Below are 144,179 nucleotides of genomic sequence, written 5' to 3'. Positions count from 1 at the left end.
AGAGAGGGGACACAAGCAGGGAGAGTGGGAGAGGGAGAAGCAGGCTTCCCGCTGAGCAGGGAACCTGAAGCGGGGCTCGATCCCAGGACCCTGAGAGATCATGCCCTGAGCTGAAGGCAGATGCTTAATCAACTGAGCCACCCAGGCGCCCCTAAGTTCATCTTTAATAACTGAACTAACATGAGTTTGCTCCTCGGTGAATCAGATGAAAACTATACCAGGTGCGGTTGTGCCACAAAGGAAATTTTATTTGCAGCAAATAAGATCATGGGGAATGACTTCCAAAGCTGTGACTCCCTATGCAAGGGCGGATAAGTTCCTTTTACTTGGGGTTAGGGTGAATATTTAGATAGGGGAGACTTATCATCTGTAGAGGGGGGCATAAGGTCACGCATGCACCTTAAGAAAACATGCCTATAGGGGCGCCTGGGTGGCTCAGTTGGTTAAGTGACTGCCTTCAGCTCAGGTCATGATCCTGGAGTCCCAGGATCGAGTCCCAAATCGGACTCCCTGCTCCGCGGGGAGTCTGCTTCTCCCTCTGACCCTCTCCCCTCTCATGCTCTCTCTCTCTCTCATTCTCCCTCTGTCACATAAATAAATAGTTGTCGGTCATTCTAGAGGTCACTCCATGGTCCATCTGTGTAGGCGCGAGTTAGGGACTAAGTTCAAACAGGTCTGGGTAGTCTGGGCCAGCTGGGGATCTTTGTCTAGGCAGTTTTTTTTGTTTGAGGGGTAGTTCTGGTTTCCATCATGGGATGCTATGCCTCTCAGATCTTTTGTCTGAGTTAAGAGACACACTGGAAAGAAGAGCTTAAGGAAATATGTGGAACAGAGGTTGCTGAGCACAAGTAGGTGGGCAGTAAAGGTCAGGTCTTGGGGTCCAGCTGGTGACATTATTTCTGTTGCAAAGTTTGTCCAAACAAAACAAAACAAAACCTAAGGATTATGGTTGACTCCGTCTAATGCCTCATAATGTGTTGTGGGTGGACTAACCATAATTGTTAAGAACAAGTAGTTAAATAGACGAAAATAAGGTAAAAAGTTTGTAGGCAGCCTTTTAAATAGCTTCTAAAATCTTTGGTAACTTGAAACTTTTTTATTTAAAGATCTATTTATTTATTTGAGAGAGAGAGAAAACATGAACAGGAGGGGCAGAGGGAGAGGAAAGAGAACCTCAAGCAGACTCTGCATTGAGCTTGGAGCCCGATGTCAGGCTCAATCCCATGACCCTGAGATCATGACCCGAGCCAAAATCAAGAGTTGGACACTTAACTGACTGGACCACCCAGGTGCCCTGGTAACTTGAAACTTTAACATCTTGCTAAGTTAAATGATGAGTTAAGTTAAATTCATTGAACGTCTAGATCATTTCCAAATAAGATGTATTAGTACTTAATGTTTTGTTATTTTATCTACTTTTGTCTTATTACTGGGAAACTAAAGACAAATTTGGGTGTGTTAGTAAACATGTTTTGTGCTTTATTGAAAGATGGTACTATGAAAAGTATATTTCTAGAAATTATAAAATGTATTTACAAATTTGCCAATCTAAAGAACTCTCCTGTAACAGTTCACAATTGCTTACTACTTAGTTTTCACTAGAAATTAAGATTTCCAGGAGTTCAGAATTCTAATAAATGTAATTAAGACTACTGGAAATAATAAAGGAAACAACTCTGCATGCAAGGAAAGTAAGATATGTGTGTTTGGTAAGAAAAGGTTTAAGAAATAGAAATACATTTTTGTTGAGAAAAAAGAAAATTCGTCCTAAAGTGAGCCTGGTTATTCAAAGAGGGAAAACTTCGGACAAAATCTGAATGTAAAAAAGAGAGTTGTAGGTTTATGGAAAAGAAATCGGAAAGAATGTGTGGTCAGTACTGGCTAAGATTAGGATAAATTTAAGTAAATGAGTTTTTTTTTTTAAGATTTTTATTTATTTATTTGTCGGAGAGAGAGAGCGAGCGAGCGAGCACAAGCAGGGGGAGAGGCAGAGGGAGAGGGAGAAGCAGGCTCCCCGCTGAGCAAGGAGCTGAGCCCGATGTGGGACTCCATCCCAGGTCCCTGGGATCGTGACCTGAGCTGAAGGCAGATGCTTAACTAACTGAGCCACTTAGGCATCCCAGTTTTAATATCAAAAATACACTGGTGAAAAATTAAAATTTTGTTTTCTCTTTGCTAAAAGGACCAAGTTTTCTTTAACTATTGATTTGCTCTTAATAAGGAATTATAAACAAAAGTTTTTCTTTACCTTTAAAGTTATCTGCCCAGAAAACAAGGACTCTGTTTTGCCAGAATTTCTTTTTTTTTTAATGTTTTTAAGATTTTATTTATTTATTTGACAGAGAGAGACACAGCAAGAGAGGGGACACAAGCAGGGGGAGTGGGAGAGGGAGAAGCAGGCCTCCACGCGGAGCAGGGAGCCCGATGCGGGGCTTGATCCCAGGACCCCGGGATCATGACCTGAGCCGAAGGCAGACGCTCAACGACTGAGCCACCCAGGCGCCCCTGTCAGAATAATTTCTTATGTTTATCAGGTCTTTGATTACTCAAGAAAACTGAGTCTTAATATTAAGAGAGCTAAATTTTGCTCATAGCTATCTGTATTTGCCTTTGAAATCTTTTATTGCCATTTTGGTTAAATGGATAATTACTGTTTCATAATGATTTGTGGTTCTATTTAATCAAATGTTCAAACCTTTTGGTATTTTTTGACATACTTCCCAAAGCCAAATTCTAAAATGAAGTCTTTTGACTATAATCTAATTGAAATTTTCCAGAGGGTTCCTTGAACATTTCAAAGATTTGGTGAGAAATTAAACTAACTATACTTATTTGGTACATTAAATTACATAGGAAGCATGGCCAAATAAGTGATACTAAATCCTCTTAAATTATATTTGTGTAGATATGTTACTAAAATAAGTGTTCTAGAGATTGTATGAAAAGTCCTAGAAATCTGATGTCCTAGCATGTTATTATCTTGAAGTGTTGTGTGTCACAGAAATAACCAAATTTCCTTATTAATTGCATTATAATGAACTCCAATAAGATCTTTACTCGTGGCCATTTTTAAGTTTTTTATCATTTACAGACAGTTATAATGAAAGATAGTTGAAAGAAAAGCAGGCAGGGACAAGGGGCCCTTGCCCTAAGAGGAAACCACCCTTAAAAGGATTTTACACCACCCTGGAAGGAGCCCTCCACCCTTTCCCATGTGATAGGTAGGTGGCAAAAACCTGATTGGGTGACAGGGACATGAGGGTTAATCAGATTAAAACAGCCTGCCAACAAGCCCATAAAAACCTCTAGACTTAGGAACTCCGGCGGCAACCCTCTCCAGTCCCCTCCCTCTTCCTGAGTTTTGTACTATTGCTCAATAAAGTTTACTACCACTCAGTCAAATTTGCTTTGCCACCCACCACTCTTCGTCTGGTCTGCCTCTTCATTCTTCGAAGCCATGTGACCAAGAACTGTGGGCACTGAAGGAAAAGAAATCCTTTAACAGTTTGCTTTTACAAAAGCTTCCTGCAACTTTGTTTCATTTTTAGTGAGACTCATGGAAAGAACTCTGAGTACAGGCTTCTGATAACCTTAAGATCATAATACTGAACTAGGTAAGAGTTTTTGGAAGTAGTTTAAAAAAAGTGGATTCATGTAGAACAAGAATTAACAACATGGGACTGAATGGACTGAGGAGGATAATTATAATTTGTATGACTTTTTTTTTTTTTTTTCATGAATAGTTGGGCTTATTTCAACAGTGGGTTTGAAACCCTCTCCTTAGGCAAGAGACTACAGTAATTATACCAGGAATAGACAATTTCCTACACTGTCAAATATATAAAAGTTCCTCTTGCACTTTTCTCAACACTGATCAACAAGCAGATTCAGTCCACATTTGCTTTGATCATTCTGAGTTAACCCAAGCTGCTTCTTCAGAGACTCTGGCATTTCAGGTGGAGGAGGGCGAGGGAGCCTGAAGTAGACCTTCACAGAGTCATAGATGAACCACTGTAGTGCAGTCAGAGTGCCAATCATGATGATACGGGCAAAGAGTCCCTTCCATACACCTTTAAATCCAAGTCTCTGAAGAACCTGAGAAGCACTGCTACCTTTCTCCTTATTCAACACAGATACCACGGAATCAGTAGGGTGAGAAACAATTGCACAGAAGACTCCAGCTATGTAACCTGCCACGAATGTTACAACCAGTTGCTCTGCCTTTGAACATTCACTTCGGGGCTTAGGAACCACAAACTTGTACAATGCTTCAACAGTACGTTCAAAGCAGGCAAATTTCATCATGGTGTATGGTATCTGTCTCATCCAGAGAGGGGCAACTCCCTTGTAGAATGCTTTTAAGCCTTCTTCCTTATACATTTTGGGAGCTGCATCCCTCAAAGTGTTGGCATAACCTGGTTGGGTTTGAATTTGAACCCTAGCAGCTTCCATAGGAGCCAGGGCAATGTCAGCAAAGAATTCAGCACTGGCAGAAGCAGCCAAATATAGCGATGTGCACCAGAGATAGGCATTCTCCTCCCCAAGCATGTTGCTATACAAGACTTTGAAGACTTCATAAAAGCCAAACTTGCAGAGCCCCTGCATAGAGTAGCCAATGAAAGTCGGAGCCCATCCTTTAGCCAAACCACGAACACCATCCTCTTTAAGTGTAACTGAGAATCCATTAAATATGCCCTTGTACTTCTGGGGGTCCACCTGCATACGGCATTTCACTAAATCCAGAGGAACGACAGCAGTGTGTGTAAGACCACAACTTAAGCTGACTTTTTATAATGTTTTGTTTTTCCAGAGTTGAGGAAATGTTTCATCTTAAGCTAACTGACTTAAAGCAGCAATTTGATAAAATATACCTTTGTGAACAAATTGAAACATTTATCTTTTTCTCCCTACCTGTTCTCCCTAGAATTCAGAAACTTTCAGTATTCTTAAATTCTCATGGTAATATATTTATTTGCATAAGTTCAATAAGAATCTGTTTTCTTTGTAACAGGACACAATTGGAAACATTGGTCGTAATACCAAGGCTTTGATTGGAATGTTATATTTGAGAGACATGCATAGACTTAGATATGACCAAAATTGTTTTAAGGAACTATGGTTGACTTTATAGAACCAATAAAGCCCCTTGGAAATATCAGTTTGTTACCCTGCTTACAGAGTTTCCAGGAACCCAAGCAGGTGAGTAAAGATCACTTCCTGGCAGGTGCAGGGTATTTTGGAGACCTCAAGAGGAGAGAAATTAATCCAGATCTATAGGTATTGCAAGTGAAGTCTGATGGCAAGTATTTGGCTTGGTTTCTGGCCTTGAGAGGCTGTTAAAAGTTCAGTCTGGAGATTTCTTATGAAAAGTTCCAGGAAAGCAGGTTTTAAAGAGCCTATATGGTCAACTGTTATTCTTGCTGTATTCATGTAAATAATCATGCCCAATATTTTTGAAACTAGACTTATTTTGCAAACAGATTAGTGGTAACATGACTATCTTTGGTAGAATGAGGGTGAGTATTTAGAGAAAAAATATACCTGTGTAGATTATTAGATTCTAATACTGTCATTTTAAATGGTACTAGAAACTGATTTCTTCTAGTTTCCTTCAGTGCCTGGCTATAACTCTCCAAACTAACATTTTTAATTTTTCTCCCACCTTTCTGACTTGGAATCATGTGAGAACTAAAATTGCCCTTTTTCCTAAAGCCCTGCAAACTAAATATGAGTGACTTGACATAAATGTCAGATAAATAGCTAATGTTTATTTATTTATTTTATTTATTTGTTTTTTAAAGATTTTATTTATTTGACAGAGAGAGACACAGCGAGAGAGGGAACACAAGCAGGGGGAGTGGGAGACGGAGAAGCAGACTTCCCGCCGAGCAGGGAGCCCGATGTGGGGCTTCTTCCCAGGACCCTGGGATCATGACCTGAGCCGAAGGCAGATGCTTAACGACTGAGCCACCCAGGTGCCCCAACAATAACTAATATTTAAAGACAATCTTTTTGCCTGTTATACCCTGTGGGTCACTCAAAAAAATTACCAGAGACATTTGAACTGCAAATCAGGAAAATCTGTCAGATTACCACTGGCTATTCTCACTCCATCTGAAGATGCTTCTAGCCTGACATCTAAAAATCTTAACTGGCTGGCCTAAGAACTCAGAAACTGGTTTGTAATTTGATCCAATCATTAACCACTGTTTTTGTTTCCATAGAAATGCCTCCTATTTAGTACCTGATTCCTTGAACTACTGGCCTAACTTTGAGAACACACCTGCATCACTGCCTCCTGAAATGAGTTTAATTGAGTTGACCTACTGTCAGGACTAAGAGACTGGTTCAACAAGAGGGAACAACCTATCAACTCAACTTTTCATGTGGAAAGTTCCAAAGGAGGGAACTGTAGGGGCCAAGGGCAGGCAGCTCCAAGGTGGGCCACTTTGCCATGAAGATTATCTTGAGTTAAAAGCAATCAAAACCCAGCAGATCCAGGAACAGCTCTTTACCTCCTCTTGAACTGCCTAAATTTACATTGGAAAGGAGAGCTTGTACTAGGAAGAGAGTTATTAACAGATATTCCTTTTTACCTCACAAACTTATCTGCATAACAGAGCAACCTTTGTTTACTAAACATCTCTCACCTTTCTGCTAATGGTCTTCCCCCCCTTTGTATCCCTACAACCCTACCCCTCTCCTTAGCTCAGGATGTCACATAAACCTCATGTTGCCTGTCTTTGAAATTTCATGTCCATGTGGCTTCATTGCAGGTAGGACACTAAATTTGATTTTCTCCAGTTAATTGATCTCATGTAAATGTAATCCTTATTTCAGCTAGAAGAGTCTGGAATAGAGGAAAATTTCTTCCTCCCCAACAATTCTATGAAACATAATTTTAAGCAGCAAATACCAAATTTCGAATCTGAATAGTAAACATAATCTTCAAAAAATGAATGTAAAATCTACCACCAAAGGCATGCAACAATTTAGTTCTTTTCTTTCTATTTACTTTCAAATCTATTTTTTTTTTAATAATGGAAAGGAATACAGAACATAAATAAATGTAAAACCCTAAGTTATTTGACTTTTTAGTTTTCTAATGTAATGGTCTCCAAAGTCTGCTTGTGTCCTTCAGGACTACACAAGACAACCTACAGGAATATCAGGAGAAACTATAACATGTCTATTTCTATTTTTACTTCATGCTTAAAAATGTCTGTGTACTACATAATATACATTATATGTTACCATTGCAATACACTTATATAATGTAGAAATAAATATTATGGAAAAAATGGAGAGTATTTTAAAGTTGGTTCACTCTGATTCAGTGCATTTTGATCATATTTTGAGAATGCTGTGGGACATTCTTTTTCAAAAGGAATAAACTGAAATGCAGAGCTAGATATAAAATGTTAAATTATTGCATTTGGACTGGAAACCTTTACCATAATCATCATATACACTAAAAATCACCAGTGATGCCTGGCTGGCTCAGTCGGTGGAGCATGGGACTCTTGATCTTGGTGTCATGAGTTCAAGCCCCACATTGGGTGTGGAGCCTACTTAAAAAAAAAATCACCATAGAGTTCTATAAAAATATTAAATTAATGTGTTACTTAATTTTTGCAAATTGTGAAGATAATTATAGAGCATTTTTAAATGACATGAAAATAAAATGAAGGAAAAATTCTCCAAGACATCCAATGTTATTTTATGTATTTTTTTAATTTTTTTTTTTTTTTTTAGAGAGAGTGAGTGAGTGCCGGGGAATAGGGGTAGGGGGAGAGGGAGAGAGAGAATCTTAAGCTGGCTCCACGCCCAGGGTGGGGTCTGACTCCGGGGCTTGATTCACGACCCTCAACCCTGAGATCATGACCTCAGCTGAAATCAAAAGTGGGATGCTTGTGGTGCCTGTGTGGCTCAGTCGGTTAAGCGTCTGCCTTCGGCTCCGGTCATGATCCCAGAGTTCTGGGATCAAGCCCCACGTCGGGCTCCCTGCTCAGCAGAGAGCCTGCTTCTCCCTCTGCCCCTCACCAGCTCATGCTCTCTCACTCAAAAAAAAAGAGTGGGATGTTTAACTACTGAGCCACCTAGGCACCTCTCTTTTAATCTTTTTTTAATCCACTCTTTTTACATAGATGAAATCATGAAAAACGCAGGAGATTTATCTATTCTTATGATTAAGTTCATAAATTATAAAAATATTTGAATATATGATTCATAAATATAAATAATAAAGACTGCAAAGCAACATATTTTGACATATATGCCCTCATAAACATTGAAATGAAGAAACTGATGTACAGGAAAAATTGTGCTGATGACATTTTTAGTAAATCCATCCTAGATAGTTTTATGTGAAAAGCCTTTAACATGCTAGTCAGATAGACATGATATTCTATACTAGCATGGCATTAATTAGATGTGTGTGCTTTTGTTGTGTGAAGGTCTTACTTTTCATCTATATTTCTGTTTCTATGATATATATATTTGTATATGGTATATATATATATAGACATAGACACACACACACACACACACACACACGCACACACGCACACGCAGAGGAGACTCTTTAAGATCTATTTACCCAGAGGCATCTACCAAAGGAACCTCTTCCCAGGAGGTCTGAATACACAATGAATGTAACCATGGAGTCACTGCAACTATATTTCTTCTACCAGTACCCTCAAGCTTTTGGCTAGAATTTCTACTAAAAAAAATAAAACACCACATTAGTTTTGTGAAAAACAGAAAGAATACATCAAAAGACAGGTTTGGTTGCAAGTCGAGGAAAGGCTGGAGTTACAAAGGAAGTAAAGCCAGTGAAAGTCAGTGAAAGAAAATAAAAGCAGATATCCCAAACAAAGAGGTGCTACCAAGAGCAGTCACTGAAAAAACATGTCAAACAAAACAATCAGCTTAAACTATAAAAAAATAAAAGAGATTAAAAGCATTCTTTGAAACATGAAACAACTATTTCCACCACTCTAATCCTTCTTTAAGCCATGTATTCCTTTCTTTGGTCATCTGCCCTAAATTACTGAAAACAAATACTTGACAAGAGACTGCTGAAGTGGATTAATCTTTCAGCTTTCAGCAAAATGAGATGAGGATAACAAGCATTTGATGGATAAATATTTGAATAGGTATGGGATTCAGTTAATATCTCAGTCCACTGATTTTTAATATGCATCATGATAGAGTCCTACGCCAAAATATTAGGTTCTTTGATGAAGCATACCTTTAAAAAAGTGTTTTCAATCCACTAGGACCAAATTTCACTGATCAGAGACAGGACTAAAATTTTTATCCTTTACAATCTCCAACACTTTTAATGTTTAGATATTCTAGTAATATCCAAAAGCAAACCATAAGAGACTCTTAACAATAGGGAACAAACTGAGGGTTGCTGGAGGGTTGCTGGAGGGGAGGTGGGTGGGGGAATGGGGTAAGTGAGTGATGGGCATTAAAGACGACACTTGTGATGAGCACTGGGTTGCTCTATGCAAGTGATGAATCACTAAATTCTACCCCTGAAGCCAATATTACATTATATGTTAACTAACTACAATTTAAATAAAATCTTAAAAGAAAAATATCCAAAAGTTTTCAATGTATAATGTTCAATGAATGTGAAATACTAAAGGAAAATCTTTAAAAGTCATGATTCTCACTAGACTGTGGATGTATTTAACAAAAGGGGTATAGATAAAAGGAAGTTTTCACTTGCCAAGGTTCTTTTGTTAATGGCAATAGGAATGTCTTCTAAAACTATTTTAATTAATTAATTTATTATTTTTTTAAAAAATTATTTTAATAATAGACTTAAGATGATAAGACTATTGCAGTAATACCCGGCATCTTTAGCTATGTATCTGTTTAAAATTGCTGGGAAAAAATGTATTAACATGATGTAATATAGACTTGGAGCAGTATTTCTCAAATTTAAAGCACTTATCTAATCAATTCAATACAAAAAGTTTATTACACAGGTAATATACCTGTGCACAGCTCCCATTAAGGACATTATTCATTTTTTAGTGTGGCAATAAAATATTTATAATTTTCATGTTTCCTTTATTTTCATTATATGCCTTTCTTCACTTTTTTCTTTTTTCATAAAAATGCCATGAGACAGTGCAACCATGATAAGGGAATCTAACATAGGGTTCCTCGGGCTGTCACTTTCTAGAATTTCAGTTACAGTTGCCTATGTGTTTTATAGACAAGCTGTCTCTTGATGTATCATGTACTTCATAACTGCCGATTTTAAATACCAGCTCTAAATTAAACTGACTTGACAAATTCATTTTACTCTCTAAACCAGTTTTTCTTCAAGTGAGGTATTGAGTTATTTTAGAATCTTTCATTATTCAAATAAATTTTCTTTCAGTGACCAAAAGACAGGAATCTATCTAGAATAAGGGATGTGAGGAAATAGAAAAGTTAAAAACTACAATGAGGGGCAGCTGGATTATCTGTCATTAAACAAAAATTACATAGGCCTTAGGTAAGATGCTTGCCTTGTTTACCTCTGACAGACCCTCCAAATTCCCATTCTTTGTCTCATAAGTGACTAGCTAAACTACTGTTGTCCTTACTGATCAACAGGAACAAAATTATATTAACTAAACTTTCATTAAACTTCTTTCCTTCCCTCAGGTCCCTGAACTTTGGCCCATCCTGTGCCTGAGTCAGCATACTGCCCTTCCCTGGAAAGAGACTGGCCTTGGGGTAAAACATTCTCTCATCTACTGTTCTGTCAGCACCCTTTTATCTCCTGTCACCACACCTGGTTCTTTCTACCTTTGTTCACTTCTCTCTATAAGAGAAAAAGCCTTTTTGCCCAACTTTTTGAGATGCTTGCAAGCCTTATGGTCACAGGGTTCTCCTTACTACAGTGGTCCCACCCCCCACTGGATAATTCTTTCAGATTTGTTTTTCATTTGACACACTCTATCTTTGAATATGACATTTCTTGAACTGATTTCCCATTATTTCACCCTAGACAGATATTTTCTGAGTATCTCACACCTGCCATCTCCTTTCTTCACATTGCCACTGCTCTTGTTCAGGCTCTTATTAACCTCATCCTTGCCCATTATGAACTGATCTCCTCAGCCTCCAATTTTACTTACTTTTTCACCATTGCCGGTAAGTTCATCTTCCTAAAGAGTATTCCTCCAATCTCAGCATTCTTTTGCATTCTTTTTGTTGTTTTTTTGCTCTCTGTTGCCTAAGAATAAAGTCCAAATTCCTTAGTGTAGCATTTACATCTTTCCACAATGAGGTCTAATCTCATCTCTTCCTCCCAGGAACCCTTCTAAACCTTCTAACCCTTTCTAAAACCTGCCTTCTTTCTCCAGTCTCGTTGTGTTTGCCCATTTACTTTTTCTGTACCTCAGATGTTTTCCTTCCCAAATCCCCCCTCCCTGAATTTCTATTCAATGCTATTCCTTCCCTGTCTGGGAATTAATCTCTTCCATTATTATTACTCCCCTATTATTATTCCCCTAACACTGTGTCTGTACCTTTGTTAAAGCCTTAAAAACAGTTTTTTATTACAGCAAGTTGTATACATTTTTAAATCTGTCCTTCTAGATTATAAGTTCTTTGAGGTCAAGACAGTGTCTTATTCCTTTGTGTATCTTCTCTGGCCCTTAGTCTAATGCCTCACACTTGGAAAGCCCTCAATATTTGTTCTTTCCTTTCCTTTCCTTTTCTTTTTAAAATTTTTTATTTATTTATTTGAGAGAGAGAGAAGGAAGGAAACAGAGAATCTGAATGCTGAGCGTAGAGCCTGATGCGGGCTCGATCTTACGACCACGGGATCATGACCTGAGCCAAAACCAAGAGTCAGACACTTAACTTATTGAGCCACCCAGGTGCCCCGATATTTGTTCTTTTAATTAAAATGAATGGAAAATTATTCTATTTCCTTTGTGGCTCCATGTGACATTTTCTGTAACATATGTTTATTATATCTAATGATCAACTAAATATAATGTGAGAAGTTCAGGATTAGAAGTCAGTTGAATGTTGTTTACCATAAGGCAGAATATAGAGAATAACAAAGACTGACTGACAGTTTTAAGAGTTCTTAGGAGGTAAGACAGCATACGTGTTCAGAGTGTGGGTTCTGGTTTCCGACATCTGGTAGGCTCTACTACTTACTAGCTCTGTGACCTTGAGCATATTCCATGTTTCTGTGCCCCAATTTTTCATGTATAGTATGAAGATAGAAAGATCTACTTTACAGGGCTGTTGAGAAGATTAAATTAGTTACTATCTGTAAAACACATCACACTTGATCTTAGCCAAAAGGCACATCAAATAGTACATGTTGTGTAAAAAGATCCAATTACTGTTACCTTTATTATCAAAATTGGCTCTCCAAAAAGGAAAAGCTTCACTTCCTTGATGCCTCTCAGTGATCATTTAAGTCAAGTAATTCCAAAGAATGTATTACCAAGTAGCTAGTGGACACACTGGTTTGACCAGAACTTGTAACCTCTCTAAGGATCATCAGCTCTCAAAGATTTGTATAAGGAACAGACAAGGAAATGATCTCTTATAACCCACAGATGTGCTGAGAATGAGCCAAAGCCAAGTTATCAAGTTTATATACATTTTAACAATCTCTTTAAATTTCAATACCTTTCTAGGGGAGTTCTGTAGGAATGCATTCCCAAACCTCATTCACTTATGTTTATTCATGCAGTTATTCAGTAAACACTTAGGTGCTAGGGATATAGAAATCAAGGGTATTGTTCCTGTCTGCAACTAAGTCATGGTCTTGAAGGACTCAGTCAGGTGAGAAATGGAAGGGAGTGAGTTCAAGACAGAAAGGAATAATATGGAGTGACACACAGAGGTATGCAGGAGCTCGGAATATTCAGGGAGCTTCCTTTAAGAATAAGTGAGTGTGGAGTGAGGGTATCTGGGCAGTGGTAGGAGAGGCAGGCAGGGGCAGGATGATGAAGACCCCCTGAATAACACCTGGTTTTCCTCACTCTGCCTGTCAAAGGCCCCTCAGCTTGCAAACATCACTGCGGGAGGGAAAAGAAAACAAAAAGCCAGGTAGGATGAGGACCAGGCTCTGTGAAACCAAAGTTCTGAGGAAATTAGACCTCAATCACCTGTTTTTCCTCGTCTATCCTATCCTGGACAACCTAAGTTTAGTTCATCGTGAATGCCAAAGTAAAATTTGAATTTTATCCTAAAGGCAATGTGGCAAAACCAGAGGATTTTAAGCAGGGCAGAACTGTAATCAAACAGTTGTGAAAGTAGTGTGGACAACAGATTCAAGGGGGTGGCGAATGCTGGGAGAAGTGTGACAAAGACAATGTGTTCTGTCTGAACACGCTGACTTGGAGAACATGACGGATAGTCGAATGATGATGTTAAGATGATAGTAAGAGATCAGATTTAGTTCTTTAAATAAAAGTTCCAAGGTATATTTTGTCCTCAGCACACCCTCAGTCCAATTTTCTATAACTAATACAATTATATGTTTGTGGTTGTTAATTTACTTTATAGTTTAAAAATTTCTTACCTATATAATGTCATTTTAGCCTTTCCATAATCCTATAAGGTAGACAGGACTGCTAACCCTCCCATTTTGCAAGGAAGATTTACGCCTCTGAGATTATGAGTGATTTATTTGTCTAAGATCACAGAGGAAGTCAGGGGCAGATCCAAGCCCTAAACTTAGCTCCAGGTCGTGTGTTCTCTATAGCAGTGAACTGCACATCCTCATAGTAACCCATCAACTCTTACTTAGCGCCCACTCTGCTCTTCGCAGTACATTAGCAGAGATTTAAAAAAAAAGAAAGAATTAGAAGATCAGCATAGGGACAACAGCACTGTTTGTGGGCAAAGTTATAGATCAGCAACCAGATCTGGCTTCTGGTTCTAATTCTGCCTCAACCACCTGTGTGATTGTATTTTATCTGAAAATAACAGAAACCCACCTCAAACACACTTAAATAGAAAGGGGAATTTATTGGTTCATGAAATCCACGGAAGGATTGAACAGTCCAGGATCACAAAGGTAAGACTGCAGAGGTGGCCCTTAGAAACAACTGAAAAGAGCTGGCTTGAACCTTGTTAGGAGTCTTCAAAATCTTTTGCTTCTGTCGCTATCTGTCTGGCAGTTTCACTTTCTCTCTGCTGTTAACTAGCTTCTGTTAAAGGAAGAAATATGGTTATTATGTTTCTGATTTTAGAAGTTAAAGCTGCAGCCATTGAAGAGAGAGGACTCCAATCCTTCCCTGGACTCAAGTAAAAAAGTCTCCAGGAACCTACTACTCCCTTGGCCCAGCTGAAGGTGGTGAACCCGTGGTCATCAGAGGAATCAATTCCACTGAGTTCTAGCAAGATTTAACTCAGGCATTCATTTTCTTGGGTACTTTCTGAAAGACATGACCCTTGATTACCGGCATTATATAGCTAGGTGGAAGGAAAGAAAACCAGCATTTCAGGTAAGGGAAGGAGGTTTTGAGTTAGTAACTTAGGTGGTCTATGAATAAAAGATAAGCCTGACTGGAGTGGAGGCTGCATCCTTGTTCCCACTGAAAATCACACTGGATTGCTAAAGGAGTAACGGAGTATTGTGGATCTAAAGGTAAACAGAATTTGTTAGAGCTGAAGCAGCCCTTATAGGTTTCTTGTATAGATTCAGTGACCCTGAAACTCCACTTTATAACATAAACAAATCCTCAACCATTTCCTAGAATGCTCCTTCCTTGTCAACTGAACTTGGCTTAGAGTTGTGGCAGTAGGAAAAAAGAGGAATTGGTGACAGAAATCAGAGGAGGAAAATTCAAAAGACAATCCCCAGTCGTCCAATCTGGGAGCCTACAAGAGAGATGAGAGCTTTTTTTTTTTTTTTAAGTTTTTTTTTTAAAGATTTTATTTATTTATTTGACACAGAGAGAAAGACAGCAAGAGAGGGAACACAAGCAAGGGGAGTGGGAGAGGGAGAAGCAGGCTTCCCGCAAAGCAGGGAGCCCGATGCGGGGCTCGATCCCAGGACCCCAGGATCACAACCTGAGCCGAGGGCAGACACTCAACGACTGAGCCACCCAGGCGCCCCGAGATGAGAGCTTTTGATGGCACTCTCAGTGGCTATTTGAATGTGTGCATATCGAAAGCAGGAGATGTGTCTGACATTGGTGCTTAATAAGCTGGTGCTTAGTTTACGAGATTAATAAACTGCATGACTCTCATAAAATGAGGACATTAATAAAATGACTTCTAAACCCTTTCCAGCAATATAATTCTGTGAGTCCATTTCCAATCTTAATCTTAAAAATCTTCAAAGTCCTTGAATACCCGCATACAAAAAAGATTTTTTTTAAAGGTTAAGACAGCGAATTTTATATTCTGTATTTTTTTTTTAAAGATTTTATTTATTTATTCGACAAAGAGAGACACAGCGAGAGAGGGAACACAAGCAGGGGGAGTGGGAGAGAGAGAAGCAGGCCTCCCGCTGAGCAGGGAGCCCGATGTGGGGCTCGATCCCAGGACCCTGGGACCACGACCTGAAGCCGAAGGCAGACGCCCAATGACTGAGCCACCCAGGTGCCTCTATATTATGTATTTTTGGCCACAATGAAAAAAGTGCCTCCCCAAAAGGGTACGTTGTTCATTCTACTGTACTTTCAAAAACCTACATTTGAAAATATACCAAGTGTGGCAAGATGACAGCGTAGGAAGATCCTGAACTCACCTCCACTCTCCAAGTCACCAAATATACAGCTACATATGGATCATTTCTCTCTGAAAAAGATCTGAAAATTAAATGAACTGCTTCTCCCCCCAAAAAAGGATAAAAAGACCACACTGAGGCAGGTAGGAGAGGTAGAGACAGTCTTACCAAAAAACTCATTCCCAGCTCGGTGACACACAGTAGGGAGGGATCTTACCCACCCGGTGCTTCTCCCAGAGGAGTGAGGGGTTCATATTCTCCATTAGGCACCTCAACCTCTGGATCTGCACCAAGAAGATGAGCCCCCAGAGCATCTGGCTTAGAAAACTAACTGGGAAGGTCCAAGGGACCCAAAGTGTTAGAGGAAACTGACATTATCTTTTTAAAGGGCCCACATGCAGTCTCACTTGCCAGAGGACCCAGGGCAAAAACAGCAGTTAGAAGAGTGCCCAGTCTGTATGTGAAGGAGACTCATGTGCTAACGTAAGAGCATCTGCTTGAGGGGCGGGGAACCCCTGAGATCCTCCCCAGAGATGGAGGTGCTGGCAGACGCCACTTTTGCACTTTCCACCTATCCTGCAGCACGGATGGGCAAGCTCCAGTGTGGCACTCTGCTGCTGCCTTGCTAAGACAGGTGGGAGTGAGCAGTGGTAGCACTATCCTACTGCCTTGCTGAGGCTGGAGCGTGCAGGTGGCTGCAGCACTGCCATGCTCCCTGGCCAGGCCGGGCAAACACGAACGGTTGTGACATTGTCCTGCTCCCAGGCTAAAGCTGGTGCAAGCACACAAAGTACTCTCCCAGTGTATTCCTGAAGCCTGCAGCTGTGTGCAGTCAAGACATTTTCCTGCTGCCTTTCCAATGCCTGTGAGTATGCCCCCACCCTTTATATTCTCTGGCTGTCCACCCAAAGCTATGGGTGCTAGTGGGGACCCCCCTGATCACCTGGCCCTGGTGGCCAAAGGGGCTGGCATTCCTGAGCTCCACAGGAATGTAACAATTAGAAAGACAGTTCTTGGCCAGCCACCACCCCCAGGGCACTGCATAGACAAAAGACTGGAGGTATCTGGTTGGCTCAGTCAGCTGAGTGACTGACTCTTGGTTTTAGCTCAGGTCATGATCTTGGGGTCATGATCTTGGGTCATGATATGGAGCCCTGCATCAGGTTCTACACTCAGTGAGGAGTCTGAGATCCTCTCCACCCCCTCTTTGTCCTTCCCCTTGCTTGCACCCTGTCTCTCTCTCTAAAATAAAAATTAATAAATAAACAGCAGACTGAAACACAACCCCAGTCTTGTGAAAAAAGGCCTATTTATTTAGTCTGGAGCTGCAGCCTGAGGGACAGACTTTAGGTTTCCCAAACATCTAGAGGCTAAGTAGGCACACCCAGGGAATGTAAGCAGGGAGACACCATCCTCCACACTCCCTTGGCCTCACTACAGCTCAACAAGACCTCCCAGAAGGAAGCTTATACACTTATTTGGAGCCCCAAGTTTTGCAACTGTCACCCAGGGGATACCTCCAGATCTCCTGGTCTTGAGGCCAGCAGGGATTATGATTGCAGCCCCACAGGACTATATATATTTGCATATTTTCAAAGCTGCTACCAGGGCACCTGGCTGGTTCTGCTGGTAGAACATGTGACTCTTGATCTTGGGGTTGTGAGTTTGAGCCCTATAGTAGATACAGAGATTACTTAAAAATAAAATCTTAAGGGGAAAAAAAAAAGCTGCTACCTGAAGGCCTGGCTTCCGATCAGCCCGAAACTAGGTGCAAAATGAGATTCCTCCCCTTGGAACACTGACAAGTCTTGGCATACTGTCAACCACAGGACATATGAAGAATAAATTAGGCAGTTTAGACAATCACAAAGGTTCCAGAGACAACCAAGAATGAGGGCAAAGCTGAACTAGAATATTCATCACCAACCCAAGGCCACTCCTTCAAGACTGAGAGAAGTAGCTGTTTTGCCTAATACATAGAAACAAACAGAGAGTCGAGCAAAATGAAAAAGTATGTTGCAAATGAAAGAACAACACAAAACCTCAGAAAAAGACCTTAATGATACAAAGATAAGTAGCCTATAAGGAATTCAAAGTAATGACCATAAAGATACTCAATGAACTTGGGAGAAGAATGAACATAGTGAGAGCTTCAACAAAAGGAGATAGAAAATATTTACAAAGTACCAACAGAAGTTGCAGAGCTGAAGAATACAATGACTGAACTAAAAATATACTTCAATAGAAGGGTTCAACAGCAAACTGGATGAAGCAGAATGAATCAGTAAGCTGCAAGACAAGGCAATGGAATCCACCAGACATAGCTGCAAAAAGGGAAAAAAAAAAGGAAGAAACAATGCAGATAACGTAAGAAACTCACGTGAAATAACATTTACATTTTAGGGGTCCCAGAAAGAGAAGAGAGAAAGGTGCAGAAAACTTATTTGAAGAAATAATGACTGAAAACTTCTCTTAAAACTTCTTATGAAAGGAAACATCCAAGTTCAGGAAGCCCAGAGAGTTCCAAATAAGATGAACCCAAAGAGATCCAACAAAACATAATTAAAATGACAAAAGTTAAAGATAAAGAGAGACTTTTTTTTCTAAAGATTTTATTTATTTGACAGAGAGAGACACAGAGAGAGAGAACATAAGCAGAGGGAGTGGGAGAGGGAGAAGCAGGCTTCCAGCAGAACAGGGAACCTGATGTGGGGCTCGATCCCAGGACCCTGGGACCATGACCTGAGCCGGAGGCAGACGCTTAACAACTGAGCCACCCAGGTGCCCCTGAAGAGAGACTCTTAAAAGCAGCAAGAGAAAAACAAATCATTACATACATGTGAAACCCCATAGAGCTATCAGTAGATTTCTCAGCAGAAACATTGCAGGCCAGAAGGAAGAAACATGACATATTCAAAGTCAGGAAAAAACTTCCAAACAAGAATACTTTATCCAGCAAGGTTATCATTCAGAAATGAAGGTGAGATAAAAGAGTTTTCCAGAGAAGCGAAAGCTAAAGGAGTTCATCACTACTAAACTAGGCTTATAAGAAATGTTAAGGAGACTTCTTTAATCTGAAAAGAAGTAGCATTAATTAATACAAGACAACATATAAAAGTAAAAATCTCATTGGAAAAGGCAAATATATACAAAAGTAGTGGATTAACCACGTATAAATCTACTGTGAAGGTTAAAAGACAAAAAGAGTAAAATTAAACTACATAGTTAAAGGATACATTAAATTAAAAAATGTAAAATGTGACATCAAAACCAAAATGTTACAGGGGAATAAAAATGTAGAGTTTTAGAATGTGTTCATATTTAAGTTGCTATCAACTTAACATAGACTATTATATACATAAGATGATATATATGAACCTCACAGTAAATAGAAAGCAAAAAACTTCTAGAAAATACACAAAAGAGGGGCGCCTGGGTGGCTCAGTCGTTAAGCATCTGCCTTCGGCTCGGGTCATGGTCCTGGGGTCCTGGGATCGAGCCCCATGTCAGGCTCCCTGTTCAGCGGGAAGCCTGCTTCTCCCTCTCCCACTCCCTCTGCTTGTGTTTCCTCTCTTGGCGGTCTCTCTCTCTGTCAAATAAATAAAGAAAAAAAAAAGAAAATACACAAAAGAAAATGAGAAAATAATCTAAATATAACACTGAAGAAAGTTATCAAACCACAAGGGAAGTAAGAAAGAGACGAAGGAACTGAGAGGAACTATAAAAACAGCCAGAAAAAAAATTAACAAATGGCAATAAATACATACCTATCAATAATTACTTTAAGTGTAAATGGACTAACTTCTCTACTCAAAATGAATGGATGGCTGAATGAATTAAAAAAACACAACACATCTATATATTGCTTAGAAGAGATTCACTTCAGAAGTAAAAATAAACACAGACTAAAAGTGAAGGGATGGAAAAAGATATTCCATGCTAATGTAAACAAAAAGAAACTGGTGTAACTATACTTGTATCAGACAAAACAGACTTTTTTTTAAATTTTTTTTTTAAGTAGGCTCCACGCCCGACATTGGGCTTGACCTCACAACCCTGAGATCAAGAGTTGCATGTACCACTGACTGAGCCAGCCAGGCATCCCCAGACAAAATAGACTTTAAAACAAATACTGTAATAAAAGACAAAGATGGGCACTATCTAATGATAAAGGGGTCAATCCAGCAAGAAAATATAACATTTATAAATACATATGCACCCAACATAGGAGCACCAAAATATATAAAGTAAATATTAACAGATCTAAAGGGAGAAACTGACAGCAATATAATAACAGTAGGGGACCTTCACACTCCACTTACAACAATGGATAAATTATTCAGACAGAAAATCAATAAGAAAACATCAACTTTAGGGGCGCCTGGGTGGCTCAGTCATTAAGCGGCTGCCTTCGGCTCAGGTCATGATCCCAGGGTCCTGGGATCAAGCCCCACATCAGGCTCCCTGCTCAGTGGGAAGTCTGCTTCTCCCTCTCCCACTCCCCCTGCTTGTGTTCCCTCTCTGGCTGTCTTTCTCTCTGTCAAATAAATAAAATCTTAAAAAAAAAAAAAAAGAAAACATCAACTTTAAATGACAAATTAGACGAGATGGACTAACAGACATATACAAAACATTCCATCCACAAGCAGCAGAACACACATTCTTCTCAAGTGCACATGGAATATTCTCCAAAAGAGACCACATGTTAGGCCACAAAACAAATCTCAATAAATTCAAGAAGACAGAAATCATATCAAGTATCTCTCTCAACCACAATGATATGAAACTAGAATTCAATTACAAGAAAAAAGCTGAAAAAACTACAGCTATGTGGTGATTAAACAACACGTTCCTGAACAACTACTGGGTCAAACAAGAAATCAAAGGAGAAATAAAAAAAATACCCAGAGACAAATGAAAACAGACATATGACATACCATAATCTATGGGATGCAGCAAAAGTGGTTCTAAGAGGGAAGTTCATAGCAATATATAGACCTACCTTAAGAAATAAGAAAAATCTCAAATAACCATTTTAACTTTACACCTAAAAGGGAACTAAAAAAAGAACAAGCAAAGCCCAGAATTAGGAGGAAGGAGACAACTGGGGTGCCTGGGTGGCTCAGGTCATGATCTCAGGGTCCTAGGATGGAGCCCCACATCACGCTCCCTGCTGAGCAGGGAGTCTGCTTGTCCCTCTCCCTTTCCTTCTGCTCCTCCCCCCACTCCTGCTCTCTCTGTCTCTCTCTTAAATAAATAAATAAAATCTTTATTTTTTTTTTTAAGATTTTATTTATTTATTTGAGAGAGAGAGCAAGCATGAGAGAACAAGAGCCAGGGGCAGGGGCAGCGGGAGAGGGAGAAGCAGACTCCCCACCTAGCAGGGAGCCCAATGTGGGGCTCCATCCCAGCACCCTGGGATCATGACCTGAGCTGAAGGCAGACGCTTAACTGACTGAGCCACCCAGGTGCCCTAATAAATAAAATCTTCAAAAAAAAAAAAAAAAAAGAATTTAAAAAAAAGTAAAAGGAAGGCTACATTAAACTAAGAGCTGATTCTTTGAAAAGATATATAAAATTGACAAACCTTAAGCTAGACTCACCAAGAAAAAGGAGGACCCAAATAAATAAAGTCAGAAATGAAAGGGGAAAAGTTACAACTGATAAGGGTCATAAGAGGCTACCATGAGCAATGATATGACAAAAAATGGACAACTTAGAAGAAATGACTACATTCCTGGAAACTTACAATCTTCCAAGACTGAATCATGAAGAGATAGAAAATCTGAATAGATTGATTACTAGTAAGGAGTTTGAATCACTAATCAAAAACTTCCCAACAAATAAAAGCCCAAGACCAGATTGCTTCACTGGTGAATTCTACCATTCAAAGAAGATTTAATACCTATCCTTCTCAAACTCTTCCAAAAACTTGAAGAGGAAGGAACACTTCCAAACTCACTTTATGAGGCCAGGATTATCCTGATACCAAAACCAGACAGACACCACACAAAAAAGAAAATTATAGGCCGGTTGGTGCCTGGCTGGCTCAGTCAGTAAAGCACATGACTCTTGATCTCAGGGTTGTTAAGTTCGAGCCCCACATTGGGTGCAGAGATTACTTAAAAATAAAATCTTAAAAAAAAAAAGGAAAGAAAGAAAATTACAGGCTGATATCCCTGATAAACATAGTTGCAAAAATCCTCAACAAATGTTAGCAAATCAAATTCAACCATATATTCAAAAGATCATACACCATGATCAAATGGTATTTATTCCAGAGATCCAAGAATGGTTCAACAGCCTCATATCGATCAATGTGATAAACTACATTAAAAAAATGAAAGATTAAAATCATATAATCATCATCACAATAAATTCAGAAAAAACATTTAACAAAAGTCAACCTTCATTTATGATTAAATACTCTCAACATAGATGGTATAGAGGGAATGTACCTCAACATACATAAAGACCATATATGATAAATGCACAGCTAATATTACACTTAATGGTAAAAAGCTAAAAGCTGAAGGCTTTTTCCTTTAAGATCAGAAATAAAACAAGAATGCCCACTCTCCCCACTTGTTTTTTTAAGTTTATGTATTTATTTTTTGTAATCTCTATACCCAATATGGCTTAACCTCACAATCCCGAGAGCAAGAGTCACATGCTCTTCTGACTGAGCTGGCCAGGTGCCCCCTCCCCACTTTTCTTCAACATGGTATTTGCAGTCCTTGCCACAGCAACTAGGCAAGAAAAAGAAATAAAGGCATACAAAATGGAAAGGAAGAAGTAAAACTGTCACTATATGCAGATGACATAATACCGAAATACAGGAAATCCTAAAGATACCACCAAAATACTGTTAGAAATAATTAATGAATTTAGTAAAGTTGTAGGATACAAAATTAATGTACAAAAATCTGTTGCATTTCTATATATTGATAATGTACCATCAGAAAGAGAAATCAAGAAAACAATCCCATTTACAATTGCACTAGAAAGAATAAAATACCTAGGGAAAAATTTAAGCAAGGAGGTGAAAGATCTGTACACTGAAAAATATAAGACACTGATGAAAGAAATTCAAGAAGATACAAATAAATGGAAAGATAGTCCATGCACATGGATTGGAAGTATAAATATTGTTAAAATGTCCATACCCCCCAAAACAATCTTCAGATTCAATGCAAACCTTATCAAAATTCCAGTGGCAGTTGGACCAGGACAAATAATCCTAAATTTTATATGGAAACACAAAAGACCATGAATAGCCAAAACAATCTTGTAAAAGAAGAACAAAGCCAGAGGTATCACACTCCTTGGTTTCAAATACTACAAAGCTATAGCAATAAAAATAGTATGGTATTGGCATAAAAGCAGACACATGGATCAGTGAATCAGGAAAGAGAGCTCAGAAGTAAACCCCCACATATATGGCCAATTAATTTATGACCAGGGAGGCAAGAATATACAATGGAGAAAGGACAGTCTCTCTAGTAAATGTTGCACAAACTGGACAGCTACATGCAAAATAATGAAACTGGATCATTATCTTGCACCACTTATAAAAATTAACTCAAAATGAATTAAAGACTTGAATGCAAGACCTGAAACCATAAAACTCCCAGAATAAAACAGGCAGTAATGTCCTTGACATCGGTATTAGTGATGATTTTTTTTTGGATCTGACTCCAAAGGCAAGGGCTACAAAAGCAAAAATAAACAAGTGGGACTACATCAGAATGAAAAGCTTCCGTGCAGCAAAGGAAACCAGCAGCAAAGGGAAAAGTCACCCTACCGAATGGGAGAAGATATTTGCAAATCATATACCTGATGAGGGGCTAATATCCAAAACATAAAAAATTCATACAACTCAACAACAAAAAAACCACCCAATTTTAAAATGGGCAGAAGATCTGAATCGACATTTTTCCAAAAAAGACATACAAAAGGTTAATAGGCATATGAGAAGATGCTCAAAATTACTAATCATCAGGTAAATGCAAATCAAAACCATAACGAACTATCACCGCATACCTGTCAGAATAGCTATTATCAAAAAGACAAGAAATAACAAGGTTAGGTGAGGATGTAGAAGAAAAGAAACTCTTGTGGACTGTAAATTGGTGCTGTCACTATGGAAAACTGTATGGAGATTCCTAAAAAAGTTAAAAATAGAGCTACCATGTGATGAAGCAATTTTACTGCTGGGTATTCTATCTGAAGAAAAAGAAAACACTAATTTGAAAAGAAATATTTGTTGCAGCATTATTCACTATAGCCAAGATATGGAAACAACCTAAGTGTCCATTGATGGATGAATGGATAAAGAAGATGTGGTATATACATGATGGAATACTACCCAGCTATTAAAAAGAATGAAATTTTGCCATTTGCCACAACATGGATGGACCTGGAGGGTATTCTGCTAAGTGAAATAAGTCAGACAGAGAAAGACAAATACCACATGATTTCTCTTATATGTGAAACCTAAAAAACAAAACAAAACAAAGTCCAGACTCATAGATACAGAAAACAGATTGGTGGTTGCCAGAGGGTAAGAGGATTGCTGGGTGGAGATATGGGTGAAGAGGATCAAGAAGTACCAACTTCTAGTTCTAAAGTAAGTAAGTCATGGGGATATAATGTACAGTATGGGGAATATAATCAATAACATTGTGTTAACTTTGTATGGTAACAGATGGTCATGAGACTTATTGTGGTGATTATTTTGCAATATATCCAAATGTTGAATTACTAAGTTGTACACCTGAAGCTAACATAATGTTGTCAATTATACCTCAATAAAAAAAGAAAAAAAGGGGGAAAAAAGAAAGTATAGCAAATACATTTTATAAATATTTTCACCAAGAGCTAAAGTTCATAAAACCAATTAATGTTCTTTAGAAAATTAAATGAACCATGCTGATTAATGGAGAATTTAGTATATTACAAACATAGAAATATTAGGGGCAGATCAACATACCAAAATGTTTGGAGTGGTCAATGGGCAGATGTGGCTGGAGATTTCAAGTCTTGAATTAAAAATAAATCTTCAGAGTTGGGTACACACCTGTATTTCCATTCACTTCTGTGGAAAAAAATAAAAAGCCATGAATCAGATTTTTAAGAAGAAAATTGGAACTGGAAAGAGATGTTAACAAACAAAGGGGTAAAATCTTAGGAAGAAAAAAAAGATTTTTAAAAAAAGTACTACAGGGGCGCCTGGGTGGCTCAGTTGGTTAAGCGACTGCCTTCGGCTCAGGTCATGATCCTGGAGTCCCGGGATCGAGTCCCGCATCGGGCTCCCTGCTCAGCAGGGAGTCTGCTCCTCCCTCTCCCGCTCCCCTCTCTTGTGCTCTCTCTCTCTCAAATAAATAAATAAAAATCTTAAAAAAAAAAAAAAAAAAGTACTACAAATTTGGGGTAAAAGAAAACTGAGTATAATGGTCCATATGGTAAGGAAAGAATTCCATGGTTATCTCAGCCAACATGGGTGAGAGGCCATGTATTTTGTTGCCTAGAATATTCTCAGATTCTTTTTTCTTTTTTTTTAAGATTTTATTTTATTTGAGAGTGAAAGAGGGCATGAGCATGAGCAGGGGTGGGGGGGTGGCGAGGCAGAGGGAGAAGCAGACTCCCTCCCTTCTGAGCAGGTAGCCCAATGCGGGACTTGATCCCAGGACCCTGAGATCATGACCCAAGCTGAAGGCAGATGCTTGACTGACTAAGCCACCCAGGTGCCCCTCAGATCATTTTCTGTAGGGTTTTTTGTTTTCCTTAGAATCTTACTCTGGGAGAAAGTGATTGAAATGTTGGGGTACAGAAAACATAAAGCATAGGGCGCCTGGGTGGCTCAGATGGTTAAGCGTCTGCCTTCGGCTCGGGTCATGATCTCAGGGTCCTGGGATCGAGTCCCGCATCGGGCTCCCTGCTCCTTGGGAGCCTGCTTCTCCCTCTGCTTCTCTCTCTCTGTGTCTAATGAATAAATAAATAAAATCTTTAAAAAAAAAAAAAAAAAAGGAAGAAAACATAAAGCATAGAAAACTCATTATCTGTTAATTATAAAATTTTATGTATATTTATCACATTTTACTTATATCTGTGCTATGATAGGCATCTTTTTGATAATTCAGAGGAAATCCTATTTTTTAGAAATATAAAACTAATCCAAGATGCAGGATAAAATCACTAGGTGTATATGCAAAGAATTTAATAAACATAGGTTTAATATTTCAAAAATAACAAATTCATATTCACCATTTATTAATGCCCATAATGTGCTATGTACTGACACTTAGATGTCAAAAATATTCTACTATAGTTAATAGTAATATTTTAGGGTAAATGGTTTGCAATATATAAATGTTGTAGTTTAACAAATAAGAAATTAAGTTGTGTTCCAGACAAGAGAAAATAAATTGATGATAATAAATAATCAGTTTAAAATGAATATTATCATTTTCTTATTTAGTAATATAGTTTTTTTCTTCCCAGTTTCATTGAGATATAATTGACATAGAAGTCTGTATTAAAGTGTATAGTATAATTATTTGATATATGCATTACAAAATGAATACCACAATTTTAGTTAACATCCATCACCTCACATAGTTACAAATTTTTTTTTTAATTTTTTTTTTTTTAAAGATTTTATTTATTTATTTGAGAGAGAGAGTGAGAGAGAGAGAGCACAAGAGGGGGGAGCGGGAGAGGGAGAAGCAGACTCCCTGCCGAGCAGGTAGCCCGATGCGGGACTCGATCCTGGGACTCCAGGACCATGACCTGAGCCGAAGGCAGGCGCCCAACCAACTGAGCCACCCAGGCGCCCTACAAATTTTTTTCTTATGATGAGGAGTTTTAAGATCTATTATCTTAGCAACTTTCAAATATACAATATGTATAACATAGTTTTAATTATGTATTACTTAGAAGATGTATTTTTTTTTTGTCTTTTAAGCTCTTATTTAAGGGCAATGATCTATGATGTAGATTTTAGATCTTATTAAAAGCAGCCACGCCCATGGACTGCACATAGTCCTCAAAAGCAGTGATCCGCTCCTCCAGCATATCTGTTCCAACTCTATCATCTTCCACTACACACTGTATTTGAAGTTTTTAAATTCCATATCCCACTGGAACTAGTTTAGAAGAGCCCCAGACCAAGCCATCTACCTGAATGCTTCGGACGCACTCCTCTAGTTTGGCATATCTGTCTCATCGTCCCAAGGTTTCACATCTAGTAATATGGAAGACTTGGCAACAAGTGCAGGTTTTTGGCTTATATGAGACAAGCACCACCAACCAGGTGCCACTCTACCCAGGTCAGGGACAGAAGATGTATTTTTTTTTTTTTTAAGATTTTATTTATTTATTTGACACAGAGAGAGAAACAGCGAGAGAGGGAACACAAGCAGGGGGAGTGGGAGAGGGAGAAGCAGGCTTCCCGCCTAGCAGGGAGCCCAATGCTGCGGGGCTTGATCCCAGGACCCTGGGATCATGACCGGAGCCGAAGGCAGACACCTAACTGAGACGCCAGACTGAGCCACCCAGGCGCCCCAGAAGATGTAATTCTAAGGTAAAATTCTTAGGACTTCTTTGTAAAAGTAACTGAATCAATGATTTATCTCAACCCAGTATGATAAAAAACTAAACTTAAATTAGCTGTGGAAGGTAAAATGACCAAAGTTAAGAGTGTATATTGTGTTTCCCTACTACTTTTAGGAAAGGTCCATTTAGAAATGACAGCAATACTTTGGGTTTATAGTTCATGTATCTCAAAAAGGTTTTTTTTATTTTTATTTTTTTAAAAAGATTTTATTTATTTCTTTGACAGAGAGAGAGAGAGCGAGAGAGGGAACACAAGCAGGGGAAGTGGGAGAGGGAGAAGCAGGCTTCCCGCTGAGCGGAGAGCCCCATGTGGGGCTCGATCCCAGGACCCTGGGATCATGACCTGAGCCGAAGGCAGCAGCTTAATGACTGAGCCACCCAGTACCCCTCAAAAAGGTTTTAATATTACATAAAGTTAAACTGAAGTAGAGAGAAGTATCTAACAAAATTTATTTAACATGTTAATTATGCAAGATAAACTATCAACACTTGACTATCACACCCAGTTAGTCATATCCTTACTTGGTAGCAATGTTTTTCTTTTCTTTTTTCTTCTTCCCTTCCCTTTTCTTTTCTTTTTTCCCCACCTCCTCCCTGCAATGTTTTCTTTTTTAAAAAATGTTTATACTTCATTATAAAAATGCTTAAATTCCTATTATGTTTCAAGATGAAAAGTATAGAGTAAGTGTAAATAGAACCTACCAAAACTACTCTTTTCATCATGGTACTTTGGTGCTTTTGACCTTGTCCTTATCATTAACAGATTTCCAGCACCAGCAGGACAGTGTCAGCCCTTTCAAGTTTTGTCAACTTACATTCTTTTCCTCTTCAGTGCAGTAGAGGCCAAATTCCCATTTCATCTTTCTATTACCTTTAAAGAGAATATTGCATTCTGACAAAATATGCCATTATTGAAGAAGTCATAGTTTAGCCGTAAAATATAAATATCACCTCTACTTTGTTTTATATATTTTCTTTTTTCTCTGCTATCTCTAGGCTAATGAGTCCCCAGAATTGGAAAATTCCTTGGATGAATCTGAATAATTCCTTTATAAACAAACTATTTTGACAAAAGAACATGTATAAATTGCTCATAGATAACCCAATGCCGTCTCTCTGTTTACTCCATGTAGTGATTGCTTGTGTCTCACTTCCTTGAGCTGTTTGGTATGCCTGGCTTTACATCTTTGAATATACTTACATGTTTTCTCAGGTTTTGTCTCCCTCATAGATTATAAATGCCTCAATATTAGACACAACATGTTCCAACCAAAGATGGACTCTTATTTGCCTGCAGACCTATGAATTCAAATGAAATGCTTTAACTTTTTCCTAGTTCCAAAATCCTGTTCAAATCTATGCTCTTCCTTTCAATTCCCAGAACCACAGTCCTAGTTCAGGCTCTCATTCTCTCTCACCTGACTAGTGCAGTCATCTTCTAATTATTTGCCTGGCCTTTGGTCTCTGACCTCTGGCAATTTATCTTTGATTTCTTTCTCAGTTATCTTTCTAAAGCACAGTTCTGATGTCACTCTCTAGGTTAAAAACCTTCCATGGCTCCCCGCTGACTGCAAAATAAAATCTCCAGCTAGGCATTCAAGGTCTTTACAGTCTGGTCTTATCCCCTCTTTCTAACCCCATTCCAATCAGTTACTCTTCCTACTCCGTATTCTATGAGCTATTAATTGTTTGCCAAATACATCTTTGCACATTCCTATCCCATCTTTATCCATTTTCTCTTTTCCGAAGTTTCTCCATCTATTCTTATCTTGCTCTTTAATAAGGATCCCAGCTCAAGAGGATCACTTTTTACCTTTCTTGCTGTCCCTAGTCAACTTGTTTCTTGTCCTTTCCAGAGCATGTTGTTGATGTCTCCATTTTAGCATTTCTCATGGGCTCTGTACTTGAGAGGTAGACCTATCTCAGTCTCTTTATACTGTGAGCAACTTTAAGATAGGGATGATAATTTATTCAACTTTCTATGGCTACAGCCTAGCAAGTGGAGTGGGAGGAAGAGACTAACTCCGTGGGAAATGAAGGAAATATTTCTAATGACACAGGAGGGGAAATTTCCAGCCTGTTTCTTGGAAGAGGTTCAAATTCTTTAATTATAGATATCCACCTTACCTGAAGTAACTTCCTGGAATTAGAGTTCAGAGACCTTCTAATAAAAACTATATTTTCTAGAAGTCAAGTTTGTAACTTGTGAGACATGGAAGTTAAGCCTCTAAATCACAGCCACCAATTACATTTCTTCTGTGCAACCCCACCCAGCTATTAGAATTTATTAAAAGGAAATTCTACATTTAAGTCAAGAATAACTGTGATCTCTTATTTGATCAATGGCACAGTATTGTCCTGGGACCTACATCTAGCCTTACCACCATTGGTCAGTTGGCACGTGGCTTTCAGGACATCAACCGTCAGAGACAGCTCTGTAATTACTTGTGATTACTTGAATGGAACGTTTCCGAACCCATGGTGGTTATTTCGCCTTCATTCACCATTAAACATTTGATTCTGTGCCAGCAGGATGTCCGGGTGCTTGGCTACTTGCATTGCGGACGCCGGCACCAGGATCGTGGCCTTTCCGAGTCAACGCTCGTCAGAGGGAAGCCGGCACCACAGCCGGAGGGAAACGAGCGCTGAAGCTGCAGAAGGGGGGCGGGCAACGTCCCCTCGCCGGCCCAGCGCCGCGACGCCTGGTGGAGGTGACGGCGAACCTCCAGGCAGCCGCCCCGCCGAGCCTCAGCACCCAGACGCCTGCGGATGCTCTCGGGGCGGCCCCGCGCGGCCCGGCCTGTCCCCGAACGGCAGTGGGGGGCGGGGCGCTGCGCGCGCCGGCGCGTGGAGGCCGCGGGCTGTGGTGGAGCGCGCGCGGCCTGGGAGGGGCGCGCGGGGCGGGGGCGCGCGGCGGCCGCTGCGGCCTGTGGCGCCGTCACTCGGCAGAGCCGATCCGGTCCAGCTGGGCGCCGCTGCTGCTGGCCAGGCGCGCGGGGACGGTTCGAGGCTGCGCTGGGGGCCGGCTCGTCCTTCCGCCGCCGACGTCCTCCCATCCACGGGCCGCCCGGGTCCCGTTATCATGTCGCTGAGGCAGCGCCTGGCCCAGCTGGCTGGCTGGCTGCAGGAGCCGCAGAAAGTGGCCCGTTTCCAGCGGCTGTGCGGGGTGGAAGCGCTTCCGCGCCGCTCCGCCGCGCCCGCCACCGATCCGAGGGGGGATGAGAAGGCGGAGGCGCCCCTCGCGGGAGACGCCCGGCGCCGAGAGCAGCAGCCAGGGGCGTCCGCAGGCCCCCAGCCGCCCGGAAGCGACCGCAATCAGTGTCCCGCCAAGCCCGGCGGCGGCGGCGCCCCCAACGGCGTGCGGAACGGGCTGGCGACCGAGCTGGGCCCGGCCTCGCCGCGGCGCGTGGGGGCCCTGCGCCGCAACTCGCTGACGGGCGAGGAAGGCGAGCTGGCCCACGTGAGCAACTGGCCGCTCTACTACCTGTTCTGCTTCGGCACGGAACTGGGCAACGAACTCTTTTACATCCTGTTCTTCCCCTTCTGGATCTGGAACCTGGACCCCCTGGTGGGCCGGAAGCTCGTGGTCATCTGGGTGCTGGTCATGTACCTGGGCCAGTGCACCAAAGACATCATCCGCTGGCCGCGGCCCGCCTCGCCGCCCGTGGTCAAGTTGGAGATTTTCTACAACTCTGAGTACAGCATGCCCTCCACCCATGCCATGTCCGGCACCGCCATCCCCATCTCCATGGTCCTCCTCACCTATGGGCGCTGGCAGGTAAGTTTCCCTCTCCTCCCCTGCTGTGCCTGGGGGAGTTCTCCGGCGGAGAACCCGGAGTTCTCTTCACTCCGCTCAGTTATTTTAACTTGGCCGTTTCCCCTTCCAAACCTCTCTTTCCACGGGTTTTCACAGCCCCCGCGAACAGGCCCTTCCTAGGTTTAAAAAAATTAAGTGATCGGGGGAAACCTAGAGACTTAGCTGTCAAACTATATTCTAAACCCAAAGGAAACGCTATTCGTGGAGTAACATTATCATTGGGCTTTGGTTAAGTTTTTAAACGGTTTTAATTCTTGTGATGCACAGAATATAATTGTAATTAATTATAATGTTCTTACACTTAATCGTTAGATAACTAAGACCCACTTTCACCATAATATCCGGTGCCTTCCCCCAAACGAGTTCTGTTTCAGGCTTGGGTGAAGTCTTTTTAGCTTTACTCCGAGACAGTGTTTATAAAACCGTAGTGTAATTCCAAAACAAACATGGTCATTATAGGCAATGAAGTAATGAATTTTAAACGAAAGCTGCTATTTATGGAAGTTAATGGAACACAGCCTGAGTTCTTTTTTTAAGGGGTGTGGTTGCTAATTTGCTGATAGACACAAAATTTAATTATCTTCTGAATCACTGATCTGTAGTATCAGTTGTTGAGCTACTACAGCATTACTGTTGCATTAGCTTTAAATACTTTTAAAGTTTTTCTTAAAATTAGGGTTCTTTGTCAGACTAGTGGGTTTGTAAAATTGACATGTATGACAGCAGGGCCAGCCTGACAATCAGGGATGAGTTTTTAATGGTAAACATTTTATATTTTGCCTACTTCTTTTGGCCTCCCATTTCTCACTTTTTCATGGTCCATAAATGTTACTTGGGTTTGAAAACTAATTCTTTTCTATGGAAGCAAAATTTATTCTTAGACTGCTGTCTTGTTTTATCTTTTAAATTGTAAGGAGCTTTGTTCCTCCTGCAGACCAGTCCCTTAATTTAAGAATAAAGTTAGTAATTATGGAGAATCTAAAGAATCAGACTTACTCGATTTTTTTTCTGTTAGAGCACAAAATCATTTTACATTGAGAAATACTCAATTCTGTGTAAAACTCCATTATGATAAGCTTACTCATTCCAGATTTAATTCCAGTATAGATAAAATCTTGTCCCCATGGGCACTTCTGTGCAGTGCATCTCTCTTCCAGTAACATGGAAAATACGTAATGTGCAGGGTAAGAATGACAGAATTATGAGAGAAGAGTACCATGGACAGTTTTTTTTTCCTTCCTATTTAGCCAAAGGAGATATAGAAGCTATTCCGATTGTAAAGTAGTGCTGCCTTTTTTGAAGGATAGATAAAGATCCCAAATTTTATTTAATCTAAATATTTCAAATTTAAGATTGTCATTGAGTTATGTTTGGCATGATATTTACTAGTTAGCTAATGATGTTTCTCTTATTTTCATGAGACTTTCAGGATTCTATTACTGTAGGGCCTTTTATAACTCCTCAATGAGTAGCTGTGTTGCATGCTGTTAATATTAGAAGTCCAAGTAAGAGAAAAGTTATTTTTTGCTCATCATTTATTCAGAACACATGCTAACAGGAAGTCTGAAAACAGTACTGCTGATTATTTATGGATTGTAGATACTAGTATTCTAACATTTCAGGGTTATTTGAATTATCAGGATAAGCTTACATTATAGTGTTTTTTTAATTTATTTACATTATAGTTTTTGAACAATCTAATATATTTAATCCAAAGTCTGAGGAATTTGTAGATCATTCAGTTTTAGAAATTGAACTAGACAGGACTTTAGAAATCACCTACTCTCAAACTATCATTTTACAGAGTGGAAACTGACCTATTAGAATTAATCCTGTAAAATTAGTTTAAATTTCTTAGTTTACATGTTTTTACTCTAAATTTGAGTTAACTTCTAAATTTGAATAATTGTTTAATCTTTTGGTTAGCTGTTATGGAAGAAAGCCTCCCTTGTATGGAAGTCCTGTTTATAAATGTTTGTAATAATCTAGTATAAAAACCGAAATGACTTTTTTACCTTTCTACTTTTTTTTTTTTTTTTAAAGATTTTTATTTATTTATTTAACAGAGATAGAGAGCACAAGTAGGCAGAGCGACAGACAGAAGGAGAGGGAGAAGCAGGCTCTCCGCCGAGCAGGGAGCCCGATGCGGGGCTCGATCCCAGGACGCCGGGATCATGACCCGAGCTGAAGGCAGCCGCTTAACCGACTGAGCCACTCAGGCGACCCTACCTTTCTACTTTTTAAAAATCCTTGTTATGAACTGAAGACAAAAGTACCTTACTTTGCTTAAGTTGTTTTGGTCCTGTTCTCTTTGTTAGTATTGTTGTACTTTGGAGGCTTATATTTCCAGAATGGGTAATGAAAAAAAATATTGGAGGGGCGCCTGGGTGGCTCAGTTGGTTTAAGCGTCTGCTTTTGGTTGAGGTCATGATCCCAGGGTCCTGGGATCAAGCCCCGCATGGGGCTCCCTGGTCACTGGGGAGTCTGTTTCTCCCTCTGCCCCTCCCCATGCTTGTGTTCATTCTCTCTCAAATAAAATCTTAAAAAAATATATTAGAAACTTGGGATAAGAATTAGACAATGAAAGCCTGGTGTTTTTCTAATAGTAGTTTTGGTTGACAGTCCTGTCCATCTGCTGGGCCCCTACAGCTTATTCAGGCCAAGTGTGGTTACTTCTGTATGCCTAGGATGCTGAAACAGCTCTGCAAGCAGTTATCTCACATACCAATCCCTTTGGTGTGGAGTAACTACTGAACTCCTCCCTGCCACTTAATGTTCCTACTTGAAATCTGCTCAAGATTCACCTCCTACACAGAGCCTTTTTAATTAACCCCTTCTGTTTCATTAGTCCTCATTTGTTCTTAAAATGACCATAGACAAAAAACATTACTTGGGGCTTGTTTAAAGTGTAGGTTTCTGCACCTTACTTTCAGAGATTCTGATCCATTAGCTAGCTAAGTGAGGGTGTAGTGCATTTTACTGAAGTTTCCCAAAGATTTTTGAGGAAAAAAAATGTACTTTCTTAAACCCTTCCGGTAAAAATAATTCTTGCTCCTTAAAATATATTTTATATTTCTCCAACATTGTTGTCTCACCTTTTTTGCAATTCCAGTCTTTGAATCTTTTTAAGGTATGTTATAATATCAAAAGAGAGATCAGAACAGTATGACGCCAAGCAGTTATTTGATACTAGGAGAATTTTTTTTCATGGTGAGGCAAGATAGAAAATCTATGGCATTTCTCCAGGTATTAACTTGATCCATTAGCCAGGATAATAATTATTGCTCTCATATTATTTGTTGGAATCTTTTGTAGCCTGAATTGGGAAAAAATAAGAAATAGGGAGCAGGTATTAATAACATAGTCCTTTGAAGAATAATCGAAAATTAAAAATAAAGCACTCCTTTTGTATTTATTTTTTCATGTTCTTTCAAAAAATAAAAATTCTTAATTCTTAAATATTATCGCATATAATAAGTTCCAATTATATACCTGATTTAATAACATTAAGAAAGTTTTAGATTAATTTCATTAAAAAAAATTGTCATCACACACTTTATAGCCAAACCCATTCTCAACTAGTCTATATCCTTTCACTAATTTTAGTAATAATAATAGTAATTCTATTATTAACATTATTAACATTTATGAAGGTCTTAGTAGAGGTCAGACATTTTTTGAAAGGTCTATTACCTGATTTAGTCTACTCTTAAAACATCCCAGTGTGTTGTTTGTTTTTTTTTATAAGAGAGGTAAGATCTTTAAAATTTTATTTATTTATTTGACAGAGAGAGACTGTGAAAGGGGGAACACAAGCAGGGGGAGTGGGAGAGGGAGAAGCAGGCTTCCTGCTGAGCAGGGAGCCCGATGTGGGGCTTGATCCCAGGACCCTGGGATCATGACCTAAGCCAAAGGCTTAACGACTGAGCCACCCAGGTGCCCCAAAACATCCCAATGTTTGGTTCTACTATTAATACAAGTTTATAGATCAGGAAACTAAGAGAGGTAGGTTAAGTAACTTGACAAAGTAACATAGCTCTAGGTAAGTCTCAGAGGGCAAATTTAAATCTTACAGACTCCAGAGCTTATGCAAAAAACTCTTCAAATCACGCTATGTGATTTTTAAAGAATCTTTGCGATAACAAATATTTTTGAAATAGATAGGATTGTCTTAAACTACAGAAACAGTTTTTATATGCCTTGAGAAAATAATGTGTATGTATATACATATGCAATATCCACAAATATTTGTGTTTTAAACATATATTAAGTTGTTGACTGAAATCAGTGCTGATTTTCTCAGCCTTCCTTTCCCTCTGTCTTCCTAATATAAATAAAAAATGCCATAAACATAAGAGCTTTGGAAAAGAAAAGCACATAAGATATTTTATTAAAATATAGTTTATTATAGATAATAAAGATATCTGAGATCATGAAAAGATAAAAGGAAGACAAGAAGAGCTACAAAAGTGGGTCACAAATGACAAAGATTAGAAAAGGCTGCAAGAGCCAGTGGAAACTGATCACTAGTAATTCTGGGAAGAAACAGTTTATTAAAAAATCAAATTGGTTTGCTCTTTGATTTTACCTAGTGTCATACTTGTGTTTGGAAATGCACATTTTCCTGATTTTATAAGTGCTTATTATTAATTCTTGATTTAAAATTAATTACATGTATTTGTTTGAATGGGGAATACTTCATAGAAAATTTAATATTTACATGAAAATATGAAGAAGAGAGTGCATTTCTTTTCTTTTTCTGTTCCACAGCTACCAGAATCTCTATTCCAGAGGATTCATTGTTATAAGTTTCTCGTTTAGCCTTCTAGAGAGTTTTTACTGTTGTAGACATATATCTATATAGTTTATTTTTCATAAAATGGTAATATACTATACTGTTCTGGACCCTGCTTTTCTCATTTAGATATATATTGTGGAAAGATTTTCCTTTTCTTTTATCCAACAGTTAATGAATACTAACTTTGTGCTTAATAGTTGTTTTAAATGTTTTACATGTCAATTCTTTTGATCCCCATAAAATCCTATGAGTATTATCACTGGTTTGCAGAAGAAACTGAGCTGGTGGGAACTTAAGTAATTTACTCCAAATGACTCTGCAAGTACATAATAGAGCCTGGATTCAAACCCAGTTTGGCTGCAAAATTACATTATGCTACTATATTATATTTCCTTTCCATATTATATAGAGCTATGTAATTTTTTCACATTTACATTATGCTCCAATATACATATATATATTTTTAGGATGTATGTATGTATGTATGTATGAATGTATTTATTTATTTAAAGATTGTACTTACTTATTTGACAGAGAGAGAGAGAGAGCACAAGCAGGGGGAGTGGGAGAGGGAGAAGCAGGCTCAAGCAGGCTGAGCAGGGAGCCGGATGCAGGGCTCAATCCCAGGACCCCGGGATGATGACCTGAGCCGAAGGCAGATGCTTAACCAACTGAGCCACCCAGGTGCCCCTTATTTATTTATTTTAGAGAGAGTGAGAGCAGGGGGAGGGGCAGAGGGAGAGAGAATCTCAAGCAGACTTGCTGCTGAGCGAGGAGCCCGACACAGGGATTGATCCCAGAGCCCTGGGATCATAACCTAAGCCGAAATCAAGAGTTGGATGCTTAACTGACTGAGCCATCCAGGCGCCCCTGCTCCAACATATTAATGTAGCATAATTTATTTAGTAAGTTGACTATTCCAGTACTGCCTATTCAAACCTTTCTCATATTTTTTTTCTATTAGTTTGCTGGCATTTTACTTACTGCTTTTTCTTTTTTAACTATTCTTTTTGGGGTTTTCTTTTTTTTTAAACTGTTGCTGTACCTTCAAATGTTATACCACTTCAAGTATAGCATAAGAACCTTACAAGAGTATACTTCCGTTTTTCCCTCTCCCCTCCTTTGTATTATTGTTGTCATACATTTTATATCTACATATGTTATAAAACTCACAATACATAATACATTATTATTATTATTTTTGTATAATGTTCCAGCATTTCTAGAAATTTTTTTTCTCCCCTCTTCTACCATCTCCTCCTGTTCTGGAACTTCAGTTTCATGTATGTTAAATTGTTTAACACTGCCACTCACAGATCACTGATGCAATGATGATGATGATGATTGCAGTGTTTTTGTTCTCTGTGCTTCATTTTGGACCGTTTCTATTGCTATGACTTCAAGTTCACTGATCTTCAGTGTCTGATTTTCTGGTAAACTCAAGTAGGATGGGATATAGTTTCAGATACTGTATATTTTATATCTAGAAGCTCTAATTGGGTGTTTTTTAAATCTTCCAGGGGCGCCTGGGTGGCTCAGTCATTTAGCGTCTGCCTTCGGCTCAGGTCATGATCCCAGGGTCCTGGGATTGAGCCCCACGTCGGGCTCCCTGCTCTGCGGGAAGCCTGCTTCTTCCTCTCCCACTCCCCCTGCTTGTATTCCCTCTCTCGCCATGTCTCTCTCTGTCAAATAAATAAATAAAATCTTTAAAAAAAAAAAAATCTTCCATTTCTCCACTCATTATGTTCCTATTTTCTTTTACATTCTTTAGTATAAGATTTTAATAGCTGTTTTAAGGTTCTTATCCATTAATTCCATCATCTTTGTCATCTTCGTGTGATTCTAATATTTTTCCTGCTTATGGATCATATTCTCCAGCTTCTTTGCTTAGTAATTTTTATAGTTTTAGATTTTGTTTATTCCTTTAAATAGTGTCAGACTTGATCGTGGTTACAGTTAAATTACTTGTCAGTTTAAGCCTGCTAGAGAGGGTCCAGAATAACCGTAGTCTAGAGCTAATTTGGCTTCACTGCTAAGGTCTGCATGATATACGGAATAAGTCAGCCAGGCTCTCCAGGTAATAACCTTATAAAGACTGCCCAATTCCCTTAGTACTCTGCCTAGTGGGAAAGCAGTTCCGGGCCTATGTGAACTTTGGGAATTGTTTGGCCTACTATTTTCCCCAGCCTGGTGGACTTTCACCCCATGCATGCACATATTAGTACTCGGCAAACAATTTGCAGAGACCCCCTACAGATCTTTGGGGCTCATTCTCTGTGTGGATTCCTCTCTCTAGTGTTCTGTCCTGCAAATTAATGGCTGCTTTGGCCTCTGCGAATTCCGCTCTTTTTCCCCTTAGTTCAGTGAGACTGCTAGACTTTGTTTTGGTTCCTCCTCCCATGCTACAGCCTGGAAACTGCCTCCAGCAGCAAGTTAGGGCAATCATAGGGCTCATCTCATTTGTTTCCCTTTTCTCCTGAATTACAGTTTTATGCTGCTTGTTTTCCAGTATATGAAAATGGTTGTTTTATATAATTTGTCTAGTTTTCTGGCTGTTTACAGTGGAACAGCTGTTATTATAACAGTTAATCCTTTATGGACAGAAATCCTCTCACCTCTACTTACTGTTTTTTGTTTTTTATATTAAAAAACTTATTGGGATGTAATTCATATACAATTCACCCATTTAAAATATGCAGTTCGGTGGCTTTTGATGTATTCATAGTTATGCAGCCATCACCACAATCAATTTTAGAATATTTTCATCACCACCCAAAGGAACCCCATACCCATAGTAGTCACACCCTATTCCCCCCTCCCCCCCCAATTCCTAGGCAACCCTAGACAATCACTAATCCACTTTATGTCTCTATAGATTTGCCTACTCCGGACATTTCATATAAATGGAAGCATACAATATGTAGTCTGTTGCTGGCTTCTTTCACTTAGCATATTTTAAGATTCATCCATATTATAGCATGTATCAGTACTTCATTCCTTTCATTCCTTTTTATTGCCAAGTACTGTTCCATCAGATGGATATATAACATTTTATTTATCCTTTCATCTGTTGAAAGACATTTGGTTTTACTTTTTGGTTATTTTGAATAATGTTGCTATGGATAGTTTTGTGTAAGTTTTTTCATGGACATACGTTTTTGTTTCTCTCGAGTTACTTACTGGTTTTTGAAGCCCTTTATATTGTGGTCAAATTTGCCTTTTGTCCATGTGTGATTTAGAAATATGCTTTCCTAAATTATTGCTTCTCTTCCTATCTTTTTTTTCCAAGGAGAATTATTTTCGTTTTAGGTATCTTTTGTTTCATGGTTTTGTATAATATTTAGAATAGCCTTCTACCATGGTTTCTTATAGTACTTCTGTGGTTGTATTTTTATGCTTAAGTCTTTTAACCATCTCTTGCTTTGAGGAAGGAATCTAACTTGATATTCCCCCATAGTACCATTTATTGAATAGTCCATTTTCCCCTACTGACTTGAACTGTCACTTTTATCATATATTAAATATAGGTATATACTTGGGTCTATATTCATATTTTTACTTAGAATTGATACATCTGATATTTGTGTGCAAGTTCCATACTATTATATTTATTGTAGCTTTATAATATATTTTTACTTATTCTTGCTGTTTTCACTTGTTTATACAGTTTTCTTTATGTACTTTAGATTTTTTTTTTCTAGTTCTTTTTTTTTAAATTTTTTTATTAACATATAATGTATTATTTGTTTCAGGGGTGTTTTTCTAGTTCTAAAAGCAAAATCCTTTTGCTATTTTTTTATTGGAAAGATAAAATAGTACTTTCATGTTTAAATCTTTGATCTAACTTTAGTTGGTTTTGAATATATTGTGAGATATGGATCTGATGTAATTTTTTTCACACTGATAATTAATTGACCTAATTCCATTTTTGAATAGTTCATCCTTTCTCCACTTATCTGTAATGCCACTTAGGTTATATATCAAGTTTCCATATGTGTATGGGTGTGATTCTGAGGTTCTCCATTGTGTTTCACTGGTCTCTTTATGTGTCTCTTTATCAATATCATTGTCATGCTTTAATTGCTTTAGAATAAGTCTTATTTACGAAAGTTCTCTACCATGTTCTTCAAGATTGTCTTGGCTAGGGGTGCCTGGGTGGCTCAGTTGGTTGAGCGACTGCTTTTGGCTCACGTCATGATCCTGGAGTCTCAGGATGAGTCCCGCGTCGGGCTCCCTGCTCAGCGGGGAGTCTGCTTCTCCCTCTGACCCTTCCCCCTCTCATGTGCTCTCTCTCTCATTCTCACTCTCTCAAATAAATAAATAAAATCTTAAAAAAAAAAAAAAGATTGTCTTGGCTATTTTTGAGTATTTGCTTTCAATATACATTTTAGAATGAACTCTTTAATTTCTATAAAAAACTCTGGACTTTTATTGAAATTACAATGAATTTATAAATTAATATGGAGAGAACTGATAGCCTTACAATACTGAATGTTATCTGGGAATATGGTAAGTCTTATTTATTTAGGTTTTCTTAAATGTATTTCATTCTCCATATAAATCAAGTATATCTTCTGTTAGATTTATTTGTAGTTACCTTATATTTTTTGTCATTGTTATAAATGATATCTTGTTAAAAATCAAATATTGTAACTTTTTGTGGCTGGAAGATAGAAACGTGCTTGATTTTTATGCATTGATCATATATGCAACAACTTTTTTCAACTCTCCATTAACTTAATAACTTATATGTATAATCTCATTTGTTCTTTATAGAAAAAATCATATCAACTGAGAACTATGACAAGTTTATTTCTTCTGTTGCAAGTATACATTTTTTTCTTTTTGACTAAAAAGCTTTAATAAAGGTAATGACATTAAATTCCACAAATATAATCATTTCATTTCTAGTAAGTACTAGCCAATAACATAAGCCCTACAGATAGGGTAAGACCCCCAAAATATGGACTGTTTGCTCGGGGAGATTAGATTGTTTTAGGAAGACTGTGTCTATAGTATGGAAATTGGACTAGAGAGCAGTAAGACTGGAGGCAGGGAAATCAGACCAAGTACGATGTTACTCCACCAGTTCAAGGGAGAGAAGATGGGAGACCTAGATCAAGAGACTACAAACAGCAGCCAGCTGCCTGATTTTATTTATTTTTAAAGATTTTATTTATTTATTTGACAGAGAGAGGCACAGTGAGAGAGGGAACACAAGCAGGGGGAAAGGGAGAGGGAGAAGCAGGCCTCCCGCGGAGCAGAGAGCCCGATGCGGGGCTCCATCCCAGGACCCTGGGATCATGACCTGAGCCGAAGGCAGATGCTTAACGACTGAGCCACCCAGGCGCTCTGGTTTTTTTACATTTTAAATATAATTTAAATACAATTGAAAAAAGCCACAAGAATATTTTGTGACATGTGTGAATTATATGAAATTAATAATTTTAGTGGCTATTGATAAAACTTTATTGAAACACAGCCATGTCTATTCATTTATATCTATATTGTGTGTGGTGCTCTTGTGCAACAGCAGCAGAGCTGAGTAACCGACACTGACTGTATAATCCACAAAGCCCAAAATAGTTACTGTTTGGCTCTTTATAAAAACAACTCTGCTGGCCCCTGACCTAGATAGTGTCAGTGGGAGTAGAAAGAAATGGATACATTTGAGAGATATTTAGAAGTAGAATTGACAAGACATGGTGATTAATTGCAAATCGCAGTAAGGAAGAAAAACAGGAGTAAAGGATTATTCCCAGATTTCCTATTTGGAAAGATGAGAAATAGTAGTTTGATTTGTAGAAACACAAAATATGGAAAGCAGGTGAGATTTGCGGAAAGGAGCAGGAGTATGGAGCAGAATTCTGTTTTAGGTATATTGAATTTGAGGTGTAAGACAGAACTATCTGGGAAGCAGTTCTACACGTGGAAGAGACCTAGACATATTTACCCCAAAGATACAAATGTATTGATCCAAATGGGCACCTGTACCCCACTGTTTATAGCAGCAATGTTCACAATAGCCAAACTGTGGAAAGAGGCAAGATGTCCATCGACAGATGTAAATTGGACAGATGGATAAAGAAAATGTGTGTGTATACACACACACACACACACACACACACACAATGGAGTATTTCTCAGCCATCAGAAAGGATGAATACTTACTATTTATATTGACGTGGATGGAACTGGAGGGTTTTATGCTGGGCAAAATAAGTCAATCAAAGAAAGACAATTATATGATTTTACTTATACGTGGAATATAAGAAACAACGCAGAGGATCATAGGGGAAGAGAGGGAAAATGGAATGGGAAGTCATCAGTGAAGGAGAAAAACCATGAGAGACTCTTAACTCTAGGAAACAAACTGAGGGTTGCTGGAGGGGATGTGGGTGGAAGGATGGGGTAATTGCATGATGGGCATTAAGGAGGGCACATGATGTGATGAGCACTGGGTGTTACATGCAACTGATGAATTATTGAACACTACATCTGAAACTAATGATGTACTGTATGTTAGTTAATTGACTTTAAATTAAAAAAAGAGAGAGAGAGAAAGAGACCTAGACAGGTTTAGTATCATCAACATATATGTGCAGAATGAATGATGAGAATGGATGGTACTGCCCTTGTAGAGTACATATAGTGAGAAGAACAGAAGGTCTAAGGAAAAAACCTTTAAAGACATTAACATTTAAGGAATGGATAGGGTAAAAAGAACCTGAAACAGAATCTGACAAGTAGCAGTTTGAGAGGTAAGACGATATCTTAGGGATTGTCTAACTAGGGCTCTGTGTGTGTGTGTGTGTGTGTGTGTGTGTGTGTGTGTAGGGGTTCTAGTAACCCATTTGTACTAGCTTAAGAAAAAAAAAAAGGAAATTTATTTGAGGACTAGAATGAGTATCTTCTTATGGAAGTCAAAATCAAGAAAGTGCTGCCAGGCTTCCTGAGGGAATGGAGCCAGGCCTCTGGAATGCTATCAGAACTAAAGGCAGTGCCGTCCGTCTTTGTTTCTTGGGGTTGCATGGTCTCTCATTTGTTTCCTTCTTCTCTTTCTGCTTTGGCATGCGTATGTCAGCCTTACCCCTACTTCTACATTATTCCAATTTCAAACATACAACAGAGACTGACTGACTTTCATTCAAATTATGATTAGGAAAAAGAATCTAATCAGCTCAGTCCAGCCAGTGGATTTGCTGCTCTAGGGCCAAGTGTCCATGCCTGATCCAATAGCTGTAGTCAAAAGAGCAGGGTCATACAGTATTAACATGTCTCCTGGGCCACACTGCTGGGGCTAAGCAGGGATGTTTGCAGAAAAGAGGAGTGTAAATTGGACAGTATCATAAAAAGAATGTACTATAAAGGGAGGCTACAAGTAAAAGAGTGTTTCTAGAAAAGGCTAGTAGTTAATACTGTTTTTTTTGTTTGTTTTGAAGATTTTATTTAGTTATTTGAGAGAGAGCATGAACTGGGAGTTAGGAGCAGAGGAAGAGGGACAAGCAGACTCCCTGCTGAGTGGGGAGCCTGACTCAGGGCTTGATCTCAAGACCCTGTGATCATGACTTGAGCCAAAGTCAGCCGCTTATCCTGCCGAACCACCCAGGTACCCCTAATTAATATTGTTAAATGCTGCTAAAAGGACAAACAGGAGAAGTACTGAGTTTTATAGAAGACTTGTAAAATAAAAATAGAAAAAACCTAATGTTAATTTTTGGTATTTCCTTACAATTTGAAAATAATTGCAACCATATTGTATATGGTGTTTATTTTTTTATTTAATATAATGTGTGATAGTTAATTTTATATGTCACTTGGCTAGGCCACGATACCCAGATTTTTGGGCAACCACTATCGTATTTGTTTCTGTGAAGATATTTTTTAGGGACGCCTGGGTGGGCTCAGTCAGTTAAGCATCTGTCTTCAGCCTAGGTCATGATACCAGGGTCCTGGGATTGAGCCCCGCATCAGGCTCCTTGCTCAGAGGGGAGCCTGCTTCTCCCGCTACCTGCCACTTCCCCTGCTTGTGTGCTTCCCCTGCTTGTGTGCGCGCGCCCTCTGACAAATTTTTAAAAATCTTAAAAAAAAACACCTTTTTAGATGGTTATTAACATTTCAATCAGTATGTATCTTTGAGATTATCTTAATTGGTGGGGCTTTATCCAATCAATTGAAAGAGAAAAAAAGACTGTTTTCCCCCCAGGAAGAGGGGATCCTGCTCACCTACTGTCTTTGGACTTGAGCTACATCAACTCTTTCCTGGCTCTCCAGTCCACTGGCCTACCCTGCAGATTTTGTATTTGTAGCCTCCATGATCCTTAAAATAAATCCAATAATAGAGGCAATTCCTTGCAATGAATCTTTCTCCATATATGTGTATGTATATATACATCTTATTGGTTTTGTTTCTCTGGAGAACTATAATATTTTTTCTCTATCAGTAAAAATTCCTAGAAAACATTTTTTTTAAAGATTTATTTATTTGAGAGATAGAGAGCGTGCGAGCAGGGGGGAGAGGCAGAGGGAGGGCGGGGGGAGGGAGAGAAGCAGATTCCCTGCTGAGTGGGGAGCCCCATGTGGGACTTGATCCCACGACCCCAAGAGCATCATGACCTGAGCCGAAATCAAGAGTTGGATACTTAGCCAACTGAACCACCCAGGCACCCCTCTAGAAAACATTCTTTTTTTTTTCGTATTTTATTGGACTGATGTACATCTCACCATTTCTGAGACATAAAGCTAGCATAGAACTAAGAATGTAGAATAGCAAAGGGGAGGAAGCCACCCACAAATTTCAGTCAACTAGAAAGGTACATAAATCTTTGGATTGGAATTGAGGAAAAAAGCTGTTCAGAGCTGAAGGAAGGTCCTAGGTTTCTAACAAAAATCTCCTAAAGGCTCTACTAATACAAGGGTCAGTTTATGGAAGAACTCCCGAATTGCACAAAACTCCATTAGGCAGGAGAAATGGGCAGGACAGCAGGATGTGGGCTGTGGGGACAGCTGTTCTGCAGGAGGGATGGCTGGGCTGGAGGCCGCAGCTCCGGCCCAGGACCTGGAGGTTGGAGGCTGGAAGAAGTGTAGAGGCAGAGGTGAGTGCATTCACCCAAAGCCTGGGCCTTCCCAGTTGCTCTGGAGGATACGGCTTTCCTCAGACAAGGTAGAAAACATTCTTAATGAATGAAACACATTCATATTCTTGCAAAATAGTTTTTATATTATAATATTGCCCTTACTGCAGATACTATTATCTCCATTTATAGATGAGGAAACTGATTCAAAGAAATTATGAAATTAGCCCATTGTCCCACATCTGAAGAAGCAGGCACCTTTGGGGAGTCAACCTAGCTCACAACCCTCGAAGAGTCCCTCACCTTTAAGGCAAATACTTTGTCTATGCAATATTGTCCATCAGAAATTGAGAACAGGTACTGAGTTTGGGCAGGTTTCCTCACTGAAGAATAAATCGGAAAACCTCCATTTACCATGTGGACTAAAAAGCAGAAAAGCTGCCACACAGAAAAAGATGAAGTGGATATGTAAGAAGAAGAGAGGGTCCTGTGACTGTCTAGTTTATAGTTCCAGTTTCTTCTTGAAGCTTAGCTTCCTTTTGTCTTAGGGCTCAGTGAGATACTCTGTATCCTTATAATACATCTCTTTTTCTCTACATAATTCAGTTCCTATTATTTACATTTTTTAGAGTCCCAATAAATGCATATAGTAAATGGCTAGGGCCAATAAAACCATTATTTTAAACTACTACATTATAATCAATATTGATTTGTTCATTGTTGTATATATAATTTCACAATAAACATTTTTATATATGAATCCTAGTCCCACATTTCTGTGTCTTTGGTATAGAATTTTAGGAGAGAGATCACTGTGTCAGCGTATATGAACACTTAGAGCTCTTTTATGTATGGACAAATGCTTTCCAGAAAGGTTGAATCAATTTTTATTCCATTAGCAGTGTATGAGAACAAGGCAGATATATCATTAATGTGGTATCCTTGTCATCTGTTGTTTACATATACACTATCCCTTTCTTGAATTCAAAATATAATTTTTTTCTGGTGCCTGCCTTTGTCCCATATTTAAATGACTATGAAAATTTTAAATTCTACTGAAGACAGTTTTTGTCATTGCTTTAATTGCAAGTCATTTTATTGACTCAATGAATGTGAATGACAAATGACACAATATAAAAACTAATTCTGGGGCGCCTGAGTGGCTCAGTCATTAAGCATCTGCCTTCGGTTCAGGTCACGATCCTAGGGTTCTAGGATCGAGCCCCATGTCAGGCTCCCTGCTCCGCGGGAAGCCTGCTTCTCCCTCTCCCACTCCCCCTGCTTGTCTTCTGCTCTCGCTCTCTCTCTCTGTCAAATAAATAAAATCTTTAAAATAAATAAATAAATAAATAATAAAAATAAAAAGTAATTCTGATTCTGTGTGAAAAAGAGTTAAGGAAAGCATATCAGTAGAAATAAAACCATTTGGCAGAATAACTGAAGGGAATGTTTAAATAAGTGTTCCCGTAATAGGCTGTGTAATGAAAAGATTAGATCGTGGTACGAAATTAAAAGCATCAAGGAGGTCATGTGATCTGTTTTCCGTTTGGTAAATTTTTTCTAATTTGAAAATAATGTGAAGGACTTGTAAATTTTTCTTTCAGCTTTTTTGATAAGACCTAAAGATTTAAGTAAAAACTTTCTTATTAGAGGAAATAACATAAATTCAGCAAGTAAAGCTCAACATTCTCTAAGAAAAAGAAAATAAAAACTAGGAACCCCTACCAAACTTAAAATTATTACCTATTTGTATAGTGATAAAAGTATAAAGTAACAAGCATGGTAAATTGGAAAAGGCATCAGAATAGGCCACTGGATGACTAAGTGTTATTTAGCATCACTGGGTCTGTTTCTTCATCTGTAAAGAGAGGAGAGTAGAATTAATATCTTTAAGTTCCCTTCTACCTCTAATTAAGTTTGTACCTAGCCTCCACTCTAAGAAAAACCTAAATAAAAAATATCTGAGAGATAATCTGCTTGATCCTAGGGATACAAGGAATTAAACAACACACTATACATGAAGGACAGCTTAGTATAGTGATTAAGAGCTTAGATTTGGGAAATTAGACTTTCAATGTTTGAATCTCAGCTCCATAACTTAATACCTGTTTAATCTTGGACCTCTCTTTGACTCAGTTTCATTTAAATTAGAAATCTACCCCATAGGGTTGTTCTGGTGATTAAATGAACTAATATTTATAAAGCTCTTAAAACAGTGCCTGGTACACAGTAAATTGTATGTGAAGTAAAATTATTTAATCTATTAACACTTAATTAAAGAACAAATCCACATTTATTTCTTCTAACATCTTCCTAGAAATGAATTTTGGCTTTAAAAAATCCAGCCAGTTTATTTGTCAAGTAAAGGATCAGGGTGGGTAGGAATTAGTAGAGAGTTACAGTCAAGTGGAGGACAGAACAATTGCAAATATGTGTGTATCAGAAGTGAGAGAAAGGTTGGATAGATTGTTATTGCAGAGGAAAAGAGGAAGATGACTTTTTAAAAAATAGAAACTAGGGCTCTTACAGAATTGCTAAATTTGCCAATGTGGACAATACAATTTGAGTTTTCTATTACAATGCCTTTTGCATTTTGAAAATTACTGTACTTAATTGCCCCTCCTCCCCAGTGCTGAAGCAGCTCTATAAGAGCTGTTGCTACCCCAGGCTAAATTTGCTCCCAACCCTAGAGATTTGAATAGGAATTTTTTAAAAAACAAATCTCCACAGAATCCGTATTAGACACTGGAGAAATTCTCCTGGGCCTTGTAGCAGATAGGGCTACATTATCCAAGAGACAATTAGATAAAAATTTCTTTGATAGATTAGAATTGGAATGAATGAATGAATGAATGAATTGGTAACTGCCTGGAAAACTGAATTTATTAAGCTTCTCTTGTTTCTACTCTGGTTTCCACAGAGAGAATCAGGAATTTCTTGTTCATCTTAACTATCTGGAAAGCTGTGGTCTGCCTGCCCACAGCTGTAAAATGATACAAGCTAAAACATGTAGTCCTTCTCTTTCTTTTTCACAAATCCCTTCCCTGTAACAGAAATTGGGAAAGAGATCCTAGTTTGTTAATCTAAGTCTACATCAAATAGGATGGTAATAAACAGTACTTTCCTTTTTTTTTTTTTTTTAAGATTTTATTTATTTATTTGACAGGGAGAGAGGGAACACAGGCATGGGGGGTGGGAGAGGGAGAAGCAGACTCCCCACTGAGCAGAACAGGGAGCCCGACTTCCCTGGGATCACGACCTGAGCCGAAGGCAGACGCTTAACGACTGAGCCACCCAGGCGCCCAGGAAAGTATTGTTTAGGGGCGCCTGGGTGGCTCAGTCGTTAAGCGTCTGCCTTCGGCTCAGGTCGTGATCCCAGGGTCCTTGGGCGTTGGTCTCCCTGCTCGGCGGGAAGCCTGTTTCTTCCTCTCCCACTCCCCCTGCTTGTGTTCCCTCTCTCGCTGTGTCTCTCTCTGTCAAATAAAAACAAAACAAAACAAAAACAAAAAACAATACTTATTGTGGTTTTTAATAAAAAATATACTTAAAATTATAATTAATATTTACTTGATGAATTCTGTTGCTAAATTGATACTTTGTAACTTCAGAGTTCGAAAGAAACAGTAAGTTGACACCATATATGAATAGGTCAAAAGGATAGATTGAGCTGAAAATGTTTTAGTTCACATATTTATCTTAATGTGTACATTAAATGACTGCATATGGGTTAATTTTTGTTTTTGTTTTACCTTTTTGAACACATGTATTATTATACACCACACTAGCCTACCGGTGTGGAAAGTACTATGAAGGAAAACATGCTATTATGATTAAGTTTTTTGCTTTGTTTTGCTTTTAGTATACAAAATATAGTTCATAATGTGCTATTATAGGAAATGGTTTTTATTTCTATACAATTTGGTTACTTTGTTTTGGAAAGTGTATAGTTTTAAAAGCTTAAGCTACAGAATCCTTACCTAACAATGTTTATTCTAAAACAAACATTGGACAGCCATCAAAAAAAAAAAAAAATCTTGCCATTTGCAACGACGTGGATGGAACTAGAAGGTATTATGCTAAGTGAAATAAGTCAATCAGAGAAAGACAAGTATATGATCTCACTGATATGAGGAATTTGAGAAACAAGACAGAGGATCATAGGGGAAGGGAGGGGAAAAATGAAACAAGAGGAAACCAGAGAGGGAGACAAACCATAAGAGACTCTTAATCTCAGGAAACAAACTGAGGGTTGCTGGAGTGGAGGGGGGAGGGAGGGATGGGTGATGGACACTGGGGACGGTAAGTACTATGATGAGCGCTGTGAATTGTGTAAGACTGATGAATCACAGACCTGTACCCCTGAAACAAATAATACATTACATGTTAATAAAAAAATAAAGATCTTACACTTGTTAAAAAAAATAAATCAGTAGACTTTGAGTAATAAATAAATAAATAAATAAATAAAATAAAATAAAACAAGCATTGGAAATTCCCTAAGTTTACTCAAAAGGATTTTCAGATTGCAATTTATTGTGATGGATTCCAGAGATGCTCTTAGAACTAAAGGTTAAGGTGGCCCAGGTTTGAGGCCAGGCCTTTGACCCCAAGGTTATCATGAATTTGATAAGGTAAGACTGATATCCTTCCGAGGCTGAAGGCTTATGTTTACTTCGTTTAGCAAGTATTTATTGACTGCCTACTATATGTAGACACTGTTGTAGTCACTGATAATACAGCAGTGAGCAAAACAGATTCAAGTTTCTGCCCCCATGGAACTTACATTCTTGAGGAAGGAGACAATAATTAAAATAAATACTAGTATTTTTACATATGTACATATATATTACATATATACATATATTACATATAGAGAATATGATAATATTTACTATATCCTAATGCATAAATATATCCCATGTCAAAGATAAGGTCTTTAACTTCTTCCATTAATGTTTTATAGCTTTCAGTGTACCAGTCTTTTACTTACTGGGTTAAATTTATTACTAGGTATTTTATCCTTTTGGATGCTATCGTAAATCGAATTTTCTTAAATTCCTTTTCAGATCGTTCAGTGCTGGTATACAGAAACAGAACTGATTTGTGTGTGTTGATCTTGTACCCTGCAATTTTGCTGAATTCATTTATTAACTCTAGTAGTTTTTTGTGGATTCTTTTGTGATTTTCTTTTTCTTTTTTCTTTCTTTCTTTTTTTTTTTACAATCATGTTATCTGTAAGTAGAGATAGTTTTACTTTGTCCTTTCCAATTTAGATGTCTTTTATTTCTTTTTCTAGCCTAACTGTTCTGCCTAGAACTTATAATACAGTGTTAGACAGCAGCAGTGAGAGGTAGATGTCTTTCTCATCTTGAAGAGAAACCTTTTAGTCTGTCACCATTGAGTATGTTATCTTTGGGTAGTTCATAAATGCCCTTTATCATGTTGAAGAAATTCCCTTCTTTCCTAGTTTTTTGAGTGCTTTTATTATGATGGATGATCATGGGTATTTTTTTCTTAATTCTATTAGTGTGATGTATTACATTGATTTTTCTTTGTGGAACCACCCTTGCATTTCGGGGATAAATCCCACACCATACATCATGGTGTATAATACTTTTAATGAGCTGTTGGATTTGGTTTGCTAATATTTTGTAGAAGATTTTTGCACCTGTATTTACAAGGGATATTGGTCTGTAGTTTTCTTGTGATGTTTTTGTCTGGTTTTGATAGCAGGGTAATAATGGCCTCACGAATGAGTTAGGAAGTGTTCCCTAAGGTTGATATTAAAATTTTTTTAAATGTTTGGTAAAATTCACCAGTGAAACCATCTCGACTTTAGGGACCCAGGCTGATGGAACTTTGCGTATCTTGTGATACATCTCAGCATGTGGCTTCCAGGGTTGCATCTATAAGGAAGAGAGAGATCATAGAAAGATTGAAAGAGGCATAAGTCCTTTTCCCCAGCTCATTGGCTAAACTAGTCACATAGTCCCAATCTAACTGCAAGTGAACCTGAAAATGTAGAGGAACATAAGGAATATTTGATGAACATTACTGTTTCCACACCTGTTCTCTTTGTATTTCTCCATAGTACTTAACACACTTGAACACATAGTACTTAAAACATCTTACATAATTTATATATCTTTAAATATCATATAATTTGCATATTTTATCTTCACTATTTAGTGCCTTCCCCCAGCTAGAGTATAAGCTTATTCTCCTAGAAAACCAATTTCTTGCCCACAAGCCTTTGTTCATGGTGTTCCTGCTGTTTACAATGCCTTTTAAATGTTTTTTTAAATTTATTTATTCATGAGAGTCACAGAGAGAGAGAGGCAGAGGGAGAAGCAGGCTCCCCGCCTAGCAGGGAGCCCGATGCGGGGCTCGATCCTAGGACCCTGGGTTCATGACCTGAGCTGAAGGCAGACGCTTAACCATCTGAGCCACCCAGGCGCCCCTACAATGCCTTTTATCTTTTTTGCCCTGTACTTCTTTTTTCTAAAGATTAAATCCTACTCATCTCTCAGGACAACTTGGATCTTACTTAATCTGGGTAACTTTGTTAACATCTTTAAGTTAAGTGCCCATCCCTTAGAATCCCTCAGAATTTTTAGTGTACTCTCATAGCACTTACCTCATTATATAGTTATATGTCTGTCCGCCCCATTAACCAAGTTCCTCATGCATGTGGAAGAATGGCTGGAGAAATAGGTAGAGCCTAGAAAAGAAACTATGAGGATCTGAATAAGGACAGTTTAAGGAGAATGGAAAAGAGATGATAGAATCAAGAATTATTTAGAAGGTGAAATAAGCCAGACGTGATTATTGGTTGAATATGAGGGATAAGGAAGGAATCAAGGATAATTCATGTTTCTCATTTAGATTATTATGTGGATTATGAGGTTTCCAAATGAAATAGGGAATATGAGAGGAGGAACAAGTTTGGGTGGTAGGATGATGACATTGGTTTGAAGTATAGCGGGTTTAATTAACTCCATAGAGACATATGTGCAGTAGAAGGTGCAGGTGCAGGCCTTGGCCATATAGTTCTTAACACAAGGAAATGGATAGGTCTTCAGCATGCGAAGTAGTAGTTACAAAATAAGAAAAGCTGAGACTACCAAGAACTGCTAAGGGCAGAATCCTTATTTATTGATGTCAGTGTTTAAGGAACAAGAAGAGGAAGATAAGCTCTTGTGTGGGAAACACAGAAAAAAAAAATAGATGGTGAAAGAGGAAACAGAATGTGATACTGTAGAAATCAAGGGTATTTAGACTCTCAAGAAAGTGGTGGCTATGTCAAATATAGTGGAGAAGTCAAATCAAAACAACTAAGTACTAAATCTTTACCACTCTTCTTGCAGCCTTACTAAATCCCTTCTTTCAACCCCACTTCTTATTGAACCACGTTGATTTCTTATTGAGTTGAACCACCTTGGCTTCAATTTCACGGAGAAATTTGAAGTTATAGGGCATAAACTGCCTCAACTGTGTCCCCTTCCTTCTTCCTTTACAAACTTGCCACTGTGTCCGTCCATCATTTCCACTTTCCTTCTAATATAAGGAGATTCAAAGCCAAGTCTTAACACTAGTGCCTTTGATACCAAGAGTTGTCTACATTTTATGTTTTCTCCCTTTTTATGACTTTCTGATCCCAGTATCCCCCCACAATTATTCTCAAAAAGGTTACCATTTGAAATTTTAGTGGAGGGGCAGAAGTGGAAAACCAATTACAGGGTGATGAATATTGAATACAAGATGGGGCAGTACCAACAGAAACTACAAATAGCAGTCACTGATGGAACTGAGAGGGAGATAATGCTCAGTCTTCCTCCCCAGGGAAGCAAGGACACTTACATGGATCAGATTCAAGCACTATCCCATAGGTATTTCATTTTGGAGCTCCATGAAAAATATGTCCTGTTTTTCTTCTGCAGCATGCCAGTGACTAAGTCTTTACTATAGAAACGAAAATGAGCCAGTTCTCACAATGAAGAGTGTAGAAACCCCAGATTTCATTCATTTGTTCAGTCGTGCAAACGTTTTTATTTAGTTTAGTTTTGTTTTTTTGAGGGAGAGAGTGAGCACAAACGGGGGGGGGGGAAGGGGGGAGGAAAAAGGGGAGAGGAAGAGAGAGAATCTTAAGCAGGGCTCCATCTCACAACCCTGAGATTGTGACTTGGGCCGAAATCAAAAGTCAGACATTTAACTGAGTCACGCAGGCACCCCTGCAAAAGTATTTCTTGAATGTCTGCTATGTGCCATGCTTAGGTTTAGGTGCTAGGAATACAATGGGGAGTAAAAACACAGTTCTTGTTCTTGTGGAGTTTTATGGTATAGTAATTTGTTTTTTATTTCCTTGTTTAAATTTAACCTAATTTATTTAACTAATTTTACTTTTTTTCCCCTTTAGTATCCTCTTATATATGGATTGATTCTTATTCCCTGCTGGTGCTCTCTAGTTTGCCTAAGTAGAATTTACATGGGAATGCACTCCATTCTGGTAAGGAAAACATTGTGTTCATAGAGCTTTATTTTTTTCTGAAATTGACAGGCGATTTTATAGTTTTTAATCATTGTCAAACTTACAGGAAACCTGAGAAAATACTATTATAAATCTTCTTTGTTTTGCAAAAATATATATATATATGTGTGTATATAATATATATATATTAATATATATAATATATATGTATATTAACATGATGTTTTGTGAACATTTAACTTAGTAATCATGTATTTTGTGGAAACAGTTCCCAGCAATCACAAATAACCAAATATGCTCAGGATAAGGTTTCTCCCTCCTTCCAGTCTCAGTTTGATTTTCCTTCTCATTCTCTTCTCTGCCTCTTCTACCACCGAGTAAAAACCAACAATACAGAAATCAGGGAGAGCTCTCATCAGTGAACACCCGGTGACTAGAAACTACATGAACTTAAATCACTTATATTGACATATTAAATTCTAGTTTTCTTCTTTTTCCCAACGGTATTTTTGTGCTTACATCAGTTATTTTATTTTATTCAGTTTAAACAGCAGCACAGGTACCCTGTACTCTTTAGCCACGCCTACTCACCTCCCTTCCTCCTCTTCCCATTGGCATTTCTTTAATTCTAGCTTGCATCATCTTTTCACCCGATTACTGTAATAGCTTCATTAGTAGCCCTACTTCCAGTCTGACATCACTCCATACAGTGTTTAGTCTCCTGTTGTAGTTTACTTTCAAAACAAATATGATGCTATACTGAATGACTTAAGTTTACTCAAGTGTGAATGGTGTTTTCTTATCTCCATACCTTTAGGAATGCTGTAACTTCTGCTTGGAATACCCTTTTCTCTTTCTTTGTCTAGCTAACTATCTTATCCATTCTTTAAGAGTCACAAAAACATTCTTATCTCCTAAAAGCCTTATAACATTCCCCATCTTTCCTTTCTCTAGACTGGTTAGGTGACCTTTCTCCCAGAGCATCTTGAGCATAATTCTGGCACAGCACTTATGCTAAACTGCAATTGCTTTTTTTTTTTTATCTGTCACCCCCACTAGACAATAAGCAACATAAGAAAAGTAACTATGTTTTCTCTCCCTTGCATCTAGTGTGGTGTCTCTTAGTACATTCTTTGAATGTATTATGTATTTTGTAGATAAAGGATCAGAAAAAAAGTAAATATGAACTAACTCATGGAATCCAAAAATTTATAACTGGTTACAAATTTTTCTTGTCCTTTTAGAATTTTCTACTCATAAAAATATATACTTAACTTGTTTCATAGCTGTAGAAATACTGGGTTTCTATTTTTTACTTAGATTGCTTACCTTCAGAAGCTGCCCCTTCACTAGTAAATTTCCAGAAGTTGCAAATACTATTTTAATAAGCAAATTATTCGTGTTCAACTTTTTATAATTATTTGTATTAATACAAATTGTGAATTTACATATAATTCTGACTAATCTCTACTAATTTTATAATGAAACCAAGTATCATATTTTTAGGTCAGATCTAATATTTGTCAAGAGAAAATGTTATCCAGCTCTGTGCCTTGTTAGTTATTTCCTTCCAATCCCAAAAGTTAGTAATATTATTCCTAAAAAACTACCGAATGGTTATGCATCTTTGAATGATAAAAAATGGATCCCTGATATTTCTTGAAGGAAAAGATATTAGATTATATTACCCCTAGGTTCATTATCATAATAAAAAGAGTAATAGGAATCTGATTATATTGAATATATAATCTAAAAGATGTGTTCTTTAAAAAACAGATGTTTAGTGGATTGGTCAAATATTCAAGCTGAGTTCAGTTCAGTTTTTACATACTGGATGTCTATTTTTGAATCAGCTGATGTAAAAACAATATTGACGTATTATTTTTCAGATCATGCATCTGATAACCCTAGTCCTTTATTCAAAAACCTTCTTGTCCCATAGAATGTTTCATCAGTTTTATTCAGACTAGCTACTGAATTTTATTATGTGTAGTATTACAAATTTTTGTTTTCCTTTTATTTTTTAGTTTTCCTTTTAAAAGTAAAATCATGGGTAACTTGCAAACATGTAAATTATGCCCTGTGTTATGACCACAGTTTTTCCTAATCAATAATACATTGCTTCTTATCATTTGCTAGTTGATGTATGAAACATTTTTTCTTTATTGCATACTTTGTGCTATAATGCTTAAAACCACTTAGTATACATTTTAATATTATACATTAAATTGATATCAAAATGATAGCCATCATGTTTATGTCCTGAATTCAGTTGTTCCTTCCTTCTGGTTCTGTTGCATGGAAGTTCAGTTTGCCTTTAACTACTTAGGGTAATATCATAAATAATTAATAACTCAATCTGAAAAGGAGGTAGATTTGTAGAGAGTCTTGTAACAATCTAAGTTTAATATTCCTGGAGCTCTACAAAAAAAGTAGAGGACAACAAATATTGGATATTTTGTGTTATACTGAAATATACTTCTAGAATTATAATTTTTATGAATTATTTTGAAGAATTTTTTTTTTAAAGATTTTATTTATTTATTTGACAGAGAGAGACACAGCGAGAGAGGGAACACAAGCAGGGGGAGTGGGAGAGGGAGAAGCAGGCTTCCCGCCGAGCAGAGTGCCCGATGCGGGGGCTCAATCCCAGGACCCTGGGATCACGACCTGAGCCGAAGGCAGACGCTTAACGACTGAGCCACCCAGGCACCCCAAGAATTCGTAAAAGTGATCAAATGTAGGGGCGCCTGGCTGGTTCAGTCAGAGGAGTGTGTGACTCTTGATCTTGGGGTTGTGAGCTTAAACCCCACGTTGGGTGTAGAGATTACTTAAATAAATGAATAAATAAAAACTTAAATAAGTAATAATAGAAAAAATGATCAAATGTAAAAAAGTCTCAGTCATTTAATTGATTTTTTTCATTTTTTAAGGTACTATAAAAAATATTTTATAGGAATGAACATGTACTCCTATCTATGGTCTGAAAAATCTATAATTTAAAAAAAAATTAGCTAACTTCAGAGCTATTAACCCTTCCTTTCACTTAACCTTACATATTATATATGGTTTTATGTAAAAAACTCATTGTCATTGATTTAAAACTTCTAACTTGGTACACATTCTATGTGAGAATTACAAGGCTCAGAACACTTCCACGTTAGCATATTCTGAAAATTTTGAATCAGTCATGAAATTTAATAAGAAATAAAGCAGCAGCTTTTATCCTGGTAGCCAAAATCCTGTAGTTATTTCACAAGACCTGTGCCTTTGATTATAAGGTAGGGAAGAAAGGGTAAGATAGCAACCAAAGGAACATGACCTCATAAAGTGTAATTATTTGGCAATTAGTGATTTGAAATATGAAGAATAGAGGTTTGACAGTCACATAATTTGACAGCTCCATATCCAAAAGCATGGTCAGAATTTGGGGCACTTCTGGAATCTTTGAGTAACTGCAGTAAAATTCAATTAATAAGAATTCTTAAGTAACTTTTAGTTGTATCAGTGAATTTTCATGGAAGACCTCATGTTCAAAAAACATGTTGAAAATTTAGATTTTCACTACAATATTTAATTCCTAATGCTGAGAATATTCTTTTTTTCAACAAATGTATTGAGCACCTTCAATTTATGAGATTAAATACCTAGCTCTATGACACTAGTCCAGTTTTCTTTATTTAAAAACTGGTAATTAAGGTAACCATAAATTTTTATCAAATTTGGATTCCTTGAAAGGGGACAAAAGACACTTTTAATATTCTGGGGACAAGAGAGCAAAATAAGATTGGTGAGCCATATCAGGGTGTTTGTGAGGATCAAATATGACACTAAAAATAAAGTATTAAAACAGTATTTTCAGTACAGAAAATATTATTCCCTGAAAATGTCTTTAGCCTAAGTTAAAAAAAAATTAGTTTCATCTATTTTTTGAAATAAGTTGAAAGAAGTTTCATCTATTTCTCTTACAGAGTTCTTATCAAGCAAGATCATATAATCAATATGATGAGTCTAAAGAATTACTCTGTCTCAGTTCAACTAACCAAATATTGCCTGCTTACTGTGTGCCAGCCATTGGGTATATATGTATAAATAAGATAAAGTCTTTGCCTTTGAGAAATCAGTAAATATGTAATATGTAATATAAATATGTAATGTAGTGATTCTCAACTGCAGCTGCAAAATGGAATCACTGGGGAGCTTTTTAAAAAAAAAAAAAATTGATGCCCTACTCCCACTTCAATTCAATCAAAATCTCTGAGGATTGGCCCAGGCATCAATATTTGTAAAGTTCCTGAGCGATTTTTAAAGGGCACAGGAGTTGTGAACCTTTGGTTTTCTGGTAAAAATAGAAAGCAAAGAAATGTGGTAACTGTTGTAGCAGGTTTGTAGGAGATGCCATGGAGGTAAAGTGGAGGAAATTCCTTATTATGGAGTAGGAAAAGAAAGTTTATGGAGGAGATAGATGCCTGAGCAGAATCTCAAAGGATATGATGTAATGGTTTGCCTAAAATATAGAAGGAAAGGTAATTCCGAGATGACAGAAAATAGTCTATAAATTCATTATGGGATCTGGCATTGAAGCGTTATTTTTTCTTTTAAGGTTTTTTTATTTTTAAGTAATCTCTGTACCCAACATGGAGCTCAAACTCAAAACCCTGAGATCAAGAGTCACATGCTCCACTGAAGCATTAGGCTAGAGAGAAGCCAGATGTGAAATGCTCTATATGTCCTTCTAAGGAGTTTGAATACACAAGTGATATTTATTGTCTTAGTTCATACTTTCATAAACATTTTGCTAAGTGATTATATCTTTCTTTCACCTACTATCAAAGCACTTACATAAAGAGAACACAATTACTTTTAAATAATCTCTTTTCATATTTTAGAATTGGAAAATATCCACAAAAACTTATTCTATATAGAAATAAATTTTAAAAATGCTTTCCTAATGATAGTTGTAATTGTTGAAAAAAAGAGTAAAGAATTTCACTTTCAAGTGATTTAGTAGATTTTGTTAGAATAGATAAATTCCTGTAAAGGATTCATTTATTCATTCATCCAGTAAATATTTGAGTGTTTACAACGTGCTAAGCTTCCTAGGAAGGTGGTGTTAAAGAGGATAATTTCCTCAAAATTTTTAGCTGCATATGCAGTTCTTACTCTCTTTAGTAATTGTCTCTATCTTTAGCTATTCTTATATTTCATAGTATTCCGATTTAGAATTTTATATTGTTTAGAACAATGCATTGTGCAGTTGACTTTGCTGATCCATGATAAAGTTTTTATAGAACTGCCGCACAGTGAGTACAATGGCAGGAATTTGGGAGTATACTTCAGTCTTAAGTGTAAAAGGCAAACTTCAAAACTTCAGAACTTTTGAATAACATACCTTTATGGATCTTGTGGCAGGGAAGGCTTTCTTAAAAAAGAAATAATGATAAATATGACATTAAAATTTAGAACCTCTGTTCATCAAAAGATGCCATAAAGAAAATGAAAAGGCAGGCCACAAAATCCAAAAAAGATGTTTACAGAATATATTATTGATAAAAGATTTTATATAAAGGATTTATAAGACCATCTGAAAAAAATCATGTAAATCAGCAAGAAAAGAGAAAATCTAAAAGAACAGCTGCAAAAAGACACAAATATACATTACACAGAAAAGGAATAACCCATAAACTTATGAAAAGATACTTAATAATCAGGAAAATCTAAGTTAAACATCAAGAAATGGCAACAATTGATGGGATGTAAATTTTTATAAACATTTTGGAAATTTTTTTATTGTCTTATAAAATTGAACATGCATTTATCCTATGATTCTGCCCTTCTGTTCCTAGGAAACTTGCAGACCCATACCAGGCAACATTGAAACCAAGAACATAGTAGCACTGTTTATAGTATCCCTGGTTGGCTTAAGAATAGATACCAATTAAGAAAGCACTCGAGCTCAAGAGCACAACCATAACCAATAAACTAATCCAAAATCTGTAAACCACTTAAATGACCATCAGTGGGAAAATGGATAAACTGTATAGTCACACAGCTATTGGTTAAGGCTTCGGGTCAACAGTAGGCTATCAGTTAAGGTTTGGGGGAGTCAAAGTGACTTTTCCACTGTGAATTTATGTGAATTTTCCACTGTGTTGGGGGTTGATACCCCTTATCCTCACGTTGTTTAAGGGTCAGCTGTTAGTCTTTTTTTTCCCCCAGAAATCAAAACTACACAATTTAGGCATAGTTTATTGTGGGGGATTTAAATATAAATTTTTATATAGTATATATGTAGTTAATTTATAAAAAGGTAGAATTATGAAAACAATACTTTCATTATTATTGTCAAATTGATCTTTTTACTATCACTAAAAGTTTTATTACTTATATGGTCAGTAAAGTTTACTTTGAAAATGTGACATTTTAAAAATTTATATTTAACATTTAAAATGTGAAATATACTTTTTTAAATGTCAAAAACAGTATTATACTAAACAACTCTACTCTTCTCTTTTCCCAGGATATTATTGCTGGATTCCTATATACCATTTTAATCTTAGCTATCTTCTATCCATTTGTGGACCTGATTGACAACTTCAATCAAACTCACAAATATGCTCCATTAATCATCATCGGGCTTCACTTAGCCTTGGGGATCTTTTCTTTCACTCTTGACACCTGGAGTACATCCCGAGGAGACACAGCTGAGATTCTAGGAAGTGGTGCTGGAATTGCATGTGGATCTCATGTTACCTATAATCTGGGTCTAATATTAGATCCTTCTCTGGATATTCTACCATTAGCTAGGCCCCCCATTACTGTGACTCTGTGTGGAAAAGCCATATTGCGGATCCTCATCGGGATGGTATTTGTACTAATAGTCAGAGATCTAATGAAAAAGATCACCATCCCTTTAGCCTGTAAAATCTTCAGTATACCATGTGATGATGTTCGAAAAGCAAGACAACACATGGAAGTTGAACTTCCTTATCGGTATATTACCTATGGAATGGTTGGTTTCTCTATCACATTTTTGATTCCTTACATATTTTTCTTTATTGGTATCTCTTGATGGAGAAATACTGTTTGTAAGAAAGGAGGGTATCAGTTACCAATATCTAAAAATATATTCTAGTTAAAAGCCAAATCAGAGTTAGGCTTTTGCAGGAATTTAACTTAAATAATTATTTAAGTAAAGTCATAAGAGTCAGTGCATTATATCATTGCACATCCAGATATTGTTTTAGGTGAGCTGAGCTATTTTAACAGGGAGAAAATGATAAGTATCCATTTAGAATGTTCATGTAATGTTTGGAGAGTTTTATGCTGTTATGAATTGGGAGTTATATATGATATATATTAAGATACATAATATACAATTATGTATCTAATATATGTTATATATGAAATAATATACCTAAGTTATTTTAAACTGTGGGGCTGTATTATAAAATCAATAATAATATGCAAACAGTGTACCTGTATATCTGGACTTAATACAGGCACATTGTTATTAACAGATATATTTAACATTTATTTACTATGGGAGCCATTTCCTAATTGAATTGCATAATTACTAGGCCAGAATTCATATGCCACCACATAATGATTTACTGCCTCTTTTTACACTGCCATCACCTTTCATGTTACCCATGATGTTGAACATGGGAGGCATTTTTAATGGACCAAATTTTCAGAAAAATTAGTTTTTTTATTCCTTTTTTTTTTTTAAGTTCTTTACACTGTGTTGAATGTACTTTATTTGCAGTTGTTCTGGACATCAGTTTAATAATTCAGGTACTGAATTTTATTGCTTGCTAATTGTGCCTTTCTGTTGCTGAATTAAGAAATGCCATGTATACTGTGATATAAAAATAAGATGCTAACTTTATCTTAAGTTACATATAATCAGGCAAATATTTTTAAAATACATGTCAAACTAACAGGGCTAGAAATAAGCCACCCTCAATTCTTTAGCCTTTGTTTGGAAAGAAATGTGGAATGGGCTAAACTTTCTCACTAATTTATTGGGAAGCTGAATGGATAAATATTTCCATTTTTGTAGGTATTTTTCTGTGCATTGTAAGTTATAGGAACAAGATATATTTTTTGTACATTGTCTTGATTGTTTATACTGCAGGTAGATATTTCCAATGAATGGAAATGTAATTGAAATTTATAGATGGGACAATGCACATGCTTCATTTGTAAACAAACTGTTTTTCTAAATTATTTGGAAAGGATTGGATTTAGCAGTGTTAACTTTTAATACCCATTTATTAGCTACTTAAGGTAAATTATAAAATCTAAAAGTATCAGTATTTCAGATCCTATTATTTTTTCAATTTTTATTATTTTCACAGTGGAAAATTTGGGTATTATATTAAACTATTCTTTATTCTTCTGTCTGTGCCTTTATATTTTGAAGTGTAATTGTAGTTAGGTTAACATTAAGTTTATTTGTAGTAAGTTTTTCATAAAGAAGAGAATTAACTTTCCATATAAATGAGCATCAGGTATGGAATTACTGACTTTAGTGCAATATCTGTCTGATTATCCAGAATTATCACTTAAGATGTTTCTATTTTGGACAGCATAACTATTTAAGCTCATATTTTTATAATTCTGACTGAGAATTTAGGGACATGGTAATTTTTACCAACATTGAATCTGATAATTTTAAATAAAGCAACTAAATTTGGAACCTTTACCTATTAGTAGGAAACCAAGGCACTTAGGAACATATCGGTACGTTGGAAAATGTGCAAAGAACTTTTCTCTCAAAATGTGTTTAATGAATTGAATTCTAGGGACTATTTCCCATAATTTGGGTCTATGCTATCTTATTAATTTTTATATCTAACTTAAAAGGTATTTGAAAATATTCCATTTCTTTGTGGTTTATTACTTTCTGTCCTATAATAGTTCCATGCTAAGTGTATTTTAAAATAAAAGCCAAATTCAGAATTGAAGGGTGTTTTGTTTGCCTTCTATGCATTTGTCTCTGTATTATCCAATAGAGATATATAGAATATGCCTAGGATTTTCATGCTAGCAGGCTTTTCCTCTGAAGCATTTTATTCAAAATCAGAATGCTGTTTTCAGTAATAGAAGACACTGAAGAAATTCTTTAGGGTTCCAGCTGACTTTGAGCTTCAATTATGATCATTCTGACACTGTACTTTTATTAGTGAAAAGTTTCATAATATTTCTTTAAGAAACTTATGAATAGGGGCGCCTGGATGGCTCAGACAGTTAAGCATCTGACTTTTGGTTTTGGCTCAGGTCATCATCTCAGGGTCATGAGATCCAGCCCCACCATTAGGCTCATGCTCAGCAGGGAGTCTGCTTGAGATTCTGTCCCTCTCCTGCTCCCTCCCCTTGCTCATGCTCGCTCGCTCTCTAAAATAAATACATAAATAAAATCTTTTTTTTAAAAAAAGAAACTTACGAATAAAATACGTTTCAGCAAACTGTGGCCAATAGTATTATAGGTAGTTGACTGCTAATTCATTGTTTCAGGAATTAAACATACTATTAGGAATAAGTATTTTTTTCAAGCTATATAAATATATGGACATTTCATTTTGTAATTTTAAAATGGCGTGATGGGGCGCCTGGCTGGCTCAGTAAGTAGAGCACTCTTAATCTCAGGGTTGTGAGTTCAAGCCCCACGTTGGGGGTGGAGCCTAATTAAAAAAAAAAAAAGATAAAATGCCATGAATTGCAAAACTAGGTCTGCCAGAAACTCATTTTAAGACTAAGATAAAGCAATGCTACTACAGTAGATTTACATAATTATTTTTATTTACTAGCTTTCTTTATATATAATCTTTATTAAATGTTTCTTTCAAAGACAACATAAAAATTCAGTGATACAAGTATAATTTAAAAGAAAATTTTCATAAAACATTCCTTATGGAATGAGTAAATTCTAGAATGTTTTTATTTTGAGTATATGATAACACAATTTTATACAGCAAAGATTTTTTATTGGCATAGCAATTTCATTTTTGTTAACAAAGAATGTCTTCTCTAGATTTAAAACCTGTTTAATCTGGACATGAGTAAGAACCAATTTTTAAAATTCAACTTTAGGGGCACCTGGGTGGGTCAGTCCATTAAGCGTCTGACTCTTGGTTTCGGCTGGGGTCATGATCTCAGGGTCCTGAGATGAAGCCCAAGTTGGGGAGTCTGCTTCTCTCCCTCTGCCCATCCCCCCACTTGCATGTGCCTTCTCTCTAAATAAATCTTTAAGAAAAATAAAATTCAACTTTATAGCTGAATTAGTTTTTCTTTTTTTTTCTTTTTAAGATTTTATTTATTTGACAGAGAGAGCACAAGCAGAGGGAGAGAGAGGGAGAAGCAGGCTCCCTGCTGAGCAAGGAGCCCGATGTGGGACTCGATCCCAGAACCCTGGGATCATGACCTGGGCCGAAGGCAGCCGCTTAACTGACTGAGCCACCCAGGCGTCCCTGAATTAGTTTTTCTGAAGGGAGTTTTTATTGTTTGCTAAGGAGATTTTTTGAGAAAGGAAACAAGCAGTAGTTTGAGAAGAGTACTGTAATCGGACATAGTGGGTCGTACCATGGCAGGATATTTTGTCAAATTCTGGTCATGTTCTTCCAGTTTCTTCTGTAGTATACATAAGTTAAAAAGAAATCTCTTTACATTTGAATTTTAATAGTGGTTACATAAGCTGTAAGTAGCACAATAAAAATAAGTTTTAACATGCTAACTGTAAAGGACATTTTAGAAAACTCTTCATTTTTAGCCCACCAAATCACTACAGATCTTTATAAACAAAGCATGACTTCCTTGTGAGACACACAGGAGGGAAAACTCAAAGAAAAATAGAAGAAACATTTTTTTAAATAAAAATGTTTACAGAAATAAACACTAACTTGTTAACCTCAACTAGCTCTTATTTCCTAATTTTGTCTTTTTCCTTTCATCATCTTTAGTCTTGGTGCATTTTCCATGGATAAGTTTAAAAAGCCCAGCCCCTAGCATTGCAAGCAATAGGATATGACAGAATATGTTTGCACTTTAGGAGGTTACCCCTGATTTTCTGAAAGCCGAATGAACTGTAAAATTGCTGTATGAACTATACTAACAGATTATACCCTGCTGTCTGCAACAGCATTCAACTATGTCACAAAGTCCATTATCTCAGGTTTTAAAAGTTCATACACTCACCTATTATGCTGTTTGTAGTATTTGTTTGATTTCATACATATTTTTCAAGTTTTCTTTGTTACATGACATATTCTTTTGAGATATAAAATGGATTCTTTAAAAAAAAATTACCACAGTATTATTACCTCTTCAGATTTGAGGTTTATCCCTTGTCCTATATTAGGGGTTCTCTTAAATGAAATCCATTATGGCACATATCATAACCTGTAATTATCTCATGGATTATTGACTTTGCAAATTTTTTGTCTTCATCTCTATGATGTAAACTCCATGAGCAAAAGTAGCTTGTGCTTCTGTTTACTTCTGGGTCCCTGGGACACAAGAGGCATTCAATTAATATATGTTGAATAAATACTCAGTCCATAGACAGGCTTCAGTATGTGCATTTTTCTGGGGGAAAAATTCTACAACTTCCATCAGATCCTCAAAGAGATCAATGATCTAAAAAAGTTAAAAATTATATAGTAGCCTTTTACTCGTTTTAGCTGTTTTTAAAAGTTTAGGTTGTAAATAAATGCTTCCAACTTATCTGGTAGGAATTTTGTCACTTTTCATGCAAATATTTAAAGGATAATTTAGATTCTTGAAATGTTTTGCCTGTAATTACTACAATGCCCTGGTAAATAAAATGTGATTTGTATCCAAATTTATTTTATTATTTATTTTTATTATTTTATCTATTTTTGTTTTCTTTAAAAGCAAATCTGATGGGGTACCTGGGTGGCTCAGTTGTTAAGCGTCTGCCTTCGGCTCAGGTCATGATCCCAGGGTCCTGGGATCGAGTCCCGCATCGGGCTCCCTGCTCTGCGGGGAGCCTGCTTCTCCCTCTCCCACTCCCCCTGCTTGTGTTCCCTCTCTCACTGTCTCTCTCTATCAAATAAATAAGTAAAATCTTTAAAAAAAAAAAAAAAAGCAAATCTGAAAAAATATTCTGTATATATGAAGATATAACTTTAGTTTCTAGTAATAAGCTATATAAATGTACTATTCTTGAGAATATTACTTTGTACGGTTGATCTTTAATTTTTCACATAATCAACTACTTCACAATCTGATTCTTATAACTAAAATGATATTTTTAATTCCAATATAGATGAAATATATTCAAGGCTTAAATGTCAATTTTTACTTAGCACAGTTAAAAGGTTCCCCAAATTCCAAAAGTCTCCAGGCCCAGATTTATGGGACTCGGTTGGGGACTGGTTGGCAATAAAATGGATTCTAATTCCCCTAATATTTAAAGGGTCTTTTCCCCTCCCCCACCTTTTTATCTGGGTTGATTTAGGGATAAAATTCACCAAACTAATTTTATTTTTTTTTTTTTAAGATTTTATTTATTTGAGAGAGAGCAGGAGAGAGCATGAGCAAGGGTAGAGGGAGAAGCAGGCTCCCCTCTGAACAGGGAGGCCAATATGGGGCTCAATCCCAGGACCCTGGGATCATGACCTGAGCTGAAGGTAGACGCTTAACCGACTGAGCCACCCAGGCGCCCCTCACCAAACTCATTTTAATGGATAGTGTTACTTTTGCTCATTTCTGATTGAAATACTGTGATAACTATCTTGAAATAGTAAACATAAAAAAACTGAATACTCCCTCCTCAACATTTTCTACTCTGCAAAATGTTTCAAATAGTGTTACAAGATAAACATTTAAAACATATTTCTCTTGGCAACATATTCCCAAAATCTTATTTAAATTATTTAAGGACACAAGTTGTAAATTTTTTAAAATTAACATATAAGTTAATTTATAAGTATCATTAATTAATTATAAACCTAAATCCAGTATTTACATCTGAAATATTTTTCTACCTTTACTAAAAATAGTCTACATTTTCCCACTGTTATATATGTTAAGGGGAATTATAGAATTATAAAATATTTTAGACTATATGGGATCTTAGAGCTCATACATGGCAACTTTTTATCAAATTCACAAAATCTATGATATTATTAGCAGACAGGCATACTTCAGACATATTGCAGGTTTGGTTACACACCACTGCGATTAAGTGAATTTCACAATAAGGTGAGTCAAATCAATTTTTTGGTTTCCCAGTGCATATAAAAGTTATGTTTACACTATACTGTAGTCTATTAAGTGTCCAATAGCATTACATCTAAGGAAACAATGTACATACCTTAATTTAAAAATACTTTATGGCTAAAAAATGCTAACCATCATCTGAGCTTTCAGCGAGTCCTAATCACTGATCATCATCATCATCATAATGAAAAAGTTTGAAATACCGCAAGAATTACCAAAATGTGACACAGAGACACAAAGTGAACAAATGCTGCTGGAAAAATGGCACTGATTGAGTCGCTTGACAAAGGGTTGCCACAAACCTTCAATTTGTAAAAAACCCACAGTATCTGTGAGAAGCAATAAAATGAGGTATGCCTGTAATTATGCACAGTCTTCTTAATTACTTACAGTCAGGCAGACTATAACTTTATGATACACTGTTGAACAGTTTTTGTTGTTTTTTTTTTTAAAGATTCTATCCATCTATTTGGACGAGAGAGAGAGAGCACAAGCAGGGTGAGTGGCGGGCATAGGGAGAGGGAGAAGCAGGCTCCGCGCTGAGCATGGAGCCTGATGTCCTGGGATCATGACCTGAGCCTAAGGCAGACGCTTAACCAACTGAGCCACCCAGGCACCCCTGTTGAACAGTCCTAAGTGAAATAAAATTCTGATGGGCTAAGAGCAGTGTGGTGGGGCAGAAGATACATTTTTGGTAGAAGAAATGGGATGAACCAAAGCACAGAGATGGGCAGGTGTTAGACATGTTTAGCAAACAATTGTATTGCAGTCTGTGTGGAGCATCAAGGTACCTGGAAGGGAACAGCAGGATATAAAGCTGAAAAGTTTGTTAAAATGTTTAATAAACAAGGAGTATAAATAATGAGGTGTTGCCTTTCTTTACCAGTAGAAGAGCTGCACTATTTATTACTCACTTAGCTTGGGGATGAAATTACACCCAACTTGAAGGTAATCAAAACTATTTTTGATAGATATTTGTTTCTTGTTTTTTTAAAAAATCTCTGATAAAAAGACTTAACATGTTTTGCTTTAAGTTTTGTTTACTTATTAAGAAGAAAAACAAGGCAATTTCATATATTAACCTTGGATTTAATATGAAGAAGCCCAAGGCCTTGAATTTGGGTAACATGAGATCATGAACGCTATAGTTGCAGTTATCGAGAGGAGGAAGCCCCCAGTGAGTTGAGAACTTTGAATACGAAGTTATACGCTCCTTGCCTTCCAAACCCTAACTAGAGGGATGTAAAACAAACTAATGTTATACCCAGAAACCTGCTAACAGACCATGAGGAAATAGGTCATGAGGATAAGGGAGAGGCTGCAGACCAGCTACAAGGAGACTTGGTGGGTTCTTCAGTGAGAACTGCCTCCCAGGGGACTCACTCTGGGATTTCCAGCCATGCTCTGAGAATAATGTTGGTGTTCTTCAACTTATTTCATATCCCACCATACTGAGACTGTAACATTTCGTCTATGGATTGAGGTCAGAACCTATCACATATATGACTAACCCCAACTGCTTGAGACATGAAGATTGTGAGGTGAGTATAGAAAGGGTGTTTGCTAGTAGAGTCACAGACACCAAAATATGTTCCCCATGTATGAGGTAATCTGCAGTATACCCATAACCACCTAATTTTCCTGATTCAATATTATTGTTCAAGAAGGCTCCTGACTTCCTCATTAAGGGTATGTGTGACCTATTTTAAAAAGACATAATGACCATATTTACCTTACAGTTAGCCCTCAAACATGTTACTAGCTATTACAGATCTGTAAATATAGGCATTCCATATACATCATTCATCTGAAATTCTCATTCCAAAGAAACATGGCTGACTGTTCCATGAAATGGTTTTATAAGCAGAAAGGAAAGATTATAGACTTCTGTTTTGGGGGGGGGGCTTTAATGCATTCCATATCATGATATGTTAATATCTCATAAAGCTCACTTCAGATTTTGGGCTTGCAAGGAGCGATTTTTCTCAAATCCTGACCCTGACACTTTACAGAACTCTTTTGTCCATTCTTGTGAAAATTTTTGTGTAGGAATTCCATTCTGCGTGAAGATGCTAATGCCAAACTGGTATTGACTTTCATGTTCCCATTCTGTGTCTGTTCTCTCTAAAACACAGTGACAAAATAGGTTTGTGGAATAAAAGAAACACATTCAAGCCAGTATGTTACAGATGAAATTAGAAGACCAGAAGTTTTGTTTTGACTTTATTTTGGACTTGGCTCTAATTTGCTTTACCTTTAGGCACTAGCTCTGTCTTCTATGAGACACAGTTTCCTCACATATAAAATGAAGAGGTTAGACTTGATATTCTTTAAGATCCCTTTCAACATTAAAATTTAATAAACTATATTAGACTGAGTAAAAACAAAGGGAATATTTCTATTGTTTTTACTAGGCTACTAAAATTTAAAGAAAAAAATCACAAATTTTAATCCATTTCCATTAAAGAAATAGAGTTGAGGGAGCATATCTTGTCCTGTCCACAAAAAGTTTGCATACACCCCTTTAAGAAAGTTACAAGTTTCTCCAAAAAGAGACAATGAGTTAATTGCTTTACAAGGGTCATAACATTGGTTTGAATGGCAAGGTTGTTTTTTGTTTTGTTTTTTTAAGATTTTATTTATTTATTCATGAGAGAGAGAGAGGCAGAGGGAGAAGCAGGCTCCCGGTGGAGCAGGGAGCCTGATGTGGGACTCGATCCTAGGACCCCGGGACCATGACCTGAGCCGAAGGCAGACTAATCGACTGAACCACTCAGGCACCCTTGAATGGCAAGGTTTAAAGTGACTTCGAAGTATTACCTAATTCAACCTACTCTCCAAATAGTTCTGAATTGTAATCACCCTAAACAGATAGTTCTTTGTTAAAAAATAAAAGAGGGAGAGATGGTAGACACCAAAGACCTCAGTAATTCTATAATTCATTGAAAAACTGTTGCTAGCTATGGGGATGGATGTGTAAATGAAAAAGAGAGAAAAAAGAAAATCTTCAGGAATCTCATCAGAACTAAAACAAAAAGAAGGATATGCTGGATAAGGCATGTAAAATTACCTTATTATAAGCATAAACTTGGTATGAACCTTGAAGATTCATGTTGCATTTTTGAAAATAAGACCCTTGTAACATAAAACATTTTAAAGTTGTAGAGCATAGTATTAAGTTATAAATATTTCTTATTTTAAAGATTTTATTTGAGAGAGAGAACAGAGTGAGAGAGCACAAGCGGCGGTGAGAGACAAAGGGTGAGGGAGAAGCAGACTCCCCACTGAGCAGGGAGCCCGATGTGGGGCTCGATCCCAGGACCCTGGAACCATGACCTGAGCCGAAGACTGATGTTTAACCCACTGAGCCACCCAGGCGCCCCATAAATATTTTTTAAGCCAAACATAAAATCCCTTCCTTTGTTCACTAGAACATTTCTCAAATTTAATAATGCTTACTGCAGAAAGGCATTTTTAAAAATATAAGTTCTTTTAGAAAACATGAGGTTATTCCTGAATGTCATTCAGTGGTTTTCTTATGATGGTTCTACTTACAATTTCTTAACTTTGTGATGGTGCAAAAGGGATATTTATTCAGTAGAAACTGTACATGGGATTTTGAATTTTGATCTTTCCTGGCTAGTGATATGTGGTACAACACTCTTGTGATGCTGGGCAGCGGCGGCAAGCTACCCCTCCCAGGCAGCCAAGTGATTATGTGGGTAAACAACCAATATACTTGCAACCATTCTGTACCCAGACACCCATTCTGTTTTTCACTTTCAGTACAGTATTCAATATTTTACATGATATATTCAATACTTTATTATAAAATAAGCTTTTTTTTTAAGATTTTATTTATTTATTTGACAGAGAGAGAGATAGGGAGAGCAGGAACACAAGCAGGGGGAGTGGGAGAGGGAGAAGCAGGCTTCCCGCCGAGCAGGGAGCCCGATGTGGGGCTCGATCCCAGGACCCTGGGATCATGACCTGAGCCGAAGGCAGACGCCTAACGACTGAGCCACCCAGGCGCCCTACTATAAAATAAGCTTTGTGTTGGATGATTTTGCCCAACTGGAGACTAATGTGTTCTGAGGATGATTTTGCCCAGCTGGAGACTAATGTGTTCTAAGGTAGGCTATGCTAAACTATGTTCAGTGGGTAGTGTATTAAATGCATTTTTGACTTTGATATTTTCAGCTTAACAGTGGGTTTACCAGAACATAAACCTGTGTTAAGGAAGATCTGTAATTGAAATTAAATCCCAATACCTTCAGAATGTCATCAAGGTCCTACATAATCTGGCCCTACCTACCTCTTTGACTCAAACTCCATTCCAATCACAACGGCTTATTTATCTAACTCAAACATCACAGACTTTGCCACTGCGATCTCCCTGGCCTGGAATACTACCCCCTGCCTCTTCATATGGATGGCTTCCCCTCTTCATTCAATTAAATAGCATCTTCTAAAAGAAGCTCTCCCTGGTCATCTTATCTAATGATGCCCCCATCTCCTGTATGTTTTTCTTTATCACATTATCTTGTATTTTGTTCATAGCACTGAAATTACCTTGTTTATTTGTTTGCTTTTTATATTCTTTCCCCACTAGCATGGAAGCTCTGTGAGGGCAGAGACCATATCTATCATACTTTATGCGTTATTCCCAGCCCTAGATTTAGTAGGGACTCAACACATATTTGTTTATGAATGACTGAATGGATCTGCCTTATTTTAAAGTGCTGCATGGTATAATTACATAATTCTACCACAGTTTATTCAACCATCACGCTATTAATGGACTTTCAGATTGCTAATTTTTTGCTATAACAATGCTACTCTGAAGATTCTTGTGTCTTTTTTAAAAATTTTCTTTATTTTAGAGAGAGAAAGAACACACACACACGTGAGCAGAGGGGAGGCCGGGCTCGATCTCATGACCCTGAGATCATGACCTGGGCCAAAATCAAGAGTCAGCTTAACCGACTGAGCTACCCAGGGGTCCATTCTTGTGTCTTTTTGTAATTGGGTGTGACTACATATAGGCAGGGAGCCAACCAGAAATAAGTAAATAAGACTAGATCCTGACGGGGCGCGTGGGTGGCTCAGTCGTTAAGCGTCTGCCTTCGGCTCAGGTCATGATCCCAGGGTCCTGGGATCGAGCCCCACATCAGGCACCCTGCTCGGCGGGAAGCCTGCTTCTCCCTCTCCCACTCCCCCTGCTTGTGTTCCCTCTCTGGCTGGCTTCCTCTCTGTCAAATAAATAAAATCTTTAAAAAAAAAAAAAAAGACGAGATCCTATCTTCTTCCCCAACATCATTTATTTCCTTTTCTCACAGAAATTTAAAAAGCTCTCATACACAAAATAATTTTTATGTATTTTTTTTTTTTTAAGTAGGCCCCATGCCCAGCATAGAGCCCAACCAGGCTAGAACTCAGAACCCTGAGACCAAGACCTGAGCTGAGGTCAAGAATCCGACACTTAACCAACTGAGCCACCCAGGACCATTAATACACAAAATAATTTTTAAACATAAAACAAGTTTTTGTTTTGTTTTGTTTTTTTGGTAATAGCTCAGATCCAAAGAGAAAGTCTTACATTCTTACATCAAGAATGTATTCTCTGTCCCAATCTAGTTAGATTTCAGATTCTCTGATATCACAGAAATCACCATGGGATTGTAAGAAGATAGAACGAGACTTTTAAAATTACCTCTGCAAATAATCTCAAGTTTTATCTTTCATCATCTCATGGTCTTAATCATCTCTCTTGGCTCCCTGCCTGTATATATCTTCAGCAACTTATACTAGAATGTTAAAAAGTGCTATGCTGAACATTTTGCAATTATCATTTTAAATGGATGTTTATTGTATTTGCATTAATTTTTATATTTAAAAATTTGCTATACTGAAAAAAATATATGATCTATTTTAAGAAAAATAATAGCAAGAATTAAAAGACAACAGATCTGCTAATATTGTTCTTCATGGGCAATAATTTCTTGTGGTCCTTCCTTTTTCCACCCAGGCATCCCAAAATGGTTTTTAAAAATAAAAGTAATTGTCTCATTTAACTGAATGTCTAGTAGTGGGCTCCAGGCCATATTTGATCCAGTGAAAGCTAAAGCCATGGAAATAGATATAATTGCTTCTGGAGCAATCTTCACAACATATGTTTCATCTCAAAGACAAACACCAGTCAGCTAAGTATTTTGCTGAAGGGCTATATGAAGAATTATTTAAATTCTGTTGTTGGGGGCGCCTGGGTGGTTCAGTCGGTTAAGCCTCTGCCTTCAGCTCAGATCATTATCTCAAGATCCTGGGATGGAGCCCTCATCAGGCTCCCTGCCCAGCAGGGAGTCTACTTCTCCCCCTGCCACTCCCCCTGCCACTCCCCCTGCTCGTGCTTTCTCTTTCTCTCTCCCTCCCTCTCTCTCTCTCTCTACCAAATAAATAAAATCTTAAAAAAAATAAATTCTGTCGATAGGAGTTGATATATAACAAGATTCAGGGCGCCTGGGTGGCTCAGTCGGTTAAGCGACTGCCTTCGGCTCAGGTCATGATCCCGGGGTCCTGGGATCGAGTCCCGCATCGGGCTCCCTGCTCTGTGGGGAGCCTGCTTCTCCCTCTCCCATGCCCCCTGCTTGTGTTCCCTCTCTCGCTGTGTCTCTCTCTGTCAAGTGAATAAATAAAATCTTAAAAAAAAAAAAAAAAACAAGATTCAACCAGGTAAGTTTGAAGATGTAATTGGCTTTATTAAACAATTCATGAATTGGGCAGCACTCCATCTAGCAAGTAGAGAGGCACTCCAAGGAGTTTATAGACTGAGATGGGGGGGGGGGAGGTGGCAAGAAAGTGATTAGCAAAAGAAAAGGATTATTTCAGAGGAGGCTGTTTGCTAGGGGAAAGCAAAGTGTCTTATGCAGATTACCTCATCTTTCTTTGGGGGATGATCTGCAAACCCTATGTATGCCAAGAAAGAAGGTCTAAGAAAGAACCCCACCATTTAGATCAATAATTGTGTGATTCATATTTGTAAAACTGGTGAAGAACATTATTTTTCAGTGTTTTGTTCTGTTTCAGAGAGAGAGAGAGAAAGAAAGAGAAGGGGGTTGCAGAGAGAGAATCCCAAACAGGCTCCATGCCTAGGGCAGAGCTGGACTCAGGGCTCAATCTCACAACCCTGAGATCATGACCTGAGCTTAAACCAAGAGTTGGATACTCAACCGACTGAGCCACCCACGTGCCCCATTAACAGGCATTTTCAATTTTCTATTAAAAAAAAAAAACACTGGAAGGGGTGCCTTCCTCTGTCCCTCTCCCCACTCGTGCACTCTCTCTCTGAAATAAATTTTTAAAATCTTTAAAAAAAAAAAAAAGAAAATGCCCATTAGTGATCAAGATTTATAATAAAAATTATACTATGGGTTTAATAGATATCTGCACCATCATTTTCAAAGCACTGTTTATAACAACCTTAAGAGTGACATCTTTGGACACCTGGGTGGCTCAGTCAGTTGGGCGTCTGCCTTTGGCTCGGGTCATGATCCCAGGGCCCAGGATCCAGTCCCACATCGGACTCCTTGCTCAGCGGGGAGCCTGCTTCTCCCTCTGCCTGCCGCACCCCTGCTTGTGCTCTCTCTCTCGCTGAAAAATAAGTGAATAAAATCTTTAAAAAAAAAAAGAGCGACATCTTTGTTTCTCTTTCTGAACTTTCTGAACTCTCTTTCTGAACTGAAAACAAATCAATAACAATTCATTTCATTTCAATTAGTACATCCAATTCATTTCAATTAGTACAACGAAAATCATGTATCACTAATGTTTACTAATAATCATGCAAGAGCATAAACTACTGTGTTTCAAATAACCTTCATTTATCAACATTTAAATTGACAGTATTTTTTTAAAGATTTTATTTATTTGAGAGAGAGAGAGACAGAGACAGAGAAAGACAGCATAAGCTGGAGGAGGGGCAGAGGAAAAAGCAGACTCCCCTGCTGAGCAGGGAGCCTGATGCGGGGCTCTATCTCAGGACCACAGGATCATGACCTGAGCCGAAGGCAGGCGCTTCTACCGGCTGAGCCACCCAGGTGCCCTAAGTTGACAGTATTTTATTGAAATACCATAAATATAAAACAATAGTTTCTCCTGCCTCAAAAATAATAATTCTTATAAATCATAGTTAGATTTAAAAGAAAAGAGAAAGGAAGAATGTTTACAAAAGTTCATATAAACCTACTTCTAATGCATTCAATAACATATATTTAATAACTTCAGTTTTTTCTAGAGTAAACTGAACAAACTGAAAGTTTTGACTTCTGCCTAAATTTATCCAGATATTTCAAATCAGCATTTTATTTTCTGCTATGCAAGCAGAAAGTCCTGAACTTGAAATACGTCACTTTAGGGGTGCCTGGGTGGCTCTGTTGGTTGAGCGTCTGCCTTCGGCTCAGGTCGTGGTCTTGGGGTCCTGGGATTGAGCCCCCCATCCGGCTCTCCACTCAGTGGTGAGTCTGCTTCTCCCTCTGTGATCTCTCTTGCTTTTGCTCTCTCTCAAATAAATACAATCTTTAAAAAAAAAAAAAAAACACACACACAAAAATAAAATAAATTAAAATAAAATACTTCACTTTAAGGACATTTCTATTGCAGGGGGAAAAAAATCCCACGAATCAGTACCCTAATAATTATAAAACTATAAAATAGTTGGAAAGAAATGTGTATCTCTCTTATGCTACTGGAGCTTAAGACTCCATTAAAAAATCTCATCTAATTAAGGACTGAGCAGAGGTAGGGAACACTTTTCCAGGTCTAAAACAAATCAGTAACAAGAGGATGAAGATTTCCCAATTGTTAATAATTAATTAATCAGTTCAAACTATAAAAGACTACTATGTATTACCAGATTGGAAATTAATCATTGCCAGACTTACACAGATCTTCTCTACCATGTTCAAAAAAGAGCATGACTAATGCAGTGATGGGAATTTCCAACATTATATACCTAGCAAATACATCATTAGTAATATTGGTGAAACCTTAACCTACATATGCTACCTCTTTCAAGGTTCTCAATATAAAGTTTCAAATAAGTGTTCAATACAAATTCTGATACAGGTTGGCATTTAAAAAGATTTTGTTCTATTTCTGTTTAAGGTGTTTCTAGGAGAGTAGTCTGAATATTTTTTTCTTATGAAGAGTGTGTTCTCACAAGAATCAAAATTAGTGATATTTTGAAAATCTAGTAATATGTGTAACCACATAAGAGTAAAACAGTAGTTGTTTTGTTTCCAGAGAAAGAACTTCTCTATTCCTTTGCAGCTATTCAAAACAATATATTGGAGGTTTACAAAATCAGGAAGTAACATTAACAACTTACTTTCACTATTCTTGATAGAGAAGTCCTAAACTAATCAGCAGTAATTTGCACATTTTTATATTATCTGTACTTTAAAGTGTATTGATTTATAGCTAAATGTCAGTTAAATAAAATTAACCAGAATGCTTTGAGATGAACCATTTAATTAGTTTTTTAAAAATCAGTTGAGTGTTAAAAAAGAGCTCTTTTTGATGAAAGTCTTCTTAAATTTACAAATAAATATTTCCAGTATTTGGTAATTACACTTTAACTTTCCTTTAACAATGGAGTCTAATCTCCCCTCACAGTAAATATCTGGAACAGCAAGTTTCTGTGTGCTACTGCGGTCTGTGTAGGGGGACACTGTTCTCAGAGCATAGAGGCTGCTTTTTCTAAAAGGGGGTTGCAGCAAAGATTTCTGATTGGGTACAGAACATTTTAATGTAGCCATTTTATGCAGTCATTTCAGTGCATGAATGAATAAAACTTGCTCATAGTTACATAAAAAATTAAAACATAACTGAGATATAAAAGGAAAAATAACTCTGCCCCTCTGAAATAATCTCACTGCTCAGAGATAACCACTGTTGACCGATCCTTCTGTAGACTTTTTATTTTTCTTTTTTTAATTATTATTTTTATTAATTTTTTTTTCTTCTAGAGAGAGAGCGCGCTCTTGAGCAAGTGCAAGAGGAGGAGGGCCAGAGGGGGAGGGAGAATCTTTTTTTTTTTTTGAGAGGAAGAATCTTAAACAAGCTCTGTGCTCAGCGCCTAGCCCTGACCCTAGCCCTGATGTGGGGCTCGATCTCACAACCTTGAGATCAAGACCTGAGCTGAAATCAAGAGTCAGCCCGCTTAACCGACTGAGCCACCCAAGCGCCCCTGGACTTTTTTAAATGTATTCACTAAGAGCGCCTGGGTGGCTCAGTCGGTTAAGCGGGCTGACTCTTAATTTCAGCTCAGGTCTTGATCTCAGGGTCCTGGGATCCAGCCCTGTGTCAGGCTCTGCACTCAGTGAGGAGTCTACTTGTCCCTCTCCCTCTGCCCCTCCCCGCTGCTTGCCTCCATTCTCTCTCAAATAAATAAAAATCTTTTAAAAAATAAAATGTATACACTAGCATATATATCCTTTTGCAATTTAAAAATGAGCTATATATATGGTTCTGTATGGTTTTCTTCATTTAAAAATGTGTATGAGGGGGCGCCTGGGTGGCTCCGTCGTTAAGCGTCTGCCTTCGGCTCAGGTCATGATCCCAGAGTCCTGGGATCGAGCCCCGCATCAGGCTCCCTGCTCAGCATGGAGCCTGCTTCTCCCTCTCCCTCTGTCCCTCCACCTGCTTGTTCTCTCTCTCTCTCTCTCAATCTGTCAAATAAATAAATAAAAAATCTTTTAAAAAAAAAATGTGTATGAGGAAGGATCTACTTAATTTTAATACCTATTATTGTATTCTTGTAGCATAATTTAACTAGTATTCCATTTGTACATTTAAGATATTGCTAGGTTTTTAAAAAATAGTGATATAGTGACCATCCCTGTGTATACATTTTTATACATGAATACAAAGTGGAACTGATCAGTAAACCTTTGTGGATTTCTTCGTATTGACAGATGTTGTCAAACTGCCTTCCAGATAGGTATTATTAATTTATGGCACCACTAATGGTATATGACAGCACCTGCTTCCCTATTCATCATCAATACTGGCTGGATATTATTGAACTTTTCCATATTTCACTGAGTGAAAAATGTTTCATTCTTAAAATTATTTTTATTTATTTTGCATTTACTTATTTATAAAGTTAAACATTTTTCCAAATGTTTATTTTTTCCCCTGTGTTATATATTCACATCTTTGTCAGTTTTTCTTTAGGCTTTTGTCTTACTGGTTTGTGAGAGCTCTTTGCATATTAACCCTTTCTGTCATTTATACAGAATGAATATATATACATTATTCCAAAGGACTATTTTATGTAACTAAAAACAAATGTGGAATTAACTACAACCTATTTCCAAGTTAAAAAAAAAATCAAAGGGAAGAAAAGTATGCTCCCATATGCTTACCAAAAGTAGATAATATATACATATATGGCATATGGTATCTCTGGAAAGATACCCAAGAAACCAGTTGTCGGATCAGCTTTGGGAAGAGAAATGGGGAGACAGAATGGGAGGGTAATTCACTCTTTAATGTATACACTTCTGTACTGCTTCAAGGTTTTTTCTTTTTTTGTTTTACCATGAATGTGGATCACCTATTCAAAGTTCATAATCTTTCTAAAGAAATGAGATAATTCAAATTCAGTCTTTTTCTTTCTTGGCTATCCTATTTTCCCAAAACTAATGTTGAATAACCTTTGTGCTCATTCTAAAATGTTATCTTTATCATGTACTAAATTTCCATATAAATATTAGTCTTTTTCTGGAGCCTTTACTCAGCTTCATTGATTTGTTTATCTGGTTGCAAGTGTTTCAAGTACTGCACCTTTACAATAAGGTTTTTTTTTTTTAAGATTATTTATTTATTTATTTGACAGAGAGATAGAGGACAAGCAGGCAGAGCAGCAGGCAGAGGGAGAGGGAGAAGCAGGCTCCCTGCCGAGCAGGGAGCCCAATGTGGGCCTTGATCCCAGGACCCTGGGATCATGACCTGAGCCGAAGGCAGACGCTTAATGACTGAGCCACCCAGGCGCCCCTACAATAAGTTTTAATTTCTAGGAAGACTAATCAATCCTCTACTAATGTTCTTCTTTAAAAAGTTTTTTTCCAGGGCGCCTGGGTGGCTCAGTCAGTTGAGTGTCTGACTCTTAGTTACAGCTCAGGTCATGAACTCAGTGTCGTGAGGTAGAGCCCCACCTCGGGCTCCGTGCTGGGCGAGGAGCCTGCTTGAGATTCTCTCTCTCCCTCTCTCTCTGCTCCTCATCCTGCTCGTGCACACTCTCTCTCTCTAAATAAATCTTTAAAAGTAAATAAATAAATAAAAAAGAAAGTTTTTTTCCATCTATTCTCATATTTCTAGATGGATTTTTTTGGCCAGCCTGAATTTTTTTATTATGGCAAAATATACATAAAATGTACCATTTTAACCATTTTTAAGTGCACAGTTTTGTTGCACACTCACATTGTTGTGCAACTATCACCACCACTTATCTCCAGAATCTAGATGAATTCTAATAACACTTTGTCAGGTTCCAAAAAATAATGCTGCCAATATTCTGATTCTTATTATTTAATGTGTGATTTACATAGAATAATATTTTTACAACTGCTTTCTAACCAAGCACAATATATGTCTTTTCATGTTGGTCATTCATTTATCACTCACTCAAGAAACATTTATTGAGTGCCTGTTACACCAGGAACTATGCTAGGCACTGGAGATGTAAGTGTAACTCAAGTAATATATCTGTTTTTACAGATATTATGAAATCCAGAAGGTGAAATAAAGATTAAGCAAATAATTGCACATATAAACATAAATTGCCAAGCTTTAAGGGATAAATAGATACACGGGTCCATGATGGACTTACATGAAGTGATTTGATATAATCCAGGGGATCTGGGCAGTCCCCCCGAATGACAACTGAACTGACTCTGGAAAATATACTCAAATCATCTTCAATATCCTCCAGCTGGCTTCACACAGGCCTGGCACATTTCTTAGGTTTGTCCCTGAGTATATAATCTTTTAAATAGTGTATGGGATCTTTCATTCATTTTATGTTCTAACTGGGTCTTTCCTATTTATGGGAAAGCTATTGATCTTTGAGTATTAAATTTGTAATCAGCTGCCTTTAGAATTCTGACTGTTTTTGAGGGAACTCATTCTTTCCTTCCTATACATTTTTGCCCCAGCCAATAAGGTAAGAAAGAAATGTCTGTGAAAGCTTCCATTCTTTGGGAAGTTTTAGGGGATATGCTGCTATCTTCTCTCCACCCCTGTGAATGCAAGAGTGATCTATGTATTTGGTGAAATGGTGAGACTATGACATCTATTTAATCACCTTTCTGTATTGAGTAGAATTAATGTGTGAAAGGCCACAGCTCATATGTGGCCTATTTCTTTTGGCTCTCTATAATCAACAAGGAAGGCAGATCCCAATCCACCAATCCACCATGCAGCAGGCAATACGTTTGCTCTGCTGATATAACTCTCCCACTACAGCAGTGCCTGGGTGGCTCAGTCGGTTAAGAGTCCAACTCTTGATTTCGGCTCAGGTTGTGATCTCAGGGTCCTGGGATTGAGCCCTGCATCAGCAGGGAGTCTGCTTGAGGATTCTCTCTCCTTCTCCCCCTGCCTCTCCCCGCTTGCATGCATGTGCTCTCTCACTCTCTCAAATAAATAAATCTTAAAAAAAAAAAAAAATTAAATAACTCTCCCGTTACAGAAAGGATGTTTGAGTTCCACACATAATTACTCCATGTATCATTTCAGATTGTTTGGCCAGGAAAAAACTTGAAAATTATATTTTCATTCTTACATCTTGAATTTTCACCTATCTTAGAATGCAATTAAAATACTTAATTGTATCAGCTTGAAGAGTTTGATTAAAGAATAAAAAGCATTCTGTCAGTGCAGTACTTACTATTCACCAAACTCTCTGGACTGTACATTCATCATAAAAAATGTTTAAGTGTCCATTCCCAATCTTTAATTAATAAATTATATGTACTATAGCAATGTTCTTCATATTATAAAATACACACAGAATAAGGATTTTTAAAGAATGAGATCTTTAAAATAATTTTTACTTATTGTTTCTCAAATATTTTGCTCTCACCAAAAATATTAATAATGATAATTTCATTATTTTTTAAAATCTTGGTTTAACATCTTGGATATGAAGATACTTGTGAGTGTAATTCTACATTCAATCTATTTTACTTCTTGGTTTTAATGTTTTTTTTTTTTAAGATTTTATTTATTTATTTGACAGAGAGAAGCACAGCGAGAGAGGGAACACAAGCAGGGGGAGTGGGAGAGGGAGAAGCAGGCTTCCTGCAGAGCAGGGAGCCTGATGTGGGACTTGATCCCAGGACCCTGGGATCATGACCTGAGCTGAAGGCAGACACTTAATGACTGAGGCACCCAGGAGCCCCATGGTTTTAATGTTATTATAGATGAAAACATACCTCAGAAAGGTAGTAAGATTCAAAGGGAATTAGTACAAAATAAGGATACTCATTTATTCTATCCTATATCCTAACTATGGGGATTTTTGTGAAATTCTACTAGAAATATCCATCTTCCCTCACATGAACCAGAAGATGTTGCAGTTTTATATGTAACAAATAGATTAAAAATCTACTGTAATTCTTAATTTAGAAAATTTTCGGGGCGCCTGGGTGGCTCAGTTGTTAAGCGTCTGCCTTTGGCTCAGGACATAGTCCCAGGGTCCTGGGATCGAGCCCCGCGTCGGGCTCGCTGCTCTGCGGGAAGCCTGCTTCTCCCTCTCCCACTCCCCCTGCTTGTGTTCCCTCTCTCGCTGTGTCTCTCTCTGTCAAATAAATAAATAAAATCTTAAAAAAAAAAAAAAGAAATTTTTCAAACAAGTTTGACAATCATTTCTAAATTTCAGTATACTTGAATTTTTATAGGTGAAAACTGTCATTTTCAGCAATAAAAATACACAACAGAAACATTTCCAAGCCTGTATTTTCAAATTATACAGTTTTTGATAAGAAATTACTTTTCCATTCATTGTTAAAAGATCACTGTTACCTGAAATAGTCATATCAAGTGCTCCTTTTTTCTGTTCCCCAAAATATTTGCCAACATTGCATTTTACAGAAAGCCACTTGTCAGCACAAGAAACACAGGAAATTTAAAACCCTTTCCTTTTGGTACAAAGAAAACGTGTAATTTCTCTTCACTTTGGCAACTCTATTAAGTATTTGCCACAGAAAAATCAGTACACCTCTCCCTCTTTTGTATGAAAAATTTTTATACTCATTCTACATAATTAAAAAGTATTATAAAGGGTTACACTAAAATTTTAAAGTCTTGTTTTATTAAAATAACTAGATTAATGATATCCTATAGAAGTTTGTACAGTCTGCTCCAACTTTCTTGTTATTATATCTTGTTAATGATACATCCAGTGATTTAATTTCACGTGTTATTAGCATTGTAACCATATTCCAAAAAATTCATTTATTCTAGTGAAGTCAGTTGCCCCACTAAAAAAAATCAGTTTTGGAGGCCCCTGGGTGGCTCAGTCAGTTAAGCATCTGCCTTCAGCTCAGGTCATGATCCCAGGGTACTGGGATCAAGCCCTGAGTTGGGCTCCCAGCTCAGCAGAGTCTGCTTCTCCCTCTTCTCCTTCCCCCTCCATTAGTGCTCTCTCTCTCTCTTTCTCAAATAAATAAAATCTTTTTTTAAAATTCTTTTTAGATTTTATTTATTTATTTGAGAGAGAGAGACAGAGAGAGAGCACAAGTGGGGAGGAGAGGGAGAAGCAGGCTTCCCACAGAGCAGGGAACCTGATGCGGGACTCGATCCCAGGACCCCGGGATCATGACCTGAGCCGAAGGCAGACGCTTAACCAACTGAGCCACCCAGGCGCCCTAAATAAAATCTTTTAAAAAAATCAGTTTTGTTTTCCCATGAAAAATTTTTATTAAAGAAGTCATTTATTATTAAAAACATAATCTCTCTGGGCTTTCTTTTACTGGCTTAAGAAAAGAGTTCTTCCTGTATTTCACTATTGACTCTGAATTTAACAAATAGCATAAGCTGAGACACATTAGAAACACTTTTACTTTCATCCAAATTAACAGGAACCTCCCACACTGCATAATTTGTTCTAACGCTCATTTCTTCAATTTTCCATCATACCTTCTATGCATATTCTTTTTAGTGTATGTTACCTAAAAGAATGAGTGTTAGTTTTCTCTTTTTAGAAATTCTTTAAATTATTTTAGCAATTTTATTTTTTTTAAAGATTTTATTTATTTATTTGACAGAGAGAGACACAGCGAGAGCAGGAACACAAGCAGGGGGAGTGGGAGAGGGAGAAGCAGGCTTCCCGCTGAGCAGGGAGCCCGATGTGGGGCTCCATCCCCCGACCCTGGGATCATGACCTGAGCCGAAGGCAGACGCTAAACGACTGAGCCACCCAGGCGCCCCTATTTTAGCGATTTTAACTGTGGTAGGAAGGAATAATGTGTAAATGTTGTGGTAAATTGGTTTATTTTTAATGTTGCTATTTTTGTTTTGTCTTTCATTGTTAAGAAACCTCAAAAGAAATCTTAGAAGTCTAAACATTTGTTACTTAATTTATTGTGAAATTGTATAAAGTGTTGCATGTCACACAATTTTGTTTTTTTATTTTATTTTTTAAATAGGCTCCATGCCCTGCGTGGAGCCTAGCGTGGGGCTTGAACTCATGACCCTGACATCAAGAGCCTTTAATCAAGAGTCGGATGCTTAACCAACTGAGCCATCCAGGCACCCCACATGTCACATAATTTTAAACATCACTGAAAAGATTGCTGAGATTTAGCTTCATATTCTGGATGGATAGATTTTTAAATACCTTGGTAACAGTGTTTTATTTATTAGCTAACATCTCAAAGCATTCTAGCCACTAATGCAAGATTCACTTGCTAGAAAAGTGGATTGAAATCCGTATTTCAAAGAGTCTTCTTTATAGTTGCTAATTCTTTTAGCTGACTTCTTGTTAGATCCCACTAAACTGACATTTTTATCACATATTTTGGCTAAGAAGAGACCATACTAGAAGAAAAATCTAGTGCTATTTTGTTGTTGCTTTTTCCTTTTATTTTTTTAATGAATTATTTTTAAAGATTTTATTTACTTGAGAGAGAGAGAGTGAGAGAAAGCACGCAGATATGATTATTTCAGGTAACAGTGATCTCAGAGTCTGAGATGAGGATTCCAGTGACTTTTTTTTTTGAGAGAGTGATGTTAAGAAGAAACCTGTAAGGCAGTGAGGAAAACAGAACAGGGTAGGAGAAAGGACTAGCCAAAGATGTGGGCGCCAGCTGAAGCTGATCCTCAGTCTGATCCCACAAGGAGCTCTGGAGTATGGATATTGCCAGGAAAACATCTCACCTTGAGGAAAGGAGGCAAGTCTTACATTCAGTCATCAGCTACAGGTTGCCTGGGGTGGGAGGGTCTAACCTCTCTGACTAGGTAGCCCCCTTCGTATCAGGGCAATTCTTCCACGCAGAAGGGTACAGCTGTGAGCTGTTAGCAGCCAAGAATCAACAGCGTATGGGGAATGGGTGCAATGACCAGGAAAGAGGATCTTGGCAAGGCACCAGTACCCCTTTTTGTGAGGTTAGTGTAGTTAACACTAGATATTATAATTGGTAAATCTTTTTCTTTACCACTGTACAATGCATCGCAATGTGCTAAAAAGGAACAAAGACAGAAGAGTGACACCTGAATTCTTGCTCTTGTTCCTGGATACCCACCACCTTATGTGACCATCTGACTTTCAGACTAAGATGCAAGTGGCATTCCATATATTAAATATTAGTAAAATTAATTTCCTGTTTGCAGGTAAGAAATAAATTTAAATATAAGTTCTAATATCTTATTCCTTTTTTTTTTTTTAAGATTTTATTTATTTATTTGAGAGAGAGAGAATGAGAGACAGAGAGCATGAGAGGTCAGAGGGAGAAGCTGACTCCCTATTGAGCAGGGAGCCCGATGCGGGACTTGATCCCGGGACTCCGGGATCATGACCTGAGCCGAAGGCAGTCGCTTAACCAACTGAGCCACCCAGGTGCCCTCTAATATCTTATTCCTGAACTTCAGTGAGTTGCCCTGCAAACTCCAGCTTGGAGATCACTACACCAGTCAGCAATACCCACGAAGCACAGGCCTATAAAACATGTCAAATAGAAAAGGCTGGTCTTCTACATCCTTCCACCTGCCCTTTCAGTGTATTCCTTATATGGACACCCTGCCCCATATTTGCCTGTCTTCTACAATGTATCTTCAGGCTTGCCAGAATCCTCCATTTCCAGCACTGCCTTCCTATATAAAGTTTCTACAGATCAGTAAAACCAATGTTCTAGTAGAAAAATAAGAAATAGCTAACTCATTGAAATGAAAAACACCTAGTAGAAATGCCAATCAAAACTATAATGCAATAGCACTTTTTCACTTTTTTAAAAATAATTATATATTTTTAAAGATTTTATTTATTTATTTGACAGAGAGAGACACAGAGAGAGAGGGAACATAAGCAGGGGGAGTGGGAGAGGGAGAAGCAGGCTTCCCGCGGAGCAGGGAGCCCGATGAGGAGCTCGATCCCAGGATCCTGGGATCATGACCTGAGCCGAAGGCAGACGCTTAATGACTGAGCCACCCAGGAGCCCCTAAAAATAATAATTTTTTTTAAAGATTTTATTTATTTGAGAGAGAGAGGGAGAAGCAGACTCCCCACTGAGCAAGGAGCCTGATATGGGACTTGATCCCAGGACCCAGGGATGATGACTTGAGCTAAAGGCAGACGCTTAAGCAACTGAGCCACCCAGGCGCCCCAGCACTTTTTCACTTATTGGATGACAAAGCTAAAATAATTTCATAATACACTGGGATGTATAAGATAGGAGAAATATTTTATGGTGGTCAAGTTCGGCAGCAGCTGTCAAAATGTAAAATGCACATCTCTTCGATCCAACAATTCTGTTTCTAATAATTTATGGAAAAGATATACTTGTGTATGTGCATAAAGATGCATGAGCAAGGGTATTTACAGCAGTGTAATAAAAGAAAATTAAACAATTATGCCATATCCACATAAGCAGAATTATAAAATAATGTATGTTTTGTATGCATATAAGAACAAATCTCTAAGGTATATTGTTAACTGGCCGTTGTATGCCACATGCTGACATGACAGAAAATTGATATGTTGGTTGCCTTCTGCATGGGAATCTGGGTTGTTGAGGGATAGGGGTTGAAGGGCAACTTTCTTTTCACGTGTATCTTTTGCGGGGAGGTATATTATTTTTAAAAATATCCAACAAGTTCCACTCCCTTTCTGTTAGCCCTCACTAGTGTTGGGAATGGGGGCAGTCACCTAAAAATGGATCCTAACTGGAAGGTTAAATAACATTACCATCTAGAAAAAGGATTCTGAAAATATGGACTGAGGACCCCTGAGGATCTCCAAGACCCATTCAAAGAGTCTGAGAATTCCTCCCTTTTCCTATTCCATATCTGTATGAAGCCAGATTTTCTTCAAATACTCACTCCAAAGAACATATCACAATTGAATGAATGGCAGAGGCATCTATTAGAATCCAGGTGTCTTCTATACGACATTAGGGAGACTTGCAAATATGTAAAACAGAGCAACACTCTTACTACTTATTTTTAAATATATTTTTCATAAAATGTTACTTATGTTAACACATTAAGGGGTTTAATATTGTTACTAAAAAATAGGTAAATATTTAAAATTTTTATTTTAATTTCAAATATGTAACTATTGACAGACATATAAACAAAAGCTCTTTGGGGTCCTGAATAATTTTTAAGAGTGTAGAGGGGTCCTGAAAACAAAAAAGTTTGAGAATTACTGGTCTAAAATGCTCTTGTCTTGGGGCGCCCCAGTGGCTCAGTCAGTTAAGCATCTGCCTTTCTGCTCAGGTCATGATCCCAGAGTCCTGGGGTCAAGCCTCACATCAGGCTCGCAGCTCAGCAGGGAGCCTGCTTCTCCCTCTACCCGCCCCCAACTCCCTCCTCCCCCGCTCGTGCTCTTTCTCAAGTAAATAAATAAATAAATAAATACATAAATAAAATACTCTCTTTATTCACTTCTCTCTCTCCTGGCATTAGCACGTTCCTTCCTGTACATGGAGATCTGTGTACCTATATTACCGCCTCCACTCAAAGAGACAGGACTCTGTATTTATAACAGTACTCAGCAATGCTCTGCATGTAATAAAAGCTCAATAAGTATTTGCTGAATTCAAAAAATGAATGTTGCTCTCCCAGTTTTCTTCTAAATCTGCTCTCCTTTTCAAATTTATCTTTGCTTGAGGGGCGCCTGGGTGGCTCAGTCTCAAGCGTCTGCCTTAGGCTCGGGTCGTGATCCCAGGGTCCTGGGATCGAGCCCCGCATCGGGCTCTCTGCTCCGCGGGAAGCCTGCTTCTCCCTCTCCCACTCCCTCTGCTTGCATTCCCTCTCTCGCTGTGTCTCTCTTTGTCAAATAAATAAATAAATAAAATCTTAAAAAAAAAAATTATCTTTGCTTGACTCCACTGCTCCTTATAGGTAGCCACTGACTCATCTCTGATTTTTCTTTCACTGCTAAAACTCAGATGCTTGCTTTTCACTTAGCTCCATACCAACCGTGGTGACTCATCAGGTTTGGAGAGTGTGGGAGGGAGTCTTGCATTCCCGCGGACTCACACACTAACCTTCCTTAAGTATTGGCATTGTCGCATTATTCTTGCTTAAGAGCCTACTGAGTCCCTGTTTATCATCTCAGGTCTAAATACCTCTGCCCCTGTTCATGCTCACAACTTTATCCCACGTACCAACCTTATCTCCCACTAACCCAACTCACACCTTCTCTGTAAGCAAGCTGATTGCCTCACTGGCTCCCACATACTCTTTCCCAATGATGGACTTTTTGCACTGGCCACTCCCATCACTTGACTAGATGGTATCCATCCTTTAACAGCAGTTCAGGTCCCACAGTCTCCATTAGATCTGCTTTTCTTTCTTCCTATATCATCATAGCAAACAGGTGCCAGGCAGCTGTCAAACTCTGAACTAGACATCAGTGATAAAAAGTTGAATCAAACACAGTCCTTGTCCACCTCAGGAATGTATCCAATAGGGGACACTGACATGACCATAATAAACACCTGCGTTCCAAGCACTTAAAATGAATTATCTCACATAATACTCAAAACAACGATATTCTATTAGTGGTCTTACTTTCCATCTAAGAAATGAAGCAACTGGACACTAAGCAGATATGTGGCCAGCCCTGTCACGTATCTACAAGTGCCGAGTCTTCTCCACTCCACAGCTGGAGTTCTTAATTATCTTGTAATGCTTGCTGAGTAAAAAAGAATCAGAGCACAATGGACAAAGTGATTGGTGAGCAAGAAAGAAAAGCCTTTGTTTCTGGGAGGAAGGAGAGGATAGGACCAGTAAGAGAAAGTTTCATGTTGTCCTTTTGTATGGCCGCAAAAAAATCCAAACACACAAATCACCATTATCAAGGAAATGGAGCTGTGAGTAAGAGACAAACTCGGGCAACATGTTGCTCTTTCTTTTGGATTCCCACAGAATAAACCACTGTCCATACTTTTATTTAATCATCAAATGCATGGAAGTGCTTATTTTTTATCAGACCATTCAGTGAGGATGGGGAAGGTGTTTTATTCACCTTTCTAGGTGCTCAATCGATGTTCTGAGGCTCGGGAGAGAGGGCTGATAAATGCGATCAGAAGGCAGGAGGCGTCCTGATTTTAGAGAGCGGGCTGTGGAGATGTAAGGCTTATTTGCAGGCAAAAGGGAACAAGGAAGCTAGAAAGGTATTTATTAATACTACTTATTATTTTCCAAAGCAATGAAAGTCTATAGTTTAAGGGGCACCTGGCTGGCTCAGTCAGTAGAGCATGGGACTCTTTTTTTTTTTTTTAAGATTTTATTTATTTATTTGACAGAGAGAGAAAGCGAGCAAGTGAGCACAAGCAGGGGGAGCAACAGAGGGAGAGTGGGAAGCAGGCTTCCCTCTGAGCAGGGAGCCTGATGTGGGGCTCGATCCCAGGACCCTGAGATCATGACCTGAGCTGAAGGCAGACACTTAACCAATTGAGTCACCCAGGTGCCCCAGCATGCGACTCTTGATCTCAGGGTCATAAGTTCAAAGCCTCGTATTGGGCGTAGGGCTTACTTAAAAAAAGTCTATAGTTTTAAAAAGACATAATAGTAAAAGGCTCACAATTCTAACAGTAGTTCTGTGCTCTACTCCCAGTCCTATTTACCAGGCAACTATCCTAAACTCTTAGCTGTTTACCCAAATTTACAGCCATATTTCTAAACAATGCTCTTAAGGGTTATTTTTTTTTTAAAGATTTTTTTATTTATTTGAGAGCGAGAGAGAGTGCGAGACAGAGAGAGAGCACAAGTGGGCTGAGGGGCAGAGGGAGAAACAGGCTCTCCACTGAGCAGGGAGCCCGATGTGGGGCTTGATCCCGTGATTCCGGGATCATGACCTGAGTGGAAGGCAGACACTTAACCGACTGAGCCACCCAGGTGCCCCTGGAGGGTTACTTTTAGAGGGGCACCTGGGTGGCTCAGTTGTTGGGCGTCTGCCTTCGGCTCATGTCATGATCTCAGGGTCCTGGGATCGAGCCCCGCATCGGGCTCCTTGCTCCGCGGGAAGCCTGCTTCTCTCTCTCCCACTCCCCCTGCTTGTGTTCTCTCTCTCGCTGTGTCTCTCTCTGTCAAATAAATAAAATTTTAAAATCTTAAAAAAAAAAAATTAAATTAATTTTAGATACTGACTTCCCACCATGGTGGAGGACTTCATTCTGCCAAGGTCTAGCCCCCTCATTATTGCAGATGCTCTTTAGATCTTCTCTGTAGGCCTAGGATACTGACATTTTACAATAACGTACCTTTTGTAATTATATATAATATCTAATTACACATAACAGTTACAAGAAAGAGTTTGATATACATTATACATAGATATGCATTATATATATTATGTGTGTAAAACATATACAATATATAGGTATATGTTAGGTATATATTATATATATATAAAGTATGCTATTAGTTAACAAGAAGGAGCTCTTGGAAACGAAAAAATTCTCACAGAAAGTAGAATAAAGGGATGCCTGGGTGGCTCAGTCGGTTAAGCATGTACCTTCAGCTCAGGTCATGATCCTGGAGTCTGGGGATCGAGCCCCACATCGGGCTCCCTGCTCAGTGGGGAGTCTGCTTTTCCCTCTCTGTCTGCCCCTCCCCCCGCTGCTCTCTCACTCATTCTCTCTCTCAAATAAATAAATATATCTTAAAAAAAAAAGAAAGAATAAAAAGTAAAGAAATGGAAAAGAGAAGAAAAAAATTTCTATTAAGTTTTTAATTTTAATTCCAGTATAGTTAACATAGTGTTATATTAGTTTCAGGTGTACAATATAGTGAGTCATCGCTTCCACACATCACAAGTGCTCATCCTTAATCCCCATCACCTGTTTCACCAATCCCCCCACCCACCTCCCATCTGGTAACCATCAGTTTGTTCTCTGTAGTTGAGTCTGTTTCTTGGTTTGCCCGATGCGGGACTCGATCCCGGGACTCCAGGACCATGACCTGAGCTGAAGGTACATACTTAACCGACTGAGCCACCCAGGCACCCTTTTATTCTATTTTCTGTGAGACTTTTTTCATTTCCAAGAGCTCCTTCTTGTTAACTAATAACATACTTTATATATATAATATATATATCTAATACAGACCTATATATTGTACATATGTTTTACACACATATACAGTGCGTATCTATGTATAATGTATATCAAACTCTTTCTTGTAACTGATATGTGTAATCAGATGTTATATATAATTACATATACTTACATGTAACATCATCTGTTATTCTTTTATGGATGCAAACTCTTTATAATAGATTATTATTTTAGGTACCTGGGTGGCTCAGTCGGTTGAGAGACCGACTCTTGATCTTGGCTCAGGTCATCTCAGGGTGGTGAGATGGAGCCATGCTCAGCAGGAGTCTGCTCTAAGAATTCTCCCTCTCCCTTTGCCCCTCCCCGCTGCTCACGCTTGCAGGCTCATGCTCTCTCTTTCTCTAATCAATCTTTTTTTTTTTTTAAAGATTTTATTTATTTATTTGACAGAGAGAGCACAAGCGGGGGGAGCGGCAGGCAGAGGCAGAGGGAGAGGGAGAAGCAGATTCCCCACTGAGCAGGGAGCCCGATGCGGGGCTCAATCCCCAGACTCCAGGATCATGCCCTTAGCTGATGGCAGCTGCTTAACTGACTGAGCCACCCAGGTGCCCCTCTAATCAATCTTTAAGAAAAAAAAAAGAAAAATTATTTTAAAGCTTTTCCTACATTGACCCTGTTTTCTCCAGGCCCTGTTTGGTTTTTGTTGGAGGTTTTCCTCCAATGTCTGGAATCTTTGGCTGTCTGTTTATTTTTAGAGGTGAGGATCAATGGGATGGGAAAAGGGAACAGGGATTCCAATGACAGACTTTTGGTGTTAGGTCTAATGCCATCTTGTGGATTTGGTACCTATAAGTACTGAGTCTCTGAGGGATTCTTCAGAGTTAACGGTCTTGTTTTTCATAAATGAAATCTATAAATAAATAAAAATAAAAAAATAAAATGGAGTAAATCAGTGGGTAGTCAGTCACAGGAAAACTGTTTTATACAGAACGGAAGAGACTTACACATTTGTAGGAAGAAGGAAAAGGTAGAACTGAGGAAAAGGTTGAAAATAAAGTGAATACAATTCATTCAAGGCCTCAGAGGACATGTGATTAAGTGCATAGGTAGATATCAACCTCAGAAAGAAGGGCACTCTTGAGCTTCCTAGAATCTCCTTCTAGCAACCTCTGCTCCCCTTTAAATACACACAGAAAACAAACCCCCATACAAGGTTTTTGTCTTGCACTAGGATTTGTCTCTCTCTCTCTCCCTATTCCACCAGTTCGATCTATAGGAAACAATAACGCATTGTAACAAATATCCTAAAATATGAATTATTCAGTCCAGAACAACACAAAGGAGGCTTCATAAGACGAGTGTAAGGTTGGCTCTGACATTCCAAGTTCCTGTCCCACTGAATCTCTCCATCAGTGTGGGGGTAAAGAGATACCTCCCTTGCTCTCTGGTCATCCAACAGACATAAAATATCCACGTGTGTGTGTGTGTGTGTGTGCACATACACAGACAACTCCCAAGGACACTATACTCAGAAAGGATAGAGTTAATACAGCATTATTCTATCACTCTATCCTCTTAGCCTGCCCTATTTTTCTTCAAAGACCATGGCTGATTTTCAGTGGATATACATTAGCATGGCTACATCAATTGCTATAATATTAAAATATTCTACTTCTGTGCTGGAAAGTAAGTAGCTACTGCCCCAGATCCTGATGCATCCCCTGCTTTTGCTATCCTAGCATCTCCCAGACCTTCCCATGATCCAGCAACAAAAGGCCTAACACCAGCCACAACAAGGCAAAAGCTGGCCCATGTTCAAACTTGGAGTGGGTGGGAGTGGGGAGGGGACGCTTATAAACTAACACTTTATCGGGAAGTTCAATGTCAAGGAAGTTGGAGTGAGCAGGAAAGGGAAGTAAAGCAGGGAAGGAAGAGAGAAAACACAAGAGAATACAAGGAGATGTGAAACCATACCAAATATCACAAGCTGGCCATACCAGTGTTAAATATTTAAATATTCCACCCTGCATAGTACTTATAATTAGCTGAAATTATGTTATATACTTTTTAATATAAATTATAGATATTTGCCAACTAGAAAGTAAGCTGTATGAAGGCAGTGACATTTTAAAATATTTTATCTTCAGGACCTAAAATATACCATACATATAGTATGTGAGCAATGATATTTGTTCAATGAATGAATCATTTCATATTAAGGAGAAACATTTTCTAAATAAAACATATTTTATGTAAGTTCCTAGCCATAACAGATGTAGTTATTTAATTATTTTTGCAGAGTGGTTTCCATTCCTCATTTCTTAACTTCCAGTTTCCTAATCATGCCCAGAGGCCTCCTTGTGCATAAGAAATGACCACAGTGGTGCCCATTTCATGTTAGAGTCATCTACCTCTAAGTCTGCCATCTGTCTACTCAAAGACATAGTAAAACTTTTTTTTTTTAAAGATTTTATTTATTTATTTGACAGAGAGAGATAGTGAGAGCCGGAACACAAGCAGGGGGAGTGGGAGAGGGAGAAACAGGCCTCCCGCCGAGCAGGGAGCCCGATGCAGGGCTCGATGCGGGGCTCGATCCCAGGACCCTGGGATCATGACCTGAGCCGAAGGCAGATGCTTAACGACTGAGCCACCCAGGCGCCCCAAGACATAGTAAAACTTTGAAATCTTTGCTTTTCCTTATCTTAGCTGATCAAATAGGCAGGCAAGGCATCTATACGGAAAAGAGGGAGATTTGTTTTCTTCTGCCCAGAGCTTTCTCCCAGGGGTGGGTCACAAAGGTTATAATTTATCCCACTTATACTTGGTATTTATGATTTTTATTTTTTTCCTTTTTTTTTAGTTTATTTTTCTTTTTTTAAAGTTTGTATTTAAATTCCAGTTAGCTAACATACAATGTAATATTAGTTTCAGGTGCAGAATTTAGTGATCCAACACTTCCATGCAACATCCGGTGCTCCTCACAAGTTCATTCCTTAATCTCCATCCCCTATTTCCCCCATCCCCCACCCACATCTCCTCTGGTAACCATCAGTTTGTTCTCTGGTGGCTCAGTCGTTAAGCGTCTGCCTTCGGCTCAGGTCATGATCCTACAGTCCTAGGATCGAGCCCCGCGTCGCGCTCCCTGCTCACCGGGAAGCCTGCTTCTCCCTCTCCCTCTCCCCTTGTTTGTGTTCCCTCTCTCGCTGTGTCTCTCTCTGTCAAATAAATAAATAAAATCTTCAAAAAAAAAAAAGAGTCTGTTTCTTGGGTTACCTCTCTCTCTAAACCCTTCACTTGTTTGTTCTGTTAAATTCCACATATGAATGAAATCATATGACATTTGTCTTTCTCTGACTTCTTTTGCTTAGCATAATTATGATTTTGTTTTTTGAAAGAAACAACAGTTTTCTTTTCACTGATCAAGCTGCTCTAAGTAGTAGTCAAAAAAGTTTTTTGAAATGTAGTTTTTTTTTAATGTGGAAAATTTATGGGAAAAATTATCATACGCTACAAGTTTCAGTGGGAAATGATTATCAGAAATAGTCACTTTAAAAAAAAGTAGTCACTTTGTAGTAAAAACCAACAACTATCAAGTATTGATTTTCAAAATTTTAATTTGAAGGTGAGAAAATGCTAATCACATTAATATATTCATGACTGAGACTTAATCTACTTAATGTTCCTTTTCTAACATTTCACTTCATTAGCCTGAGGGCAATCATCTGTAATCATCTAATTACAAACTCATTCAAGCTGCCCACTCTCACTGTGACTGTATTTTATCTTCTTTATCATTACCACATATTTTTAAAATGAAAGAAAACGCAACTTTGTTGCAATGTGATATTATTATTGCTTAGATATTAAGATGCTGGCAATCATGATCAGATCTATCTTTATAATGTTTGACTCAACTTAGGATATTGTATTATCTGGCAAGGAAATGTATTTAATTTAATGCTTAGAAAATTAAATCCAACCTTCTACTAAATATTTTTCTAGAATAGGAGAGAGAGTAAATAGCTATATCCAATAAGTAAGTACAAAAAGATGAAGATAATAAGAACACCATTGCTAGGGGCGCCTGGGTGGCTCAGATGGTTAAGCATCTGCCTTCGGCTCGGGTCATGATCCCAGGGTCCTGGGATCGAACCCCACATCGGGCTCCTGGCTCAGCAGGAGGCCTGCTTCTCCTTCTCCCTCTGCCTCTCTCCCTGCTCATGCTCTCTGTCTCTCTGTATCTCTGTGTCTCAAATGAATAAATAAAATCTTAAAAAAAAAAAAAAGAACACCATTGCTCTTTGACTTATGAGGGGCTAAAAGTTCCAGAAACCCTACAAAAGAAAACAGAAGGTTTTCTTTCATATTTCTTTTATAGCTCAAATAGTTGTGTATTATATCGTCACATACATCAGTTGGAGATCACATGAAAAAAATCCTAAGATTAATCAAATAGTCTGTATTTCACGTAAGTTCACATTTATTGGGCTCTACTTTGCCCATAACTTTGATCTACCTCGTTTAAACTTCTTTGATTCCACTTTCTAGCTGTTGTACATCCCTAGTGTTATAATTTAAAAAAAAATTTTTTTCTAGGATCATTTTCAACAGTTAAAAGGCTCAGCAAACATCTTTTCTTGTTTTCTTTCCTATAGCTTCTCAGAGTAAGTGGTAAAGGCCACCAAAGGTCAGAACTTGAATGAACAATTCCTGAATGTCTACAATGAGGCAGTCACTGTGCTGGGTGTTTTTAGGTTATGCTAATCTTCAGGAAACCCCTGAAAGGGAGTTAGTGTCACCTGATGAATAATTTGAGGCTTAGAGAGATTAAATAACTTGCTCAAACTCACACACCTACTCTTGAGTAACAGTCCTTATTAAAATATCTGCCTATTGAGGTTATGTTTGGAGAAAAAAATCCATATCATTTAGAGATACAAAGAGATACTTACAAATGAAATGATGTCTGGGATAGGAAATGTGACAGGAACGTGGGTGCAAGCATAGATATAAGTAAGTTTAGCCATCAGTTAAAGTTGGGTGATAGGGTCATATACCTAAGGGTTTGTGATACCATTTTTTCTACTTTTGTGTATGATGGAACTTTCCCAAACTGAACGGTCTTTAAAAGTAACCTGAAGAGTAAAATTAGTATCAATTGGATGCAAGGAGGAGGAAAAGAGAGGATGTAAATGTGTGGTGGCATTCACCTTAGCAATTCAATAACTAACTTTTTCAGCTATGTCCTTTTAGAGCTAATCTTGCCATAAGCTCTGAATCACCTCACATGCATGGGCAAATAGGCATTTTCATATCTTATTCAAGAAAAAAGTGAATTTTCCCATAGGAATTATTAAGACCCCAAGCTGTTTCAGTCCTAACCATACTTCTCTGTGTAAAATAAACGATAATCCTAATTCTTAATTAAATAAAAGACTCAAAGACTAGTTTGTCAAATACTCTGGCCTTTTTCTCTTCTCTTAACCCCACTTAGTGTGCTATTTTACTATTTGTTCATTCTTTTTAACTTCAAAGTGGCAGGAAGAGAACATACAGCTCAAACCAGTCAATTCACTTTAAGCAGCTCTGTCAAGAGGGTTTTTGGCAGTAGGTGCTGTTTTTGATGAACATAATTATCTGTTACAGTACTGGCCCTGCCTCTTCGACAACTTTCGTCAGTCTAAACTGAAAGGAGTAATAATAAAGTCCATCTTAAAACTGAGGTAAAATGCTGCCACTGAAAAAAGTTTGTCATGGGGACTGGTATGAACCAGCTGGCACCTGTCACAGGATGTCCTCACCACCCACCCTCTGGCTTCAGTGGCATCTTGTTGACATTTTCGAAAGTGCCAGAGCTGGTAGCTTGCCAGAAGTACCCATTACATATTAAAAGCATGCTTGCCTGGGCGTAGGTCTTCTGTACTACTGGGAAACCTTCAATGGGCCCTGGGATTCAAGAGTTGGACAAAGGAATATGGTGCTTAGGAATGAAGCCAGAGGCTTCAAATGTAGGCTCTTAGGCCAAGGTCTCAAGGACTAGGCAGCCAGATGAGGCAGGGAGATAAAGAAGCAGGCTGGAATGAAGTTTGAAGTAAGGCTGTTCCCTTTAGATGTATTTTACTGGAGAGCTGAAAATGGAATTGGTTTGTACATTCTGTATGCTTATACAAATCCACTCCCACAAATACAACACACTATGTCAAACGTGGTTCTCTGGAATGACTTCCAGGCCTGACCACCAAACCCCCACCTCCACTCTCAAACTTGAAGTTCTTCATCTATGTGTTGCTGTAAAGGCATTTTGTGGTTGTAATTAACATTCATAATCAGTAGACTTTAAATAAAGATTATCCTGGGTAATCTGGGTGGGCCTGATTCAATTGGCTGAAAGGCCTTAAGAGCTGAACTGAGGTTTTCCAGAAGAAATTCCACCTGTGCCTGTGGACTACAACTTCAGCTCATGCCTGAGAGTTCCAGCTTGCCTTTCCTGACAGTCTGCTCTACAGATTTCAGACTTACCCCCAGCCAGCCCCCAAAACTGTGCATGTCAAGTCCTTGCAAAAAATTTAATATATATTTCCTACTTGTTCTATTTCTCTGGTTGAGCCTTGATACAGTGACTGAACATGAGTATTTCTAAGTATTATGTGCAATTTGGACTTTGTATTTTAATAGCAAATACAAATATTTCTGTGTGTATATAGGAGAGTGTCTCTGGAGGTCTACATATATACTTGTTCTCTTTTTGAGTAGGCCTGACCTTGGGCTCCCATATCCTCCCTTGTGGTGTTCAGTTCTAGTAAGAATGCTAACAGTTTGACCCTATCTGATTGGGTTCCTCATCCTACACTATCCCCCAGGTGATGTCTGATTACCCTAGTCTGTTTTCAGTAAGAATACTGCTGACTCAATCTAGCAACAATCCCCCTTACCCTGTTTCCTCTTAGTAATTTTCCATCCACTGACCCCCACACCCTGCCCATTGGCTATAAATTCCCACTTGTGTATTCAGAGTTGAGTTCAATCTCTCTCCCCTATTATAAAACCCCACCACAGTAGCTCCCCATGAATAAAGTCTGTCTCACTGTCTTTAGTAAGTATCATGAATAATTTTTCTTTAACACCCCCCAGACTATTTTGATCACAAATTTTTTACCATTCACTCCAAATTAGATAGCTAGATTTCAAGAAATTTATACTGTTCTATCATGTGCATAATTTTTTAAAACACAAAAATGGAAAGAAAAATGTTGAGATTAAAAAGTAAATACAAATAGAAGTTGTAATATTCTCTTCCTGCATCTCAAGACTCTTCTTGCATTTATCTCACTTTGAGGTTGTTCTTTAACCTATTTCTCAACAGACACGATACAAAAATGATTCCAGGGTTCACATCTTAAAAGGCAGTAATGGTATCTGTTTTAATTTCTATTTTTAAATTCTGAATAAATAACTAAGCTTTTTCCCTTTAAGTGGAACACTTTAGGAGCTTCCAAAAGAGTAAGCACTTAGGACAGTTAATACAGATTAGCCAAACGTGCTCATGATTCAGTCACTCAGTTGACTCTGCTAAACACTGCTAACTACAGTAGCAGTCTTGACAGCTGCAGTTTTTAATGTTTTTTTATTCTTGGTTAAATGAATTTAATTTATATCCCAAATGTGGACCACTGACTTAAATTAGGAGGCAAAAGGAAAAAGAGCATTAAAATGCTAATGGGAAGCATTAAAACGTATAATTCTGGGGACACCTGGGTGGCTAAGTCAGTTAAGCATCTGCCTTCAGCTCAAGTGGTGATCCCAAAATCCTAGGATCAAGTCCCACATCAGGCTCCTTGCTCAGCAGGGAGCCTGCCTCACCCTCTGCCTGCCCCTCCCCCTGCTTGTGTGCTCTCTCTCTGACAAATAAATAAAATCTTAAAAACACTGATAATTCTGAATTTTTGCCTCAGGGTGACTTTTGTATTCATACATTTCACTTAGTACATCATATAGAATATGAAAAGGAGAAATAGTGGTGATTACACTTAGTATGGCTCTTCATATACTGAGAATAAAAAGAAATCATATCTTCCATGTTTCATTTACAACCTGACACCTTCTCTTGTCATTTAGAAAGAAGACACAAAAATTATAAAAATTTTATTTTTTTAAAATGCAATAATTCCAAGCATCAGTCATAAAAGCAGTTTTTGCTTGGCTTTAATCCTACAAAATGTACTTAATTTTAAATCCAGAATGTAGAACTATTACATATCACAAATCATGTTTTTTCTTACACAAATGGAACAGTTTGTATTACATATTAAATAGGGAAAAAATTGTCGAGAGGGAAAAGACCACTCAGGGAAAATTTCTACTTTTGCCAAACACAAAAGTGATGAAATATTACCATATGGGCTCAGGGCAGTGAAAGTTCTTGATTCAATAAAGGTAGGGAAACCCAGCCTTACTTGAACATAAATAATGTTTCCATATAGGCTGAAAATGGACTTCATAATACAGTCTTGAGTAATACACAATGCGTGTAAGCTGAGATTGGTCACGCTTGACATTTTAACTACAGCACTATTCTGTCAAGACAGCAGCCAGTTCTGCTTCTTGTCATATCAACACTTGATTTATGTAAGCAGCTGCTACCTACGCCAAAATAGTGTATATAAGTGCCAAATTTAGAGTACTTTTCAGATATTTTCCAATGTACACTAATCTGAAAATCAAAGACCGTTTTGTGGTAACAGCAAAAATTTTACAAACCAAGAATCTTAGTACCATATTTACGAACATCTAGCACAGCGCGCCCAAGCACAAGCTGTAAAATGTATGAAACACTATTTATTTTTACAAACACACACGAAGTCTTTTCAGTTTCCCTAAGTGTCCTTTGGGTTTAACGGTGCTGATCAGTGAAAAGATAAAAAGCTCAACGGAACACATCAAAACCACAGTAAACGTCAGCGGGTGATAAGTTAGAACTCAGTAGCAACAACCACATTTAAAGCTACAGGGCTTGAGTGTCTGATACTACAAACCCCAGAGTTCCCGGGGCGCGGGCGGAGCTACTTTCAAATTGATAGCTATTTCAGCCAATGACACAGCCACACACAAAAAAAGGGCATGAAGGACAGGTTTCTTTGCGTTCCAACACTGAAGTCATTCTTAGAAGTTCTGAGAGCATGTGGGTATTTCAGGGCCCTATTAAGTATTTCCTATTCGCAGTAGAAGTCTCCTAGTCACCATAAGAATTCTCTACTCGAATTTGGCCCAGTGGAAGTTACAGCGTCTAAAAGCAGACAGGAACTCATGTTGCCCGACGTCAATGGAAGGACTCAGTCGCCCGAGGAAGAGGCGGAACCTACTTTATTCTTGCCCTTTATTGGCCACGCAGCCAGGAGACACAACCTTCGTCACAACTTCCTTTAACGAACCGTAAAAGGGGAGGTCCCATGCGGCGCTTTACGGAAACTGGGCCTACGCACGCGCAGACGTCCTGCTTTCGTCCAATCCGCAGGGAGGCTGGCTCTTGGCAATTCGTCGCCTCTCCCCACCCCTCATCTTTCCCTTTCCCCGCCTCTCTGCTGCTGACCAATGCTCTGCATTTTCCTTTGCTCGTTTAGCCTATCAGAGAGGTAGGGGGTGGATTTCCGGTCGTCAGCAGCGCACCGAGACTGAGCTCGCGTTTCTTCCCGCGCGCGTTGTGGGCTTGCAGTTGAGGTATATTTCATAGGGTCGTGTTGGGCTAGTCCGCGGGATGGGCAGTTCTCTCCACGGACGGCGACAGTGCGGGTTGAGTCGAGAAGGCCGTAGTCGCTGATTCTCTGGCACGAGGACCTCTGAGGGAAGTGGGAAGGGGCTGGGAGGAGGGAGCCACGTGTTGGGGCTTCTGGTGCCGGGGTGGGAGCCCCTGCACTACATCCGCGCTGTCCCTGCCCCGCGGGTCTTCCGCGGGCTGGGTGTTGGGTGTCGCTGTCGCCGGCCCCATTGCCTCCTCTGTCTCACGTTTCTGTAGAAGCGAAGTACCCTTCGCCTACTGTTCAAGGAAGGGTACCCAGGACCTGTTTTTGTTTTTCTCCTGCAACTCTCATTTTTCTTATCTCCTGAGTTTGTAAATTTTCGAAGTCAGAAAGCACATTTTCATTTGGGAAGAGACGTCCTGTAATGTATAATACAAACTGTGAAACCAGCTGTGTTAAGCACTTGATGTGTGTTATATAATCCACATAGCAATCTAAAGGGTAGGTACTCTTACTGTTCTCATTTTCACGTGAAGAAACAGACTGCTTAGTAACTCGTCCACATGTTGTCTTCAGCTTGTCTCTTGATAAACGGTGGTTTCCAAAGACGTAAAATTAAAATGCGCTATTAAATTGTAAAATGTTGCTTCTGTTTTCTTTCCAAACTTGAAGTTATTTTAGAAGTTAATACAATATACTTATAAGTGAATTGATACTATCGATGTAAAATCATCTAGTAGAAGACCTTGGACTAGGAGCCATTTCCTAACCTTTGGGCAAGTCACCCTCTGAGCCGCAGCTTCCTCAGCTGCAGAATTGAAATCGATACCAGACATGACTACGTGACTACTTCCTAGAGTTGTAAGGATCAAATGACAGAATGGATATAATATATAAATTATATATAAATAACTGATGATAACTACTTATATGTGTTCGCTTTTCAAATTCTTTCCTGTGAGGCCAGACGAGCGTTAAATAGCATGGATAGATAATTTTATATATGTAGTTTGATATATTTTATGTACATAAAACAGTGGTCATATGCAGCCTACTACCACACGTGAACTACCTGTTTTCTTTTCAAAATTTTTTTCCCCCATTTAATCTGTGTTTTCATCCCCCTGAATTTTCAGCCTACATGAATCATTTAAGTAGCATTTCATTAGGAATGGGAAGGCCATTGAGAGAAGCCAGGATGCTTTCAACCAAATTTTCTGTCATCCGTTCTCGGGCTTGATGAGTAGCACTTCCAGTGCGAGGTGTAAGCGAGGATCTCTGGGCAGGGGCTCTGGTTGCATCACTTCCAGCGCTGCAGCTTTAATAACCCCTGCCTGAAGAGCTTCCACCAGTGCATCTTGATTGACTTGCAGGCATTTATCAGCTTATTAAAGGATATGATAAAGTATATGACCCAACAGCAAGATGGAAGAGATGCATAGAGCGAGCATGCAGAAAGGGTGCAAGCTTCCATGCCCTCTGTAGGCATACTACTCTCCGCGTTCTTCACTTGTTCACCAGTCTGGAAGCTCCAAAATAGTCTTAAGCCTATATGGCCCCCTTATCTAGTCATCCAGGGTTCAGGACGGTGTTCCCTGTAAACGCAGAAGTGTTGTTCAGATGGTTTGTATTCTTACCTTGAGCTGATGTAGATAGCCTAAAGCAAAAGTAGCTCAACTTAAATAACTTCTGAGTTCTGGTTCCTTCTGGAGGCTCTGAGAGAAGATTCATTTCCTTACCCCTTTCAGCTTCTGGTGGCTGCATATGTTCCTTGGCTTGTGGTACCTTCATTTTCCAAGCATGTCACTGCTATCTCTGCTTCCATCATCACACTGTTTTCTGTAGTAGAATCTTCCTCTGCCTTTCTCTTTGTGGGCACTTGTGCTTACGTTTAGGTTCCACCTAGATAATCTAAAATAATCTCGCCATCTCAAGATCTTAATTACAAAACCCCTTTGTCATGTAAGAAAATATTCATAGGAATTAGGATTTGGCTATCTGTGGGGGCCATCTTTTAGCTTACTACAAAGGGTATAAAGAGGGTAAAGAGATCCTACTCCAGTGCAGCTTAGTCTAATTGGATGTGCATTAACACCTTAGAAGAGTAACATTTCTTTGAGTTCTAATCTACCTTAAAAATTCATGTGACTTTTGTATTGAACTTCATAATATGCCTAAGTTTGATACTCTTCTGAATTATTTGCCACATCATAAAACATTGCTGTTTTAGGGATTTAAACTGTTCGTGGCTTATAAAAGCCAGTTTACTATAGTCATAGTTGTGTCCCCCATTTTAAGAAATATGACCTCAGATGATAGGGATTCATTATGAGGAAGCCATTTAAGCAACCAGATAAAGACTTTGGGTCCCATTGCTCCTAAGGCTAGAATGTGCACTAGACTTCATGGAGAACTGAACTGACAGTCCCTCATCATTAATACTCTCCAGTTCTCCCAGCAAGACAGTAGCTCTGATGACCAGGTTTTTGTCATATCTTCAGAAGAAAATAACCCAACTGTTGCTCTCGTGTCTATCTGGAAATCATAATTAGGAGACAGGATCTGATGAGTTGGGTTTGTTACCATTTGATATGGGTATGTTGGAATAAGATTATGAAAAAGAGCCCAGCTCTGAATAGGCATTCAGTATGTAAGAACTATTCAGTAGAGATCTCTGTGCTTTGTGTATGGAGTTGGAAGACGTACATGTGGGACATTTATATGGGCCAGGCCTGGAAGTGACCTACATTACTTTTTCTCATGTTGCTTTCTCTGACACAAAGCCATATCTAACAAACGTCTAGTTGTGTACCTCACTGCTGATCTGCTGATGAGTTAGTCTCTTCCACGATGGGCAATACTTAGCCAGCTGCTTAAGATTTGTTCTCAGCCCTTAATCTCCAGCCTTTAGTTTCTTCACCCTGTGAACTCTCCATGGCATCCAAATGCCTCTAGACAGCCTTCTTGGATAAAGTCCTTTTTAAGCTGGCTCCACACCAATGCCATCATCAGGTCCACAGGAAAAAGCTTCACATCCTTGGCCCTGACAAAGTCTGGATGTACAGGCCAATAACAATGTAATGCAGCCATTTTTCTTTGTTCTCTTTGAGCAGGTAGCCAGCCACAGTCTCTTAGACTTTGCCAGGCGTAGATCCTATATTCATAGTCTACAGGGGACCAGATCAAGGTCTGCGTTTGAGCGACTCATGCTTGGTAAAATGGGAACAAAGAAAAAAATGTCACAGTATTTTTTCACAAATAACTTCTTCCAAAGAAATTCTTTTTTTAGCTGCTTCACTTTGGTGTTTTTATTTCCTCAAAATGGATGTCAAGCTAATAGGTTGCAAAACTAGTTTTAGGTCATCTTTGCAAGTCCAGTGTGGACAGTCTGCCACCTGACTTAGGGATGTGAGGGTATAGTATGCAGTTTATAGGCTACGAAGTGCAAAGTACTGTTTACTGGGCATTTTCCTGATGACTAATTATGTAACTGAGTTTTTAAAAAATTCTGTCAGTAATCCAAGCCTAAGTAATTTCATTTGTTAAATGTTTGTTTCACCAGCCCTCACTGTTCCTTGTTTTGGTAATAATTAAATCTAGGTGAAATAAATATATAGAGGAATGTACATTTAAAAAACTATCTTTGAGGGGACCTGGGTGGCTCAGTCAGTTAAGCATCTGACTCTTGATCTCAGCTTAGATCTTGATCTCAGGGTTGTGAGTTCAAGCCCTGCATTGGGCTCCACGCTGGGTGTAGAGCCTACTTAAGAAACAGAAACAACAAAAAAACTGTCTTTGAAACTGATCATCTCTGGGAAGCTAGCATTTCTCAATGACTAAAAAATTCCTTAGGTTTCCCAATCATCAAGCAGAATCATTTGATCTTATAAGTTGCCTTATTGGGTTTAGAATAAACTTAAGTAATTGAGATAAATGGTAGTTAGAAGTGATTTTTTTTTCTTTTAAGATTGTATTCATTTAGGAGCACCTGGGTGGCTCAGTCGTTAAGCGTCTGCCTTCGGCTCAGGTCATGATCCCAGGGTCCTGGGATCGAGCCCCACATCGGGCTCCCTGCTCCGTGGGAAGCCTGCTTCTCCCTCTCCCACTCCCCCTGCTTGTGTTCCCTCTCTCACTGTATCTTTATCTGTCAAATAAATAAATAAAATCTTAAAAAAAAAAAAGATTGTATTCATTTATTTGAGAGAGAGTGAGAGCAGGAGCAGGGGGAAGGGCAGAGGGAGAAGCAGACTCCTCACTGAGCAGGGAGTCCAGGACCCTGAGATGACCCAGCTAAAGGCAGACACTCAACTGACTAAGCCACCCAGGCACCCCATGATTTTTGTTTTTAACTCGTGAAAAATAGTACTATTGTAGGGTGACATTATTTCACATTTAAGGATTTAAAATTGGATTTACTTAGTTTTTTAAATTAAGATTTTAATTTGAATTCCAGTATAGTTAACATACAGTGTTATATTAGTTTCATATGTACAATGTAGTGATACAACAATCTGTTATACATTACTTAGTCCTCATCATGATAAGTGTATGGATTCACTTAATTTTAATACAGATTTTTTTTCTTGGATTGCAAGTTCATTTTGGCTGAGTTAACTATTCATTTCATCTAGATAAATTGTACATGATACAACAAGATTTTTAACAAAACCCTTTAACATTTTAAGGATCATAACCTTCATTATGTGTTCATTATTTTCCAAATTTTCTTGGCTAAGCATTAATTGTTATGAAACAACTTGAAAAGTATAAAGCGTAAAATTGTTGACAGCACGATGTGATAGAAGAAGCACTTGGAGTCAGAAGATCTTTATATCTAGACCATACAAAATGTTTAACTTTTCTGAGCTTTAGCTTTCTTATTTGTAAAATAATACTACTACTTGTCCAACTTAACTCTCAAAGTTGTGAGAATCCCGATGAAATGACAAATACTGTAGTCCTTTGCAAAATGTGATTCTTTTATTAAGGTCATTTACCTTTTTTTTAAGATACTATTGATTTGTTAGAGAGAATGAGAAGGGGGAGGGGCAGAGGGAGAAGGAAAAGCAGACTCCACGGGGCTCAAAAAAGGGGCTCAATCGTAGGACCCTCAAATCACGACCTGAGCTGAAATCAGACGCTTAACTGACTGAGCCACCCAGGTGCCCCTCTCTGTCGTATTTTTAAAGGGTTCAAATTTAGCATTAATTCTGTTGTAAATTCTACTAGTTCAGGTGATTTTTTTTTTTTTAAAGCTCTACCACAGTTTTTGCCTCTTCATAAGGTGGCTAGACCAAAAAATGATAAAAATCCTGTCTAGCAAGTCTTTTTTTTTTTTTTTTAAGATTTTATTTATTTATTTGACAGAGAGAGGGAGAGAGACAGCGAGAGAGGGAACACAAGCAGGGGAGTGGGAGAGGGAGAAGCAGGCTCCCCGCCGAGCAAGGAGCCTGATGTGGGGCTCCATCCCAGGACTCTGGGACCATGACCTGAACTGAAGGCAGACGCTTAATGACTGAGCCACCCAGGCGCCCCTCTAGCAAGTCTTTTAATGTTAATTAATATTAATCTCCAAATGTCATCGCTTTGCTAACAATATAGTTTCATAGGAAAATTACAAGAAACTTCTTCCAGAGATTAATAAGCTTAGTGTGCCATTATCATTAAAACTTTTCCTGATAATGTAGATTACTTTGTTTATCATGTCAGTTAAAATACTTCTTTTACATGTTCCTTAGTGTTAGTATTTATACTGAGATAAATGATGGCTCTGTTCTCTTTGTGGGCATTCATTGTAATCATTATTACTTTTTATTGGCTTTTTAAAAAAGAATTTCATGGGATGCCTGGGTGGCTCAGTTGGCTAAGTGTCTGCCTTTGGCTCAGGTCATGATCCCAGGGTCTTGAGATCGAGTCCCGCATGGGGCTCCCTGCTCATCGGGGAGCCTGCGTCTCCCTGTGCCTGCTGCTCCCTCTGCTTGTGCTTGCTCTCTCTCTCTCTCTGTCTCTCTCTCTGACAAATAAATACATAAATAAATAAAATCTTAACAAAAAAAGAAGTGTTTCACCATTCCTTGAATTGTAGCAGAGCTAGTGCTTAAGAGCACAGATTTTTATTTTTATTTATTTTTATTATTATTATTTATTTATTTGACAGAGACAGCAAGAGGGGGCACACAAGCAGGGGGAGTGGGAGAAGGAGAAGCAGGCTTCCCGCCGAGCAGGGAGCCCGATGCGGGGCTCGATCCCAGGACCCTGGGATCATGACCTGAGCCGAAGGCAGACTCCTAACGACTGAGCCACCCAGGTGCCCCAAGAGCACAGATTTTTAAACCAAACTACCTGAATTGAGTACGGGCTGCAATTACCAGCTCTGTGATCTTGGGCTGTTTACATGTCACCATTCTGTGCTTCAGTTGTCCCATCTATGACATAGGATAATTATAAGTACTTCATAGGCTGTTATAAGAATTAAATGAGTAAATATTTGTGAAGTGCTTAAAACAGTGCCTGACAAACACTATTAAATAAATTCCTTTCTTCGAGGCGCCTGGGTGGTGTAGTTGGTTAAGCTTCAGACTCAGGGTCTTGAGATTGAGCCCCAGGAGATCAAGCCCTGCCTCTGAGCTCTGTGCTCACTGCAGTCTGCTTGAGATTCCCTCTCCCCTGCTCATGCTTGCTCTTGCACGTGCTCTCTCTTACTCTAAAATAAGTAAATCTTAAAATAAGTTTCTTTCTCTGGTTTTATTCAATATTATTCATCAAGTATGAATGTGGAATAACAGCCAGAAGAGAAAAAGCTCTAGGTAGTGGCTTATATTTAAAATTTACTGTATCTTATAGCTGGTACTATTTTAAATCTTTTTTTAACCTTGTAAATACTTGGAAATTTGCATGTCCAGGCAACTAAAAGTTATGCTGGACTTCACATCATTTGATACTGTTTTGATCTTAAATCTTTGCTGGTATTAAGACTTTCCACATGTATATGCTTTAAATATTTTAACTGTATGTTGCTTGGTTGTATGAATGTTATTGATTCATTTCATTTAGTGCAGATGAGAATTAACAACTTTACATTTGAATTTAAAAGCCATTTAAAAGTGCTTTGTAAAATACGTCTTTTATATCGCTTGAGGGTCAGTATAAGAAAGCATTTAAGAGTGTGGGCTCTAAAATCAGATTTCTGGGGTGCCTGGGTGGCTCAGTAGTTAAGGGTCTGCCTTCGGCTCAGGTCATGATCCCAGGGTCGTGGGATGGAGCCCCATGACAGGGCTCAGCGGGGAGCCTGCTTCTCCCTCTCCCACTCCCCCTGCTTGTGTTCCCTCTATGTCTCTCTCTGTCAAATAAATAAAATCTTTAAAATTAAATAAATAAACAAACAAACAAACAAATAAATAAATAAAATCAGATTTCTGTTCCAGTCCCCGCTATGCATTTGTGAGCCAAGTGATCTTTGGCAAATCACCTGCCTTTTGTAAGCCTCGCTTTCCTAATTATAGAACCAGATAAGTAAGGTACTTTATAGGGCCAACCAGAGGACTAAATGAGATATAATGCACCTAAAGCATTTAGAACAGTACCTTGCATACAGCAAAAGTTCATTATATCTTAGTTACTCTTAATATCATTGATGGATACAAAAGATCCAGTAAGTAGAACAAATGGAAATATGAGAAAACCAAGATTCAGATGAGATTCAATGATTTACTAAAGGTCATGTGAAAAAAAATCCACCCCCTTACTTCTAGTGCAGATCTTTTCCCATAACCCCTCTTCAGCTTACTCATACTGACTGAGTCCACCCCGAAGACATGTTCCTTTATTTCCCATTGTGTTTCCAGTTTTTGGCTGCTTGTCAGAGTATTTTCATCTTGGTTCTCATTCTCTCAGAGTCTTTCTCTTTCTTCATGAATTCTGCAGCCCTGTATTACTTGGAGTTTTAAGTTGTTAGCATGCATGACAGGCATCTATTTTTCAAGAAAGGAAGAAAGAATAGATATTGAAGCTAAATTTTTCATAAAGGTTAGTTTTTTTTCATTTGTGATTCCATTAGCCTTTTATTAATTTGTATTTAACATGGCACTGAATTATTTTTATGAAGCTACTTTATTCCCTCCAAATTGTCCCCTTTTTTTCCCCTGAGATTGTAAAATCAAATTGAACTTTTTCTTAGGAATTGAGAAAGGAGTTTGAGAATCACACAAATCCCTTGAGCCATTCTAAAAATAGGAAGAATACAGTTTATGAATCATTGGGTTATTTTTGAAGCTCTTGAGTGATTAAAATGTGGATGTATCCTTTTTTGGCATCAAAACCATGTTTATATTGTATAAGTAAAGCACATAGTATTTACTGCATTATTCTGGAAATTTGAGGTAATTTGATCCTATAATGTATTTTGTGAAGGAATAGCATTTTGAACAAATTGTTTAATTCTGGAATTTGGGTATGTAGGACTATCTATTAAATCATGTTCACACCAGCAGGTGTTTATTGAATGCTTTCTGCCTATAGGGTACTGTGTAAGATGGTAATAAAGTGATGCTCCCAAATCCCAACCCTTTCCTTAGCTTCCTCAGTTCTGCCTTCATGGTGTTTTCTGTGACTATAGAGTTTGAAGTGAATTGACCTCAAAGCTGTGTTTATGTTATGGATGTCATGGATATCAGTATTGATACTGCTTGATTTATTTCTGATTTCTTTTTCTTTATTTCTTTGCTTTCTCCAGAAAAGGGATGGCTGACTCTATGGCTTAATTTGTATGTGTGTGTGTTTCCTATCTTTGTCATTGTTTTACATTTTGTGTAGTTCCTTATCTTTGCCTCTTTGTCTTCCTCTATGGAGTGTGTTTTGTGGGTGTTTGTTTTTATACTCCTCTCCAGGAAGTAGGATTTTGTGAGGTAGGTTATCGAGTTATTAGCCTCAGGCTGGTAGAGGATTGATATTAGAAAATTGGAAAACATGGTTCTTGTCTTTAAGAAATTTATACTCTATAGTAGAGAGAAACAAATATAAATATGTGAATATGTAAAATATAACTAGAGAAAAATTAACTCTTCAATATGTTTAGTATATGATTACTGCTATATAAATAACAGAATATTTTGGCATTCAGAGTAAGTAGAAACTTGGTTTAGGCTGGGTTAGGAAAAATTTTGTAGTACTGGTAGAGTTTGAGCTAGATCTTGAAGCATGGGTAGTATCTAGATAACTCAAGAAGACAATGTAGGATTCTTGGAGAGATTAGTAATCTTTTTTGCAGTTTTATTATGGGGAAAATATTTTACCCATTAAAATATTGCTATGTCAGGGGTTGCTATAAAATATAGTCTGTGATTTACATGTTCAAACAACTGCAGCCCATGCAAAAACAATAAGAGAATGTGTATGATGCTTTATAAAAATTAAGTATTTAGTTTTATGTCCTTAAGAAATGTTTGTGAAATCACATATTTGCTTTTTCCACTTCATGTCATGCTGAATGTCAGTACTTTTTACAATATGAAATTGATTTTTTTTTTTAAGATTTTATTTATTTATTGGACAGAGAGAGACACAGCGAGAGAGGAAACACAAGCAGGGGGAGTGGGAGAGGGAAACACAGGCTCCCCACTGAGCACCAACATGGGGCTCTATCCCAGGACCCTGGGATCATGACCTGAGCCAAAGGCAGACCCTTAATGACTGAGCCACCCAGGCGCTCCTACAACATGAAATTGATTTCTAAGAACAAAACTTTTTTATATGAAGTAAGAATTTGTCCTGTTCTTCCCATCTTTTTCCAGGAATTAGATGTTAAATCAAGTATTTCCTGTCCTGTTCTGTGTCAGGGCCGTACAGGAAACCATTGCAGTTGCAGATGAGAGGTAATGGACAGCTGGAGGAGGATAATGGGGCAGACAGTGTTGAGATAAATGTGTAGGGCAATTTTCAAGGTAGGCTTTATTGGCTAGTTGCCTCTTGTCCTTTGACTTTCTTTAATCAAAGATGATTCTGAACTGTTGAGCCTAGATGACTGAGAAGATTGTATAGTTAACAGAGATGAAGAATACAGGTATTCGAGTTATACTTTGGGTATATTTGAAGTTTTGGCAGCACGTTCAGGGGTAGAGGTCTAGGCAGACATTAGAAATATGGGGTTGGAATTTTGAAGAGAGATCAAGATTGAGGGTAAAATCTAGGAGTTCACATAGAGGTGATAATTTATGTTGCATGGGGAAGAGAGGAAAGAACAAGTAAGAAAAATTCAATCTCAGTTATCATGATTAACAGCAGAAATTTCAATCATTACTAATCAGTTAAAGCATCTGTCTCTTTAGACTTCCTAGTTAAGTCCTGAATGATTTTTTTTCCATTCTCTAATTTTTGGACCTCTTGCTAGATGGCAGTTGTAGTTAATTCCAAGGGCAAGGAAGGCAAGAATTGAAAGAGTTTGGTAGCTTAAGTCTAAGCTAAACATTTTCATGTGTGTAGTAAACTTACAATCGGTAGTACATTATTTCCAATCCTTTTTATCCTTCATGTGAGATCTATAAGTGTGAAATTTTTTTCTCGCTTAATATCCGGCTTTTGTAAGATGGTTCAAGAATTATGCCTTTTGTTGGTTGTTTCTCTGATATCAGGATCTTTCACTGTGTTCAGAAGAGAGGAAATGAATTTAGAATTTAACTAGATTCTGATCTTCCCACGATATGGTGCATAGTAGTTAAGAGAACTCATCTGTCCTACTGTATCTTTACACAAGTATAAAGCTATAAATATTTATGTTCAGGGGTTTTGCCATTATTTTGATTTCTATTTCAGCAGATCCCTTTTGGGCATTCACCCAGTTTAGAGTATTAAATAGTGAATCTACTTCAGAATGTAAAGGAAAGTATCTTTAACTATCAATTTATAAATATTTATAAAATATTGCCTGATTGTGTGAGATATGTTGACATGATTGCAAGATATTGGGATAACACTGGTTAACAGCGGAAATTTAAAGAATTATTAATATGTTAAAGGATCTTTCTGTTTGGTGACTTTTTTGAGGAATATTTCATACTGTGAATTTACCTTAGATGTATCTAGTCTGCCTCCCCTCCCCCCCCACCTTGTGTGTGTGTGTGTGCCCATACGTGTATACATTTTCACTTAAATCTCAGTTATCATGATTAACAGCATGGGTATGTGCGTATACATATATATGTATATATACATATTCACTTTATGTGTGTTTGTGTATGTGTAGATAGATAGATATATAGTAGAATTTATATCTAATAGTTTATTCTGCAGGTTTATCATTTGACACCATTGCATTTCTTTGAAATTCTCTGTACAGGCACTTACTGTGCTTCTTTTGTACCAGGCATCATTCTGAGCATTTAACATGTAGTAATTAAGTTACGCCTTATAGCAACCCTCTGATGTTGCAACTGTTATCCCTGTTTGAAGAATAGGAAGCTGAAAGACATAGCTAGTGACACCAGGATTTGAACCTGAGCATATATCCATTCTCTTAACTACCATGCAATACCTATTTCTATAAGCCTCTGTTTCCTAATCCAAAAAGCAATAATATAAAGACTATCTTTTAGGGTTATTGGTAGGGTTAAATGAAGCAATGCATGTGAAGAGACTGATACCCCATTGTTTGGGATAACCAAGATATTTTGGTCTTTAAGACCTTGAGGGAAAGCTTAATAAATCCTCTGCCCTCAGCTACCCTTTTTCCTTTTTGTAGGAGGGAAGGGAATGCCCTCAGAGTACTTACCCAAAAGCACGGGGGCTATCACTGACCTCTAAGTTACTACAGCCAAAAATTAGATCCAGTGGCCTGAAGATACCCCGCCCCCCCCCCCCCCCCATATCTTACAGCTGTACCTGCTACTGCTGCTTCGGTAAGGCTACAAAGGAGCTAGTGATGTGACCCTCTTTGACCATCTTTGTAACCCAGCCTGTCATGGCAACTCTCACATTCATACCACACTTCACACCTTTCAGCAAGCTATCTAACCTATGAAATTCTCATATGAACTGTCCCTCGTATCACTCTTGTTCAAAAAGCAGAAGTTTTAAATTTTAATTAACTCAAAGTTTTCTTTTCTGGTACATGGTTTTTGTTTATTTAAGTTTTTTATTTATTTTAGTATCTCTACACCCCATTTGGAACTTGAACTCATGACCCTGAGATCAAGAGTCCCATGCTCTTCTGATTGAGCCAGCCAGGCGCCCCTGGTACATGCTTTTTGTATTCTAAGAAATCTCCACCTAACTTAGAGTCACAGGTTCCCTGTTTTTTTCCTAAGAATTTTGTAATTCTTGCTCTCACATTCAGGTCTATGGTCAATTTTGAGAGAATTTCTTGTTCTGACTTCTCCTTTGTCTGGTATTTTTTTTTTTTTAAGATTTTTATTTATTTGACAGAACACGAGAGGGAACACACGCAGGGAGAGTGGGAGAGGGAGAAGCAGGCCTCCCACTGAGCAGGGAGCCTGATGCGGGGCTTGATCCCAGGATCCTGGGATCATGAGGACACCTTAACAACTGAGCCACCCAGGTGCCCCCTCCTTTGTCTGGTATTAATAAGATACTGCAGCTTTCCTTTTAATAGTGTTTGTATGGTATATCCTTTTCTGTCCATTTACTTTTAACCTACTTTATATTTAAAATATAAGGTTTAAACCTATTTAAAATAGATTTCTTTTATTATTTTTTAATTTAAATTCAATTAATTAACATATAATGTATTATTGGTCTCAGAGGTAGAGGTCAGTGATTCATCAGTCTTATATAATACCCAGTGCTCATTATATCACGTGCCCTCCTTAATGTCCATCACCCAGTTGCCCCATCCCCCATCCCCTCCCCTCCAGCAACCCTCAGTTTGTTTCCTATGCCTAAGAGTCTCTTATAGTTTGTCTTCCTCTCTGCTTTCATCTTGTTTTATTTTTTCCTCTCTTCTCCTATGATCCTCTGTTTTGCTTCTTAAATTCCACATATGAGTGAGATCATATGATAATTGTCTTTCTCTGATTGACTCATTTGGCTTAGCATAATACCTTCTAGTTCCATCCATGTCATTGCAAATGGCAAAATTTCAATTTTTCTGATGGCTGAGTGGTATTCCTTTGTATATATACCACATCTACTTTATCCATTCATCTGTCAGTGGACATCGGGCTCTTTCCACAGTTTGGCTAAAATAGGTTTCTTTTAGACAACATATAGTTGGATCTTGCCTCTCCTCTCCCCTCCACAAACCTGAGAATCTCTGCCTTTCAATTGAGATGTTCAGATCATTTATATTTAATGTAATTGTTGATATGGTTGGATTTAAATCTACCATATTGCTAGTTGTTTCTAGATTTTCTATTTTCTTCAGTTCTTTGTTCCTTTTTTCTTTGTCCCTTTTTTCTTCTGTCTTGCCTTCTTTTGGATTGTTTTTATGACTACACTTTATCTCTGCTATTGGTTTGTTAATTTTACCACTTTTGTCCTTTAGTTGTTGCTCTAGGGTTTACAGTATACTTCTTTAACTTGTGTAAAGTCTACCTTAAAATAATATACCTAATTATGTTGTAAGAACCTTGCTGCATATGTTTCTTCCCTCCCTTCCTCTTACTAGTGCTGTCAAATATTTGACTTTTAATAACACTCTAATATGTTGTTACTATTTTTTTGCTTTAGAAAGTCAATTGCTTTTTAAGAAAATTTTAAAAGATTATTTATTTACTTATTTTAGAGAGCAAGTGTGTGCATGAGTGGGGGGAGGGGCAGAAAGAAAGGGAGAGAGAATCTCAAGCAGACTCTGCCTGAGTGAGCCCAATGCAGGGCTCAGTCTCACAACCCTGAGATCATGACCTGAGCAGAAATAAGAGTCAGACACTTAACCAACTGAGCACCCAAGCACCTCAAGAAAATTTTTAAAAGAAAGAAAAAGTCTTAAATTTACCCTCATGTTTACCATTTTTAGTTCTCTTTATTTTTTCATGTCAATCTAGATTTCTAGTACTACTGTGGCCGAATAACTTTCTTTGACATTTCTTGTTTTACACTCTACTGGCAGTGAGTCTTCTCAGCTTTTGTCTAATTATTTTTCTTTTACCCTCTTTTTTGAAAGGTATTTTTTTTCTGGGTACAGAGCTTTGTATTGACAAGTTTTCCTTTCCTTTGAATGCTTTAAAAATGTCACTCTTCGTCCACTGACTTAGTTTTTCTGATTAGCAGTCACTTCCAGTTTCCTCCTTCCCTCAGCCCCTGGCAACCATTAATCTTTTGATCTACAGGTTTGCCTCTTCTAGACTTTTCATATAAATGGAGTCATACAATATGTGGTCTTTTGTGTGTGACTTCTCTCACTTAGCATAATGTTTTCAAGGTTTATCCAGGTTGTAGCATTTAACAGTACTTCATTCCTGTTTTATGGCAGAATAGTGTTCCATTGCATGGATATACCATATATTGTTTATCCATTCATCCATTGATGAACATTTGGGTTGTTTACACTCTTTTACTATTATGAATATGTTACTATGAACATTCCTATACAAATGTTTGCATGAAAATATGTTTAACTTTATGAAAAACTGCCAAGCTGTTTTTCACAGAGGCTGCTACATTTCACATTCTCGCAAGTATTGTATAAGGGTTCCAGTTTCTTCACATTCTTGCCAACATTTATTGGTTTTTTTTGTTTGTTTTGTTTTTAGTAGCCAATTTATAGTCTTTTTTTTATTTTTTAAAGATTTTTATTTATTTATTTGACAGAGAGAGACACAGCGAGAGAGCGAACACAAGCAGGGGGAGTGGGAGAGGGAGAAGCAGGCTCCCCGCAGAGCAGGGACCCCGATGTGGGGCTCGATCCCAGGACCCTGGGATCATGACCTGAGCCGAAGGCAGTCACTTAACGACTGAGCCACCCAGGCACCCCAATTTGTAGTCATTTTAAAGTCCATTTAAAATGGGTGATTTCTACGTCTTTTCTGTTCGTTGCCTCATTTCTTGACAGTTTGTTGTTTTTTTTCTTGCTTGTGTTTGTGTGTGTGTCTCTCTTTTTTTTCTAATTGAATTCTGGGCATCATATGTAGAACAGTAGTAGACACCAAGGTAAATAGTATTTATTCCTGGAAATGGACACCTCTCTGCTTCTGTCAGATTGTTAGCGTTAGGGATTGAATAGTGTAATCTGTAGGTGAGCTGGTTTAGGTTTTGTTGTTGCTATGGTTACCATTAGTACACTACAGACTTGAAATTCTTCTGCTGTGGGCTGTTAATATCCTGTGCTTAGTGTTGGGCCTGGTATGCTGAAGGGTTTTCTTCAAAGTTGTTGCTCCTCGGCTCTCAACTTTTAGCAGCCCTGCTTACCTATGCTAAATAAGGGATTTCTCGACACTCTCTTCTTCCTCCTCCAACTGTTGATGCTGTTCACTCAATGTGAGAATCATGCTGGAGGCCGGGGGTCATTCTCCTCCATGATGGTTTGTTTGTTTTTCAAATGCATATATCTGCATAATCACCACCCACAAAGTTCTCTTGTTCTCATTCCCAATCCATATCCCCCTCAAAAGATAACCAGTATTCTGATTTCAACCATTATAGACTTGTTTTGCCTGTTCTTAAATTTTGTGTAAATGAAATCATAATAATATTCTGTGTCAGGCTTCTGTCACTAAACAGTTCTGAGATTCTTCCATATCGTTGCATGTACCGGTAGTATATGTTTTTTTTTATTGCCGTGTAGCATTCCAGTCTATTAATATACCACAGTTGATCAGTAAAGACTATTTAAACAATTGGATACTTGTCTAATTATCTAATTAATCCTCTTGTAATTTTCTTAAAAGTTTGTAATTACTCTAAGAGTAACATGCCAACACTGGCTTTGTTACTCAGGCCAGAAATCGAAGCCTCATCTATCTTTGTCACCTCTCTTCATACCCCACTTGTCTAATCAGGAAATTCTTTTTATTCCTCTTTCCTGATTGTGGCCTCTATCCAGCCACTTCTCTCCACTTTTATATCACTTGCCCAGAATTTTGCACAAACCTTTGCACTACTTCCATTCTTGCCCTAAGGTCTGTTGTCCAGGCAGCAGCCTGAGCAATCCCTGGACAAACATCTCTCATCTGCTCTCAACCAGCCTTCTTTCTCACTTGAGAATAAAATCTCAAGTTCTGACCATGGCCCTGCAAAGCTCTTATCCGGCTCCAGCTACCTCTTTTTTTTTTTTTAGATTTATTTATTTTGAGAGAAAGAGCATGCGTGCGCACATGTGCACACGCACAAGTGTGAGTGAGTGGGGGGAGGGGCAGAGAGAGAGAGAGAGAGAGAGAGAATCCCCGAGCTGACTCCCCACTGTGACCCGAGATCATATTTTTTGTTTTTCAGTTTTTTTTTAAGATTTATTAATTTATCTCCGGCTACCTCTTTAACCTTATGTCCTACACCACTTTCCTTCTCTGACTCAGCTTCAGCTGCTGTGGACCACTTGCTGTTTCTCTCTGTCCAGGAGGCTCTTAGCCCACACAGTGCAATACCTTGCTCCCTCATTTCCTTCTGGTCTCGGCTGAAATATCACCTCATGGGAGAGGCTTTCCTTTAATGACTGAATCCAAAAGGACTTTCCTGCCTCATTTTTCTTGCCTTAACCAGTATTATTTTTCATAACACTTTGACTATTTTCATTATTATAATTAGTTATTTGTCTCTATGGCTGTCTGTCACCCCACTGCCCCCCAGGAAGGCAGGGACTTTGCTTATGTTCTTTGCTGAATCCAGTGTATTCTAGGCCTGTCATGTCAGTCCTTCAAGAATTGTTTTTCAATTATTGAATAGGGTAATTCTTTAGGACTTTAGATTTAATGTTGATAGATCAATTTCTAACTATAACACATAATATTCAAGTGGCTTGTTCTTTGATGTTAACATCGATCTGTTAGGGCTATAGGCAGTGGTTCTTTTTATCCCCCCACCTTTTTTTGCAGTTATCAAAGAGAACCCATTTGCTTAATTTTTAAAAGCGTCTATTCAGAATTAGAAAAAGAAGTAGTAAACATATACTACCAACTCAAAATTCTGGGTTACTCCACATTGTTACTAACTGTTCCAAATTAAGACATCTGGTGACTGGGGAAGTTTTGTTTCTCTATTTGGTTAACCAGCTGGTTGTTCTGGAAAGGCAAACACAGTTGATTGTTCTTGTTGAAAGAAGTAGGGCATTCATAGATTTACTTCAAAGGGTGACTTTTGGGTGGAAGATTTACTTGAGAAACTTGACATCTCAGGATGTTATTGAGGAAAATGTCTTTGTTTTTAAAAAGATACTTGAATGTTATATCTGGAACCTGATACTTGAATGTTGTATCTCATACTGCATGAGAAAGTGTGTGTGTTATTCCCTCCTACCCCTCCCCCCTTTTCCTTGGTAACAGATTCCTGCACTTTAAAAACTCTGTTTTCCCTAAGAATTTTAGTGTGTGAGATGCCGTATGTTGCTGCAACCAGTATCTTGAACATTCGTGTGAATAAGAATAGCATATTCAGACTCACTAAGCAGGATTAATTTACAAAGACATTAAGTCTCAATCATTAATGAATATGATATTTAAAATGACATTGAAGTTGTAGCAGATGTCAGTTTAGCATACCTTCCACTAAATATTCAGCACTTCTTCCCAGTTTAAAACAAATGGCTCTTTGGCAAATTGTTTCAAAGCCAATTCTGTGTTAAACTAGACACACAAATTTCCCTAAATTTCTGATATAAACGTTTTCTGAGAGGTGTTCTGCTGAAGTTAAACCATACTTTTTACCCCAAGGTACTGTTTTTCTGAGACATACTGATAATGAAGAGGAGTGACTGTTTCCGAGTTCCCTGAGATAAACATTAATAACCAGATTCCTAAGTTTTACTTGTGCAATTTTGCTTCAGATAAGCTGATACTAGATATGCTTGATAAATAATAAGTGTCTTTAATATCCGGCATAGAGATTTCGTGGCTACCATTAGATTTTCCATGTTTGCCACTAGCACATGACATTAGACATTAGTAGCTGCTCCTTCCAGGTGCTCTACTGCCCACCCCCTTTTTAAAAATAAGTATGATATATGCTTATTATACAGGTAACATAGGCTACCCTTATTTTTTTAAAAAAATATATATGTACTTGGGGTGCCTGGCTGGCTCAGTAGAATATGCAGCTCTTAATCTTGGAGCCCCACGTTGGGCATAGAAATTGCTAAATAAATAAATAAATGTGACGTACTTACAGAGACAGTTTAATGTGGTCCCTGGGACAAGAATACTTGAATTCAGAAACCAGTTTTACTGTATATTAACTGTGCTTTTCTCATCAGGGTAGTGAACGTAATTGTACTTATGGAGTTATGGGGTTATTATCATTGTTAAAAATTTGAGTAACCTAGGAAAGTACTAGGAAAGCAACACATCCCTTACACACACACACACACGCTCAGATATTTGAAATACATTTTATGAATATTATTCTGGAGACCTTTCTGTGCATACATACAGATAAAGTGAGTAGAAACATGCATAGGAATAATTTTATCAAAGTGGGATGGTATATTACACGTTTTCTCTAAATAGTATTACGTTTAGTTTAACTTGGATTTAAAAATGAAAGTAATTGCTGAAATTCCGGTGTTTCTTTAGTATAAGGTATTAATTCCCTTTGAATTTTACCTAAAGAAAAGGTAAAAAAAAGATGAATGATACTAAGAGGTTGGGGTTTTGTTTTGCAGTTTTTTAAACGACATGTTTCAGATGTCTACACAACTGCTTGTTACAGTCAGATGTAGGTTTTTCTGGTGAGCAGATAGCCTTTCATGTGGTGACCGGGGACTCAGACTCCTTTCATTTTCTGGCTCAGCCGTCCTGTAGGGCTTGGAACTCCTCTGCATCCAGCCAGCAGATGAGTGAAAAGAAGGTGAAGACACACCACCTCTTCATCACCTGACCCAAACATGACATGATTCACTTCTACTTGCAAAAAAACTACTCACTGAGACTGAGGCAAATCTTGACGGTGGACCTGGTCTCTGTTTTTTTCTTCTGAGATCCCATGAAATCTTCTGTCCCAAATCCCAAGTATATCTCACTCCTGTGGGCTGCTTCTCATTTCCCAAATTAGCATGGAGACCTTAGAAATATAGTAAGCCCTAGCAGCCTTCTTTGCTGAGCTCCTGCCTTAGTAAGTAAGGGTGTTTATTTCTGAGTTTTTCTGAGGTGGCCTACCTTCCTCCTCAGTTGGCGTCTTTCCAAATTTGGGGGTATTAGTATATTTTCTTTTTTTTATATTTTTATATGAAAATAGAGAGGTGTTAGGGCAGAGTTCGGTGGTGGCATTCATGATTAGCCTGTCTGAGTCATCTCAGGTCTAGAATTGAGATTGACATGAGAGCTTTTCAGCATAGGAACGTTCCTAGTGTGTATGTCGCTGAAATCCTTTCCTACCTAGAACCTCTGAACATCCATGCTATGTATCAAGCACATTTTTAAAAAGTGCTTTTTTGAATAATATTAGGTTTGTAGAAAAGTTGCAAAGATAGTACAGTTTCTGTATACCCTTCACCCGGCTTCCCTAATGTTAATGTAACAATGATACAGTTACCAAAACTAAGAAATTAACACTGGTACAATACAGTTAACTGAACTATAAGGTTTATTTGGATTTCACCAGCTTTTCCACTAACATCCTTTTTCTGGTCAGTCCAGTCAAGATACCACGTTGCATTTAGTCATCAAGCCTCCTTATCTCCTCCAACCTGTGATAGTCTCTCAGACTTTGCTTATTTTTCATGACCGTGAAACTTTTGAAGAGTACTAACCAGGTATTTGTAGGATGTTCCTGAATGTGGGTTTGTCTGATATTTTCTCTTGATTACACTGGGGTGATGGATTTGGGGAAAGAATACCACGGAAGTGAAGTATCTTTCTCAAGTCACACTAGGGGGCAAGTGACATCAACACGACTTATTGCTGATGATGTTAACCTCCATCCATTGGTCAAGGTTTCTCTGTTTGAAGTTATTATCTTTTACTCTTTCCATACTCTATTTTTTGAAGCAGGTAATTAAGTCCAGTCAGTACTGGAGGGGAAGAGAATTAAGCTCTACCTCCTGAAGGGGGTCTATCTGCTTAAATTATTTAGAATTCTTTCCTCATTTATTTAATTATATAGAGATTTATTTTTATCAGTATGGATTTATGGGTGTTTATTTTATTCTTTGGCTGTTGTATCTTACTATTATTATTTTTTTAAGTATTACTTTACTTTCTGGCACTATTTGATGCTCTTGGCTCATCTCTATTTTCCCTGCCCCAGACCTAGAATCACTCATTTGTCCAAGGAGCTCAAAGGGTATTTTAAATAGGTTAGAGCTTAAGCTTTTCTGATTACCTAACTAAAAGATAAGAATCTTAGAGAAGTTCACTGAAGCTTATGCAGTAGTGAAACTCTATCGTCTTCTAAAACATGTTGAAATTTATTTGCTCTTTAGAAGTGTATTTTTCATTATAAAATGAAAAATAAAATCTTAAAAAGCACTGATTCAATTTGATATAGTTTATTCAGAATTGAGAATTATTTGTTTGATACTTGTATTCATGAAATTTTATGTATTCTTTTTTTTTTTTTTAAAGATTTTATTTATTTATTTGACAGAGACACAGTGAGAAAGGGAACACAAGCAGGGGGAGTGGGAGAGGGAGAAGCAGGCTTCTCACAGAGCAGGGAGCCCGATGCGGGGCTTGATCCCAGGACCCTGGGATCATGACCTGAGCCGAAGGCAGACGCTTAACAATTGAGCCACCCAGGCACCCCTATTGATTCATTTTTTAAAAAGTTTTAATATAAAAGTAACTGAGACTGCTTACCTGTTTTAAAAGCTGTAAGAATTATAAATTTTTAAATGTGAATGTGAAATGAAATTAAATGAATGTAAATCACATGAAAATTAATTAGACGAAAGGAAATAACATTTGTTGCTTACTTTTTTTAAAAATTTTTTTATTGTTATGTTAATCCCCATACATTACATCATTAGTTTTATAGTGTTCCATGATTCATTGTTTGTGCATAACACCCAGTGCTCCATGCAGAACGTGCCCTCCTCAATACCCATCACCAGGCTAACCCATCCTCCCACCCCCCTCCCCTCTAGAACCCTCAGTTTGTTTTTCAGAGTCCATCGTCTCTCATGGTTCGTCTACCCCTCAGATTTCCCCCCTTCATTCTTTGTTGCTTACTTTCTTAATGCCAAGAATTGTGCCCTCTGTATACTTCTCTGTATTCCTGTATCCTGTGATTATCTCTGTCCTTGTACTTATCACCCTATATTATAATTGTTTACTGTTCTATCTCCTAACTTCTTGAAGACAGCAAATAGGTTTTTCATCTGAATCTTTAGAATTTAGCATCATACTTGGCCGTAATAGGCACTCAATATTGACTGTCCATTTTTATCCCTACTTTATTTTTTAAATTAATTTATTAATTTATTTATATAAACTCTACACCCAACGTGGGGCTCAAACTCACAACCCTGAGATCAAGAGCCTCATGCTGTTCAGTGGAGCCAGCCAGGCACCCCTTTATCCCTGCATTAAAGATGGAAACTGAGGCTTAGAGAGTTTAGGTAATTTGTACAGTGATGACTTCGCTAGTTTGATTCTTAAACCTATTGCTTTTTCTGTTGCACCACACGGTTTTTTGATAAGCTGAAAATACTTCACTGCATTCTTTTCTTTTCCTTTTTAACAATTTATTTATTTGAGAGGGAGAATGGGAGGGGCAGAGGAAGAGGGAAAGAATCTCAAGCAGACTCCCGGCTGAGTGCAGAGCATGATACAGGGCTCGATCTCATGACTGAGCCGAAGTCAAGAGTCAGACGCTTAACTTACTGAGGCACCCAGCCACCTCACTGCATTATTTTCAAATTGACAATCTCTGAAAGTATTCAGAAGAAACTGGTGACATTTGTTGCCTCCTGGGAGAAGAAAGGGGCTTGAGGACAAAAAGGTTCCAAAACTCATGTTTTGGAACCTTTTGAATTTTGAACCATGTGACTATTTTATTTTATTTTTTTTATTTTTTTTTTTTTTAAAGATTTTATTTATTTATCTGAGAGAGAGAGAGAACGAGAGACAGAGAGCATGAGAGGGAGGAGGGTCAGAGGGAGAAGCAGACTCCCCGCTGAGCAGGGAGCCCGATGCGGGACTCGATCCCGGGACTCCAGGATCATGACCTGAGCCGAAGGCAGTCGCCCAACCAACTGAGCCACCCAGGCGCCCCATCCATGTGACTATTTTAGATATTAAAAAATATAAATGTATTTTTAAAATGTCCAGGAGCACCTGGGTGGCTCAGTTAGTTAAGTGTCTGACTCTTGATTTCAGATCAGGTCTTTTTTTTTTTTAAAGATTTTATTTATTTATTCATGAGCGACACAGAGAGAGAGAGGCAAAGGGAGAAGCAGGCTCCCAAGGAGCAGGGAGGCCGATGCAGGACTCGATCCCAGGACCCTGGGATCATGACCTGAGCCGAAGGCAGACACTTAACCATCTGAGCCACCCAGGCGCCCTCAGATCAGGTCTTCATCTCAGGGTTGTACATTCAAGACCCACATTGGGCTCCTCACTGGGCGTGGAGCCCACTTTAAGAAAATAAATAATAAATAAATACATAAATAAATACATAAATAAACAAATAAAACAAACTTATCAGATGGAGTTTAACATTAAGTTTTTAAATATTGTATCATTTCAGTGCTTTGTGTTTTTATTTTGTTGATATCCTTAGAATCAGGGATACTGCCATTATTATTGAGCATTGATTTTTATAGTCTTCTGGGAATTCCTTTGTGTATCTTATTTTTTCCCTTTTATTTTTGAACAAAAAAAATGTAGAAGGTGGGGAGGGGGAGAGGATAGATGTTCTAAAGGGAATGAAAGATTAAATCCCTCGGTTCAGTATGAATGAAATTTGACTTTTTAAAGTATGTTCCCTAAATCTTTCCTTGTAGGAGACTCTTACATAAAGTGAGTATTTGGTGATATACCCAAAACCTTATTTGATTATCTTTAATTAGTTAGAGTGGCTCTGGCTGCATTAACAAAAACTCTGCTGCAAACTGACTTAAATAGAAAATGTGGACTCTCATTAACATGGAATAGAAGTTCTTTCCATCAGTTGGATTGGGTCCACTTTAGAATTAGTGTTCCACATCTGAACAAATTGTAGTTAGGAGGAGAATACATGCATGGATTGGCAAGAATATAAGGTTTCTGAACCAATTACTGGTTTAAAAGAATGGAATTACTGTGATTGGTTTAGCTAATCAGGATCTGCTCCTAGAGCTAGGGTCAAGTCTTGAAACCATGTTGATGCCACGAGGAGGAAGAGGGGGATGAGTTGGAGAGGTTCCATCATACTGTCCACGAGAGCTCCTTAATTGCTCTTCAAATAATACATGTATAACTGATCCCTCTCACCCTAATAATAACTTTTGAGGAATGTAATTGTTCATGCTGGCTGATTGGTGCATGGTGGTTTCTTTTACTATTCTCTACTCCATATAAATTCCATAACAAAAAGTTTTAAAAGAGAAAAGAGAGACAGAAAAAAAAAATAAAGAGTAAGTGATGTTTGCTTACGGTAACCTTTTTCTAGGCCAGTATGTGTTTTTTTCAATCATCCTGTACTCTTTCTTTCTCCTCTGCTTATATGTAGGGTTTAACATGTAATTCCCCCTCTCAAAGGCTAATAGGCATATTCCTTAATTATAGTTGACATTAATGCTTCAGGACTTACATAGAAGAGCAATAGCATAGTATTAGAGTGAACACAGGTTCACAGGTTTTGAAGCAACAACTTGGGTTTCAAACCACAGTCCCCCCTTTTCCTCCCCTTAGTAACTGTGAGAACATTGACCAGTTAGTCCCTCTGAGCTTCAATTTCTGCCATAAAATGGGGATAAAAATACCTATCTTATATGGTTAAATGATTATGATAAAAAAATAAACTAGATATAAGTTGCTACCCCATAGGCTAGCATCTGTTGAACTCCAGTTATGATTATTTTCTTCTCTGTGAGGCTCAGGTATCCTAGCCCAATTTGATTAATGTGGGTATAGCATTGTTGTAGTTAAATTATAAGTGTAGATTGTAAAGTTATTAACACCCATTCCTGAATGCCTTTTCCCATTAAACTTTTCCCTACATTTGGGACATTTATTTGCTGGACCTCTGCATTCCACATTCATCATAGCTAATTCCTTACAATAAGTGGGCAACATTAAGTTTCAGCTGTGGGGAATTAGATTTTTCTGACTCAAGTCTGATAAATTGAACATATACTTCACATACAATTGTTACTTTTTAGTAGTAAAATATAGTAGTGTATGATGCTTATGCTGTCAGATCTTTCAGGCATGATAAGCATTCATACCCGAAAGATAGAAATACATCTTTTTCTAAGGATACTGCGATTTCTGATTTCATGCAAAATAATATGCAGAAGACTTTTAGTATAGTGCCTTTTGTAATCAATAGTTTCTAAATGGGTGTAAAATGTATGTTATTTTCTCTTTTTTTGTTTCTTGCTTAAATGGGAAAAAAAAGCTACTTCCTCTTCTGTTATGGAGATATTTAAGCTGGTCTGTCCTTCAGAGTTCATATTTAAACTTAACGAGTTCAGAATCAGAGCAATACCTAGTTGCAGCTAGATATGTTTGGGATGTACTTTATATACAGAAAGAACCTTTTACTGGGTATATATATTTTTTTAAAACTTTTTTTTTTTAAGATTTTATTTATTTATTTGACAGAGAGAGACACAGCGAGAGAGGGAACACAAGCAGGGGGAGTGGGAGAGGGAGAAGCAGGCCTCCCGCTGAGCAGGGAGCCCAATGTAGGGTTCTATCCCAGGACCCTGGGATCATGACCTGAGCCGAAGGCAGACGCCTAACGACTGAGCCACCCAGGCACCCCCTGGGTATATTTTAATAGGAAATAAAATGAAATAGCCTTTCAACTGATAAAAGAACTTAAATCTTATGAAGGCAAAAGCGACAAGGAATTCATACTTACGTTTAGGGATTTTGTTATTAAGTAAACAACTCCTAATTATCTAAGGACAATTATTCAGATAAGAGATTAATCAGCACTTCCCATCTAATGTATTCGAAGATGGCAGTTCATCAGGAATTTAATATTCTCACCCCCTTAAAGCTTATCCTAAGATGTTTGTTTTGGGTTGTCTTTCAAAATATCTTCCACCCTCCGCATTATATTCAGAAGTGAGAATCCTGTATCCCAGTAAGAACCACAACAGCAGTTCCGGGATTCTGCTGTTAGCTGATCTTTACTAAGTGGATCAAGATGAGATATTGTTACGGAACCTGGATTGGATGCCCCGAGGGAAGAACCAAGCAGCACTCTGAGATCTTGGAGGATAGGAGGTTTATTTAACACCAGCGGGCTCAGAGGAGAATGATCTCCAAAGGTCTGAGCCCCGAGCACAAGCAAAGGGGGGTAATTTATACACTTCCACTTCCGCATACTTGGTACTTTTGGTGGGAAGTGGAGCAGGGAGAAGAACCCGGAAGAGTCCCGGGGCAGGGACTGGGACTTTCTTCCTGGCTCGGTTGGCCATCTTAGGACACAGATTTTTCCTCTTCAATATTAGTAATTGTTCTACCGCTGTTCTCAGAACACCTAGGCCCATACTGCAGTCGGTTATGATGACTAGTGAACTCTAACAAGCAATCTTCTTTATTTTATTTTATTTTTTTAAAAGATTTTATTGATTGATTGATTTTTAAAGATTTTATTTATTTATTTGACACAGAGAGACCCAGTGAGAGAGGGAACACAAGCAGGGGGAGTGGGAGAGGGAGAAGCAGGCTTCCCGCAGAGCAGGGAGCCCAATGTGGGGCTCGATCCCAGGACCCTGGGACCATGACCTGAGCCGAAGGCAGATGCTTAATGACTGAGCCATCCAGGCACCCCACAATCTTTTTTAAATGAAGAAAAATTCTTTTTAACCACACAAATTATCATAGCTTTAGCCTTTACTAAACTTCCATTATCTGGATTTCTCATCTCCTCTCTGTGTGGGCAGCGTACGAAGTGCAGTGTCTCACCCATGCAGGACTCCAGAGGCAGTGGCAGTAACTGCCCCCCTCTTTTGTACATTCCCTTCTCTTTTCACTGCTCTTCCCTTTTGGCTTATTTTCATTTCTTTTCTCTTCCATATTCTTTAGTACTCTTTTCTGTCCCCCTCTTTTTGTGCCCCTTTTCATTTGTGTATCTGTATGTTTGTATGTTGACATAAGAAAGGCTCACTCCACAACCCTCAGCTCTCACTAGCCTGTTGAGATCTAGAATGCTAACTAAGCTTCTTTTATGCATCTAACAGGAACAAATAGAGAAAAGATAGAAATTATGGTTAATCTTATTTGTTCTCTTCATATGTTTTTGTTAGGTTGAATCATATGAAGTTGTCAATATTGTTTTGATCGACAGAAATAGATTTAACTTAATTCTTCCCTAAGCATCCCGCAACCCAAAAGTAAGATTTGGAAACTGATTGGATGAGGGAGAATTAGATATCCCAGAGGTTCTGGCTTAGCCAGGTAGATCAGAGGGCTGTCATGGTGCTAATACCATTAGCCAAAATGGAGAAAATTGTGAAATATACCTTGTTTTTGTTTTTAAAGGGAAGACTTGGTGGGGGAGGAGGGAAGCATAAATAACCACTTTTTTTTTTTTTTAAGATTTTATTTATTTGATAGAGAGCGACACAGCGAGAGAGGGAGCACAAGCAGAGGGAATGGGAGAGGGAGAAGCAGGCTTCCCGCGGAGCAGGGAGCCCGATGCAGGGCTCGATCCCAGGACCCTGGGATCATGACCTGAGCTGAAGGCAGATGCTTAACGACTGAGCCACCCAGGCGCCCCAAATAACCACTTTTATTTTGGGGTGTAATGAGACACATTCAAAGAGAAATGGCCAGTAGACGGAAATACAGATCTGTAAATGGATGAGATCATTGGCATATAGGCGGCCCTTGAAAACATGAATGTGAATGAAGTTACCCTGTGAGAGTGTAATGTGGGACAAAAAGAGCCAAGGCTTCTCTCTGGGACAGGAAGTGGATCATGCAAAGAAAACTCAGATACAGGCTATGCATAGAAGAAAAAGTATTTATCATCTCAGAATGATTCATTAGCATGTAAAATTAAGAATTAACTACATAGCTTCAGAAGGTTATATTTCAAGCATGACTCACTTGCATATTAATGTGGTAAGACATAAGCTAGAGGTTTTCATGTTTCCCCATAAGAGATTAAATTACTTCACTGTATCTGTGTACTGTATAAGCTCTATAGCTTGAGGTTTTTGTGAGATATGCCTACCTTATCTCTAATATCTTTCTTTTTGTTTTTTCTCTCTCTCTCTTTCTTTCTTTCCTTCCTTCCTTCTTTTCATCCATCCACCCACCCATCCATTCTTTAGTTCTTTCTTTCTTTCTTGAAGAACAATATTGCATTTGAACAGTGTATCAGGTGGACAACCACTGTGATTGTTACCATCTCTAGTCTTTTTTTTTTTTTTTGAGATTTTGTTTATTTATTGGCCAGAGAGAGAGCGAGCAAGCACAAGCAGGGGGAGCAGCAGGCAGAGGGAGAAGCAGACTCCCCGCTGAGCGAGGAGCCCGATGTGGGACTCAATCCCAGGGTCCTGGGATCATGACCTGAGCTGAAGGCAGATGCTTAGCCGACTGAGCCACCCAGGCGCCCCCATCTCTACAGTCTTTTTTTTTTTTTTTTTTTTAAGATTTTATTTATTTATTTGACAGAGAGAGACACAGTGAGAGAGGGAACACAAGCAGGGGGAGTGGGAGAGGGAGAAGCAGGCTTCCCGCTGAGCAGGGAGCCCGATGCGGGGCTCAATCCCAGGACCCTGGGATCATGACCTGAGCCGAAGGCAGACGCTTAACGACTGAGCCACCCAGGCGCCCCCCCATCTCTACAGTCTTGAAGTGTTAAGTTTGCTGTAGCATTCAGTCTGGGGCCCACCCTACCTGACCCATCAACCCCTGGAATCCTTTGAATTAAAGCCATTCAGGATACTGTTCCAATGTGAAACAGACTTTCCAGGCAACGTAGTGGAGGGACGGAGTGCAGTACTACTATCCTGCTAGAGTGCATGGTCATAGTCCTACAAATTACTATTAACTTAAAAGCCATGTTAAACTTGATTGTTTAAAATTCTCATCAACCTGATCTTTCATATGCAAAAATCAAAATGAAGCAGTAGGAAAAATTATTTATTTTATAACTTCATATTAACTCTTTGAATATTTCAAGAATGGACAGTTGTTTTTATCTGGAATTTTAAAAGGGTTTCTTCCTTAGAGTGTATAGGAAGTACGCTCTTTTCTTTTTTAAGATTTTACTTATTTATTTGACAGACAGAGACACAGCGAGGGAGGGAACACAAGCAGGGGGAGCAGAGGGAGAGGGAGAAGCAGGTTCCCTGCTGAGCAGGGAGCCCAATGTGGGGCTCGATCCCAGGACCCTGGGACCGTGACCTGAGCCGAAGGCAGACGCTTAACGACTGAACCACCCAGGCGCCCCAGGACGTACACTCTTAAGTAAATACACACTTTAGGAATAATTTGAATAGCTTGTGGTAAAAAATTATGTTAAGTAATATTTTTCTTTACAATATAAAATCTTTCTCTGTAGTTCCTTTTTGAGCATTATTTAAAGTACTGTTAAAGAATGCCATTATTTTACTAATTTCTGTGAGCAGAGCTCCCCCTGCAAACACATAACACATGCAATATCCTTTTAAGTTTATTGTTTCTCCTAGAACTCTTCAGCTCTTAATGCAAGAAAATTGAATCAATTATTCATTCATTTATTCAACAACTATTTATTGATAATAGATAAGAAAGAATAAGAAGTTCAACAGTAAAATAGGGTTTTTCAAAAATATTGAGTGAAAAGAGCAAATGCAAAGAAGATACATACAAATACAATGCCATTTTATAAATTCATAGGAGTTGTATCTGTAATATTTCTTTAAATAAAAAACAAAGAAGTATGGTAAAATGTTAACATCTGTTAGGTCTGAGTATCTGAGTGTCTATATTTGGGTGTCTTATACTTTTTTCTAAACATTGTATATTTGAAATATTTTATACTGAGGCATTTTTAATTTTTAAATTAATAAAACAAGCAATACGATAGGAAGTGACAGGGGCTCTTTAGATTGGTCGATTAGGGAGGATCTTTCTAGGGAGGTGACACTGAGGTCTGAATAACAGTACCTAGATCCAAACCCGCCCCCTCCCCCAAGGTGGTGTTAGTGGTATTGGTAGTGGTAATACTGATAATTTTTTTTAAAGATTTTATGTATTTATTCATGAGAGACACACAGAGAGAGAAGCAGAGGGAGAAGCAGGCTCCCAAGGAGCAGGGAGCCCGATGCGGGACTCGATCCCAGGACCCTGGGATCATGACCCGAGCTGAAGGCAGACGCTTAACCATCTGAGCCACCCAGGCACCCCTGATAATTTTTATATAACATCTGTTGAATATGTATTTTATTTGCCAGGCGTGCTGAACACATTATTTCAGTTGATCCTTCTAACAACTCTTGAGTTGATACTCATTTTTTCTTTTAAAGATGAAAAGACAGATGCTTAAAAAGCTATCATTAGGGCGCCTGGGTGGCTCAGTTGGTTAAGCGACTGCCTTCGGCTCAGGTCATGATCCTGGAGTCCCGGGATCGAGTCCCACATCGGGCTCCCTGCTCAGCAGGGAGTCTGCTCCTCCCTCTCACCCTCCTCCCTCTCATGCTCTCTGTCTCTCATTCTCTCTCTCACAAATAAATACAATCTTAAAAAAAAAAAAATTAAAAAAAAAAAAAAAGCTATCATTAAAGCAACAACAACAAAAAGCATTTCACCCTAAGAATGAAAATGTGAATTTCTGAGGTAGGCTAGAATATTCATTGGTAAAAGCAATTTTTACTTGCAGAAAAAATGAAGAGAAAGTATTCCAGACAGCTCTTGCTACAGACCTGAGGCAGACGCAAGCGTAACACCGTCAAGGGAACATGTTCAAGGAAAGAAGGACTTTTTAGCCTATGCTGTTGGGTTACGCTACCACAGCATAACTGGTAAATGGTCATTTACTCCCTGAATACCTATGTTGAAGGAAGCTCACCGCTTTCAGACTTACTTATTCTTACACAGTTTTTTTTTTCCATGTAGGACTTACAGGCTAATGGTGTCATATTAAAAGGACACAGAAGCTGGCTTAAGGGTTTCTCAGTGGCCAAGTTGGGGACAGTGTGAGCACCAGTAAGGACCATGAAGTGATGGATTATAATATATGTCTCTAAAAATCATAATTTCTTAGTGAAACTCAGAGAGAAAGGAAGAAGCTCTTCTTTATAGAAGAATGCCAGATAAGGTAGGAAGAATGATAGAATTAGAAAATGACTGTTTGGCAAATCCCAATGTAATTTTGATTCAGGCAAGAGATACTCCATGGATGCTAAAATTTTTGGATGAAAGGTTGTTAGAGGATAAGATATTCATACAGTTTCACTGTATCACTCCATGATTACTTACTAACTATAAAGGAAGGAATGTACCTTTAAAATGGAGAGATCTGTCAGTTACTGCCTTAACCCAGTGCTCAGACTTGGTATTACGTGTTTCCTTGATGTGATACAGTAAGTACCCAGCATCACCTACACAGTATCCCTGCCAGAAATGTTAAACTGGAACCTAATCATGAGGAAACATTAGAAAAATCCAGAATGTGGGGCAATTTATGAGACAACTAGACTGGACTTTTCAAAAATTCAGTGTCATGAAAACAAAAGATTGCAAGGTGCTCTATGCCAAAGTATTTAGGAATGAAGTGATATTTTTTCTGCAGTTAACTTTCAAATAGTTCATCAAAAAATAATGTGTGTATATGTATGTTTAGAGAGATAGACAGAAAGCAAATGAAATAATAGTTGGTGAACCTAGGAAGTGAAAAGTTGTGTTTGTGTGTTCATTGTACTATTCTTTCAACTTACAGATTTTTAAATATTCAGAATTATAAACTGAAGAGGATACTTACTCTGTTTTGAACTCAAATCCAATTTTTAAATATTTTTGCCCATTGATTTAATTGTGCTATTTGAAGCCACTTTGATAGATCCAAATCCCCCCCCACCCCGCCCAATTTGGTGTTAGTGGTATTGGTAGTGGTAATACTGATAATTTTTACATTACATCTGTTGAATATGCATTTTATATGCCAGGCCTTGTGCTGAACACATTATCTCAGTTGATTCTTCTAACAGCTCTTGAACTGTACTCATTTCTTCTTTTAAAGATGGAGGGCACCTGGGTGGCTCAGATGGTTAAGCGTCTGCCTTCGGCTCAGGTCATGATCCCAGGATCCTGGGATCGAGTCCCGCATCAGGCTCCCTCCTCGGCAGGGAGCCTGCTTCTCCCTCTCCGACTCCCCCTGCTCGTGCTTTCTCTCTCTGTCAAATAAATAAATAAAATCTTTAAAAAAAAAAAAAAGATGAAAAGACAGATGCTTAAAAAGCTATCATTAAAGAAACAACAAAAAAAGCATTTCATCCTAAGAATGAAAATGTGAATTTGTGACATAGGCTAGACTATTCATTGGTAAAAGCAAGATAGAAAAATTTGTGATAAAGTCACTAGGCATGCGTATTTTTCTGGCCTTGAACTTGTTCTACATACAACCTACCGTTAAGAAGAAATCTTCTAAGTTTGAGCCCCACATGGGGTATAGAGATTACTTAAAAATAAAATACATATTTTTTAAGATTTTATTTATTTGACAGAGAGAGCACAAGCAGGGGGAGCGGCAGGCAGAAGGAGAGGGAGAAGCAGGCTCCCTGCAGAGCAGAGAGCCGGACGTGGGCCTCAATCCCAGGACCCTGGGATCATGACCTGAGTTGAAGACAGATGCTTAACCAACTGAGCCACCCAGGTGCCCACAAAATAAAATATTTTAAAAGGAAAAAAAAAAAGAGGCAATCTAGCGTGGTAGTAAAGAGCACACAGTCCTTGAAGCTAGAATGCCTAGGGTCACATTCCAGCTCCCCATTTATAAGTTACTGCTGCCTGAGAAGCACCTCTCCAGAATTTCATATTGGGAACCCCTATGTATTGGTTTTCTATTGTTGTTGTAACAGATTACTACAAACCTGATGGCTTGAAACAACACAAATTTATTATAATTTTGAGGGGTCAGAAGTCCAAAATAGGTCTTAGTGGGTGAAAATCAAAGTATTAGCAGGGCTGGCATTTCCAACTGGAGGCTCTAAATGGGAACGATTCTTTGCCTTTTCCAGTTCCTACAGGCCACCCACTTATTGACCTTCTTCCCCCAAACCAACATTATATTTTTCTGTGCCTTTCTTCCATAGTAACATCTCTCTCTGACTCTCATCGTGTTCTGCCTCCTCCTACTTTTAAGAACAATGGTGATTACATTGGACCCACCCAGATAATCCAGAATAATCTCCCTATTTTAAGATCAACTGATAAGCACAACTCAACACAAACCCCAAATAATCCAATTAAAATGGGCAGAGGACCTGAATAGGCAGTTTTGCAAAAAAGACATACAGATGGCAAACAGATAACAGGAAAAGGTGCTCAACATCGCTCATCATCAGGGAAGTACAAATCAAAACCACAATGAGATACTACCTTACATCTGTCAGAATGGCTAGAGTCAAAAAGACAAGAAATAACAAGTGTTGGTGAGGCTATGGAGAAAAAGGAACCCTCATGCACTATTGGTGAGAATGTAAATTGGTACAGCCATTGTAGAAAATAGTATGGAGGTTCCTTTAAAAATAGAAATACCTTATGATCCAGTAATTCTACTCCTGGGTATTTACCCAAAGAAAATGAAAACACTTCATTCAGAAAGATATATGCACCCCTATATTTGTTACGGCATTATTTACAATAGCCAAGATATATGAAGCAAGTGTCCACTGATAAATAAATGGATAAAGGGGCGCCTGGGTGGCTCAGTCGTTAAGCGTCTGCCTTCGGCTCAGGTCATGATCCCAGGGTCCTGGGATCGAGCCCCGCATTGGGCTCCCTGCTCCGCGGGAAGCATGCTTCTCCCTCTCCCACTCCTCCTGCTTGTGTTCCCTCTCTCACTGTGTCTCTCTCTGTCAAATAAATAAAATCTTAAAAAAAAAAAAAAAAAAGAAACACACACACACAGAAATATTACTCAGCTATAAAAAAAAGAAAGATCTTGTCATTCATGACAACATGGATGGACCTAGAGGGTATTGTGCTAAGTGAAATAGGTCAGACAGAGAAAGACAAATACCATTTGATTTACCTTATATGTGGCATTTAAAAAACAAAACAAAAAGCAGATACAGATATAAATACACAGAACAAACTGATGGCTGTGGGAGGGGAGGGATCTGGGAGATGGGCAAAATGATGGAGGGGAGTGGGAAATACAGGCTTCCAGTTATGGAATGAATAAATGATGGAGGTAAAAAGTCCAGCATAGGGAATATAGTCAGTGGTATTGAAATAGCACTGTATGGTGACAGATGGTAGCTACACTGGTGGTGAGCATAATATGACATAGACTTGTGGAATCACTGTGTTGTACACCTGAAATTAATGTAACATTGTGTGTCAACTATACTTCAATAATAAAAAAAAATTTTTTTTAAAGATCAACTGATAAGCTACCTCAGTTCTTCTTTGCCATGTAACCTAACATTCACAGGTTCCAAGGATTAAGGCATAGACATCTTTGGGGGACGATTTTTCTGCATTCACATCTACGTTTAAATTCTAAAAGTTGCATCAGGCAGCTGGGGCCGGGAGAAGATGATTCCAAAGTAGAGATACTGGCTAATGCTGAGAATTATGAGTAGGACCAATAATTGGGTGTAAGCTAAAAGGAACTACTGAGCAGTATATGTACATGTTTTAAAATTCTCTTACTGGCATAAGGTATATACGGTAGATTCAGTATTCAAGAGTGATTGAATTAGAAGGAAGCGACTAAGTTTTAGTTATATGGCAGGGAAAGATTAAAATATTAGAATAGATTTTATTTCTATTGTTTTGTGCCAGTCCTCAGGAAAATGTTCTTGATTTAATTACAACTTTGGAGAAGCTTTGTGTTTAATTTTAATTTTTGTATTTTTATTACAGATTTTATTACGCTTGGATGCTACTCCTGACATGGAGAAGATTGAGGAACAGTTTGCTAATCTGAACATTGTTAAACGTTCCTCAGAAACTAAAGAGCCTACTTATTTGCTTGGTATAGATACATCAAAAGCTGTACAAGCAGAAAAAGAAAACTTGGTTGCTGTTTTATGTTCTAATGGATCAATCAGAATATATGATAAAGAAAGGTTATACATACTACGAGAATTTAGTGGATATCCTGGACTTCTCAATGGAGTTAAATTTGCAAATTCTTGTGACAGTGTATATTCATCATGCACTGATGGCACTGTAAAGTGTTGGGATGCTCGATTAGCCAGTGAAAAACCTGTCCAGCTGTTCCAAGGTTACCCTTCCAATATTTTTATTAGTTTTGATATCAACTGTAATGATCATGTCATTTGTGCTGGTACAGAAAAAGTGGATGATGATGCATTGTTGGTATTTTGGGATGCAAGAATTAATTCTCAGGATTTGTCTACTACTAAAGACCCACTTGGAGCATATTCAGAGACTCATAGTGATGATGTCACTCAAGTGTGCTTCCATCCCAACAACCCCAACATGGTAGTCTCGGGTTCAACTGATGGCCTGGTAAATGTATTCGATATTAGTGTTGATAATGAAGAAGATGCACTGGTTACAACCTGCAACTCCGTTTCATCAGTAAGCTGTATTGGTTGGTCTGGGAAGGATTATAAACAGATTTACTGCATGACACATGATGAAGGATTTTGTTGGTGGGATCTGAATCATCTGGATACTGATGAACCGATTACATGTTTGAACATCCAGGATGTCAGAGAAGTAGTTAATCTGAAAGAAGGTATTTTGGACTATTTAATTGGTGGCCTATATCATGAAAAAATGGACAAATTGTTTGTTGTTGGAGGAACAAACACAGGAATTATTCACTTGATGAGCTGCACTATATCGGGATTGATCCACGTGACCAGCCTTCATGGAGGGCATGCTGCTACGGTCCGTTCTTTCTCTTGGAATATGCAGGATGATTCTATGCTAACCGGAGGAGAAGATGCACAGTTGTTACTTTGGAAACCTGGAGCAATAGGGAAGACATTTACAAAGAAAGACAGCATGAAAATAGCATCCTCTGTGTCCCAGCGAGTTCGAGTTCACAGTAATGATTCTTACAAGAGAAGGAAAAAGCAGTGATGTTATGTTGGGAGTTTACTTGAGAGGTTTTATAGTTTCAAGTAGTTATTTTTGTGTACTACCTGTGATAGATATGTTTAAAGCTCATATGTAAAAACAAGCCAGTTAGCAAACAATCCTGGAAAAATGTTGAAAATGGTTTAATTCAGGTCTTCATGTATTCTAAAATTATTTTTTTTAAAGCTGCCAGTTGAGTATATAATCAGTGAGTTGAAAGTAAAATTACATTCCTCATTTTTAAAACCCATCTGTTGAGTTAGTAAATGTTGGGTTTAAAGAAATAGCTTTGATAAGGACTTTTTAGAAGTAGATGGCTGGTGTGACTTTAAAAAATCAGGTGGTTTGAGCTATGTTTTTTAAATTCAGTTTTTTTTTTACATTTTAAATCATCTTCATTATTTATAAAATCAAATCAGACTGTTTTCTGTAGGAGCTCCCACTTGCTTAATACACATAGATTATGTTGGAGTATTTAAATGTAAATATTCTAATGATTCTAAATAGAACTAAAGTTTTTTAGAAATAAAATGATTTGCATCTATTTAAGAAAAATATATTTAGTATATATTTGCATCTGTCTGTCTGGATAGATTTTTTTTTTTTTTTTAAGCAGTGTCCACGCTCAGCATGGAGCCCAATGTGCGGGACTTGAACTCACAACCCTGAGACCATACCTTGAGCTGAGATCAAGAGTCAGATGCTTAACGGACTGTGCCACCCAGGTACCCCTATTTGCATCTATATTTTTAAACAGTTAAAAATAAGCAGATATTTCATTGATGAAAAGGAAATTATCTTGCAAATTCAAAGGGATCTTGAGATTCAAAGGGAATATACAAAAACAAAAGTATAATAGCAGAATGACTTTTTATTTCAAAATATTCTACTATTTTATGATAAAATTTTCTTTCATAGTGTTTCATCTATAATTTTAAACTTAGGTGCCCATGGGGAGGGGGGCCATGCAGGAGGTCCTGCTGGAGAAAGGACACCATAATTTTAAACTTGAATTTTTGTTTACTGCCGGTTTTTTCATCCTTACTGTTAAATATTTTTCCAAAGAATCTTTTCTTTTTTTTAAAGATTTTATTTATTTATTTCACAGAGAGAGACACAGTGAGAGAGGGAACACAAGCAGGGGGAGTGAGAGAGGGAGAAGCAGGCTTCCCGCGGAGCAGGGAGCCCAACGTGGGGCTCGATCCCAGGACCCTGGGATCATAACCTGAGCCGAAGGCAGACACTTAACGACTGAGCCACCCAGGCGCCCCTCCAGAGAATCTTACTGAAAAAGTTGGTCACTTGGGGTGCCTGGTGGCTCAGTCGGTTAAGCATCTGACTCTCGATTTTGTCTCAAAGTTGTGATCTCAGGGTTGTGAGACTGAGCTCCGCAATGCTTCATGCTCAGAGCAGAGTCTGCTTGTCCCTCTCCTGCACCTTCCCAACTCCCGCATGTGCTCTCTCTCTCTCTTTCTCTCAAATAAATAAATAAAATCTTTTTTAAAAAAGTTGGTCACTCTAAAGGTTTGGTATGTTTTCTTATGTTTAATTACAAATAAAAATATCTTCTTATAGATAAGAATATATAAAGATACTGTAAAACATTTTTATCTTTTGAACTAAAAATATTGTCATGAAAAATACAAACATTACTTTAGAACCTTTTACATTTCTCTTTAAATGTTAATGACTTATCTCTGAGACCATAGCACTAGGGGGAAATAGTATTCTACAGCACAATGCAACTTACATGTAGGTATGATCTAGCTTCACTCACTTGAGAGGGAATAATAGTTAAGTCACTGTTAAACATACTCAAAATAAAGAATTCTCTTTTTTTTAAATATTTATTTATTTATTTTAGAGAGAGAGAACATGAGCAGGAGGGGCAGAGGGAGAAGGAGAGAATCTCTAGCAGACTTAATACTGAGCGGGGAGCCCGAGGCGGGGCTTGATCTCATGACCCTGAGATCATGACCTGAGCCAAACTCCAGTTAGAGGCTTAACCAACTGAGCCACCCAAGTGCCCCTCAAAATACGTAATTCTTATTTGAAAAGATTCACCTGTTCTTGCTGTTGTTCAAATCATGAACCTGAGGTTAATTCTGGATTTTTTTCTTTTCTCCTATTTAGTCAATCACCAAGTCCTGTGCCACTCCACCTCCTAGAATCTGTCTGCTGTTCCTTTGCCTTTACCCCCCACTAGTGCCTTAGATAAGATTTTCATCATTTCTCTCCTAGATTACAGACCCTGGCTCTAATCTGCTCCAATTCATTCTTCCCACTATTTCTAGGCTGAACGTAGAAAACAGATTTGATAATGTCTCATGCTGCTTAAAATCTTTGGTACATTTTGATCTTTTGATGGAGCACTATGTAAAAATGAAAAACCATGTTTTTAAGATACTTAGGATATGAGATAATGCTGACTATGTAAGTAGAAAAGCTGTATAAAAAGACTTGGAGACATTGCATTTATAAAACAACAGGAAATGAGACAGTTACCAAAACAGTAAAACTTTCAAAAATATTTAAAATTTAAAAGTAATTAATGGGGGCGCCTGGGTGGCTCAGATGGTTAAGTGTCTGCCTTTGGCTCAGGTTATGATCCCAGAGTCCTGGGATCGAGTCCCGCATTGGGCTCCCTGCTCAGCGGGGGGCCTGCTTCTCCCCCTCCCTCTGCTTCTCCCCCTGCTCATATTCTCTCTCTCTCTATATATCTCTGTGTCTCGAATGAATACATTAAAAAAAAAAAAAAAAACCTTTAAAAGTAATTAATAGAGGGCACCCAGGTGGCTCGGTAGGTTGGGTGTCAGACTCTTGATTTCGGCTAGGGCATGATCTCAGGGTTGTGAGATCAAGCCCTGTGTCGGGCTCCCTGCTGAGCGTTCTTTCTCTCCCTCTCCCTCTACCCCTTCTGCCCTTCTCTCCCTCCTCCTGCCCCCCCAAAAGTAATTAATAGAGTTGGAAGATGCAGGTGAGAAAATACCTTTGAAAGTAGACCTCAAAGAGAGTGAGAGAAAAAATTAAAGCCACAGAAGATAAATATAGGGGTCTAATATCAGATTATCAGTTTTTACAATGTGAAAAAAAATGTAAAGTTTGGAGTTGTAATGAAATACCATTAGAGGCTATCCCCAGAACTCCAGTCTTCAGATTGAAAGGCCCAACAGAGTGTCAAGTATAATAAATGAAAAAGACCCACACCAAGGCATAGTACTCTGAAGTGTCAGAACTCCAAGAACAAAGAGAAAATTTTAAAAATTTCCAAAGGAAGGCGTGGGGGAAGCAATCACTTAGGTACAAGGATAACATGTGAATTAGACTCTTCATTAGTAAATCTGGATGACACAAAATGGTGAATCAAAGTTCCAACTTCTGAGGACAATTTCCTGCTATCTGAACTTAAGCTCTCCAAACTCACGAAGCAAATAGATGGCAATAAATTTTTTGAGACATCCCTTGCTCAGTGAACATTTTTTCCTTGCTCTCTGAAACTCAGGAACCAAATTTATTTCCCTAACAGAATATCCATTGCTAACCACACTCATTGGCCACTAAGGAATTTAAAAATTTGGATTTTAGGAGATAATTGCTTTTCAACCTTTAATTCTATAGGTCAAATTGCCCTCACATGTGAGGTTTAAAACTTTACTTTCTATGCAGCTTTTGAAAAAGGATACTAGAGGATGTACTCTACAGAGAATAAAGGAGTAAATCAAGGAAGACAAGAGATACCAGGAATCGGGGCACCAACCCAGCACAGAGGCAGGATGACAGCTTTGCAGCAGGCCCACAGTATTCAATCCAGGTTGGAACAAGAGGATGAGCTATCAGGAGGGAGATGTCCAGGGAGAAAAGTGAACTTGACAGGTTTCCCAATGCATCTGACCATGTGGAAAATAGAATAAGTGCCTTAAACCCACCAATTAAAAGAGACCCTCCTATTAAAAATCATTTAAAAAGACAAGTTTTTAAAAGATTAAAAATAGGGATGCCTGGATGGCTCAGTTGGTTAAGCATCTGCCTTCGGCTTGGGTCATGATCCCAGGGTCCTGGGATCAAGTCCCACATTGGGCCCCCTGCTCAGCGGGGAGCCTGCTTCTCCCTCTGCCTGCCGCTCCCCCTGCTTGTGCTTGCTCGCTCTTTTTCTCTCTCTGACAAATAAAAAAAATCTTAAAAAAAAAACAATTAAAAATAAGTAAATTCACTTAAAGACCTAGGTTAAAAAAAAGTAAAGGATGAGGAAAGGTATACCAACCCACAGAATGGGAGAAAATATTTGCAAATAATAGATAAGAACTTGCATTCAAAACATATTTTTAAAATGTTACCACTCAATAATAAGAGAAAGCAATTTTTGAAATGATCAAGGATCTGAATAGACATTTCTCCAAAGAAGATACAAAAATGGTTAGTAAACACACACAAAAAGATGCTTAACATTATCAGTCATCAGGAAAATGCAAACCAAAACCACAACGAGATACCACTTCACACCCACTGGGATGGCTATAATCAAAAAAATGTTGGTGAGCTTATGGAGAAATTGAAAGTTTCATACACTGCTCTGCTGTTAGGAATGTAAAATAGTATAGCTACAGTCTGGCCATTCCTTAATAGTGCTATTTGATCCAGCCGTTCCAAATTAGGTATATGCTGAAGAGAATTGAAAGCATAAGTCCACACAAGAACTTGTACATGAGTGCTCATAATAGCATCATTCATAATAGCCAAAGGTGGAAATAATCCAAATAACCATCAATTGATGGAGGGGTAAATTATGGTATATCCATAAATAGAATATTATTCAGCCATAAAAAGAAAAGAAGTGTTAATACATGCTACAACTCAGATGAATCTTGAAAACATGCTAAGTAAAAATAGCCACAAAAGACCAAATTGGATGATCCCATGTACATCAAAAGTCCGGAATAGTCACGTCTATAAAGAAGAAGAACACCAACAAAAGAACATATATTCGTGGTTACCTAGGGCTGGGAGGTGGGGGGAAAATGGGAGGGTTGGTGGATGTTTGGGGGGGGAGGGTGTGATGCAAACTGATGGTGATTATAGTTGCGCAACTCTGAATATAATAAAAACCACTGTGGGGCGCCTGGGTGGCTCAGTCATTAAGCGTCTGCCTTCGGCTCAGGTCATGATCCCAGCGTCCTGGGATCGAGCCCTGCATCGGGCTCCCTGCTCTGCAGGAAGCCTGCTTCTCCCTCTCCCACTCCCCCTGCTTGTGTTTCCTCTCTCACTGTGTCCCTCTCTGTCAAATAAATAAAATCTTAAAAAAAAAAAACCATTGTATTGTACACTTTATTTCTTTTGTATTGTACACTTTAAATGAATGAATTGCATATGAATTTTACCCAAATGAAGTTATTACCAAAAAATATATATACCAGACAAATATGAACCAAAAAACCAGGGTGGAATTGGTTTTTTTTTTTTTAAGATTTTATTTATTTATTTGAGAGAGAGAGCACAAGTGGGGTCAGGGGCAGAGGGAGAAGCAGACTCTGCTGAGCAGGGAGCCTGACCTGGAGCTCAATCCCAGGACCCTGGGATCATGACCCGAGCTGAAGGCAGATGCTTAACCAACTGAGCCACCCAGGCACTCCTTGACAAAATGGAATTTAAGTTTAATATAACCTTAATTCCAAAACCAGATGAAAATGAAGAAAAAAGTGAAGTCCATTTGTTTATGAATATATATTCACTGTTAAAAATAGCTAACCAAATCCAATGGTGTATTTTTAAAAAATATGACCAACAAAGGTTTATCTCAGGATGATGCAACATCAGAAAATCTATCACAGGATGGGGGAAGAGATAGCAGGGTGATGGGTATTAAAGAGGGCACATGTGGTGAGCAATGGGTGTTACGTGTAACTGATGAATCGTTGAACACTACATCAAAAACTAATGATGTACCACTATGCAGTGGCTAACTGAACATAATAAAAAAAATTGTTTTAAGAAAAAAAGAAAATCTATCACAGGGGCGCCTGGATCGCTCAGTGGGTTAAGCATCTGCCTTCAGCTCAGGTCATGATGTCGGGGGTCCTGGGATGGAGTCCTGCCTCAGGCTCCCTGCTCATCCAGGAGCCTGCTTCTCCCTCTCCTTCTCCCCCTCCCCCCACTTGTGCTCTTGTGCTCTCTCTCAAATAAATAAGTAAAATCTTAAAAAAAAATCTATTGGGCGCCTGGGTGGCTCAGTCGTTAAGCGTCTGCCTTCGGCTCAGGTCATGGTCCCAGCGTCCTGGGATCGAGCCCCGCATCGGGCTCCCTGCTCAATAGGGAGCCTACTTCTTCCCCTCCCACTCCCCCTGCTTGTGTTCCTGCTCTCGCTATCTCTCTCTCTGTCAAATAAATAAAATCTTTAAAAAAAAAAATCTATCACAGTAATGGAGAAAACAAAAAAAATCATGATTATCTTAATTGATAAAAACACAGTAGGGTTTCACACCTATTTATGAAAAATATAAACATGCTAATGATAGAATAATTTTTTAACTTGGTTAAAGTTAATATATCAAAATCTCGAGTAGACATTATTCTTTTTGGAGAAGTGTTAGATTAAATACATTCCTTTTAAGACCAAGGTTCAATGAGGAAGCTTATCACAATAGTATGAATTCTGGCCAATACTGTAAGGAAAGAAAAAGTATGATAACATGTAAGGATTGGAAGAGAGGGGGAAAAACTTCTTTGCAAATGATATATACCTAGAAAACCCAATATGCAAATGATACATACCTAGATATATACCTAGACTTACCTTTTCAACTCTTTCAGCTAATAAGAGATTCAGCAAAGCTGCCAGAACAAGGTCAGCCTACGAAAATCTCAAGTATATCATTTTACGATAGCAGGAAATTTAAAAAGTATCAAGGAATTAAGAAGAATACTCAAGAACTATTTGGAGAAACTTTAAAATTCCGATAAAGACAGAAGATGTGGGGCACCTGGGTGGCTCAGTTGGTTAAGTGTCTGCCTTTGGCTCGGGTCATGATCCCAGGGTCCTGGGATCAAGGTTGGCATCGGGCTCCCCCTGCTGTGGGGGGAGCCTGCTTCTCCCTCTGCCACTCCCCCTGCTTGTGTTCTCTCTCTCTCTCAAATAAATAAATAAAATCTTTTTTTAAAAAAGATTTTATTTATTTATTTGAGAGAGAGAGAATGAGAGACAGAGAGCACGAGAGGAAAGAGGATCAGAGGGAGAAGCAGACCCCCCTGCTGAGCAGGGAGCCCGATGTGGGACTCGTTCCCAGGGCTCCAGGATCATGACCTGAGCTGAAGGCAGTCGCTTAACCAACTGAGCCACCCAGGTGCCCTAAATAAAATCTTTTTTTAAAAAAAGAAACTAGATTCCTTAAATGGTAGACTTAAGTGATAAAAGATGAAAACTATAAATTTAATACAAGGAAGTATGGGAAAATATCTGTGACCTACAAGTGGAAATGACTTCTTAAACTCCAAAAGTATGGGGGCACCTGGATGGCTTAGTCGTTAAGCGTCTGTCTTCGGCTCAGGTCATGATCCCAGGGTCCCGGGATCGAGCCCCGCATTGGGCTCCCTGCTCCACGGGAAGCCTGCTTCTCCCTCTCCCACTCCCCCTGCTTGTGTTCCCTCTCTCGCTGTATCTCTCTCTGTCAAATAAATAAATAAATAAATAAACTTCAAATGTATGAAGTATAAAGAAAAACAAAAGAAATTTTATATCAAAATTAAGTATTTCTGGTCCCCAAAAATCTATAGTCAAAAAACAGAGTGCGAGAAAATATATTTTAAATCAAAAAGTGGTTAAATTAGACTATAGAAGGACCTGCAAATCCATAATGGAAAACAATGCCAATGGAAAAATGAGCAAAGACTATGAAAAGGCAATATGCAACTGATGAATTGTTGAAATTACATCTGAAACTAATGATGTACAATGTGTTGGCTAATTGAATTTAAATAAAGAAAAAAGACTATGAAAAGGCAAATTTTGGAAGGACTTAAAAAGGTGGCCAAACTCCTTAGTAATCAGAGTAATGAACTCTTAAACAATCACTCTATACCTTTTAGAACTACAAAATTAGAAAGGGAAGAGAGAAAGAGTAGAAAAGAGATTTTAATGGGAAAGAAAAAATCACTTCCAAAGGATATTACACATCTGTTGGAGAGTTTAAGAACTAATAACATGCACTCAGAAAGCCATGTATATGAACAAGAGTGGGGGTAAAAAAAATGTATAAGAAAAGAAATGCGATCAGTACACTATTTAACCCTTCACTGGTGAATAATATTTATGTAGTCATAATGATGTAAGCACAATATTGATTTAATCGAAAGTTGTAAAACTATTGGGAGCAGGGAAGAGAAGTGTAAAAGGTATGCACATGTTTGGTTTTCCTCTCCCATAGTAGAAAGTCAACAGTCTTTCT

At 38.1% G+C, this 144,179-nt stretch overlaps 2 protein-coding genes across 5 annotated transcripts; one reads left to right on the top strand and one right to left on the bottom strand.

The window, feature by feature from the left end:
• Positions 1–3,725: 3,725 nt before the first annotated feature.
• LOC116633049 (phosphate carrier protein, mitochondrial-like) lies at positions 3,726–4,767 on the bottom strand. Its single transcript, XM_032405276.1, has one exon. The coding sequence runs from the start codon at positions 4,720–4,722 to the stop codon at positions 3,865–3,867; it is 858 nt and encodes a 285-aa protein (XP_032261167.1). The 5' UTR covers positions 4,723–4,767; the 3' UTR covers positions 3,726–3,864.
• A 25,483-nt stretch (positions 4,768–30,250) lies between these two features.
• On the top strand, positions 30,251–136,250 carry SGPP1 (sphingosine-1-phosphate phosphatase 1). 4 transcript variants are annotated; one of them, XM_032405273.1, is made up of 3 exons: positions 30,251–31,118; positions 53,446–53,535; positions 60,038–63,109. In XM_032405273.1, the coding sequence occupies exons 1-3, from the start codon at positions 30,423–30,425 to the stop codon at positions 60,587–60,589; spliced, it is 1,338 nt and encodes a 445-aa protein (XP_032261164.1). In that variant the 5' UTR covers positions 30,251–30,422; the 3' UTR covers positions 60,590–63,109. The 4 variants fall into 4 exon arrangements, with proteins under 4 accessions (XP_032261164.1, XP_032261163.1, XP_032261165.1 ...); XM_032405272.1 differs by lacking the exons at positions 53,446–53,535; positions 60,038–63,109 and adding an exon at positions 134,554–136,246; XM_032405274.1 differs by lacking the exons at positions 30,251–31,118; positions 53,446–53,535; positions 60,038–63,109 and adding exons at positions 100,193–100,259; positions 134,554–136,249.
• Positions 136,251–144,179: the final 7,929 nt, after the last annotated feature.

This window comes from Phoca vitulina, unplaced genomic scaffold (genome assembly GCF_004348235.1).
Source record: "Phoca vitulina isolate PV1807 unplaced genomic scaffold, GSC_HSeal_1.0 scaffold7, whole genome shotgun sequence".
Classification (NCBI taxonomy): domain Eukaryota; kingdom Metazoa; phylum Chordata; class Mammalia; order Carnivora; family Phocidae; genus Phoca; species Phoca vitulina.
The sequence above is the reverse complement of the archived record's forward strand: the minus strand, read 5'-3'. Positions and strand labels throughout refer to the sequence as shown.

What these genes read in the sequence shown, in the direction of transcription:
- LOC116633049 (XM_032405276.1), bottom strand. Translation starts at nt 4,722, where the DNA reads ATGCAGGTGGACCCCCAGAAGTACAAGGGCATATTTAATGGATTCTCA.
- SGPP1 (XM_032405272.1), top strand. Translation starts at nt 30,423, where the DNA reads ATGTCGCTGAGGCAGCGCCTGGCCCAGCTGGCTGGCTGGCTGCAGGAG. An exon ending in TCACCTATGGGCGCTGGCAG is followed by an intron (nt 31,119 to 134,553) that starts GTAAGTTTCCCT and finishes TTTTTATTACAG; the next exon opens with ATTTTATTACGCTTGGATGC.